This window comes from Notolepis coatsorum (genome assembly GCF_963971535.1).
Source record: "Notolepis coatsorum genome assembly, chromosome: 15".
Lineage (NCBI taxonomy): Eukaryota > Metazoa > Chordata > Actinopteri > Aulopiformes > Paralepididae > Notolepis > Notolepis coatsorum.
The window spans coordinates 28497825-28605658 of NC_140179.1; the positions used below are offsets into that span (position 1 = coordinate 28497825).

Below are 107834 nucleotides of genomic sequence, written 5' to 3' on the forward strand. Positions count from 1 at the left end.
AAAGCATAGCTGTGTATAGACGGGCCATCTTCCTTCCATCTTTATCCCATTTCTTTATTTGATTTACCGACGCCCCGTCCCATCCTACTGCAGAGTCAGTCTTTAAGCTCTCCCTGGCTCTGCAGACCTCGTCGGGGCTTATCGGCATAGAAAGCATTTCGTTCAGGGTCCCCTGACCCGAGGAAAAACCCTGCAGTCCATTAAATTCTTTCTCATCGCCCCACAGGTCATTGTATGTTTTACAGATAACCTCGTCAGTCACTTCGCACGTGGTGGCTGTCTCAATGCCACTCATGATCCAGACTGCAAGGGCTTGTTTGTCTTTTTTAAACAGGTCCTGCATCTTGTCAAACTCACTCACAGAGGGTCCGGGAGTTGGGGCTCTGGTTAACCTTTTTGCGCCCATTTCCTTCAGGGCTGCTCTGACCTCATTCTCCACCTCACACTCCGACAGGGCCTCGTAGAGCATAGTGTCTGAGGCGGCGTTCGTTTTCTCAATGTTAGACAGTAAATCCCTTTTCACTTCATTAGGTATTTTAACCTTGGGGTAGGGGGTATTCAGAAGATGGGGCAGGGAGTCAATGTCCAACCTCACATCCTCTCCCTTATCCGTCTTTTTCTTTAGAGCCTGCACTTTGTGCCGTATCTGGCTGCTTGTCAGGCCAAATTTCTTCGCCGCTCTCATATAAAAGTGCTCTGTTCCCTCTTCACTTCTGAACATGTCCCACAATTGTTTTGTATTTTCAGTATTCCAGTTTTTGCTTTTTCTACTTTCTAGTTTTTCTAGTTTGGTTGTCTTCTTATCAGACTCTCTTGCTGTACAAGCCTCTCTTTGGAACTCAAGTCTGTGTTTTACTCTGACATGCTGTGTTAAGCTTCCCTTTGTTCCAAATGTCCTGGGGCAGTAGTCACATTCCAATCCCCCTCTGCGAACGACAGTACTTTGCACCTCCGCTCCCAGACCTTTTGGAGCATGGCATGAGATGGGCTGCATATTTGGGGACTTTTTCCCACAGTGGCTGCAAATAAACCTTTTCACCTTGTTATGCTTGGACATGTCGTGTCTCTTGACTACACCGGCCTTAGCCAAGGATAGGTTACATAAAACACATTTTTTTCCCACAAACGGGATGGGAATCACCACCCTCTGGCAACTCCTCATGTCCTCTGACTCCTTCTAGGTCCAGCAGAGTCGACTTGAGCCCTTTGTAATTCAAATCACTGTCTTTGTCCTCACATCCAGTTTTTCTTCTCTTAGGGCTTGGACTAACTGTGGGGCTGCTGGTATTATTCCCCTGTCGAGTCGGCCTCCTGTTTCTTCCAGGCGCCCCAACGGGGGACTTGGTACCTGGGCTAGCCAACAGTCTTCTTGTCCTCGATGGCGACAGGGCTGCTCTGACCTCATTCTCCACCTCACACTCCGACAGGGCCTCGTAGAGCATAGTGTCTGAGGCGGCGTTCGTTTTCTCAATGTTAGACAGTAAATCCCTTTTCACTTTATTAGGTATTTTAACCTTGGGGTAGGGGGTACTCAGAAGATGGGGCAGGGAGTCAATGTCCAACCTCACATCCTCTCCCTTATCCCTCTTTTTCTTTAGAGCCTGCACTTTGTGCCGTATCTGGCTGCTTGTCAGGCCAAATTTCTTCGCCGCTCTCATATAAAAGTGCTCTGTTCCCTCTTCACTTCTGAACATTTCCCATAATTGTTCTGTATTTTCAGTATTCCAGTTTTTGCTTTTTCTACTTTCTAGTTTTTCTAGTTTGGTTGTCTTCTTATCAGACTCTCTTGCTGTACAAGCCTCTCTTTGGAACTCAAGTCTGTGTTTTACTCTGACATGCTGTGTTAAGCTTCCCTTTGTTCCAAATGTCCTGGGGCAGTAGTCACATTCCAATCCCCCTCTGCGAACGACAGTACTTTGCACCTCCGCTCCCAGACCTTTTGGAGCATGGCATGAGATGGGCTGCATCTTTGGGGACTTTTTCCCACAGTGGCTGCAAATAAACCTTTTCACCTTGTTATGCTTGGACATGTCGTGTCTCTTGACTACACCGGCCTTAGCCAAGGATAGGTTACATGAAACACATTTTTTTCCCACAAACGGGATGGGAATCACCACCCTCTGGCAACTCCTCATGTCCTCTCCTTCTAGGTCCAGCAGAGTCGACTTGAGCCCTTTGTAATTCAAATCACTGTCTTTGTCCTCACATCCAGTTTTTCTTCTCTTAGGGCTTGGACTAACTGTGGGGCTGCTGGTATTATTCCCCTGTCGAGTCTGCCTCCTGTTTCTTCCAGGCGCCCCAACGGGGGACTTGGTACCTGGGCTAGCCAACAGTCTTCTTGTCCTCGATGGCGACAGCCTGGGAGAGGATTTCCCAGTTCTTGGAGTTAATTTCACTTCCATTTGGTCCATCTCTATTCACACACAACCTTCTCACTCTGTGTTACTTTTCAACTGAGCTAAGCTTCACAGGCTGGAAGCTGATTGGCCAGTTTCTTAAGTGGTCGTTTAATATGCTGCCCTGTTGTGTCCCGCCCCTCAGGAAATTTGAGCCTGGGGCAGACACTCCACTTCTGGTCTCTTTTACTTCATGTCATTTCAACTCTATTTCCGCCACTCAGCTGTACTATGTGGAGTACTGGCCTCCCAAATTTATTTGAGCCATCACCCAATACCGCCACCTTAGTACATGTTGCAAATATTTTGGAATATATTTTCTTGGGTCATACTCCGCCATATAGATTTTCAGAGTAATTCAGTATGACTACTTCTAGTATACTGTCCTTATACCTGTATCACTGTGCATATTATACTACAACTCTGTACATACATCTGATAAGCACTATTACTCAGTAGTACTCATTTATATATTTTATAACCAGTTTAATTACCTGTACATTGTATATTACTATTGCACTTTACTGTTACATTTGCACTCTGGTTGGAAACTTATTTTCGTTGTACTTTACTTGTGCTTGATTGAAAACTTTATTAACAGATTGCAGAATGGGTACAGTACAGTACAGCTCAATACACACAATTGTTAAGGGGATGCAGACCAGAGAAAGACTTTCGTCTTGTTTACATCAGGGTCCCCCATTTTCAATTCATCATAACATATATGACATACATGACATACAGATACAGTACTGTTACATCTAGACATTTATGACATACCAGATCTACAAATATACAGTACTCTTTAGGAGTACAAAAATGGTCTAAAAAGAAAGTATATACATTTGAGGGGGAAGAAACTGTACATTGTAGGAGATTGGGTAGGTGGGTGGGGGGAACTGTACCTGTACATGCTGTATAATGACAATTAATATATTTAATCTAATCTAACCGAACGCAGTAATAGTATAGTTGGTTTCAAAGTGACAACAATAACATTAAAAAAGGACCCAAGTGTATTTCCTGTTGCAATATTAGCTAATGCAATAATTGACAGGAAATACACTTGGGTTCAAACTGTCCCCTAGCAACACAAGTGAATCTTGATGCAAGATTATCTTATTTTCTAATTTGTCACATGTGGTGTCCCACAGCATACAGCACGCCTGTCAATCAACGTTCCTAAAATACATTTTTGTCCTTTCTTCTGAATCTTCAAACAATGACATTCGCCTCATCTCTTGGTGAATTCGTGAATCATATCAATCCCAACTGCCTCTGTTATTCCCCTTCGAATGTATATATTTTTTTATGAAATCTTTCTCTTAAACAGTAGGCCTACTGTATATTTGTATGTCTTGTATGTCATAAATGTCTTGATGAAACAGTACTATTCCGCCCTCAGTGTGTGTCTGTACACAAATCAACGGGTAGTGAACAAGAGTAAAGGAGATGCAGAAGCTGGAGCAAAGTTGATTGTCTTTACTGTCGTCTGTTCTCCAAGTACACATTTGTAAAACTGAAATACACAAAAAAAGAATATGTATCACACAATTGTTGTCAACGACATTGCATTACAGTATACAATACAAATACATTGTATGTGTATATAAGAAAGGTTGAGATCCAAGGCAGCTCTACAGTTTTTAAAAAGCCTTTAATAAGTGGCTTACATTATTTAGAAAAATCTTTTAAAAGTCCAACATGTTTCGGCCTACATGGCCTTCTTCAGGGTGTACACATTGTATGTGTAAATGACTTCAACTAAATGTAAAACTACTAAATGAGCTAAAGTTACAAATGTCACTTAATGCTGATGTGAATGTGCCCTTTAAATAAGGTGTAATATGTACAAAGTTCACTCAACTAAAATATGAAACAGAAAGTCCTGGCTTTGAGCTGACTGAGATTAGCATAGCATTAGCAACACAGGTAGGGCTAACCAGGAGCTAAAACAAATGTATCCAAACCGAAGCAAACATGTTAACTGAGCATTCACAGACGACTCACACATCTATAAACAAAATACAATATGATGCTTGCACAATACAAAAACTTACAAGCAACAATTTCCAAGGCACAGACAGAGCTGGAAAATAGGGACTGCAGCTGAGAGCAAACCCGGCAGCATCGCATGACTGAATCAGCCAATAGCATCAAAGCTAGAACAAGCTAAATAAAAATATTGCAATACTCAAAATGTCCACCAGAGGGAAAAAACACAATGACCAAAACATGTTGTCTTGTATGTGTCATAATGTCTTGATGAATTGAAAATGGGGGACCCTGATGTAAACAAGTCGAAAATGTTTCTCTGGTCTGCATCCCCTTAACAATTGTTTGTATTGAGCCGTACTGTATTGTACCCATTCTGCAATCTGTTAATAACGTTTTCAATCAATCAATCTGTTTCTACTTCACAGCTACCGTACATCAAATCTATTGCACCGCCTAGCGGCGACGATGGAATATTGTATGCTCAAATGCACGAATCTGCAGAGGGGAATACCAACATATCCCAAATAATCGGATTCAACGATTTAACGACGCCGATTTAACAGTCGTTTTTATGCACTAGAAAAATAATTTGTATAGATTTTTTAGTTTGTTTTTTTGACTGTCATAATTGTATGCCCTTGATGACCCATAGATTGTCGAATCGACGAATGAGAGAAGAAAGCGAGCGGCACTGGGTGACATCCTCGTGTGTTTCAGAGCTCCTTGGGTTCACAACAACGCTACAGTCGGCACGGGGAGAGGTGGGGTGCCCTGCGAGACAAGGTAACGTTAACGTTAATCCTACGTTTATTTTCTTATGGGTCTACTACCTTTGTTTCATGCATTTAACACGAAGGCAGCAGCCGTGATAACAAGCTAACATAACAACCTACGCGATATAGCCAAGATTAAACTGAAGCTTCCTGATTGTGTGTGATGGTTGAAACCTTTAAACCACTGATTGATTGATTGATTGATTGAAAATTGTATTAACAGATTGCAGAATGGGTACAGTACAGCTCAATACACACAATTGTTAAGGGGATGCAGACCAGAGAAAGACCTTCGTATTGTTTACATCAGGGTCCCCCATTTTCAATTAATAATGAATTGAATATCAATTACTGTAATTTAGTTTGGGGTAGTACTCATCAGACCCAACTTGAGCCCATACCGTCTGCAGGAACGAGCTCTACGAATAATCAGCTGTGTACATCGAAGTCATTCTTCTCAGCCTCTATTTCATAAGTTAGGTATCCTCAGTGTTTATCAAGTGAAGATCTCCAGATTGGTTTATTTGTGTATAGTTCTTTAAAAAGAGCCCTTCCCCCTTTCTTTCATGACATGTTTGCCCACAATGACCAATTTCATATTTGAGATATAAAAAAAAAAAAAAGTAATCGGAGTATAATTTTGCTTCTTGGAGAATGCCACATAATAAGCCCCCTAGGGCCTAGAAGGTTTTCAGGCAATTCTCCTTCACATCTCTTTGTGTATTATATTATATTATATTATATTATATTATATTATATGTAATTGTTTTTATGTGTGTAAATAAACAAAACAAACACTGCAATAGAATAAAGCTAATTTGCATATTTAAAACATTATGTGGGTCCACACCATTCTGATTGACAAGCTAAAAGCAATTGGTTTTGATAGTTTATCAGTGAGCTGGATACAATCCTACCTGGAGGGGAGGGAACAGATGGTGGAAGTAAACGGTACCCTATCCCCCCCCCCCCTCACAGTGAGCTGTAGCCTGTGGTGTTCCACAAGGAAGCATACTAGGACCGCTACTATTCCTAATTTATGCAAATGACATGTCGTCAGCTAGTGACTGCAACTTGTTCCTGTTTGCGGACGACTCAGCCCTGCTGGTCTCTGACAAGAACAAGTTACAGGTTGAAAAAGCCCTCAGCTCGGAAACTAGGCAAAATCTGCATATGGCTCGCCGACAACAAGCTATCATTACACATGGGCAAAACAGAGTCCATTCTCTTCGGTTCAAATAACAAACTCAGCAAGACCGACGGCTTCTCGGTTACAGTGGATGACAATATTATCACAAGGAAAGATGAAATTACCTACCTGGGTTCCATCCTAGAGGCTAATCTTTCCTGTGACAAAATGGCATCCAATGTAATAAAAAAAGTCAACCAACGAACGCGATTCTTGTACCGGATCTCCTCTCTGGTAAACAAGAATACCCTGAAGACTCTAGCAGGAGCACTCATTCAAGGGTACTACGACTATGCTTGCACCTCATGGTACCAAAGCACCTCAAAGGCACTAAAAAACTAATTACAAACATCTCAAAACAAGCTAGTCAGACTACTACTTGACCTGACTCCTAGAACCCACCTCACCCCTGCCCACTTTGACAACCTAGGATGGCTTAGAGTAGACGACAGACAGAGTACAGCAACTTGCAATGGGCCTGGTCTACAAGATACACTACGCGACCAAGGTACCCATGTACATGTCAAAATACTTCCCAAAGGTCAGTGAATACCACGATCACAACACCAGAGGGAGCTCCACAAATCATGTAAAACCCAGATTCGGCTCAAACAAGGGACTAAACACGTTTCGCAATTATGCCACATCAATGTGGAACGCCCTACCTAAAGCTGTAAAGGAATGTGAATCACTACCCACTTTCAAAAACACTCAAAAAACACCTACGTGAGACTGCAATTCGAAACTGGCCCCTACAAATGTCCTAACCTAGTTGTACAGTAAATTACCAAGTAAGGCTTTGTCAATATTCCAATGCACAGTGTAAAATGTGTGTGTGTCCCCTACCCAACCCCCCCCCCCCCCCCCCACCTCCAATGTACAGCCCTCACCCAACCCACCCAACCCCACCCCACCCAACCAACCTCCTCCAATGTACAGTTTCTACGCCAAATGTATATACACTCCTTTTCTGGACACTTTTGTATCACAAACAGTACTGTATTTGCAAATCTGATATGTCATAAATGTATAGATGTAGCAGTACTGTCTATCTGTATGTCATGTATGTCATATATGTTATGATGAATTGAAAATGGGGGACCCTGATGTAAACAGGACGAAAGTCTTTCTCTGGTCTGCATCCCCTTAACAATTGTATGTATTGAGCTGTACTGTACTGTACCCATTCTGCAATCTGTTAATAAACTTTTCAATCAATCAATCAATCAATCCACAAAACCTATTAATTGTCTGTGGAGCAGCACCCAGCCTTAATACCTGATGACATCACACGTTTGAGTCTTATTTCTCTGGAGAGAGTAGCTCATGTTCACAAATATCAATTGCACTTTCCCAGGCCATGGAACATTGTAACTCTTAATTTGGGTGGTGTTACCCTTTAATGTTATTGTTTCAGGTTTGTTAAATGTATCCTTGCATGCCTGTCCGGGCTGTTGACTGCATCAAAGCGTTGTTGCTTTTACAGTGACATGGCGATGCCTACTTCCCCAGTTCAATTCAACAAGTGGTCTCTTCTCTCCCAGTTCAGGAAGGATGCTGTCCCTGGAAAGGAGCATGTTGGGCGGAGCGAGACTCGTGAGGTGTGCCTTCAGCGTGAGCTCCCCTCGCCTCGTCCCGTCCGACAGCCAGGGGGCGTGCCACTACTCCTCTCTGCCACCGATGAACGGACACCACCGTCACACCTTCCAGAGAACCTCAGCACCGTACGGCTCCTTGGCGCGGCAGCTGCTTGGAAGCCGCGGCCATCTGGGCCGGCTGCCTCCTCCTCAGACCCAACGGGCCCCCCTGTCTCGGGGCCCTGACCCCCCGCCGTCCGCACGCGCGGCTAAAGTCAAGCTACGGACGCGGCTGCTGGTGACGCTGCTGATCGGCGGCGGCCTGCTGGGCGCATGGTGGTACGTGTACGCGGAGAAGCAGCAGATGCTGCAGAGGCAGCGCATCGAGCAGCTGAAGCGCGTGGCCCTGGGCCAGGGCGACTTCCACCTCACGGACCACAGGGGTCGGCCGAGGACCAAGGGGGACTTCCTGGGCGGCTGGGTGCTGCTGTACTTTGGCTTCACGCACTGTCCCGACATCTGCCCCGACGAGCTGGACAAGCTGAGCGCCGTGGTAGCCGCCCTGGACAAGGAGCCCTCGCTGCCCGCCGTCCAGCCGCTGTTCGTCACCGTGGACCCCGAGCGAGACGACGTGGCCGCCTTGGACAGGTACGTGAAGGACTTCCACCCGCGGCTGATCGGGCTGACGGGCACCGTGGAGGAGGTGAAGCAGGCGGGCCGGGACTACCGGGTGTACGCCAGCGCGGGCCCGAAGGACGAGGACGGGGACTACATTGTGGACCACACCATCCTGATCTACCTGGTGAACCCGGACGGCCTGTTCCTGGACTACTACAACCGGATGAAGTCCGAGGCGCAGATCGCGGCGAGCATCAGGAACCACATGAAGGTTCACACGAAGCTATGATGAGAGAAGGGGCGACCGTGCTGCAGACCTGTTCCCTCATCTCACCACTTTGCTGAGGCGTGTGTGGGTTTGAACAGCTCTGATAGAAAGGGTTAAACTATACTGAAAACACTTGTAATAACTTGTGATGCACTGATTGATGCATCATGCAGAGTCTATGAAGGATAATGGAAGTTATTCATTATTCTGTCATGAGGAATGATGTTGATCTACTACCCATAGGCTGTGTGGCGCAGAGGTACTCTAAGAAATACTGTTATGCAGGAGACCCGAGTTTGACTCCCGGGTAAAACAAACTTTCCCCTGAATTTCCCGAAAGGGATTAATAAAGGAACAGTTGACTTGACTTGATGTAGTAGTCATATATAGTAGTGATATCTCTCACACAAAATAAAGATAAGACTATAGAATGATTTAAAGAGTTGCACAAATATCTTTCAAGACGAGAAAATGTATAAAGAAAGAACAATAAAACTTTATGAAGTTGAGGGGTAATAGCTTTCCATTAAGGGTGGAACGGTTCACAAAATCGACGGTTCGGTTCGTATCATGGTTTTATGTTTACGGTTTTCGGTTCGGTATACGTTTTATTTTTATTTTTTATTTAACACTCAAAATACCATCATACATCAACATAAGATATATAGCCTAAAAATAATCCAACTTTTCAGTTATTCTCAAGCACGTAGTCATGCAAAAACTGAACGAATGAGGCCATTTGACATTATTTTTGACATTATTTTGACAGTGACGGTTAGAGCTAGGAGGGATTTTGGTACAGCAAGAGGGGAGGCATTGCTGATTTAAACATGCTTCTAATTTATTTGGTAAAAAAAAAGGTTTAGTAGCGGTCTCGACCCCCGGAGTCAGCATTGCCCTGCGGCTTGGGCCGATCGTCATACTAACTCGTTTGGCTGAGTTAGGGGGAGGGAAGTCGTGGGTGGTAATCTGGCGTTGTGGACAGCGACACCTACAGGTCAGGTCTGGGCGCCTGCTCAGCGAAAGGCAGGAAGTGGTGAAGGCAGCGTGTCGGAGGAAGCATGTGGTAGACTTCAGGGTTCCCTTGTACCGACCAGTAGGGGGAACATGCGCACAACGACCAGGTAGGGGAGGGGGGGAATTGGCATAATGACTAAATTGGGGGGAAAAGCATAGATTTTTTTTAACCTTTAATAATGTTTGGCACACAAAGACCAAACTGTCTGAAAAATATAGGCAACATTTGTCAAAGTATTAACTTTTAAATTATTAAACATTTCCATTTGTGGCCACATTATAGACAAAGGCCAACAAAGTATGCATAATGCTCAACCAGCACTAGACTTTATCAAAAAGTTAAAGTCACAGAAAAGATTAGGGTTTTAAATAAGGACGTTTATGGGGTTTCTTGTATTAATAATAATTTGCACTAAGGAATGTTGTAACTGTTGTTATCTTAAAAAAAAAAAAGAGATGTTACAAGGGAATGGGGAATATAAACCCCCCCACAGTGGTGTGTGGAGTTGGTACGTCCCAGCATTTCGGGCCGATTTTGGGATTCACCAACCGTCCCAATAAAACATATATAATTAATATTATATTATAATATATTGTCTATATTCATGTCTTGCCCGAAAGGTCTCAAATGGCCCTAAGAGAAAGCCCTTTTTGTCGTAAGTCCGTTGGTGAATGAGACCCAATGCCCCTATCATTTTCTACTAAGTGTACTTACCCTATTGTTCCACAGGGTGGCTCCATGTGGAGGAATATGGATGAATGAATGAATGAACTTTATTTAACAGATTGCAGAATGGGTACAATACAGTACGGCTCAATACATACAATAGGGGATGCAGACCAGAGAAAGACGTTTGTCTCGTTTACATCAGGGTCCCCCATTTTCAATTCATAGTGACATGGGTGAATACCATTTTCCAATACGAGATTAGCTTGTGGAAATCTTGACCGTTTAAAAGAGGCAGATTGCCAATTTCAAAATCAGACAAATCTAATCATCCAATCTTAAAAGATATTCCAGGGAATATGTAACCACATTGACATAGGCTTTGGTAAGCACTTGTTTTAAATGTCCGACAAACAATTCAAACTCCAATGCATTTAGTCGTCCAGATTTATTTTCTTTAACAAGTTGAGATTTCCTAATGTAGAGGAGACAATGCCATTGATGGAGTGGGATAGAAATGCAGCCATCTTACCTGGGTAAACTATTCTCAAATCATCACTCTCCATGACAACCAGTATTGTTTCATCAGCAATAGAATGCATGATTTATACTAAAACAGTGAAACATTCCAAATATTCTAAAAGCATTTAGACCTTTATTTTATTCATCCCTCAAAAGTATTGTCTTTGAGCTATTTTGAATTCTAGTTTACTATTTAAGAAAATGGAAATATTTCCTTTCAACCAAAAATATCATAAGTCATTATCCTGTCCATTAACACTTTCAGTACCCACCACGTGATAAGACGTTTTATCAGCCCAATGCCTGAATGCCCACCACGACAATTAGCGTTTTATTTTTTATTAGCGATCTGAATTCATATTTCATCAACCGAGTCTCCCGTTGGTATGCAGCCCCTGTAGGAGCTCAGATGTGAAAAAACCGCCCCCTATCGTCTCCCAGATGGTAATGCACCCTTTTGGAATGGACTCAATGAAAATGGATGAGAAAAGAAAAATCCGGAATCCACATTTTACTTCTCAGGCATGTAACCCGAGCCGATCGGATTCATTGTGGAGCCTCAGAACAGCGTGGAATACATGTGTACAGTATGTAGCGTTGGATCAATAAAAGCGATCAATTTTTGGAATGGCGATCAGGAATTGGAATGATCTTTTTGGAGAACATCTGATCTGAGGTAAGGAATCTATTTTACAAGTCTTGGGATAATCAGAGTTGTATTCGCTGAGATCTCAGCGTTTGCCCTATGTGTGATCTGTCTGTGTGTGCGATCGCTTTGAGGAAATCAGATAATCGATTTTTCAGATCGCCTATATAGCGTGCATACGTACACATATACTATCGATAATCTAGCGTTTATTTGAAAACTATTCATAATAGGCCGAAAAATGACAGTTTGTGTATTCTAGAATATTCCAGAAAAGGGCGATTATCATGGAATATAATAATAATTTTCCTTAAACGAGGGCTTTTCAAAATGATATAAAACGGAAATGAACCGATAAAAAAACAATCCGCTTCGACAATGTTGACTGGAAAACGAGTCATTGATAAGCGACGGGCAGATTAGACACATAGCCATAATTTAAAACATAGATTAGGTGTTATTAACGCTAACATTGAAGTGGATGGTGGGCATTCAAGCGGTAAATCAAGATTAAGCTTCGGCTCTGAAAGTGTTAACACATCTGTTAACTAGGGACAAATCAAATTTCTGCATTTGTGACATGCCTGCGCTCTTCTTCTGCATATGTGACATGCCTGGTGCGCCCAGCAATCACAGCGCAGGCATGTCACAAATGCAGAAGAAGAGAAGCCATTTTGATGCAACGCTGCCTCTGTGTTTACACGTTTATAAAAATTATTTAAAACGTTTATTAGCAACGCCGAGCTTTCAAACCATCACGTATCTCTGTCCGAAACCCTCGTGCAACTGTGACATTTCTCTGTGATACTTGTATAACGAACGGTTCGGGCAGAACCAGTTCTTCATGGTAAATCTAGGTTGGTTTGCTATGGACTAGCAAGTGACTGTGGATTCACTCGTCCAAAACCTGTTGGTGTGCATCACAGTCACGAAAGGGGCTAGCTGGTCCTGGACCTCTCTCCACACTGTTGGCACTCATTCTCATCTAAATATCCCACAGTGCGGCACCTCGCCACAGGGTGGTACGTTGGTGTGGATGGGGCCATCTGTGTGACATCATCATACTGCCAGTAATTATTTATTTTATTTTATTATTATTTATTTATTTTAACCCAGAGCCCCTACTTACGGAAGCGTATTGCCGCCACACCAGAAACAGAAAAAAAGATCACCATCACGTTATAACTTATTTTTATTTTTTTATCCACTTTTTCTCCTTATTTTCTATTCTTTTCCCATCCCAATTTCGTATCGCCAATTCTCCCCTTCAATTCTCCCCTCCCGTCTTGAACGTTGCTAGACTATGCCCCCCACTGGTCGGCTGTAGTGAGGATAGAAGCCTTGCATCACGTGTCCCCTCCGGTACACGAGGAGGCAGCCTGTCACATCTTTTCACCAGACAGCGCGGACTCTCAGTGGCGAGGAGTAACGTGTGGGAGGCTCACGCTGCCCCCGATACTTCCTGTCTCTGCTGTACAGGCGTCACCCAACCGACCTGTAGGAGTCGCTGTCCACAACGTCCAATCCCCACCAATCGACTTTCCACCCGCTACCTCTGCCAATTGAGATAGTATGACGACTGGCCCAAGCCGCAGGCAATGCTGATTCAGGGAGTCGAGACCGGAGTCTCTTGCATTGGTGACGAGCGCAATCTCCGCTACGCCAGCCAGCCGCCTACGTTATAACTTCTTGTTTTTAACATAAAACGTTTCACGTTATAACTTATAACGTGATAAGTTGGTCTCAGGCGGAGGTGGTCCTAGCCCCACACTCATCCTAACGAGCATAAGGATAGAACACAGACACTGTGTGTATTGTAACAGGGCACAGCTCCCTAAAACGCACAAAATGCGAGTAAACCGTGCGTAAAACCACAGTCTACATCACACATCCCTGCCATTTACAATAACAGCGGGATGACGATGAGGTCCCAGCACTAAGGACCGCATGAGAGACGGAGCGCTCAGTCCTGTGACTCCTGTCCATCAGATAGAACCTGACAAAAGAACCCGGGGAGGACCACCGCAGCGCAAATGTCCTCCACCCGAGACCCCTCTAAGCAGGGCAGAAGAGGCTGCCACACAACGAGTGGAATGCGCTCTGATGCCCGCAGGGTAAACCTGTCCAGCCAAGGTGTAACAAAGGACGATGCCCTTGCACAACCAATGCGACAGGCGTTGTTTTGACAGTGCTTTACCTTTGTTAGGGCCACCGTGACAAACAAACAGTTGACTGGTAGCCCTGAGGTCTCATGTGTGCTCAAGACTTATTGCAAGCGCACGAATATAGGACACAACAGGTGAAGGCTCCGTGAAACGTTTTATGTTAAAACAAGAAGTTATCACGTTATACTGATCTTTTCTTCCCGTTTCTGGTGTGGCAGCAATACGCTTCCGTACCTAATAACCAACTAAATAAAAAATGTCAAAGTATCCATTTTAAGCCTCTAACAGTGAATACCCTATTGTGTTGTAGTTTACACTATTATCAAAGGACAGTCTGTACAAAAATTAAATGATGCATACAGTATATAACCAGTGGCATTTCATTGATACTTTTTTATTGTTATTAAAGTTTAAACACTGCTTACAATGCTTCCCGGGAAAGCCAGTCCACGAGGGTTACACAGTAGACCGTCGGGTAGACAGAAAGCAGAAAGTTAAATATATCGCGCGTCGGGACTCAAAAGCCACTCCGGTTCTCGTCTGTGATCCGTCAAGCCGAGGTGATAAAAATTACACCCGGGTTTTTCCCGACTTCCACCGCTTTGTACCAAACTCTCCTTTTTTACTTGGAGAACACACCGTTGGAAGCGCCGGCGGGGGCCAGCGAGTCCTTGAGGGTTTTAAAGGTTTGGCTGAGGAGCGTGAGGCCCATGGTGTCGATGCACTCGTCCAGCCCCGCGGCCTGGTCCACCTCCACCGTGTAGTCGTTGGCCTGGGAGGAGAGGAGTGTTGTCAAAAATATCAATTTTTCTATACATATCGATTCTGAATATTTAAAACAGTTTCAATACTAATTTCCCGCAATATCGATACTTTAAGTTTCTGCACTATCGATTTTCAAAACAAAAATATATATTCCCCCCCAAGAGTAACTTTTTATTTGACAAAAAGTGATGTTTGGTGAAAGTTAGATTTGCACTTTATTAATCCCAATAGGGAAATTCATTCTTGTTTGATGATCAAGAGGCACCTTTTATTTGTTTTAAGTGAAGTTTGGTGAAAAAGCAAGTTATTGCACTATTAATCCCAATAGGGACATTCATCTTTGTTTGATCAAGAGTAACCTTTTATATATATATATATATATATATTTTTTTTTTTAAATGAAGATTGGTGAAAGTTAGGTTTGCACTTCAATCCCAATAGGGAAATTCATCTTGGTTTGATTTTTTTTGTGTCAAATAAAAACAAAGGTTATTTGAATGATTTCTAGTTTAAGAGAAAAAAATCGATTAAAATAGTAAATCGGATAAAAAAATTAAGAAAATCAGAGATTTTATTTTTAGGCCATATCACCCAGCCCTAAAACAAAGGGTTTATTTATATTTCTCTTCTCTTATAATACCAGAGAGAAGGTGAGGAGAATCGACCAGCAACAAAAGCTAAAAAAAAAAAAAATTTACATTTTAAGATTAAAATTAAAAAACACCCAGCCTATTTTATTATTTAGTATTATTGCACAATCAAAGCGGGCATGATGGCCACCCTGCATTTCACTGTATGCCCTGGTATGTACAGTATGTGACAAATAAACCTCTTGAATCTTGGTAGCAGGTTATTACAATACAACATATCTGTGTGACTCACTCACCAGCTGGAGGGACGCCAGCATGTATTTGCACGTTTCGAAGTTGTCCATGTCGTGGACGATGGAGGCCAAGGTTCTCCTGTGGCCCACGTCGCCGATGGCTGCTACGATCCTGTTCCCGTAGTCGTGGATGTCAAAGACCGGACGCACCTCCTAGAGAGGGAGGGAGAGAGAGAGGGAGGGGGGGTAGATCTCAGTGACGAGAACTGGGAGCACTGGGACAAAGTGAGGGAGGGGCCGCTCTCTTAACAGTCTGCAGTGTGATAGTAAAGGGTTAACCTTCTGTAGTGTGGTAGTGAAAGGGTTAACCTGCTGTTGTGTGGCAGCGAAAGGGTCAACCGTTTGATAGTGCGGCTGCGGCAGTGAAAGGGTTAAAGCTGCAATCTGATTTAGACGGGTTTCTCATCCACCTTCGACCTTTTCGGTGAGCGTGCAAAAAGAGGAACATAAATCCAGGTCAGAACGACGGGGCGGACTACAATATATTAGCATTTGTTAGCCGTGCTAGCGATCTCTAAACAATCGATCCATGCCAAAGCTAGATAATGTAAACGGTGAAAGACTCACACTCACAGCCATACTGCCGATTTGGCAAAATGGCATCCAGCCGTTTTCATTTGAAACATCTTTTAGTCAGAGCGCTGGTAGGGGGCCTCTCAGTCACGTGACTCAGATTGTTATTGCCGATTGGCTCCGAAGCGTTGTGTTTACAAGCAAAGAAACCCATCTATAAAACGTGGTGGTATTTTCATAATAACGGTCTTGAATGGTTTACCTCATCCCATTTATATTGTATTGTAAACACTCTGCATTGTATATTGTACATACCGTACTTTTCGGACTATAAGCCGTGGCTTTTTCCCCCATTTTTCGACCCTGCGGCTTATATAACGGTGCGGCTTATATGTGGACAAAAATCGAAATATTGCTTTTTTTACTGCATTGAAATGTTATTTATCTGTTCCCTTATTTACTTAATACAACTTGTAAATGAGTTAATTCTTGTTATTATGCACCACCACCCACAGAATCGAGAAAGAGCAATCAATCTGTCAATCCTTTCAGTGTCCGGGTTATATATGATGCCAAGTCTACATAATATTGGTTGTTTATAGCACAATAACATCTGATTTAATGTGATGGAAGAAGTGAAATGTGAGGTTTCCCGTGTTGAGTCAAATTAAGCCGCAGGCTCCACTCCTTACATATGGTAATTAAACATTAAAACACATGCGGCTTATATATGTACACATCATTCAATTTAGCTGCTGCGGCTTAGTCAGGTGCGGCTTATAGTGCGAAAAGTACGGTATGTATATTGAACATTTCTGTCTCGTTTACACTTGTTTAAGTACTTGACTTTCTATTTTATACTTACAAAAGTATCCTGTATTTCTGTATGACAACTAATAAAGAAACTTGAACTTGGTTTGATTTGTGGCTTTTCTGGAACTTTTCTTAATCCTCCACTGTTTACACACAAGACCCGCCGTCATTACACACATGTGAAGTTAAATTGAAGTTTGCCCCCAAATATGTTGACCCGAAATAGATTTACATGGATAGCTTGACAAGCTCCCATGTGGGGGCGTGGCTCCTCTTCCCAGTGCCACTCTGGTCTGACATGGGGCTGCTCGACTATAGCAAAAATTATTTTTATTGATATTGAAATCACGATTATTAAACACACGATTACTCACCGATTTGAGAACATCATCCATGTGACGACGACTGAATTTGTTTTGGTTTTAGCGAGAATGTGTGTTTGGGAAGTACTGAGCATATGACCGGATTAATTAAGAGACTTGGATTGGTACCTCTTCTACCACATTTTTGTACATTTAGTTTTGTATATTTTGTATAGCGTTTGATCTTTTACTCTTTGCTGTATGAAGCACAGAACCAAGCATTTCACTATAATGTACAACATGTACATGTGAAACTTGATTATACTACTCGATGTGTGCAAGTTTGTAAACAGACATTTTGATATCGTTTTGCTGTCGTTACATTTTCCCCAGGAATTCAAGGCAACACAGGGTGAGTAATTGTTATACAAATGATCATTTGGGGGGTGAAATGTTCCTTTAAGTATATAATGGAAGACGTGTAGGAAACGCTAAGCATTGCAGCTGGTTAAAAGTCCCCCCCCCCCCCCCCCCCCCCCAAGGCTCATTAGTACCTGCATCGCTAGCGTTGGTCGTATCTTGTCCTCCCAGGCCTTGACTCTCAGTGACAGAGATGTATCCTGGCCGAAGCGCTGGGAGTTCACCACAAACTGCTCCTGGAGGGGGAGGTGTCAGGCGGAGGCATCAATCAATCACTCAATCAATCAATCAGGCAGAGGTTCAGTGAATCACTCAGCGGGACGACATGAATGACAGGGTTGGCTTTGTACAAGACAGCACACACACATACATCCTGAATTTCCCCAAGGGGATCAATAAAGGAATATCTTATCTTATACATACCACAAATTTCTTCATCTGGTCTTCATAGCTCAAATTCTCAAGCTCGGCCTCTGGCAAGAAATAATACATTTGAAATGAATAAATAAGTTACTTGGCTACCAACGCATGATCACAGTTGTGAAGTTTATTATTATTATTAATAATATATATATTTCTTTTGTACATTATACCTCGAGTTTGAGAAAGGCGTTTAAATAAATGTTATTATTATTAATAATAATAATACATTTGATTTAAATGTTAAGTATGGCAGCATATGGTCACCTGCTAACATGAAGTCTTCTCGCCCTCCACCACCAAACTCTGCTGGGATGTCGTCCGGTAGGGGATCGAACTCGTCATCGGAGTGGTCTTCATCATAAGAACAGATAACAGTCATCATTACAGACAGAACTCGTCATCAGAGTGGTCTTCATCATAAGAACAGATAACAGTCATCATCATTACAGACAGAACTCGTCATCAGAGTGGCCTTCATCATAAGAACAGATAACAGTCATCATTACAGACAGAACTCGTCATCAGAGTGGCCTTCATCATAAGAACAGATAACAGTCATCATTACAGACAGAACTCGACATCAGAGTGGCCTTCATCATAAGAACAGATAACAGTCATCATCATTACAGACAGAACTCGTCATCAGAGTGGCCTTCATCATAAGAACAGATAACAGTCATCATTACAGACAGAACTCGTCATCAGAGTAGCCTTCATCATAAGAACAGATAACAGTCATCATTACAGACAGAACTCCTGAAAATGTATGTGTCTGATAAAGAGATAGGGATATACGTGGATGAAAAAGGTATGTGTCTGATATGGATATATTATTAAAAGATTGTATAATTGGTTGATATGAATATACCGTAAATCCTCTAATAGTGGAGGGTACTCGAATAAAGGATGGGCCTCTTATAATGGCCGGGGATTTGATGCATGCAGACAAATACAGGCCGGTCTCCAATATAAGGTCGCAAAAAAAGTATTTTTTTTTATTTTTCGTGCCGTGATATAGAATGAGATAAACTCTTGCCAATGCAAATCAAGTGCTGCCTCCCGCTACACTGACTACCGTACATGAACGTTTCCCTCTGGTTGGCGTTAGCTTTAGCGCTAGCTAACATTGTCATCTAGATCTGTGGTGTCAGCTTGATGACGTTGACTTCGTTTGCAAACGTTAACATTCGCTATCAATATGGCGTTGGCAGGCGAGGCTGGCGTTGTCCAGTTGACACATTACAGATCATGATGCTATGATGATAGCGTTAGTAGCTAAAGCTATTGCCTGCATGTTATCAACAAGATAGTAGTCGAGAAGGTACAACACGCAAAATGGTCAGTGCGGACCCGCAACCTATAGACAGTTCCAACTTCAGTGTGTGAATTACGTTAATCCCACAATTACTCAACTGCACTCAATATTTAAATACCAATGCTAGTCTAAATAAATGTAGACAGACAATGTACGTATTAAAAAATAGAATGAGCATGTCCATGTTTTTTCCATGTTTTTTCCCATGTTTTGCAATAAAAGTCTGAAAATGAAGGGATTATGTCCATGAGTGTCATTTTTAGAAATTAAGGCCTGCCTCTTATATAAGCCTCTCTCTAATAAAGGCCTGGTGCTCTTTGCAGCTGAGGTAAATACAAGACCCGTCCTATATTTGAGGATTTACGGTAGATAATGTATGTAATAAGCTAAATAGTATATTATGCTGTATTGGATTGTGAATTATATGAGTATGTATTTTATTATGAATTTGATTATTTATTATTATTATTATAGTATTTATTATTGTTGTTTTAATTGTCTGTATGACATGTGAATGTTGTGAGTGTATAAAGTCTGTAACTGTATTTTACGTGTTATGGTGGGGCTAATGGGGATCCAAATAAACTTAAACTAGTCATCAGAGTGGTCTTCATCATAACAGATAACAATCATCATTATAGACAGAACAGAATTACTATTAGTCTTTCTCTCTGGCTTTACGCTCAGCATTACAGCTAAAAGGAACACGCCTAGCTTAGCACAAATGAATGGAAGCGGAATGGCTAGCTGTTGGCCAACAACACCACCTCTCCGGGAGTCTTAAGCTAGGCTATAGCGGGGTCCGTATCCACTCCCATTCATATTGGTCACACCACTGTTACCGTTGAGCCTGTCTGGCTGCTCCAGGTCCTCCCCCTGCTCCACCTCCTCCACCTCCTCCAGCTGCAGGTAGGTCCTCCTCAGCTCCTCGGGAGACATGAACACACCCTGGAACAAAACAAAGGGTTAGCCTGAGGCCATGTCCAGACAAAACCGATTTCGGTCGTATCAGTCAAAGTATTTGATCGTATGTACCTTTCATCCACACGGAACTGCGTTCTGGCAGCCTGAAGATGCTACTTTCTGAGACCGGCTCTCAGAGTGCGCAATTCTGAAGACGCCCCCCTTGCGTCACCATCTTTACAAGCTATACGCGTCTTCTCCTGAACCGATGACGCGATAGCCCACCTCTCCCTTAACACTTTAATCGCCGGAGACGCCGAAACTCGTCATTCCCCGCCATGCTCATTCTGCCGAAGACGCCGTAACACGTCTTTGACATCAATATTTCAAAAATCTGTGATCGAAATCATATTTCTCCCCCGGGGACCTGAGATATACTGCTGAGCTCCACTCAACTCTCTAACGGTTCAAGAGCGCCATCTGGTGGCCGATCGGCAGATCGCCCAACACGAAGTGATCTGTGGATGAAGTGGTGCTCACCCATATTTAGTCCGGGCACTCGCTATCGTTAGAGGGACTCCATCTTGACACAGTGAACATTGATCGGTGCAAATAACTCGATAAACAACATGATTTGGACGTATATACTATTATACAACCTGGAAATGGATCGGGTATTTATACATCCCATAATAGGAATATCTCTGCTCCACGCTCATCGCCCAACGGCGCGAGGAAGATACGGTAAGATCCAGCGTTATTTTCCAACGTGTTCTTTACTAACTGCTCTGATGATCATATCACCCACACTAGATGAATGATATAACGTTGCCCACGGAATTATAAACGACCCCCCGTCCATCCGGTCAACATCAGATCATACGTAGTAACTCCTAGAAGCACATCCAGTTGAAATTTTTTATCTCGCACAGATTCCTACCAAACTGTATTTGATCATCAATATAATGCATTTAGGGCTATATATCAAGTTCTGGAGAAAGCTGCAGAAAATGATAAAAACATACTTATACTTTAGACCGTATTTTAGTATGAATATGTGAATGAAAAAGTATAATGTTGCTACACCCTGAACAATAGATATAGGACATTGAATGGGCCATAATAATGTCAATTTAGCAATACAATTTAAAAAGTTATAGCCCTGCAAAAAAGGGGAACTTCTCCATAGACAAATAGAGATGGCGAGGGATGGTCAGTTATGAATGAAGTTATGGCCTTTTTACAGACAACTTTTGCTAGTCGAAAGGACAGGACACACACAGGGACAAGTTAAACATCAATCAATTAATTTAATACAACACAGGTAGTTTGAGCTGCCTCCGACCGCACCACGGGGCTATTATATTATATACGGCTTTGAGCTCTCTCTCTCTCCTGCCGATTAAAATCTTTGAATCTTGAGACGTTTTCGTTTTTACAGAAACCTTTTTTTAAATGAAAACAAAAAAGATCAAAATCGTTTTCATCTGGACAAGGCCTGAGACTCCTCTCTTAACACATTGTGTGCCATAAACAGCGTAAGTCGTTATTGCCCGCCATGCGTTGAACGCCAATAACGGCGTAAATCGTTTTTGGGATCAATATTTAATTTTTTCGCCATGGCATTCATAATTCATCCAGCCTCTCTCCGGACTGCAGCGGCACCCTGTCTGAGATTGCAACGCCTCAATACCGCAGCCTGGTGGATGGTCAGGCGAGTTACACTCACGCCAGACCGGAAGTGGCGATCGGTGCATCGAGGAAATCCCTCCGGCAGTCATATCTTGTTACGTGGGTCCAGACAAACGCTCGAGTGCATTTAGATCGCTTTCAAAACGCAATAATCGATATGATTTAGGCGTTTATTGCGCCATACAAACCGGAAATGGATCAAGGAGATCGACGTCAAATAATTGGGATCTTTTTCCTCCAGTCTCATCGGCGAACGGTAAGAGGACACTAACGTTATTCTCAGCCCAATTGTCAATTTATTTGTTTGCAATCAATCTGATAAATATATCAACCCATACTAAATAAAGCCGTTACTGACGATCAAGGAATTATAAACGACGCATGATGAAGCATAATATATTGCGTTTTTGGAATTATAGCAGAAAAGCTTAAAAACAGACTTAAATTCTAGACGGTATTAACACAACAATGTATGAATGAAAAAATATAACGTTCCCACATCCGGAACGATAGATAATCGATGTTGAATGGGCCATAGCAATGCAGATATAGCTATAATATTTAAAAAGTTATAGCCCTGCAAAGAAGGTAAACATCTCCATAGGCTCACAGCGCTGGCAGACTGGGTATAATGATGGGCACAATGCCCGGCGCCCAATGTGTTAACACTTTGGTTGCGACTTGTTAACATGGTTAAACGTGGTTGAATGCGCCCAGCACCCACTTCAATGATAGCGTTGTGAACGCATAATCTCTGTCTTAAATTATGGCTATGTATCTAATCTGCCCGTCGTTTATCAATGACTTGTTTGCAGTCAACATTGTCGAAACGGGATTTTTTTTTTTTATATATATAAATCGGTTCATTTCCGTTTTATAGCATTTTGAAAAGCCCTCGTTTTTCAGGAAAATATAGATTCCGTGATAAATGGCATTTACTGGAATATTCTGGCATACACAAAAAACGTTGTCATTTTTCGGCCTATTTATTAATCGTTTTCAAATAAACGCTAGATTATCGATAGTATATGTGTACTTATGCACGCTAGAGAAGCGATCTGAAAAATATATTCTCTCATTTCCTGATCGCACACACACATGGGGCACACGCTGATATCTCTGTGAAAATAGATCCGATTACCCCAAGACTGGTCAAATAAATTGCTTACCTCAGATCAGATGTTCTCCAAAAAGATTATTCCAATTCCTGATCGCCATTCCAAATATCGATCGCGTTTATTAATTCAGTGCTGGGTACTGTAAATATGTATTCCACACGTTTTCCGGCTCGGCGATCACTTGGGTCTCTTCAGATGCCTCGCCGGAGAAATAACATGAGGAGGCTGGACCCCCCCCACCCCCCACCATCAGTCTAATCCAGGGGTAGGCAACCCTAGGCACGCGTGCCTGCATAGGCACGCGTGCCTGCATAGGCACGCGGGGGCATTTGCATAGGCACAGGGGGCAGCAGTGTAAAAAAAAAAAAAAAAAAACGTATATATATATATATTTTTTTTTGCTCTGGAAATATTATAGTGAAATATTTTGCACTGTTGTCGCATTTATCTTGTTGAAATCCTCCGACAGGTTCTTTTTACTACCACATATTTAATTGAGACCCTTTATTTGTTTATTATTTCAATTTAGCTGGAAATACATTGCTACATCATTCAGTAACATTTGCAGAGCCTTATAACAAAAACATTATTACGGTCACCATTGTGACCAGTGGGATTAATCAACAATTTTTATTATTTATTTTTCTATTTCATTGAAAAGCCATTTTTTAACTCAAAATGTGAGTATTACCAAGTCAACTTGTGTTCTTAAAACAATGACAATAAACATAGTTTTATTAGGTTGAAATAATGTGGTTGTGTACTTATTTTTCTGTTAACTTATTATGGATTGAAAACTGAAAACCTTAATGCACAGTAACTGAACTCAATATTTTTAAGTTCTGGTAACTTATTATTTTCTTTTTTTTTTACAGTAGTCTTGCGATCAATCAAAACTTATTTACACGATATACCTCACATTCACCCTCCATTCACATCCTGGTGTTCTCCTGGTGTTCTCCATTAGGCCTGTAGGTGGAGCTATGACAGCACACGTACAGTACACACACCGATGGTGTGTGATGTGTCCAAAAATGAATGGGCAAATGTGAGTGAAATGGTCGCACTGTATGCAGCTGTTTGTCTGCATTGCATCCCCCCCCCCCCCCCAACTCAGATTTAGGGTTGATACAACCATCATAATAATATTGTTAATAATAACAATAACAATAATGATGTAATAATGTAAAAACTATCATTAAAAATACCTGATTATGAGAAAAAGAAATTACGATGCATGGAATATTGTTGAGGCACACTAGTTACAACTATATTTCAAACAGGCACTCCATGTCAAAAAGGTTGCTGACCCCTGGTCTAATCCAATGGGGTGCAGTTACACAGGGAGAGACAATAGGGGGAGGTATTTTCCCAATGGAGCTCAGAGAGAGTCTGCAGCACTAGCGTGAGGCTCGATTGATGAAATATGAATTCAAATCGCTAATAAAAAAAAATACGACAAACAAACGCTATATAGCGTTGCTGGCATTCAACTGGCGGCATGAACTAACGACAAAACGCGTCCGTGGCACTCAAAGTGTTAACGGTGACAAAACATCCCGCCTTCGTCACCTCCCGCCTGGACTACTGCAACGGGGTCCTGTCCGGGGTCCAAAGCAAAACCCTGGACAGGCTCAAGTATGTTAAAAATTCAGCTGCCAGGGCTCTAACCCGCACCAAACCCTGGCAGCACATCACCCCCCACCCTCATCCACCTCCACTGGCTCCCCATCAAATCCTGCATCACCTTCAAAACCCTCCTGCTCACCTACAAATCCCTCCACGCTGTGGCACCTCAGTACCTCACTGACCTCCTCCACCCCTACACTCAGTCACGGTCCCTGCGATCCACGGACACTGGTCAGCTCTCAATCCCCCGAATCAGACTGTGGACCTTCGGGGGACAGAGCTTTCAGCGTGGGAGCTCCCACCCTCTGGAACTCCCTCCCCGCAGAACTCCGCAACGCCCCAACTCTGGACTCATTAAAAAAACTGCTCAAAACCCATCCTCTTCAACTTGGCCTTTAACTCCTAATTTCTCACTTTGTTGTGTCTGTCCACTATGTTAGTTACTTTTGTTATTTTTTCCCACCTATGTAAAGCGACCTTGGGTCTTTTGAAAGGCGCTATATAAAATAAAGTTATTATTATTATTATTAAAAACAAGCTCTTTTGATGGACGTTCTCCCAACGGACGCACATCTGAACAGTATTTACTGACCCAAGATCTGCCTGCCGTAAAATAAAGCTGCCAGAATAGTGGGTTTGGGGGCTGGCCTGCACGTCACACACACGTACCTTCTTCCTGAGGACCCTCCTCCGACTCCGCAGCTTCTCCTTCATCTTCAGCAGATAGATGTAGTTCAGGTCTGCGTTGGGGAAAACAAGTTAAATGAGTCAATGGGTGAGTTCCCCATGTTGGACACCTAAAGCCCTGTTCTCCTCCTTTATCAATGATGCCGTGGGCCGGGTCCATTCTCAGCACAATCCGTTCTTCATACTGGATACGAAGGTACAAGTTCAAGTTAAAGTTAAAGTTCCTTTTATTGCCACACGGCCAGGCCGGTGGAATTCAAGCACGGTGCAGGTGGTAGCTGCGACAATACACCACAAATAACATAAAAGACACATGGAACAGTACAGTACAGAATACACCACCTAAAACATATACACAACGGAACAGTACAGTACGAAAAAATACAGACATCAGGTGCAACGTAACAGAAACCAGATAAACATAACAGCATGGGGTAAATTTAAGAGGAGTTGGAGTTGAGCAGTTGTATGGCCTTGGGGAAGAAACTATGATTGAACCTCACAGTTCGACTACCCAGTGACCTGAACCTCCTACCAGAGGGGAGGTGTTGGAAGAGGTGGTGAACTGGGTGCAGAGGGTCACTAATGATTGTGGTTGAGCGTGTGATGGTATGATGTTTGTGTATGGAGTCCAGAGTGGGGCTCCCATTCCTAACTGCAACCATCAACTCCTCACTCAACTCGGGGGTGGTCCCCACCTCCCTAAAACAAGCCAGTCACACCAGTCATAAAAAAACCAGCCCTGAACCCCACGTCATAGGCAACTATCGTCCTGTCTCTCTTCTCTCCTTCCTTTCTAAAACACTTGAACGTGCTGTATCCAACCAACTTACTGCTTATCTCTTACAGAATGACATCCTAGACCCTAACCAGTCTGGCTTCCGGACTGGCCACTCCACAGAAACGGCCCTCATCGCAGTCACAGAGGCACTTCACTTAGCAAAAGCGAAAGGCCTCTCCTCTGTCCTGATTCTCCTAGATCTATCTGCAGCCTTCGACACAGTCAACCATCAGATCCTCCTCGCGGCCCTCGTAGGAATGGGAGTGGCTGGCTCTGTGCTGACATGATACCTCAATGGCCGCTCCTACCAAGTGTCATGGAGAGGGACTCTGTCGGCCACCCGCCCCCTGCGGAGGGGTGTCCCCCAGGGCTCGGTCCTAGGACCCCTTCTCTTCTCCCTCTACACTAAATCACTGGGTAACATTATCACGTCTCATGGCTTCTCGTATCATTGTTATGCCGATGATACTCAACTCTTCCTCTCATTCCCTCCCTCAGATATCCACGTCTCTGAGCGGATCTCGGCCTGTCTGTCCGGCATCTCCGCCTGGATGATGACCAACCACCTCAAACTGAACATAAGCAAAACAGAATTGCTCCACCTGCCGGCCAAATCCTCCCCCCTGACCGACCTTTCCATCACAGTCGAGAATGCAGCTGTGACCGCGTCCCTGACCGCCGAGAACCTTGGTGTTGTCCTCGACAACCAGTTGAACTTCTCTGCTCACATCGCAGCAACAACCAGAACCTGCAGATTCCTCCTGAGCAACGTCAGAAGGATCCGCCCCTTCCTGACAAAAGCCGCCTCGACTACTGCAACGCACTGCTCGCTGGCCTCCCGGCCACTGCCACCAAGCCTCTTCAACTCATTCAAAACGCAGCGACCCGCCTGAATTCAAACCTACCGAAGTCGGCCCATGTCACCCCACTTCTTAGGCCATGGTTGGACTAATGTTTTTGTGGCGTTTTTTTATACGTTTTTGAATACGTTTCATGTCCCTATTACACAGAAATGCGTTTTTTGGCGTTTTTTTGTGTATACGGCTGAAACGCTAAATTGTGTTTGCGTTTTGGAGAACCGCTAAAAAACGCGCCGACAACAGCGTGTAGTCAGCACGGAGCCGTTGTTGCGAAAACGCCCATGCGCAGTAGATACCATCTGCGTGCCCTTCCGGTGACAGAGAGCTGTCCCAAACCAAATAGCTGCAGCTACTATGTGTTGTCAAGTTATTGTTATAAGGACCCCAGTCCAAGCTACAACAGTCTGCATTCCCTTAACAATTGTTTGTATTGAGCCGTATTGTATTGTACCCATATGCAATATGTTAAAGAAAGTTTACATCCATTCATTCTGCTAGCATTACCGATTGGCACTGCCACTGGATAACATGAGCTAGTGTTAGCCATCAAACCCTGTTAGCTCAAAGCTCCTCTTTCAACTTAACAAGCATTAAACAAAATGGCCCAGTCATCTATTCACCTTTGTTTAATACACACAGCGTTGTCTCTAATGTTATCTAACCACTGATAGCTCCCGATATCATCAGTTTGGTGCTGGCTAAGTAGCGTGAGCTAACGTTAGCTTCTAGCCACAATGCTATACTGTTATAATGGCAAATTCCATTGACGTTAGCATGCAGCTAACAATGCTACCGATCTTTTTTTAGACTAAACTATCCGCTCTTGGTGGTCACTTGTGTTGATGTTAGTTTTGTTTCATCAACAAATGACAGGCAGAACACATAGTGAATGTATCCGTTTTGTTTATTGCACTTTTATTAGGCTTTGCTGAAAAAGAATTGCTGCATTGAGTAAATAGGCAAGATGGTGGCGCGGCATAGGCGCCTGCCTTGTTGACATTTTCTTTGCTGGAGCTTCCAGGAAGTGTATTGGCACATTCAAGTTCTGATTGGTTGAAATTGCCTTCATGTTTGCCACCTACTGCCACCTACTGCTTTGGCAGTGTACTACATCAGTGTGCTCAGGTGACAAAAACGAAAAAAAAAAACGAAAGTGTGACTCGAGGCGCACGACGTCGCGGCGAAACGCATATGACAATGATATGAAAATTAAACGAAAGGTGTAACCGCAGCTTTAGGGACCTGCACTGGCTCCCCATTGCTGCACGTATCCGCTTCAAGGCCCTCGACCTAGCATACCGTGCGGCAAAGGGAACCGATCCCGCCTACCTCCGGTCAATGGTCTCTAACTACACACCCTCAAGACCCCTACGCTCTGCATCTTCTGGCCGCCTCAGACCTACTCCTATCCAAGCTCCGGAAGAGAAGTCGCCTATTCTCAGTCCGTGCCCCACAATGGTGGAATGAACTACCCACCCCAGTTAGGACAGCCGAAACCCGTCCAATCTTTCGCCGTCAACTAAAGACGCACTTCTTCAACCATTATCTGAAATAATGAAGTTTTTTTTTAAATATCTAACCCTAACTAACCTTACTGTCATGCACTTATCCTAATAAACTAACCTACACTGTAACACGCAACACTTTGATGAACATTGTTACTCAGCTGATAGAGTTGTACCCTTCCTGATGACTTGTCGTACAGAACTTGTAAGTCACTTTAGATAAAAGCGTCAGCTAAATGACTAAATGTAAATGAGTGGGGAGTTTGCAGTTGATGGTTTTGGATGCCCTTTTTATGATCCTATCTAGTCTGTGTAGTGTGTGTTTGGGTGTGTTGCCGTACCATACAGTAATGGATAATGACAGAATGTTTTGTATTATGGCTGTGTAGAATTGGACCATTAAATTCTTCCTGACCTTGTATTTCCTGAGTTGTCTGAGGTGAAATAGTCTTTGATTAGCTGTTTTGAGTAGATGAGTGGTGTGATGGTCCCTGTTTAGTTTATTGTCGAGGGGGTGGCGCTGTGATAAACGCTGTGCTCTCAGAGTAGGCTTCAGTGTTTATTTCAGGGCTTGTACAGACTGAAGTAGGGCCGCGCTGACTTTGCATTAGTTTTGTGGCTAACTAGCCGTGCTGTGCTGTGCTGGGAAAGGACTCTACCGCTCAACAGCAGCGTTGTCAAGTAGGAGATAGAGCTAGTGGTCCAGAATTTGGAAAATTCTGAAGTTCAATGATATTTTTATGAATATTTCAAAGGCGGAATGAGAAAATATAACAATTTTTACTTCATTTTCTGAGCTTGTTACAGGCGGTCAGTAGGTCTGGTATTGTAGGGCATTGGGTCATTTACCTGGAAGATCTGGTCCATTCTTCAATTTGCGCTCAGGGGTATGGTCTGCAACAGAATGGTAATCGGTTAGGACTAGGTTTGGGTGGCATTACAGTATACCAAGGCATTCATTCCAATACCTCATACAATCTCTGCTCTGCAGAAAAAAAATGCTAGTTTGTAAAATACTAAACGTGTTATCAAGCGTGCATACACAAACAGTGTCTTCCATATGCCAGTGAACCAGCTCCAGACGTCTGGAAGCTCAAGTATACACAAACACAGTGTCTTACATATGCCAGTGAACCAGCTTGAGAAGTGTGGAAGCACAGATGGGTCTTTCCTTTTCCTCTTGCCTGCGTCGTCCAGCCCACTAGGAACCCTGTAGTACTTATTCCCTAACAACACACACAGACACAAGATAAGATAAGTTATTCCTTAATTGATCCCCTTGGGGATATTCGGGGCGTCATAGCAGCATGGGGGAGGGGGGGGTAGAAAGACATAAATATAGGCAATACAATTATAGTAGAGGTAAAACAGTGTAAACAATATATAAGCATATGAGCAAATAAACAGTGTAATCAAAAGGTGCAGATGAGGGTCTGTATGCCACATCAGTTATATAATATACATTACAATAAATATAGTCAATAAGACTTAGAATCTGAATATGTATGTATACAGTATACACAGGTGCAGTATACATAACGGTACCCTAAATGGCATGATATACGTCATACGTTGTAGTCCGTGCAGGTTAGGTGGCAAGAGTCAGACACACTTAGTGGTCAGACATTCCTAGTAGTTCTCGAGAACTATTTTTTATTTTTTTATTTTTTATCCCCATTAGGGATACCACTTTTTCACTGGCACTTTTTAATTGTTTGCAAATATCAATGTTTTTCCGCTCATGTGGCCACGGTAAAAAATCTCACTGCAGACCTATACCGTGATGCAACGACTGGCTCTCTAGCCCAGTTAGCCAGTTAGCAAGCTGACCCAACTGCAAACCGGCGCTAGCAATAAATAGTGTTTTTCTCACCCGCTTTCAAAGGGGCGGTCTTGCCGAATGTAGCGGTAGAGTCATGTAACCTCCACACATATTCCTGTAATAGAAAAAACAAGCCACGCTAAAGGGTCAATTGGTTTGGAAATGTTCAATTTGACTTGAGAAAACAGGGTTAGGGTTAAACATTGTGATTTGTCTACACTGCCACTTGAGAAAACGGGGTTAAATGTTGTGATTTGTCTACACTGCCACTTGAGAAAACAGGGTTAAATGTTGTGATTTGTCTACACTGCCACTTGAGAAAACAGGGTTAAATGTTGTGATTTGTCTACACTGCCACTTGAGAAAACAGGGTTAAATGTTGTGATTTGTCTACACTGCCACTTGAGAAAACAGGGTTAAATGTTGTGATTTGTCTACACTGCCACTTGAGAAAACAGGGTTAAATGTTGTGATTTGTCTACACTGCCACTTGAGAAAACAGGGTTAGGGTTAAATGTTGCGATTCATCGGTCAACTTTACTAGACTAGTGAGTCTCAACCAGTCAGGCCAGATCCCCTCTGATTTCACCAGATTATTTTTGGGGCTCATGAAAAGAAATACATAATATTTATATAAAGATGATAAGGTCGGTGGGTCTTCTCCAACAGAGAATCGTAATACCGGTAAATCACTGCCATATGTATATCCCTCTATAAAGCCCTGGTTGGAAAATAACCATCATATCTTACATCTATGTTGCTTTGGAACAAAAGGTGGGCGGAAAGGAACCCAAACCCGAGCATGACATGAGAGCAGAATGGCCCGCCGTGTGAATACGGTCAATTCTGTCCATGCTTGAATATGTTGGTGGTTCGCCAACTGGCATCCCTCTGTATTAGGGACCATGAACCCAAAGGGTTGAGAACCACCGGATTAGACACCAGTAGACAGTCGATGTAGACAGTCGATGCCGAGGGGATGCCGTGCTAAGCGTAAAAGCCTACCAGTTTGTATTCAATGTCTCTTTCAACCAAGAGAAGGAAATTATTATTCAAGAGGGTTATGTATTCTTAGAACATGTAAAAAGGTAAGAACTAATGTAAAAGCTAGATGCGTTTAAATTTTGGGAGTTAAATTATGGAATAGCCTTAGTGACGGGTTAAAGTTCTAGTGTACTTCTCAGGGGAAATTTAAAAAACCCTTAAAAAGGATAAAATAATTCAGGAGTACAGTTTTGGGTAAAAAAAAACATCAAACATTTGTTTTTTCTTTCAAAAGATTACCGGTATATCTTGTAGCATATTTTAAGTTTTTCTTTCTTAAATTTAAATATATTTAGTTTTTAAGACTTTGTTAGGGATAGGCAATGTGCTTCAGCCTATTCCTTTTTTTCGGACGTTGATTTTGGATTTTGAGTGTGAGCTTGCCTTGAATACGTATGTACATTTGTGATAATTTTTTTTTTGTAAGTCCACACGGGTGTGTTTGATTTGTCTGTAAACAAGACCGAAAAATAAACATCATTCATTCATTCATTCAGGGGTGAACGTACGCCGTGTGCCCTCTGCCCCTCCTCTATCCTCTGTTTGCGGAGCTCCTCCTCCTCCTCGGAGGGCTTGACGTCCCGCCTCTCTCTGATCATCCTGCCGTCGCCAGCGGCCTGGAGACAAAGAAAACAAACTGATTGTTTTCCAGGACTTCGTCGCCACGACAACATGAACGAATGAATGAATGAAAACAGATTACAGAATGGGTACAATACAGTACAGCTCAATACACACAATTGTTAAGGGGACGCAGACCAGAGAAAGACTTTCGTCTTGTTTACATCAGGGTCCCTCATTTTTTATTCATAGTGACATTTATGACATACACAACATACATGACATCAATGACATATAGGGAGATACAGGTATACAGTACTGTTACATTTGTGACATATAAGATATGCAAATATACAGTAGTTACTCAGAGATCCTAACAGAAAGTATATACATATGACAGGGAGGAGACTGTACATTAGGAGGGGGTGGGTGGGTGGGAGAAAATATATACATACGGTGGGGAGGAGACTCTATAGGGAGGTGTAGTGGGTGTATTTCCCCATTGCCCATTTCTAAATCGCCTCGTTTAAAACAAATAAAGCATTAACATTGGCATGGTGTACCTTTCTGTGCTTATTCTTCCACAATCTATAGCTCAACATGAAAATATTCGCAATTAATCATTAAAAAAAGAATCGTGAATTTTATTTTTCAACCAAAAATGTTTAAATAATAATGTTAGTGATGGAACTAAAAGGGAACTCATTTTGTGCAAAAATGGAAAGCTTTTCAATTTCCATGCGGCAGAATTGTTACAATAGCCGATAATCCATTTTCCCAATGATGAATCCCTATACAGGTGGAACAACCAGTGACGTCAGACTACACCTCCCTATTAGGAGGGGGTGGGGGGGGGGTTGGATAATAAGGGCTTGAGACTAACCGTCCTGGCCACCCTCTCAGTCAAGATAGCACTAGAAAATATATGCTGCACATTATCACTGGCTCTGAGTTAGCTCTCAGCACCATGGACAGCTGCCCCAGATCTCTCTCTCTCTCTCTCTCTCTCTCTCTCTCTCTCTCTCAGACTGAATAGAGGACTAGACAACATCAAAGCAAATATTGGTAACAATATATCACAGTGCTCTACAATTTAATTAATTAAGTTTGTACTTAGTTTTTGTAATTACATACTCATTGTTACAGTGTACTTACCGCATTACACTTCCTTAACATTAACAATAACCCTAACTATATTCCTAATCCTAACCTTATTCCTAGGTATTGAGTCAATTCAATGCAGTAAGTACATTGCAACAATGACTAAGTACAATACTTGGTATACTGTCATTACACAAATAGCTACACAGGAACAGAGAATGTAAAGTGTGACTGTCTGGATGGGTGGGATGTTCGGGTGGGGACAGATGTTATAGGATTAGATGTTATTTTATCACACACCACACTACTGACACTTTTTGGGTGGGGGCGCGAGTGTGGGGATTTTTGGCTGGTGAAAATGCTGAGTGGCTAGTGACTTTGGAAAACCACTAGCCACAGTGGCTAGTGAGCCAAAAAGTTAATGTCAAGCCCTGGTAGTAAGTCATACTTGTTAGCAGCATAACTAGTAAGAGTAGGTAAGGGATATGTACATATATAGTATCTACAGATATGTAAAAAGGATTATATGAAGGTATGTACAGAGGATGGATAGATATATATATATATATATATATATATACAGTATTAAGAATAAATATATATTTACAGTATATACAGCATTATTGCACATGCCATCATACAGAGTCATATGCGTTATATGCAGGTGTAAAGTAGGTAGTCGATAACAAACATGCACATTCTACAGTACGTTGATGCACATTCACAAGTCCAGATCATTATATCATCACAGGTACAGACTGTATACGTTATCTATAACCTTTCACCATGAGTGTGTCTCCTCCCCCTACCTGACGTCTCCTTCACCATGAGTGTGCAGGGATTAAAGCAAAAAAAAATCTCCTGACTGAACTTTTTTTCTGGCCAAGTCATATTCTTATTTTAACCTCTACTGTATTTTTTTTTAATAGCGTTAGCGTTTTAAGGGAGCCTACTTGTAGAGCGAGCCTACTGTCCTGACTGTGACTATAGACCCTACTGTTGTGTGCTGGAGAGCGTGAATGCAAGTCTTGTGGCTAGCTTCTGATTGATGGCGAGCTAGCACCCCTCCCCACTTTGAACCATGAACTAAACGGCTTGTTATCATACAAACAAGGGACTAAACACGTTTCGCAATTATGCCACAACAACAATGGACAGTCTCCTCCCCACCGTTTGTATATATTTATTTACCACCCACTCACTCACCCCCTCCTAATGTACAGTCTCCTCCTCATCATATGTATATATTTACTGTTAGGATCTCTGGGTAACAGTACTGTATATTTGCATATCGTATATGTGACAAATGTAACAGTACTATTACTATATACCTGTAAGGCATGTATGTCCCTATGTCATAAATGTCATGATGTCATGTATGTTGTGTATGTCATAAATGTCACTATGAATTGAAAATGGGGGACCCTGATGATGTAAACAAGACAAACGCCTTTCTCTTAGAGCCATATGGAATCCGCGATCACGGAATCGCGGACGGAATCGCGGAATTGAGCAATAAAAATGGAATCCACTAAAAAAAAAAAAAAAAAAAAAAAAGATTAATTAAAAAAAATATTTACTTTTTTTTTTTACTGTTGTGAGACTTGTACAGCACTTTGTTCAACTTTGTCAGTGCTGTAAAGTTGAAACCTTTTTAAATCTTAGACAAACAAAACACTTTGCTTTCATGAAATATTGTAAGCCGTCATTTGAGGCTTTATAAAAGCAGCACAATGAACACAAATCTGTCAGTGCAGAGTCCGACCTCATCTTAAATAACAAACAGCATTGCTTGTTGTAGTTACCAAAGAGAGGCAGAGTTGATTTTGCAAAAATATATATAATTATTAAAAAAAAAATTAATAATCGAATTTTATTTTCATATTCGAATCCCATGCCCATCGAACAAAGCTTCGAAGCTTCGAAGTATTTAAGACAGCCCTATTAAATGGACTGTTATATCTTATTAAATTGTGGACATTTATTCATTCCCACTTATTAGACACTATTTCTGATGGTAAAATGAGCGTACAAAGCAAAATACAGAATTCTGAAATATTAAAACGGAAAAAACGGAATTTGGAAAAAAATAAAATGGAATTTGGAAAAAAATTAAACGGATTTCATATGGCTCTACTTTCTCTGGTCTACATCCCCTTAACAATTGTGTGTATTGCTACTGGATTTACAAGATCCAGAGTGAATGAATGAATGAAAACTTTATTTAATACACAAGACCCTCTTCTTGGGACCAAGTAAGGTTTTGTCGATAATCCAATGTATAGTTACAACCCCCCCCCCATCCCACCCAACCACCTCCAATGTACAGTTTCTTCGTCAAATGTATATACTCTTTTTAGACTATTTTTGTATCACAAACAATAGGCTACTGTATTTGTAAATCTGGTATGTCATAAATGTATAGATGTAGCAGTATTGTCTATCTGTATGTCATGTGTGTCATATATGTTATGATGAATTGAAAATGGGGGACCCTGATGTAAACAAGACGAAAGTCTTTCTCTGGTCTGCATCCCCTTAACAATTGTGTGTATTGAGCTGTACTGTACCCATTCTGCAATCTGTTAATAACAATCAATATTTAACAGATTGCAGAATGGGTACAATACAGTACAGCTCAATACACACAATTGTTAAGGGGATGCAGACCAGAGAAAGACGTTCGTCTTGTTTACATCAGGGTCCCCCGTTTTCAATGCATAGTGACATACATGACATACAGGTATATAGTAATGTTACATTTGTGACATATATGATATGCAAATATACAGTACTGTTACCCAGAGATCTCCCGGACAAATGGGAGAAAGACGTTTATTGAGCTTAAAAACAATTGATAACGCAAATAACGTTCTGATTAACAAAGTCATTCGTTTTGTGGCATTAACGTTATCTAGATTTATCAACATTCATACATTTATCAGAAAGCGAGCGGCGCAAGCACACACACGAAACACCACCACCAACAACAACAACGACAACAACACACTGCTTGTCGCGTAAATAACGTTCTGATTAACAAAAGGCATTCGTTTTGTGGCATTCACGTTACCTAGATTTATCAATAGCAATAGTAATATATATGTTTCTTTAGACTAGAATAAGTCAAATGAACTTACGGTCTCGTAAAAGTTGCCGCATGTTGTTGATGAGTCAAGTTTACTCGCGAGTAGAGCTAGACGCTAGAGAGTCTCAAAATGGGTGCTTCCCATTGGTGCTGAGCACAGCGAAGGCGGGTGAAAGGGCTGTAAACTCAGAACAATCTCGCCTTCTGGTTGGTTGCATTTGCCTGAGAATTTGCCGATTGCTCGCAAATGACTGTTTGGTGCGGCCAGGGGGAAAAAGGATATTTGACGCCTCTGATTGGCTCAGGTTAAAATCCGTCACGACTCCGAATCAAATGACGGAATCTCCAAATCAAATGGACGGATATCCGTCCCAAGACGGAACGCTTTAATGCCTGAGTGTGTCTCCGCTCCCTACCTGACGTCTCCTTCACCACGAGTGTCTCTCCGCTCCCTACCTAGTGTCTCCTTCACCATGAGTGTGTCTCCTCCCCCTACCTAGTGTCTCCTTCACCATGAGTGTATCTTTTCCCCCTACCTAGTGTCTCCTTCACCATGAGTGTGTCTCCTCCCCCTACCTAGTGTCTCCTTCACCATGAGTGTGTCTCCTTCACCATGAGTGTGTCTCCTTCACCATGAGTGTGTCTCCTTCACCATGAGTGTGTCTCCTTCACCATGAGTGTGTCTCCGCTCCCTACCTGGTGTCTCCTTCACCATGAGTGTGTCTCCTTCACCATGAGTTTGTCTCCGCTCCCTACCTGGTGTCTCCTTCACCATGAGTGTGTCTCCTCCCCCTACCTAGTGTCTCCTTCACCATGAGTGTGTCTCCTTCACCATGAGTGTGTCTCCTTCACCATGAGTGTGTCTCCTTCACCATGAGTGTGTCTCCTTCACCATGAGTGTGTCTCCTTCACCATGAGTTTGTCTCCGCTCCCTACCTGGTGTCTTCTTCACCATGAGTGTGTCTCCTTCACCATGAGTGTGTCTCCGCTCCCTACCTGGTGTCTCCTTCACCATGAGTGTGTCTCCTTCACCATGAGTGTGTCTCCTTCACCATGAGTGTGTCTCCGCTCCCTACCTGGTGTCTCCTTCACCATGAGTGTGTCTCCTTCACCATGAGTGTGTCTCCGCTCCCCATCTGGTGTCTCCTTCACCATGAGTGTGTCTCCTTCACCATGAGTGTGTCTCCTTCACCATGAGTGTGTCTCCTTCACCATGAGTGTGTCTCCGATCCCTACCTGCCGTCTCCTTCACCATGAGTGCGTCTCCGCTCCGTACCTGCCGTCTCCTTCACCATGAGTGTGTCTCCTTCACCATGAGTGTGTCTCCGCTCCCTACCTGCCGTCTCTTTCACCATGAGTGTCTCTCCGCTCCCTACCTAGTGTCTCCTTCACCATGAGTGTGTCTCCTTCACCATGAGTGTGTCTCCTTCACCATGAGTGTGTCTCCGCTCCCTACCTGGTGTCTCCTTCACCATGAGTGTGTCTCCTTCACCATGAGTGTGTCTCCGCTCCCTATCTGGTGACTCTTTCACCATGAGTGTGTCTCCGCTCCCTACCTGGTGTCTCCTTCACCATGAGTGTGTCTCCTTCACCATGAGTGTGTCTCCTTCACCATGAGTGTGTCTCTTTCACCATGAGTGTGTCTCCTTCACCACGAGTGTGTCTTTCACCATGAGTGTGTCTCCTTCACCATGAGTGTGTCTCCTTCACCATGAGTGTGTCTCTTTCACCATGAGTGTGTCTCCGCTCCTTACCTTGTGTCTCCTTCACCATGAGTGTGTCTCCGCTCCCTACCTGGTGTCTCCTTCACCATGAGTGTGTCTCCTTCACCATGAGTGTGTCTCCTTCACCATGAGTGTGTGTCCTTCACCATGAGTGTGTCTCCGCTCCCTACCTTGTGTCTCCTTCACCATGAGTGTGTCTCCGCTCCCTACCTAGTGTCTCCTTCACCATGAGTGTGTCTCCACTCCCTACCTAGTGTCTCCTTCACCATGAGTGTGTCTCCGCTCCCTACCTAGTGTCTCCTTCACCATGAGTGTGTCTCCACTCCCTACCTAGTGTCTCCTTCACCATGAGTGCGTCTCCGCTCCCTACCTAGTGTCTCCTTCACCATGAGTATGTCTCCTTCACCATGAGTGTGTCTCCGCTCCCTACCTGGTGTCTCCTTCACCATGAGTATGTCTCCTTCACCATGAGTGTGTCTCCGCTCCCTACCTGGTGTCTCCTTCACCATGAGTGTGTCTCCGCTCCATACCTGGTGTCTCTCGACGTGCTCCTCTGCTCCCTGCTCCATCTCCACGTCGTTGTCCTCCAGAGGAAGGAAGTTGTCCCCGTGGTCACCGGCCCCGTCCTCGACGTGGTCAGAACCACCTGTCCCAGCATCCCCTGCTGCCGGACCCCCACCGTCTGGATAAACAACATGGGAGGTCAGGAGAAAAGGATAGGACTCGACAACAAAAGCTAAAGGGTGACCCCTGCCCTGTCGGTATAGCAGTTATATACAGTATACCTGTGTTATATACAGTATAGCCGTGTTATATACAGTATAGCCGTGTTATATACAGTATAGCCGTGTTATATACAGTATACCTGTGTTATATACAGTATAGCCGTGTTATATACAGTATAGCCGTGTTATATACAGTATAGCTGTATATGTAAATAGTTTATTTTTGTTATTCAGACGGAGTTGATTTTCAAAACTCTACTACTAAATGTAAATACTTGTGCCCTGCAGAAGCTAACCGCAGTAACTACGCAAACAGTGAAACTGAGAAAAATGGCTTTATTAAAGTTCTTTGACTATCCAGTTATTTTGTAGTTACTGCAATTCTGTATACCCCTTTTCTCTAAAAACAGAGCAGGATTGAACTCTGAAACCTTGTCACAAGATAAAACAGATATCGAGAGGTTCAATTTCAATTTATAAAAAAAAAATTTAGTTACTGCGACTAGCTTCTGCAGGGCAGCACAGACCAAACAGTATCAACCCCAAATGGAATGTTTCCAATATCAACTCCATATCGTGCCCCATACCAATGTATTGTTATTAAGGCTGTCAAAGTTAACGCGGTATTAACGCGGTATCGCCCTATTCTATTAACGCCACTATTTTTTTAACTCACGATTACGGTAACTTTTAAGATTTTTTTTTTCATTTTTTTTTTTTAACTAGACTTCACTCAGGTGTATTATTGATGCTCTCATTGATACTATGTTTGTTTCTGAAGTGTGTGAGTGTGTGTGCGTGTGTGTGTGTGTGATATATATAGAGAGAGAGGGGGGTGAGAGAGATGAGGAAGGGGCAAGAGAGAAAGGGAGAGTGTGTGTGTGAGAGAGGGGGGGGGGGGTGTGAGTCCTCAGCCCTTGTGTGGGTGAATGTAACAAGTTCCTAACGTTTTCTTTCCCCTATTATTTCATGCACACTTTATTCATTGTTTTAAATTATTGTTTCCTTTTAAGTTATTTTGTGCATCACTCTGTTTTGAATTTGATGCAAATTTGCAATGCATGAGGGTCATTCTTTTGTGTTAAATGGCTGCATAAAGCAAACATTTGTTGACTCTCATGTTGATAAGAGTATTAAAATGTGGAACTTGAAAAATATCCGTTTAAGGTAGAAGAAAAATATAAATAAAAAATGCTATTAATCGCAAGTTAACTATGGACAATCATGCGATTAATTGCGATTAAATATTTTAATCGATTGACAGCACTAATTGTTATTATCGTTATTATTGTTTAGTTTGTTTAAAAAACAAAGCCTCAAAATGGATTTAACAAAGTAGGCGGGACTTGCCATAGGACAGGCATGTATAAGCATTATGCTTCAGTCTGTACCTTTTACTTGTACTGTAAAATCTAGGGCTGTACCGAATATAATTTTTTAACATTCGAAGCTTCTATTGAAGTATTCGAACGAAGCTTCGAATGTCTAAAAAAAAAAGGAATCCTCAATTAAATGAGTATTTATTAAATCAACTTTCTTTAATGAATATAACTCATCAGTTTCGTCAAATATAAATAATCCAATAAGGGCACGGTTGGTACAAAAGTGATGGTGACATTATAGTATAATATTATAATATTAGTGTAGCCTAAACTTTATCTGCAACTGTGAAGAAATACCCCATTGGTTTAAACAGATTGAATAGACATATACAAAAAAGATTTATAAGATTATTGTTTTTTTTTATTCAAATGTTGATTTAGAATTCAAATGTCAACATTATGATCGAAGCTTCGAAGCATTCGGTACAGCCCTAGTAAAATCAAATATTGTTAAATGATTGTGCATAATGTATTGTGTGAGATGATGACTGAATAAACTACTACTACTACTACTACTACTACTACTACTACTACTACTTCCATGCACTAGCGGTGCTGGTGCCAACGTGCCTTGGTACTGGTAGAGAGAGACGGGAGCCGCGGAGCAGTCACCCTGACCCACCCCGGCCAGGACGAGGTGGATCAGACCCAGAGCGTCGGCCGTGAAGGTGTTCATCCGGAAGTCCTTGCAGCTGCACAGCACCTCACCCTTCAGACTGGGGGGCAGATGACAACAAGTTTAAAAGAAATAATAATAATAATAATGCTGTACTGTTGACATCTGTAGGGTGATGATGATTCACATTCAACAAAAAACGTTCTCGCCTCCGGTTTTGTTCCCATTGGGGATACTGTAGCGTTTTCTTAGAAGATAAAACCATTAAAACAATATATATATATATATATATATATATATATATATATATATATATATATATATATATATATATATATATATATATATATATATATGTCTAAGTTCACTTGGACCTTAAGCTGAGAGAGTTGATATGAAAAGAACAGTCTATTCTTACTTCTGACCTGATATTACGCTAAGTGTCAACATTTTAGTTAGCTAGACTAGATAGGTATCCAGATGGCGTCTCTCGCAGGGGGAACAAATCTAGAAGGCCAGAGTGAGTGTTGAACTTTAGGCGCCAGAAAAGAGATAACTGAGGAACTCTGTACTTTTCTATAGTTTTCTGTATTTTTCACCCATCGCAATTTAGTCGTTATGCCAATTCCCTTCCTGGTCGTTGCGCGCATTGCCCCACTGTCGGCCTGGGGAGGGTGTAGAACAGGGGTGGGCAACTTTGTATATGGTGAGGGCCACAAAATGTCCACAATCAATCTGGGGGGCCGCATTGTTTATCGGCAGTCCCGCCAGTAGTACCCCATCACTCAAATAGCCCTAATAGTCACAAGGTATATAAACAATTATAATTTGTTGTAACTTTGTTTTTATTCCATTTCAAATGCATTTAGTAATGCAATTTCAACTTTATGAATTTATAAACAGCTGAATTTAAAAGTATTGCTGTGTAACCCCAAATATATACAAAAATTATCAATTATAATTAAGGCTTCTAATAAAATAAATGTATGAACTTAAAGCCCACTGCTCAACAAACACAAAGCAGCATTCCTGCTGCATTTCACTACAACAGTAAATCAAAAGTGCAATAATAAATGATTTTGTTAAATGTATAAACTTTTATCCTGCTACTAAACAAAACATTATAACACTGAAATGCATGTTATGGATATGAAGCACTCAGGAATGTTTTGTTTAGTAGCAGGATAAAAGTGTATACATTTAACAATCATTTATTATTGCACTTTTGATTTACTGTTGTAGTGAAATGCAGCAGGAATGCTGCTTTGTGTTTGTGTTATTAGTGTTATCTGAACACTACAAAAGTAAACAAGTAAAGTGCAAGTAAAGTAAAGTGCAATACTACATGCCTCCCATTGACCCTTTATCAAACTGGCATGACATTCACCCTCGCCCCACAGTGGGTCAATAATGGTTATAATAATAATAATAATAATAATAATAATAATAATAATAATAATAATAATAATAATAATAATAATAATAATAATAATAATAATAATAATGGTCCCCTCTCTACACCTCTCCATCATCTCCCCCCCTCTCTACATCTCTTCATCATCTCTTCCCCCCTCTCTACACCTCTTCATCATCTCCTTCCCCCCCTCTACACCTCTTCATCATCTCCTCCTCCCCCCTGTCTTTAATGAGACACTTGTGGTCTCTCCATTTGGCGCACAATAGCAGGAATGTCAACTTCAATGTTTGTGCATGCAATCTGCATCAGATGAAATAATGTTTCATCCGACAGCCTGTTTCTCTACTTTGACTTGATGTGCTTCATGTTTGAGAAATTGCTCTCACATATGTATGTGCTCCCAAACATACTGGCCATAGAGAGGGCAAAGTCCCTGAGGAGTGGGAAGCGGGGCTCAGGTAGCAGTTTCCAAAACGAAATTCCCCTCTCATTTCTCTTTGCTTGAAAAAAAGGATCCGACTGTAGCTCGCACAGTTCAAGCTGCAACAGTGGGGGCTGCTCTGACACCGTAGCGGTGAGGGGGCCGCTAAACAGCGCTATCCGTGACTGCATGCCGTTGAAATCTTCAAACCGATCATTGAATTGCATTTGCAGTGTTTCAATGTCGCTCCTGTACTTTCCGACGGCTCAGCCATCGGATTTCTGTGTGTAGCTGCAAGTCGCCATAATCAGTGTCCATCTCTTCCAAAAAGGAGACAAACTTTCTATGGTTTAGTGACCTGTTGCCTCCACGAATTAGATTGGTAACCTTGGTAACCAAATCCATAACATGGCTGTAGTAGTCAAGCTTCTTGGCACAGAGAGCCTCCTATATCAGATCAAAAAAAAGAAAAACGATTTAACGACTCTCGCATATAATTTGACTACACTCGACTCGCATTGGTCATTATAGTGACCCACAATAGATGGAAATTATGTTAGCGAACTTACCTGATGTATAATGCAGTGCAGCATTGGACACTCAACGCCACTCTGCCTTAGAAGCCCGGCAAATCCTGTGCGTTTTCCTTTCATTGCCGGTGCTCCATCGGTAACAACAGCCGACAGTTTATCAAAACCCCCATATTGCTGCACGGCACTTTCAACAGCGTTTCATATGTCCACACTAGGGCTGACCCCTATTAGTCAAATAGTCGACTAATCGATCGAAAGGAGCCATAGTCGACTGCCAACTCTTCTTAGTCGAATACAATAAAAAAAAATTAAAAAATTAAAAAATATTATATGTTTTTTTTTTTTTTTTTTAATATATATTGGCCTGGGGCCGCATGGAACGTCGGTGAGGGCCGCCAGTTGCCCCTCCCTGGTGTAGAACTACCACATGCCTCCTCCGATACATGGAGTCGCCAGCCGCTTCTTTTCACTGGGGGAACGTAATGCGATCCCCTCCCTGCTGAACAGTAGGAGTCGCAGTTTTTACAACGACCAGGACCCATACCCCACCGGCTTCCCACCCGCTAACACCGCCAATTGTGTTAGTAGGGACGACCGACCAAGCCGGAGGTACCGCTGACAGCTGGATTCGATCCCAGAGTCTCTGCGGTGGTAGGCGAGTGCTTAGTCCACTGCACTACCCAGCCGCCGTTGAACTCTGTACTTTTAAGGGTACCGACCAAATTACATCGGTACTACCGAGTACCGATTCACGCTAGATCAATCGGTGACAAATTTTGGTACCTTGAACTTTAAAAAAAGATATATATTTATACAACAGGTAGTTCCGACCACGCATTGTGATTGGTCGAGAGTGTTCTAAACAGTGAGTATATTCATGATATACTCACGGTTAAATCACCATGAATATACCACTGTGCTGGCTTTAGAATGTTGTAGACAGTTTGAACTGCCATTCATCAAACGGAAACTGTGTCAACACATGATCTACTCTGCGGACAACGTTAAGTTTGCTTTAACGTACCCGTTAACCATAAACGGGTGGATAGATAAAGAGGACGGGGCCTACATCTACCGGTATTCAGAAAAACAGCATTATTAGACATGCCAATCCAACGAAAGACGAGCTGGAGAAAAGCCGCAATGAAATCAACACCACCAAGTCGACGGCCTGGGCCTTGAACTGGCCCAACTCCCGGAGCTGTCCAAGGTGCCGATACCACAGGAAGCCTGTAGTATGTCATGAATATTGCCACGTCTGTGATGCCCATGGGCAAAAATCACAGCCGTGGCAATATGCATGACATACCACGGCTTCTCGTGTATTATTGCTTAAATAATATACATATACATTTTTGTTATTACAGAGAAAGTAAAGTCCAGAAAAAAAGGTATCGTTGGTACTGGTATCGGTTCAAATGTGAACGGTACCCAACCCTAGAAATAACCAAAGGCCGGCTCTCATGGGATGGGGCGATAACGGGGGTAATATTAATAATATTGGCACTTGGGTATTTCAGCCTGGAGGAGAGAGTAGCCACTGCTCTGCTCAATGATTTACGTCACCGTTTATGTCAATAAACCTGTTAACAAGGAATACCGGGGCCCGTGTGTTGTAGATTATCTCAAGGGGAGATTCCATTCAAGAGACTTTTCTCAACAAACACCACAACGCAGAGTCCTATCCTGAAGGGACTAACTAACATTACTGTCATGCACTTGTCCTAATAAACTAACCTACACTGTAGCACTCAACACTTTGATGAACATTGTTGCTCAGCTGATAGAGTTGTGCCCTTCCTGATGACTTGTCGTACAGAACTTGTAAGTCGCTTTGGATAAAAGCGTCAGCTAAATGACTAAATGTCAATGTCAATGTAAATGAAGGAATACACGAGAACTGGAAGTTACATTAATTAAAAGTCAACTAAATCTAACAACTACCAACCTGATGAGGGGGAGTTTCTTCTTCTCGCTGGTCTCGGGAAGGATCAGAGACTCTGGTGGGAGAGGAGCCACGGACACAGACTGACGACACACACAAACACAGGAAGGATCAGAGACTCTGGTGGGAGAGGAGCCACGGACACAGACTGACGACACACACAAACACAGGAAGGATCAGAGACTCGGGTGGGAGAGGAGCCACGGACACAGACTGACGACACACACAAACACAGGAAGGATCAGAGACTCTGGTGGGAGAGGAGCCACGGATACAGACTGACGACACACACAAACACAGGAAGGATCAGAGACTCTGGTGGGAGAGGAGCCACGGATACAGACTGACGACACACACAAACACAGGAAGGATCAGAGACTCGGGTGGGAGAGGAGCCACGGACACAGACTGACGACACTAGGGGTGTAAAGGTACACGTATCCGTACCGAACAGTTTCAGTGTGTACCGTATCGTACCGAACGGCTGTGTACCGAACGAATACAACGGTATGTTAACCACTAACGACCGCCCACCGGGGCTGTTTTTTTCACAATCTAATATAATTAGTCGATTATTAATTTCAATATAGAATATTCGTTGACAGCCCTACAAGTACAATTAGTTACTGCACACTACATCACCCCTGACTGAGTGGAACACGGAAAGCCAAACTTTCCCCCACTGTACCCAAAACCCGAACCGAACCTTGACTTCAAAACCGAGGTACGTACCAAACCGTGGTTTTTGTGTACCATTACACCCCTAGACGACGCACACAAACGCAAGAAGGATCAGACTCGGGTGGGAGAAGCCCCGCCCCCACGGACACACACTGACGACACACAAACGTAGGGCTGGGCGATTAATAGATTAATTCGAATTAATGATTTAGGAAGATTTTCAAAAATGAAAATCGATAAAAAAAAAAAAAAAATGTTTAAGTGAAGATTGGTGAAAGTTAGGTTTGCACTTCAATCCCAATAGGGAAATTCATCTTGGTTTGATAATTTTTGTGTCAAATAAAAACAAAGCTTATTTGAATGATTTCCTTGGCGTTTCTAGTTTTTAGAGAAGAAAATCGATTAAAATCGTAAATCGGATGTGGTGTGAAAAAAGCTGAGATTTTATTTTTAGGCCATATCGCCCAGCCCTACACAAACACAGGAAGGATCAGAGACTCTGGTGGGAGAGGCCCCACGGACACAGACTGAGGCTACGTTTAGACGAGCGTTTTGGGATGGAAGTCTGAACAGAAACCGCAAAAGTCGTCTTGCGGTTTCACTTTTAATTTTGCGTTTAGACGAGCGTTTTGGGGTGGAATTCTCCGTGCAGACGAGGCTGTAACGACGGAGCCCCGCTGTCACACGATTGGCGCATACCGTAATTCCTCTAATAGTAACCGGTATTCAATTAAAAACCGGGTCTCTATTAATGACCGGGTGCGCTGTTGAGCTAAGCAATTATAAGCCGGCCTCCTAATACAAGCCGGGTTTCATGTATATTAGAGGAATTACGGTATTTCCCTCAACGGATTTACCATAGGCAATATATTTTGTTATTGTTGTTATATGCTGGCCTGGCTGTGCAGTAAATACCATATAATGGTATGGTGTTAATGTTTACCAAGAGAGTAAGCCTACCTCAGAATTGTATAAAACGAAGTTATTATTATTATACCAGTATTGTGATTGCACTATTTTACTTTATTTAACTTTTTTTGACCACCTGTAATTGCACTGTTTACTACCGTATTTCATACAGTACTTGGTTTCAATAAATGAACCCAGTACATTTTACTGGGTTCAAACTGACACAAAATGTTGATTTATTCATTATGATCCGTTTGAAAATTAGAAATATAGGCCTCTCTTATACATGCCTCCTCCTAATACAAGCCTGGTATCCGCTACAGTTGAAACAAATACAAGCCGGGGTTACTATTAGAGGAATTACGGTATGTCACATGACGTGCTGTGAAGACCCGCCCTACTCTGCCTCTGATTCGCAGACTGTGGATGGGGAATGTGATTGGACCAAAGCAGAGTCACTCACAGACATTGGGTCCAGTCACGCCGCGGGACAGATTCTTGTGTATTTAACCCTTTCACTGCCACACGACAGCCGGTTGTGTGATAGTAAAGGGTTAACCTTCTGTCGTGTGGCAGTGAAAGGGTTAAAAGTACTGCCAATGTAGCCTTCAGGTGATCGCCATGGATAGAATCAGACATGCTTTGTTTACGCTTCTAGGCTACTGGCGGCGCTGGCGCATGCCTGTGATGTAAGCAGTACGCGCGACCAGAGCCGTGACAACCCTTTCGTCATCGTTTTATGCGGTTTGACAGTTTAGATGAGAGCGCAAAGGTTTAGCGTTTCTAGGAATTCCACCCTGGAAGGTAGTCTCACTTTTTTGCGGTTTCACCCCGTAAAAACGCCGTTTCCGTATAAACGAAAGGCACATCCGAAAAAAAAATTTTGCGGATTCACCTGCTAGCGTTTCCGTCTAAACGGGGCCTGAACCACACACACAAACACAGGATGTCATCAATTCTACCAATGTTCATATACTGGCCACTAGGGGTGGGAATCACCAGAGGCCTCACGATACGATACTATCACGATACTTGCGTCACGATACGATAGTATTGCGATACTAAATATATTGCGATATGCAGAGTATTGCGATATTAATATTGCGATATATTGCGATGAATTACCTTTTTTCAACTGCAAAGTAAAACTTTGTCAACATGTTTTATCTAATAAAATAAAGTTCAGTCTGTTCATCTCACTTCAATCATTTTTATTGCAGAACATGGTATTTTCTCAAGCAGACAGATGTAAACACTGTTACTGTTGCATACTGTGTTGCATGTACCTGACAAACTGAACTGTTTGTATTACAGTCATATTCCAATTTAACTGGATGCACACATGTGTGTGGACTACTGTACTATTACAGGTATTGAAATGAACAATGCAACTTCATTATACCAAAAAAAAATAAAAAAAATAATTTATTTTTATATAAATATTTAAATAATTAAATATCGATACTTGGCGTCCCTGTATCGATACAGTATCGCCACGCAAAGTATCGCGTTACTACTACGTATCGATATTTTCCCCCACCACTACTGGCCACACATTTGGACACAAACCCCACAACAAGTCATTACACAGATTAGGACCGTATATGTCCAGTAGGACAGCAGCATGTCCAGATTAGGACCGTATATGTCCAGTAGAACAGCAGCATGTTCCAGATTAGGACCGTATATGTCCAGTAGGACAGCAGCATGTCCAGATTAGGACGGTATAGGTCCATCTCCATTTACACCCCTGCCTGCAGCCATCGTAAATGACCCATTATCCTGCAGAAAACATGTTAGATGTTAGACGAGCTGGAGCGTCTCCAGAGAACACTGACCGTGGAGGACTCGGTGTAGGCTTTGCACCTCGCCGACACGCTCTGGTCGTAGGAGGAGAACTGCAGGGAAACAAAGAGGAACATCCAGAGTCTGATCACCAGTGAGGCGGAAAGAAGAGATGCAGCCGACGACACATTCGATTCAGATTTATTAAACAAAAGATTTGATGCATCATAAGTTCATAACATCTCCTAAAATATAATTTTCACCCGTTTTCATTTAGCTACTTTTACAGGAGTTCAGCAGATGGACCTCATCATACTCACTCTGGTGATTGGCTTACACACTTAAGATGCCTAGAGTTTGCACTGAATTAGGAACATCTGCTTTTAGCTTCTGTGCCCCGGAAACATGGAATGTTTTACAATGCATTTTAAAACTCAAATCATTAGCATCTATTGGTCGTTAATAGCAAACCATTTCACCAGTCTGCAGTTGTTTTTAATTATTTTAAATGTTTAATTGATTGATTATATATTTTTTTTTAGTTCTTTTTTTTAATTTATTATGTGTTGTAATATCGACTAGGGATGGGCATTTTTAAGAAAAATCCAGATAGATTGATCGCATGCTATACTCGATTGATCGTGTATTACTCGAAAAGGACAAAATATATATATATAATTTTTTTTTTACCTAAGGAAAACTCCAACATTTTGGGAAATTAGCTTATTTAACATCTTCCCTGGAGTTAGACAAGAAGATACATACCTTTTTTGTCTCTCTGCATGCATTAGGCTTAGGGAACGCCCGCACCGTTAGCGTAGCTTAGCTTCGTCACTGGAAGTGGGTCAGACCTTTACCCTGAAGTTCCCTACAGTCCCCTACAATCACGAAATACACTCCAAAACGTTCCTGTAAACATGTTGTGACCTGTGTATTTACCACGTGGAGAAATAAAAAATAATTGAATTCGACATTTACGTTTTCTAAGCAAATATACTCGGAACAATTTTTTTGCCGAACCACTCCTCTCTGGGCTCAGTGATTTCACGTCACCAGTGCTACTTTCTAACGTGAGGCCAGTGTTTGTTTACATTTTAATTTCATTCAAAGGATCCGAACCGATTGAAGTTTATGGATACCATGACTGTGGTAAGTTTTCATTTATGTTTTTAGATGGAAGGCTGTATTCCATCTGTCTAACGTTAGCGAATATTGTGAGATTGATGAATAGGACAGTCACAACGTTGCTGGACTATCGACCTAGTTAGCCCCTTTCATGACTGCGATGCACGGCTACAGGGTTTGGGCGAGTGAATCCACACTTGTGGTATTATTTTAACTAATTTATTGTGTAACGCTAGCCCCTTAAAACTTACCACAGTCACCAACTAAATAGTTTACAGTATTGTGTATAAACCGATTTACATCCCCAGAAGAAGAGACGTGGGCCCCCAGGCTGCTTACCACATCATTGTCTGCGTCGTGATCGTTCGCTGCTTTACCTGCACCTCCCTCCTCAGATTCTGCCGATTTTTTATCCCGCCTGGAAGGAAGCCATAGCACAAATACACACATGTGACACACTGACACACACACACACATCCCCCGAGATACAAAGGATCTATAGGGAAACTACTGTAGTAAATATATCTGGATTCACCATTGACCATATTCACACAACAGCCTTTTTCTCTCTTATGCCATTGCTCAGGTTGGGGGACATAAGAGCAAAATAGCTCACTGCCGTGTGAATATGGTCCATGATGATAAATATTCCAGTAGAATCATACTTCTTGTTTTGGTCGTTGATGAGGTCTAGAGTTTGGTAGACCAGATTGTACAAAAGCTCCACCTGCAACAGAAGATGAGTACCACAGTGAAGTTCACCATTAACGTTTAGAGCACCATGTACAGTGACTCGTGGTTTGTGTGGGGGGCCGACTCATCGACATAGACCTACCTTCTTGCTATAGATGCATGTCGACCCCTGGATAAGCAGCGCTGCTTCGGCAAAGTTCAGCTGGATCTTGCCTCCATCAAAAGAGATGCACATCTCGTCCAGCTGTCAGACCAAGGAGACGGATCAACAACTAATTCAGTGGTTACTAGGGCCGCACCATATACTTTTTGTCCAAAGTCGGGCTGTGTATTGGCAAGAATCAGGCAGTACAACACATATCACAAAACAGGACAATACGATTTTTTCCCCCAGGATATTTGGTCATTTTAGGTCGTTTTTCCATGACTGGAAATCTAGTCTCCAGGAATGTCCAGGTTTTCCAGGACGAGTGGGAACCCTGCTCATAACATATCAGACATGTATAAATGCATAATGTTACCTCCTCCAGATAATCGTTTAACTCAGCAGCCACATCGATGTCCCAATTTTTGGTCAGCTCACGGATAGGTTTCAATAAATGAGCGTATCTGTTCTCTTCAGCGTCCATGGTGGCTCACTCACTGCAAACGAAGGTGACAGAATTTATTTATTAATTATTCTTTTTTACTATTTTTTTTTAAATATGAAGTTTGCCAATAGGGATGTATCAGTAGTATTGGCAGTGGTAGTAGTCGTAATAGTAATCCACTATATTTTTTTATTTTCTAAAAAATAAACCAGTTCAACACAGGTAACCACTTTTGCTTAATTTCTTTGATGGCTCAAATGTATGCTCTCTAGTAGTCCAGTGGTTCCCAAACCTCTCCTCGAGACACCCCAGCCATTCCATGTATTTGTTAAATTCCATCACCAGCACACCTGATTCAACTAATAAAGGGCTAGTTAAGTTGAATCAGGTGTGCTGGTGGTGGAATTTAACAAATACATTGAACGGCTGGGGTGTTTCGAGGAGAGGATTGGGAAGCACTAGTCTAGTCGATTTTGTGTTTTGAGCACAAAGTTCATCATAGATCTAGCCTCTTTATTTTGCTCTCAAAGTGCACCAGATTGATGCATTTAACTTTAATGTACAAAAATGCCCCCGGACCCCCCTAGAGGGTCAGAGGTTCACCCCCATAGTCTCTGAAAATCCTGTGGGAAACACTGGAACGCTTGTCAAAATGATGGCAAGTTAACCTAACGTTAGCTTAGCCCCTTTCATGACTGCGATGTGCAAGCCAGGGCTATATATTGTTAGCTATATATTGTTAGCAGAACGATGGATAACTTTTTATTAACATTAGCTAGCATGTTCAATTACATCAATATGTTATCGCTTGATTGAAAACTTTATTAACAGATTGCAGAATGGGTACAATACAGTACAGCTCAATACACATATAGTATACAGTACAATACAGTACAGCCCCCCCCCCCCCCCCACCTCCACCAATGTACAGTTTTTACATCAAATGTATATACTCTCTTTTCTGGACTCTTTTTGTATCACAAACAGTACTGTATTTGCAAATCTGGTATGTCATAAATGTATAGATGTAGCAGTACTAGTACTGTCTATCTGTATGTCATGTATGTCATATATGTCCTGATGAATTGAAAATGGGGGACCCTGATGTAAACAAGACGAAAGTCTTTCTCTGGTCTGCATCCCCTTAACAATTGTGTGTATTGAGCTGTACTGTATTGTACCCATTCTGCAATCTGTTAATAAAGTTTTCAATCAATCAATCACACAGTTGTTAAGGGGATGCAGACCAGAGAAAGACTTTCGTCTTGTTTACATCAGGGTCCCTCATTTTCAATTCATCATAATTCAATTCATCGCTTGTTTGTTTGGCTCTCGTAACATTAGTAGTCGACAAGCTTTGACGTTAGTTAACTGTTGGTTAATATTAGTATATCTTGGTTTTGATTGATTGATTGATTGATTGATTGAAAACTGTATTAACAGATTGCAGAATGGGTACAGTACAGTTCAATACATACAATTGTTAAGGGGATACAGACCAGAGAAAGACTTTCGTCTTGTTTACATCAGGGTCCCCCATTTTCAATTCATCATAACATGTATGACATGCAGATAGACAGTACTGCTACATCTATACATTTATGACATACCAGATTTGCAAATACAGTACTGTTTGTGGTACAAAAAGAATCCATAAAAGAGAGTATATACAACATTAGCGTTAACAAGTTTACCAACGTAACTAACTAATTACGAGTTAACTCGTTAACGTAAAGGTAACTTTAGCAAACTAACGGTAGCTGTCAGCTAACGTTTTGGGTTCGTGTCCCTGTTGTAACGTTTGCCAGTGTTAACGCACTCACCAATACAACTGGGTTCGTTTCTTCAGTGTGAGAGTAGTACTTTAGCAGGTAGGGGCGATCATAAAGAAGATCATAAAGCATAATAATAATAAGGCGCAAAGGCAGCAAAACAAGTACTTGAAAAAGTAGCGCGCGAGGCGAAGTCCCTCCCCTTCCGGCGGATTACCGTCGGAAAATGAATATAAACTGAAGTGACGTAGGTCAAAATTAAATCTAGTGTCAGTTATCGATAACGTTAGCTTGCGAGTCAATCAACTTTCGTGACTTGCGAAATATTTTTTATTAATCAAACATCATATGTGTAATTTGTGGCACAACTCTTTTTTCGAAACGTGGTTAGCGGAAAAGGAGGGACTTCGCTTCTCTATTCTTCCTCGCCGATTGAGTTAGTCAACATTGAAATGGTTTACTGCCATCTACCGTCTAGGCGATTAACGTGTTTACTGTTACACCATCTGACCGCAAGATGGCGGTACTCAATAGCTCTGGGTGTGAGTCCTTCTAGTCAACCAGTAGTCTGCGCCGGCCTCCTTAATAAATCATATTTAAACATTGTCTGGCATGATGAGGTTGAATAGTACAGGCCATAATTTCACTGGTCACTTAAAAGATGTTATGACATGTTTTTAGTTGGAGGACAATATTTAATACGTTTTACATTTACACACACATGCACGTCTGATAGAATGAATAACTGTAAAATAGAGATTCATCAATAATGATGTACATTTGGTAGAATATACATAAACAAAAATAAAGCACCTTCACTTAAAGGGACATACCAACATTATGGGAAATGACCGTCTTCTCCAGAGTCAAACAAGAAGATAGATACCAACAGTGGCGGCTGGCCACTAGGGGCGCTCGGGCGCCGCCCCCCCTGGTTAACCCTGGTTAAAAGAGAAAAGAATAAGACATATTTTTTTTAGTTTTTTTTGTTTTATAGCCCTATAAATAATATAAACATGTTTAAAATGAATAATATTTACTCATTTTAAGTATGTTTGTGTTTCCAATGCACAATATAACGTTAATATATCAAATATAAATAATCGTTTTCCTGAACAGGAAGTGACTCACTGTCTGATAGAGAATACGTTCCGTTACCGTAGCCGCATTTCTCCCCGCCGCATTTCTCTCGGGCTAGACGCAATAGCGCTTTGAGTGCGCGTGCACGCCGTGCACTGTTTCATCGCTGTATCCGTCGCAGCCAATCAGTGCGTAACGCGCTGTGCGTTGAAATATGATGTATTATGATGGAACACGGGCGCGTTTTGAAGCGGTCTAAGCAAGAGGCGTCTATAATTTCCGTAGCCACATTTCTCAGAGACGCTCTCTGATTGGCCGACGCGGCGACGACAGTACTTTTCCGTAGCCGCATTTCTCGGTTTTGCTTAAAAGTGGACGGTAGTTTGCAGGATGTTCGATGCTGTGTGTTGTGATGCAGTCTCGAGTCTGGACAGTGGGCAGTGGATATACATCGACAACAGTCTGGGGGACAGTCAGTGGACATACACTTTATCAAGCCCTTCCGGCTGGACCACGTTTCAATTAAACAAAGTAAGTTAATTCTCTCTCTCTCTCTCTCTCTCTCTCTCGCTCTCTCTCTCTCTCTCTTAGCCACTCAGCTAACGTTAGCCGCTGTTAGCCACTCAGCTAATGCTAAACTAACTAACTAACTAACTAACTAACTAACTAACTAACAACTACAACTCAGGTTCTTACCTCTCTCTCTCTCTCTCTCTCTCTCTCTCTCTCTCTCTCTCTCTCTCTCTCTCTCTCTCTCTCTCTCTCTCTCTCTCTCTCTCTCTCTCTCTCTCTGGAGTGGAGTTTCGTTTGGATTGAAAGTGGATTATTGTTCAATATCGTCTGTTTGAATGAATGAATGAAAACTTTATTAACAGATTGCAGAATGGGTACAATACAGTACGGCTCAATACACACAATTGTTAAGGGAATGCAGACCAGAGAAAGACGTTTGTCTTGTTTACATCAGGGTCCCCCGTTTTCGATTCATATCGATAGTTTAATAGCTAGCCTTGGCTCGTTTAACAATATGCAAAATATGTGTACAGCCCTGTACTCATACTGAAGTTATTCTTGGTATATACTACTACACATACTAGGTCTGATTGTGTAACGAATCGATTCCACGTCGCGCTGTGTGTGAGAGAGAGAAGGAGAGATAGAGGGGGATACTAATTAATTCCGCCCCCCCCCCCGTGAAGAATTCACGAGCCGCCACTGGATACCAATTTCGTCTCTGTGTTCAGCAGAAAGCTATCGACTGCAAGCTTGCCTAGCTTAGCACAAATTAATGGAAGCGGATCAGCTAGCCTAATTTAAAAACGCTGGGAAAGGTGTTTTTGGCCAACAGCTATAGGCTAGCTGATCCTGCTTCCATTCATTTGTGCTAAACTAGGCTAACTTGCAGCCGGATAGCAATTTATGAGGCCATAAAATGTTTTTGAGTTCTTACACCCGAATGGTTTTTAGGTTCAGAGTCAGACCATATTGCAATGTTAGAATATAAACCTAACTTGAGTGTGAGAGCTCGGAGAGGAAACATCCGGCTATTGGAGCGACAGCTATTCACAGACTGCTGACGGCGAATCCCGAAAGAAAGCAACTACCCCCGACAGGCAAGTTTGATAGAAAATCGATGTTTCTATTGTATTTGCTCCTGTCTGGAGACATTCATCAAAACCCAGGACCTGTTTTAACACGCCGACAGGCGAAGAATCAACAGCGACCAGCCCCCCCCCCCCCCCACGTCGCGGGCTTTCACACCGACCAAAGACACCAGCAGAGGACAAAGGATCATCCCCACCCCCCCTCCTAACAACCAGTGGTGCAGTGGCAAATTGACAGTAGGTCAAACGCGCATGCACAGTTTTTTTTGGCTGCTCTCGTCCTGCAGCTGGATACTATTGCCTCACAGCGCGGCCGTCAGCGCGCGGCCCAGAGAGCGCCGCTGGCTCTGCGGCTCTGCAGCTGCATGCTTCTCCGGGAGTCCGGTTGGATAATGCCATGTAAAAAGCGATTGCGCGTACTTCAGCCTCAGTGACCGAGGTATAACGCCGTTATACCGAGTTATACCAGCACTGCACCACTGCTAACAACAATGGACTCCCATCCCCCCCTCCCCACCTACTGCCACAAGAACAACCACACACCACAGTGGAACAACACTTTGAACACTTTGAGCTGGACGACATAAATAAAATAACAAACACAAATGGACTTCACATATTTCACTTAAACATAAACAGCCTGAGACCCAAACTGGCTGAAATCAGACATTTGTTTTTAAACGGTAAGGCTAATATATTATGTTTCACAGAAACAAAACTAGACTCATCTGTTCAGGATCCAGAGATAGAAATCGAGGACTATTCGATAGTCAGGAGGGATAGAAACCAGTATGGAGGTGGCGTCTGTGTGTATATTCACAAAGATACCAAATTCATCAACCGTACTGACCTTAACCATGACGAGATTGAAACTGTATGGATTGAAATCTTATTTGAAAGGGCGAAATCAGTACTAATAGGCACAATCTATAGACCGCCAGAACACAGTGGCTTCTATGACACACTTGATGGATGTTTAGCTGGGGTGGAGCCGTGAAGGGCGTAGAAAAAATCCTTATTGGGGACTGGAACACGGACATGCTACATAAAGCAGCACCCGTCTTCAAGGCCTTCAGTAGGCTTTGTGATCTGCATGGCCTCAGCCAGCTAATCAACCAACCCACAAGGGTATGTGAATCAACTCAGACTACCATTGACCTCATCCTGACCTCTGACAAGTCCAAGATCTCCAATAAAGGGGTTATAGCATGCGGGTTAAGTGATCATTATATGATATTCTGTACCCGTAAAAAGCTAAAGCAAAAGGCTGGCTGTCACAAAACAGTCACATCTAGAGACCTCAAAACCTACTCTAGCGAGGCCTTTAACCTTGAACTGGAGAGCCTGGACTGGTCAGATGAGCTCAATGGTACACTGGTTGAAGAAACCTGGCTTGGCTTCAAAACCAAATTCTCAACAATACTAAACAACATGGCCCCCCTAAGAACCACCAGAGTAAAAAATCGCGCTGAGCCGTGGATGCACACTGAAATACTGACCGCTATGAAAACCAGAGACAAAAAATGCTCTGAGTTTCGTAAAAGTCAGTCAAAGCTTACCAAAAGCACAAGCAGTGAACTCCAAGCCCACGTGACTGAACTCAAACTAGAAAGAAACAGACTAAGAAATGACGTAAACTCCATGATAAAAACTGCTAAAGAAAAATGCATCAATGACAAAACTGAGGAAAACAAAAATAAACCATGTGAACTTTGGAAATTACGCAATAATCAACTAGGCTGCAGTAAAAAACTCAAAACCAGGTTCTCAAACATAAACATAAAGACGGACAACACGCTCATCACAGACAAACTGGATGTAGCCAATTACTTAAACACTTTCTTCACAAACATAGCCACAACACTGGTAAACAAACTACCCTCCCACTCAGGGCAGTATGGGGTAGAACACATAGTAGCATACTACAAGAACCTAGGCGTCCACAAAGACGATTTCAAACTGGAAGTGGTAACTACAGATGAGGTACTCAAAAAACTGAGCGCCCTCCAACCGAACAAGGCCACTGGCCATGACAACATCCCCTCCAAATTCCTCAGAGACTCAGCAGCCGCCATCACCCCAGTCATCACACACATAATAAACCTCTCCATAAAACAGGGACACGTCCCCAAGGACTTCAAAATTGCGAGAGTAACACCCCTGCACAAAAAGGGCAGCAAATTAGACCCAGGCAACTACCGCCCTGTTTCTATCCTTACATCCATCTCGAAAGTCATGGAAAAAATAGTATACGAACAGGTCGAAAAGTACCTCGCGGAAAAAAATCTAATCTACGAATTCCAATCTGGCTTCAGAACATCCCACTCCACGTGACTGAACTCAAACTAGAAAGAAACAGACTAAGAAATGACGTAAACTCCATGATCAAAACTGCTAAAAAAAATTTCATCAATGACAAAACCGAGGAAAACAAAAATAAACCACGTGAACTTTGGAAATTACTCAACAATCAACTAGGCTGCAGTAAAAAACTCAAAACCAGGTTCTCAAACATAAACATAAAGACGGACAACACGCTCATCACAGACAAGCTGGATGTAGCCAATTACTTAAACACTTTCTTCACAAACATAGCCACAACACTGGTAAACAAACTACCCTCCCACTCAGGGCAGTATGGGGTAGAACACATAGTAGCATACTACAAGAACCTAGGCGTCCACAAAGACGACTTCAAACTGGAAATAGTAACTACAGATGAGGTACTCAAAAAACTGAGCGCCCTCCAACCAAACAAGGCCACTGGCCATGACAACATCCCCTCCAAATTCCTCAGAGACTCAGCAGCAGCCATCACCCCAGTCATCACACACATAATAAACCTCTCCATAAAACAGGGACACGTCCCCAAGGACTTCAAAATTGCGAGAGTAACACCCCTGCACAAAAAGGGCAGCAAATTAGACCCGGGTAACTACCGCCCTGTTTCTATCCTTACATCCATCTCGAAAGTCATGGAAAAAATAGTATACGAACAGATCGAAAAGTACCTCGCGGAAAAAAATCTAATCTACGAATTCCAATCTGGCTTCAGAACATCCCACTCCACTGACACATGCCTTCTCTACTTGAACGACCACATCAAACAAGAGGTGGACGCGGGCAAATACTGCGGCATGGTCATGCTAGACCTACAAAAGGCCTTCGACACTGTCAATCACACCATTCTGATTGACAAGCTAAAAGCAATTGGTTTTGATAGTTTATCAGTGAGCTGGATACAATCCTACCTGGAGGGGAGGGAACAGATGGTGGAAGTAAACGGTACACTATCCCCCCCCCCTCACAGTGAGCTGTGGTGTTCCACAAGGAAGCATACTAGGACCGCTACTATTCCTAATTTATGCAAATGACATGTCGTCAGCTTGTGACTGCAACTTGTTCCTGTTTGCGGACGACTCAGCCCTGCTGGTCTCTGACAAGAACAAGTTACAGGTTGAAAAAGCCCTCAGCTCGGAACTAGGCAAAATCTGCATATGGCTCGCCGACAACAAACTATCATTACACATGGGCAAAACAGAGTCCATTCTCTTCGGTTCAAATAACAAACTCAGCAAGACCGACGGCTTCTCGGTTACAGTGGGTGACAATATTATCACAAGGAAAGATGAAATTACCTACCTGGGTTCCATCCTAGAGGCTAATCTTTCCTGTGACAAAATGGCATCCAATGTAATAAAAAAAGTCAACCAACGAACGCGATTCTTGTACCGGATCTCCTCTCTGGTAAACAAGAATACCCTGAAGACTCTAGCAGGAGCACTCATTCAAGGGTACTACGACTATGCTTGCACCTCATGGTACCAAAGCACCTCAAAGGCACTAAAAAACAAATTACAAACATCTCAAAACAAGCTAGTCAGACTACTACTTGACCTGACTCCTAGAACCCACCTCACCCCTGCCCACTTTGACAACCTAGGATGGCTTAGAGTAGACGACAGAGTACAGCAACTTGCAATGGGCCTGGTCTACAAGATACACTACGCGACCAAGGTACCCATGTACATGTCAAAATACTTCCCAAAGGTCAGTGAATACCACGATCACAACACCAGAGGGAGCTCCACAAATCATGTAAAACCCAGATTCGGATCAAACAAGGGACTAAACACGTTTCGCAATTATGCCACATCAATGTGGAACGCCCTGCCTAAAGCTGTAAAGGAATGTGAATCACTACCCACCTTCAAAAACACTCTCAAAAAACACCTACGTGAGACTGCAATTCGAAACTGGCCCCTACAAATGTCCTAACCTAGTTGTACAGTAAATGACCAAGTAAGGCTTTGTCAATATTCAAATGTACAGTGTAAAATGTGTGTGTGTCCCCTTCCCAACCCCCCCCCCCACCTCCAATGTACAGCCCTCACCCAACCCACCCAACCCCACCCCACCCAACCAACCTCCTCCAATGTACAGTTTCTATGCCAAATGTATATACACTCCTTTTCTGGACACTTTTGTATCACAAACAGTACTGTATTTGCAAATCTGATATGTCATAAATGTATAGATGTAGCAGTACTGTCTATCTGTATGTCATGTATGTCATATATGTTATGATGAATTGAAAATGGGGGACCCTGATGTAAACAAGTCGAAAGTCTTTCTCTGGTCTGCATCCCCTTAACAATTGTATGTATTGAGCTGTACTGTACTGTACCCATTCTGCAATCTGTTAATAAACTTTTCAATCAATCAATCAATGACACATGCCTTCTCTATTTGAACGACCACATCAAGCAAGAGGTGGACGCGGGCAAATACTGCGGCATGGTCATGCTAGACCTACAAAAGGCCTTCGACACTGTCAATCACACCATTCTGATTGACAAGCTAAAAGCAATTGGTTTTGATAGTTTATCAGTGAGCTGGATACAATCCTACCTGGAGGGGAGAGAACAGATGGTGGAGGTAAACGGTACCCTATCCCCCCCCCCTCACAGTGAACTGTGGTGTTCCACAAGGAAGCATACTAGGACTCATTCAAGGGTACTACGACTATGCTTGCACCTCATGGTACCAAAGCACCTCAAAGGCACTAAAAACCAAATTACAAACATCTCAAAACAAACTAGTCAGACTACTGCTTGACCTGACTCCTAGAACCCCTGCCCACTTTGCCAACCTAGGATGGCTTAGAGTAGACGACAGAGTACAGCAACTTGCAATGGGCCTGGTCTACAAGATACACTACACGACCAATGTACCCATGTACATGTCAAAATACTTCCCAAAGGTCAGTGAATACCACGATCACAACACCAGAGGGAGCTCCACAAATCATGTAAAACCCAGATTCGGCTCAAACAAGGGACTAAACACGTTTCGCAATTATGCCACATCAATGTGGAACGCCCTACCCAAAGCTGTAAAGGAATGTGAATCACTACCCACTTGCAAAAACACTCTCAAAGAACACCTACGGGAGACTGCAATTCGAAACTGGCCCCTACAAATGTCCTAACCCAGTTGTACAGTAAAGACCAAGTATGGCCTTGTCAGTCAGTAGTCCAATGTACAGTGCCCCCCCCCCCCCATACCCAACCCCCCCCCCCCCCCTCCAATGTACAGCCCCACCCACGGTCCCCACCTACCCAACCTCCTCCAATGTACAGTTTCTATGTCAAATGTATGTCAGTATTCCAATGTACACAGTGCCCCCCCCCCCCCCCCACCCCCACCTCCAATGTACAGCCCCACTCAACCCCACCCCACCTACCCAACCTCCTCCAATGTACAGCTTCTATGTCAAATGTATATATACACTCTTTCTGGATTTTTTTTAGTATCACAAACAGTACTGTATTTGCAAATCTGGTATGTCATAAATGTATAGATGTAGCAGTACTGTCTATCTGTATGTCGTGTGTGTCATATGATGAATTGAAAATGGGGGACCCTGATGTAAACAAGACGAAAGTCTTTCTCTGGTCTGCATCCCCTTAACAATTGTATGTTTTGAGCTGTACTGTAATGTACCCATTCTGCAATCTATTAATAAACTTTTCAATCAATCAATCAAAACACAAACATTTGATGGCCTCATAAAGTCAGGGCCCCATGCACTGTCTATATAGAGCAGCCCCAGATCTTACACAAGATAAGATATTCCTTTATTTGATAGATAGGAATATCTTATACTGTCAACATAGCAGCATGGGGAGGGGAGATATGGGTATGGGCGTGGTAATAGTATAAGACATAAATATAGGCAATAAAATGATAGTAAAGTATAAAATCATCAAAGTGACATCACTGATTGGAGGGTTCTCTCTCTGATTTCTAGCTTTAGGAGAGAGTGGTGCATGTTCACAAATACTGGCTGAACTGTCCTGGGGAACAGGAAGAACATGTGTTTCTTACAATTAGATTAGATCTTATTGTCATTATACAGCACAAACACAAATACAGTACAACAGGGGGGTTGTACAGAATGTGTGGTATTCCCCTTTAACATCGATCCTGCTGTCTATGTTTTTGTATATCTCTTACTGTATATCTTATATATCGAACCTGGGTCCCTGTGATTGGTGAGAAATTAATATCATCCAGAAAAAACTATATCAGTCATTTCATTAGTCACATAAAAAGCCTTACCATTTTTTAAGTTGGGTGTTATTGAAAGGTGCTCCCCCTAGTGGCAGTGACCAGTAGCCCGTGGACAGACCGTAATGGCGACAACCCCACACAAGGACATAAACGTGCGTGCGTGCGCTATAGTAGTGTGCGTGTGTGTGTGTGTGTGTGTGTGTGTGTGAGTGTGTGAGTGAGTGAGTGAGTGAGAGAATTGGTGCGTTTAATACAACCCCGGCTTGACCGAACACAACATACACGTCGGAGCTACATTGCTCACCAAAACACGACGATGACAACAAAACGTGCGTAAAGAGGAAGACGGGGAGGAGGCGCGATGATAAAAACATGTGCATCGTGGCTGCAGCGACACGAATGATACCACTCCCCAGAAGAATGATATGCAAATAGCATGCAAACAGACACAGTTGGTTATTATTATTATTACAGACTAACGAACGGAACGAAGCCAACGGATTAAAGAGCGCATTGTGCGCGGCTGAACCGGTTCCGCGTCTCTCGGGCGCGGCGCGGCAAGTCGAGCCACCTTAAAAAAAAAAAAAAAAAAAGCTCCGCTCTGCTGCACCACGTGACACGATTCCTGGAAAGTTCCTGGAAAACGTTCTTTTGTGTAGCGGCGGGGTTGTGTTTATGGGTTACATTACTGGTTATTGCTGCACGCACACGCACACACGCACACGCATCTAGCCACCAGAGCCTGGTGGGACATGATGTTCAAATCAGAGGGGAAAACTTCACCACCGTATCATATGCGCCTGTCGATTATTAGTGTGCGGTATCATAGGAGGATATATCGCCTTTAATAATAACCCGCGTCGGCGGAATAGAGTCTACCGCGAGTGGAGCCGTGCCGTGCCGAGACACAGAGGCACTTGTCGTCGACATCAGAATACTGTGCACCTTGTTATCGCTCGGGTTGGTGGAAGAGTCAGACTACTATTGCATAATTTCTGGCTGGCATTGCGTTGGTCATAAATCGAGAAGAAAATAACAAGCTATACCTCAACAAGCCATGAATGGCAACAAACACTTGATTCAGTGCTGAGAGCTCGTCATGGTCGCTGCTGTCTAGTATCAGTCCCAGTGGTTGAACGTTCTGCGGATGATAATAATAATAATAATAAGGTAGTCTGTTGTTGGATCCCATTCGGGTATGTAAACATTCGTTAATTAACCTTTGCTGAAATTAGTAGTGTGTGTGTTTTTATTTATTTATATAGATCTAGGAATCTTGGGGGGAGAGAAGGCAGAATACTTTGTTTATTATTAAAGACCGAGCTGTAATCTGTATTTATAGGTAATGGAATTAAATGGAATGTAATAATGGAACACTGCACAACAGTATTTTTGGTGTCTTATAATAAATCCACACGAGGGTTGGGCACTTTGTGTGCATGGCACGGAAATAAAATAATCAATCATATGCAGTATAGCCACTACTGTGCCAGTAAGGATTTATTAGGTCAGATAAATATACCCTATAATTTAGCAATTTAGCAATTTTGCAAAACACCTGTGCGTTTTTGTATCATTTCAACATCAATTGACAAACGCAAGCGAAACAAATCAATTCAAATATTTCCCCATCAATTCTATAATCAAACCACGATAAGCTAAACTGGACCCCCATGCCATGCAGTGTCTCTTCGAATAAAGTTACTTGTTTTTTCCGTCAGATAATATCAAAACCAACTGATCGCCTCCTCCTCGGTGAAATATTCTAAAGGGATTTGCTTTTGTCGTTTAATAATCAAGTCGCACAACAAGTGAATCCTATAAATTAAAACACATTATAGCAGATGATGGTGGAAGGATTATTATACAAGTAACAGTAGATTATTTTCCTATTTCGGTTTAGTCATCAACACAGTATTATCAAATGTGTTTATTTCATTGCAGGTCCTTTATTCCTAAGAGTTTTGAAGAACATAACGGACCTGTTACCCGTCGGGAGGGACGCTCGGTGGTGGATCTGAGGTGGATGTCGTGACTTGAGTGACCCTTCACCCCCCGGCTGTGATGTCTGTGCTGCCGGCCGACAGTTAGGCAAAGAAGGGCTGGTTCTCCAATGACCTGTCAGTCCTCAGAATCTACGGAGACCGGCATCGAACACCATGGCAGACGAGAGGACAACGGGTCCAGCAGGGCTGCTGTAGATTCGGACGAGAGTCGCATTGCATTGGCGATGAAAGACTTGAAAAATACAGGTAGGTGTTTTTATTTATTTATTTATTATTATTTCGCTTGAATATCATATCACAACGGATGGATTGTGGACCTGCCGCCACGATTACTGTTTTTGCTATCACGTTTAATCATTCGATTATTTGATCATTGAGATGGCATGAAGCAAGCCACTAAAAAAAAGTAAATAACCTGAGGATGTCCTATTATTCGACGCATGTAGTACTGTTTATATCAATACATTTCCCGTGCCTTTTTACTTAACCTGCACGCCCTGAAACATAATGTGACATTTCGCACGATTAAAAACCCAAGGCAAGGCTTTGAAACTGGAGAGATAAATGTGGGAATTCCATCTCCCACAACATAACTTTCTGAGCTGCCCTTTTCCATTTCTCTACCTAGTTTTTTAAGAGTCTGGACTTAATATGTTCATGGACATTTTGCCTGACATTTTCTTTCAAATAAGCGTTTTCTTGTGGTTTCAAATAAGTCAACCAAAGTCCACACCGGTTTTGGATATTTAATAATAATATTTTAATAAAATTTCTTATTAACACATTAACTGCCACGCTTATATCCATCAATGTATGATCACTGCCACCAGTCTAAGCCTATGGAGATGTTCACCTTCTTTGCAGGGCTATAACTTTTTAAATTGTATTGCTAAATTGACATTACTATGGCCCATTCAACATCGATTAGCTATCGTTTAGGATGTAGGAACGTTATACTTTTTCATTCATATATTGATACGAAAATACCGTCTAGAATATAAGTATGTTTTTATCGTTTTCTGCAGTAATTCCTAGAACGCTAGTTATATCCTAAACGCATAATATAGATTATCGATTGCAGTTTATTCGCGATCCACGCTATATTAAAAAATCCAACTGAATACGATCCTAAACGTTATGACTCATCATGTGCGGATGAAAGGGGGGGGGGGGGGTCGTTTATAATTCCGTGATCGTCAGTAAATGCTTTATGTAGTATGGTGATATATTGATCAGAGCGGATTGCATTAATAATCATAAACAATCACGCTGAAAGTAACGTTACTGTCCTCTTACAGTTTGCCGATGAGACTGGAGGAAAAAGATCCCACTTATTTGACGTCGATCGACTAGATCCATTTCCGGTTTGTATGGCGCAATAAACGCCCAAATCATATCGATTATTGAGTTATGGCAGCGATCCATATACACGGATGTGTGTCTAGAGTCCCGCAACAATATGTGACTGCCGGACGGAATTCCCAGATGCACGGAGATCACCAGAGATCCATTTCCGGTTGTAACTCGCCTGATCATCCACCAGGCGGCGGTATTGAAGCGTTGCACGGTTGTGCCGAGTCCCACTGTCTCAGCCGAGGCTGGGTGAGGGAATTATGAATACCATGGCGAAAAAATGAAATATGATGACAATAACGTCGTACGCCGTGGATTGGCGGAATTCGCATGACCTTGAAACCCGTCGTACAACGTGATTGCCGGTGGATGTGTTAATACACAGTAGGCTACATTCTACTTTGTTTCAATAAACATATTTTAAATCAAGTGCTTTGGCAGCCAGCTCTGCAATTTGAATATGTTTATTTCAACCTTATAAAGAACAAGAGTTCACATTAACCCCTTAAGCCCGATCGGGCTGAGATTTATATCGCCTCATAAATGGATCAATACAGTCTGTATTAATTAATGTTGCGTTTCTTCAAATGTAGCCAAGAGTAAAGACCCTAACCAAAACGGCAGTCAAAGTATATATTTTCAGCACTACGTTTGTTTACCAATGATTTTAAGTGTTATATGAGTTATGAAATATTAGTTTTATAAAAGTCTCAGCGCATTGCATCAGAAACCGGATGATTTAGACACGTTTGTTCGACTTGTGATTATATCTCACGGGTGGAACAAACCTGAACGTTATTGCCATAAAATACAAGCTATGCGGAGCTATGGACATTATACAAGTGTAACTGTACTTACAGTAGATTTCATTCATGGTTTTTGCTGCCCTGTAACGCGCGCCTGGCGGTACAAAATCCAGATTTAACTCTGCCATTGGAAAGAGGAGATTTGGCCCGATCCATAGATGTATGAGATTATTGGCCATAATAAGGTCATTTAAAGGCCCGATATTCTATATTCATATTTAAAATTGCATGTGTCCGGATGGCAAAATTCAGTACTGCTTCTACAAAAAAACCCGTAAATCATCTGCCCTTTATTCATTTGCTTAGATTTTTAGTACACTTGATCTCAAGAAGGTGCTGAATGAGCATTTCTCCACATCTGGTCAATGTTAGCATGGTGTTATTCACAGTCAAAGATGGAAAAAATCTTTAAAAATAAAAATTCTATTCTCCTTTTGGTTAATTACAATTTACTCAAGCATAGTAACAGACACAATATTTCTGACACTGGGAATACATTCCCTGAGGTCCATATGTCCCTATAGATGCCAAGAACATGCAAATGGTCCTTGTAGAACATGGAGCAGTCTTCCATTTACTTCCATTAAAACGTGATGTACTTGTAGGAAAATACATCCAAAAACTCTAAACCGTTTTGCACATTATTCATTTAGTTTGACGGCTATTAAGAGTATGAGAGTTTGAATATGGCCACCACTGGGATGTCATGCAAGCCAAAATTCTGGGCGAGGGCACAATCAGGGGCACGCAACATTTTTTTGAGTGTGCTTTTCCTGTGCCGTCTGGTCTGAACCTCTCCGTCTGGCCTCTCTGTCATCTTCTACAACGTTTCAAAATAACCGGAGAAACATGGCGTGGCTCCTCCCTCCTCCCTCTCAACAACCAGCTGAAACTACTGTATGGGCCAGAGGGGGAGGGGGAGGGGCGGAGCACACCGCTCCGTGAAGGAAGGGTGTGCTGCGTTTACAACACAAGACAAAATGAGAGCAACATGGCATGCACAATAATCGTTTTTATCTGGATCACAAATTAATTTAGAGCACATGGATAATAAAGCCACAGATGAAAGGAACCTGCCAACATGGTAACACAATGCATAGGAAGCAGCATGAGTACAGATGACACTGTGATGACATCACGTAGCAGGGTCTGCTCCATAGGAAGCAGCATGAGTACAGATGACACTGTGATGATGACATCACGTAGCAGGGTCTGCTCCATAGGAAGCAGCATGAGTACAGATGACACTGTGATGACATCACGTAGCAGGGTCTGCTCCATAGGAAGCAGCATGAGTACAGATGACACTGTGATGACATCACGTAGCAGGGTCTGCTCCATAGGAAGCAGCATGAGTACAGATGACACTGTGATGACATCACGTAGCAGGGTCTGCTCCATAGGAAGCAGCATGAGTACAGATGACACTGTGATGACATCACGTAGCAGGGTCTGCTCCATAGGAGGCAGCATGAGTACAGATGACACTGTGATGACATCACGTAGCAGGGTCTGCTCCATAGGAAGCAGCATGAGTACAGATGACACTGTGATGACATCACGTAGCAGGGTCTGCTCCATAGGAAGCAGCATGAGTACAGATGACACTGTGATGACATCACGTAGCAGGGTCTGCTCCATAGGAAGCAGCATGAGTACAGATGACACTGTGATGACATCACGTAGCAGGGTCTGCTCCATAGGAAGCAGCATGAGTACAGATGACACTGTGATGACATCACGTAGCAGGGTCTGCTCCATAGGAGGCAGCATGAGTACAGATGACACTGTGATGACATCACGTAGCAGGGTCTGCTCCATAGGAAGCAGCATGAGTACAGATGACACTGTGATGACATCACGTAGCAGGGTCTGCTCCATAGGAAGCAGCATGAGTACAGATGACACTGTGATGACATCACATGACAGCAGTGTCTGCTCCATAGGAAGCAGCATGAGTACAGATGACACTGTGATGACATCACATGACAGCAGTGTCTGCTCCATAGGAAGCAGCATGAGTACAGATGACACTGTGATGACATCACATGACAGCAGTGTCTGCTCCATAGGAAGCAGCATGAGTACAGATGACACTGATGACATCACATGACAGCAGTGTCTGCTCCATAGGAAGCAGCATGAGTACAGATGACACTGTGATGACATCACATGACAGCAGTGTCTGCTCCATAGGAAGCATGATGAGACACACATACTATATATCTACACACTACCCCACCCCCTCTCTACACATAGCCTCCTATACTCCCAGACATATATATATCTACACACACTACCCCCCCCCTACACATAGCCTCCTATATTCCCAGACATATACGTATTGTCAAGGTATGTGTTTGACTGATTGATTGAACATTTTATTAACAGATTGCAGAATGGGTACAATAAAGTACAGCTCAATACACAATTGTTAAGGGGATGCAGACCAGAGAAAGACTTTCGTCTTGTTTACATCAGGGTCCCCCATTTTCAATTCATCATAACATTTATGACATACATGACATACAGATAGACAGTACTGCTACATCTATACATTTATGACATACCAGATTTACAAATACAGTACTGTTTGTGATTGTGCACTGTCCCCAACTTGAACGGATGTTGCTTGTATCCACGTATCCTGCCCTAGTGAGTTGATGCTCTACTGCTCAAGGACTTTTGTGCAGATGGATATTTTAGCCTATTATTACGATGTGTTATTGAATGAGAAGGATACTAGAAGCGACAGTAAAATATCCTAACCAGTAACCACACAGTTAAGTGTTCTTTAACCCTTCCATACCACTCTACAGAAGGTTAACCCGTTCACTACCACACTACAGAAGGTTAACCTTTCACTACCACACTACAGAAGGTTAACCTTTCACTACCACACTACAGAAGGTTAACACTTTCACTACCACACTACAGAAGGTTAACACTTTCACTACCACACTACAGAAGGTTAACCCGTTCACTACCACACTACAGAAGGTTAACACTTTCACTACCACACTACAGAAGGTTAACACTTTCACTACCACAGAAGGTTAACCCTTTCACTACCACACTACAGAAGGTTAACCCATTCACTACCACACTACAGAAGGTTAACACTTTCACTACCACACTACAGAAGGCTAACTCATTCACTACCACACTACATAAGGTTAACCCTTTCACTACCACACACTACAGAAGGTTAACCCGTTCACTACCACACTACAGAAGGTTAACACGTTCACTACCACACTACAGAAGGTTAACACTTTCACTACCACACTACAGAAGGTTAACCCTTTCACTACCACACTACAGAAGGTTAACCCATTCACTACCACACTACAGAAGGCTAACCCATTCACTACCACACTACATAAGGTTAACCCTTTCACTACCACACTACAGAAGGTTAACCTTTCACTACCACACTACAGAAGGTTAACCTTTCACTACCACACTACAGAAGGTTAACCCTTTCACTACCACACTACAGAAGGTTAACCCGTTCACTACCACACTACAGGTTAACCTTTCACCACCTTCTGTAGTGTTAGGGTTTGGGGCGTGTGTCTAGTCTTGACTTGCCTCTCATGCAGGCGCCCCAGGTTCGCTCCCCATCAGCGGAACTCCAAGCTTGTATTTTTTGAATGTGTAATATATATATACTTATTTGTCATGTACACATTGTACATTTTCGATAAAATATGTAAATATACCCTTTATTCATTTGCTTAGATTTTTAGTACACTTGATCTCAAGAAGGTGCTGAATGAGCATTTCTCCACATCTGGTCAATGTTAGCATGGTGTTATTCACAGTCAAAGATGGCTATAACATAATGTACAATATGTACCTTTTTTCCTGTGGTCAATTGGTACTTTATGTACATATTTTAAGCGAGACCGGGCTGTAATGTGGTGCCATGCTAAAAACTAAAACAAAAGATGGAGGATTATTTGCACCACTCTCCAGCAAGACAAAAGCCAGCGAGTGATGAATAGATGGGGGGGGGGGGGGGGGGGGGGGGGGGCGCAAGTGAGTGATGGGAGCTGGAAGGTTTAATGGAAGTAAAGACTATTATTGTCTTTGTTTTAAAGATAAGGTTTTATGCTACAATGACACATGTCATTACTCACAGTAATAAAAGACTGGAAAAGGACCCAGTCCGAAACTCACAGCGAGCCAACATTCCACCACTGCAGATCGCACCGGTACCGTAGAAGACGCGTATCAGCCGCTAGGAATGCAGGCTGAATTTGCTCCTGATTCTTGACCTCACACCCACACATAGCCACAGCTTATTTGGGGTGCGACAGTGGCTATTGGGGTGATGGTGGCTCAGGACGGAGGTAGAGCCGAGCGGTCGTCTGGTAATCTGAAGATCTCCAGTTTAATTCCGGCTCCTTCCGGCAGCGTGTCGAAGTGTCCTTGAGCGAGACACTTAACCCCCTAACTGTTCCTGATGAGCAGGTCGGCACCTTGCATGGTTGCCTCTACTGTTGGTGTGTGAATGTGTGAGTGAATATTTGTAAAACTTGTAAAGCGCTTTGGATAAAAGATAAAATAAATATTGGTGCAATAAGTACACACACAAGACTCACCTCCACCCGTACACACAAGACTCACCTCCACCCGTACACACAAGACTCACCTCCACCCGTACACACAAGACTCACCTCCACCCGTACACACAAGACTCACCTCCACCCGTACACACAAGACTCACCTCCACCCGTACACACAAGACTCACCTCCACCCGTACACACAAGACTCTCCTCCACCCGTACACACAAGACTCTCCTCCACCCGTACACACAAGACTCGCCTCCACCCGTACACACAAGACATACTCGCCTCCACCCGTACACACAAGACATACTCGCCTCCACCCGTACACACAAGACATACTCGCCTCCACCCGTACACACACAAGACATACTCGCCTCCACCCGTACACACACAAGCTTTGGAAATCCAACTTTCTCTCTTATTAGGAAGAGATGTACTTTATAAACGGAATGCCACAAATTCACTGTTCACCACAGTAGCTAGAATGAACAGCTACTGTAACTGAATGTTAACGCAGTTAATGCAACTCCACAGACGGACATTGTGGTATGGCTGGTCACTCCCATGAGTCCCTTTCATTACCAGATTTTATAATAAAACTGCTAAATTGTCAGCTACAGGCCAATTCTCTCACAAGATTGCAGCGACCTTGACACATTCCGGCATCATAGCAGCATGGGGGGAGGGGAGGTACAGTATGGGCAGGGTAATGGTAGAAATACATAAATATAAGTAATAAAGAGATCTGAATATGAGGGGAGAAAAGTTAGTTATTAGTTAGTATATAGTATAGCTGGTTATCCCAATGAATAGAAACACACAGAGAGCCTATATAATATAACTAATTGACGTGCGCACAACGGATACACATGCAAGCACACACACGCACACACAAACACCACAAGTCATAGATGTTATTCTTCTCATCTACCCCCCCCCCCCCCCCCTCTATTTTCTGAACTGTCACAATAGTCTAAACATGATAAGGACATAGTCCAGGCACCATGAGTCATTTAATCTACTTAACATGTGTACTAGTTATGATACTGTAGTTCCAGTTTCTCTCTCATATCTAACAGCTGTTTCTATACAGTAGTTGATTTGTGCTGTTTTTCCAGTACCCCTGCATCCAGACAGTCAGTAATATGTATTTGCTTTTGCCAAAAAGAGTTACAGTTAGACGTTATTTTGACATACAGTACATACTTTGGGTATTATATGAATACTTCAAATTCACAACCATTCACTCACTAGTTATGATTACTGTGATACTAGAATGTCTCAAGTACATCACCAGCCCTGTGTCATGCTTCTCCAATATGACCGCTCCAAACCACGGTTGGAGGTCATGACTGTGTTTTACATGTCGCACATACAGTAGTATTGATTCTCAATTCTAGCTCAACTCCTAACACACAAGTTCAAGTTGTTTTATTTGTCACATATAAAGTACATGTACCTTACAGTAAAATGCTTGGTTCTGTATGAGCCTCCTGAGAATGTGCTTCATACAGTATACTGGATATGAAGTAACGCTCTTATCCAACCAAAATTTGACCATCGGGCTCTCCTGCTTTAAAATGTAAAGCTCTCAGATTTTCTACTTCTCCGACTTTTGACCACATCGAACGCCCACCTCCACTCAGACCTGAGATTAGTCAAAACCCCACTCCGAGGTGGACTTGTATTGTCAGAAGTAGACATGTTTACACTTCACTAGAGCAGGTATTATGGCTAAAAGATGGCTCGGCCACAATCTATATATTTATTTGATTTGTTTGTTTTGTTTGGATAGCACAGTGGCTAATCTTCCAAGAGTCAGAAATAATTCAACACATAATTCAATTCAAACTTTAATACAGACTCATGGTCCAGATAAAAAACTAAAACATACACAATCTATATAAAATTACACACAACAGGCAAAAATAAATAAATAAAAATGTGTGGCACTGAATCTAATGTCCGTTAAAACCAGAATGATCTCATTTCCAGAGTCATTTAGCAGACAGATTCATACATGAGATTTCTTAAAACAGCTTGGAAGGTATTGACACGTGCAACCACAAACATTTCACTTGCACTACACCATCTAGGTCTTTTGAGTAATATTCTCATGGCATCATTATAATAAGCCACTTGAAGTCTCCGCAAACTTGCGTTCTTGTAGCTTGACCAAGTGTGCAGTATGAAGTGGTGACACTTTCACTCCATCTGTACACATACTAAACTTGCGTGAGAGAGTGTTCGCTTGTGTGTACATCCTGCGGCATTGCCTGTATATATCATCATCATCTGTCATTTGTTCTGTAATAAAATGTCCAAGATATTTGACCTTTTCACAGACCCCAAGATTATTTTCAGACAATTTGAAGTCAGGAAATTTTAAGACATTTGTCCTCTTTGGATCTACATATTAAAACGGCACTCTTACTGGCATTGTATTTTATATCATATTCAACCCCATACACGGTACATATAGCAAGAAGCTGCTGGAGACCAACGCTACTCGGACTAAATACCACAAGATCATCTGCATACATAATATGGTTCACCAAAGTATCACCAATCATGCACCCAATATTACAGGCACTCAGTTGCTCGGACAGACCATCGACATGTAGATAAAAAAGAACCGGGGATCAAATTCCCCCTTGTCTGACCCCATTGCTAACGGGGCTGAGACACTATTGCCCCATTTTGCATGCATAGTCTGGTGGGAATACCAATAAGCCAGAATTCTCACAATGTATCCAGGCACCCCTCTTTGACTCAATTTGACCAACAACTTTCTGTGGTTAACACGATCAAAAGCTTTAGAAGCATCAATAAAACACATAAGAACTGATGAATTTTTACTTCTGTATTTGTTTACAATTTCCTTTAAGGCATATATACAGGTCAGTGCCATGCTTATAGCTTTAAAACCAAACTGGTTATCTGTGGAGTTAATAAACTCATTCATTCTATCCAGCAGAATTATTTCCAGTACTTTTGACAGTATGCTGGCTAAATCTATGGGTCTATAGTTGTCTAGGCTACTAACTTTACCAGCTTTGTCCTTAATGACTGGGACTAACAAAACAGACAGCATTGAGTCTGGCAGCAAGCCATGGATCATAAAACCAGTAAAACTGATAGCAAGGAGAGGAAATAATAATAGTTTACACACACATATCACAGGGGTGTAAAAAGTACCCAGAAATTATACTTAACCCATTGAAACCGGGAAACACATTTGTGTGTACACAGTATGCAGGCTATATAATGCATTATTAGGTTAAGTGAAAGTATGGGTACCATCTCAAAATCATACTCAAGTAAAAGTCAGTATCTGGCTAAAAACACACTTGAGTAAAAGTCAAAAAGTTTCTACTTTTAAATGTACTAAAAAGTAAAAGTACATTTTTTTTTATTGCAACGGATGGGCCCTCATTTATCAAGAATTCTTAGAAAGTGTTCTATTTTCGTTCTTAAGCACAGAATTTAGAATGTGTGCACGCACAAAAAAAACTGGATTTTTCACACGTGCGTACACAGGTCCTACGCACACCTGTCTTGATAAATATCACTTTGATCCTACGCTTGAGCTCGTGCATGGTTTTAAGTATTTGCATACCAGAACCGCCCCGATTATCCATATATGGTCATGAAACACCCCCATGGGATGTGAAATAATGGACTGACCCGAGGGAAGCGTGTTATGGAGAAATACGAGACAGGCTGACAGACATGTACACGTACGGTGATGTCGGATATGATATCTCTTAAAGACCATATTAACTAATAAAGCCTGTGCTGGAATATGACTGCCTTTTTCCGTTTTGTTCGATTAATACCCAGGGATTAAAGTTCTCCTCAATTGTATTCCAAATCGCGACGGATTTTCCGTCAATTTTCTACCTGCTGCATATGATTTCTAGAGGCATACAATCTATTTTGATGTCAGTATTGGGTAGCCTATATAAACAATAATACGAGAGCATATACAAGAACAATGAATCTCACTGCCATGTATGATGTAGCCTATACGCCATGTGTAGCCTGCCTATGTGATCAATACAAACATGAACTTGAATCCATCATCATATTTACATAGTCTGTCCACTATGTTTATTACTTTGTTATTTCCCCCCCCTATCTATGTAAAGCGACCTTGCATGGGTCTCTTGAAAGGCGCTATATAAAATGAAGCTCCATTATTATTATTGTTATTATTATTATTATCACGTCTGTGCGCTGGGCTCACAAAAAAAATAAAACTGTCTTTTACTGTTAGTCTCAGTGAAGTTTCAACGGAGCGAGGTCATCTATTCTAACCAACAAATTGAAGTAGAAAGCATTTCGTTGTGGCCAATCTTATTTGGAAACATGACACAAAATAATAGTATGTCGCTTTTTATTTGAAACAATATTTAATCGCGTTTGGAGGTGGGTGTTCTGTAACCCCTTTCGTGACTGATGCACCGAGTGAATCCACAGTCACTTGCTCCTCAATAGGAAACCAACCTAGATTTACCCTGAAGGACTGGTTCTAACCGAACCGTTCGTTATACAAGAATCACAGAGAAATGTCAAAGGTACTCACAGTTGCACGAGGGTTTCGGACAGAGATACGGGATGGTTTGAAAGCTCGGCGTTGCTAATAAACATTTTAAATATTTTTTATAAACTGGTCAACACGGCATTATTTCCGGCGTTGGCTGCCTGGTGTGATCACAGCGCATCATGCACACAACGCCGGAAATAATGCAGTGTTGACCAGTTTATGAAATTTATTTAAAATGTTTATTAGCAACGCAGAGCTTTCAAACCATCCCGTATCTCTGTCCGAAACCCTTGTGCAACTGTGAGTACCTTTGAAACGTCTCTGTGATTCTTGTATAACGAACGGTTCGGTCAGAACCAGTCATTCAGGGTAAATCTAGGTTGGTTTCCTATTGAGGAGCAAGTGACTGTGGATTCACTCGGTGCATCACAGTCACGAAAGGGGCTAGGTGGTTGATGGTGGTTGAGAAGTGAGAGAGAGAGAACCCTTGTAAGTTCTCTCTTTATACACTGTGGAGGGCAGTTCTGGAAGGTTCTGCTATGACATCACTGCGGCATCCTCAAACCTCAAAACCGTTCCAGAACGTTCTAGCCTGTTCTAACCGGTCCTACTATGACATCATACTGAAGCTTAACTTGAATTACACTATGACACGGCGGCAGTTACACTAGGTGTTCTGCGTCTGCCCCCCCCTGCCAAACAAGCAAGCCAACCTCTTGTTCGCGCATGAGCCCGTTATAATTACACTACTGTCGCTATTTCACAATGAACTATAATGAATTACGGTTCATACAGAACACGCACCAGTGTCGGGAGTAATGCACGAAAGCTTATTTCCGCGTTGAAACTAATGCATGAACTGAGGAGCGCATATGCCGTAGTAACGATATTCTACCACTGGGCGTCAGCTACACATGCTCCGAGCTGTGCGTAGACATAAGCACAAAGTCAAGTTCACGTTCAAATTGATAAATCCCACACTTTTCTTAGAAATGGTCGTACGCATGGGTTAAGCACATATCTGTGCGTACGCAATGTTGATAAATGAGGGGTCTCAAACTCATTCCATTGTGGGCCAAGTTTTAATTTTAACTACACATTGCACCAGGTGAGTTAGTTGAAGAGGTGAGCCAATTAGTGAAATCATCAGCTTAGAAAGAGAAGATTTCATGGAGATAGGGCCATGGGTGCTCGTCTTGTCCATCCACACCGACCGTTTCATCCTCTTCATCACTCGTACTATCGTTTGTGGCCATCTTCTGTAGCTTGTCACTCTGACTGTCTATTCTTCTGATAGCAGTGATAATGGTGATAACGGTGATAGCCGTGATAGCCGTGATAACGGTCAACAGAAAATATGGGAGCCCACTAACCCCTCTGTCCCTTCAGCTCTGTGCAGGTGACCAGGTAAAATTGATTTGAAAAAGAAATTTGGGAAGAACTTGGAACACCCTTCACCAATCAAAACGTGTCGGGATGCCTCCAGAGCCACGCCCCGCTAGGTAGCTAGCAGGCAGCTCTGTGTTAGCAGCAGGCCTGTGTGAGGGTTTGACAGACAGCTCACTCGTTCCAATCATTTTACTTTGTCATTCGTCATTCGTTTCATTGGATGTCGTCATTTTAGCTCCTGCCCCTTGCCGGAACGACTTCTTTCATTTCAGTGTCAAACGTCTTGTTTTTTTGGAGTACTATCGATTACTGTCGAGATATAATAAGACATTTAAAATGTTCCCAAAAATCGGTGGCCACCTATTTATCCTTTTAATAGATGTTTCAAATATGCCGTTTAGCCGGTGATAATAAATGAATGAAGTTAAAGGATAACTTCTGTATTTTTTTTAACCTGGACCCTATTTAAATGAATACTAAATTAATAATAAAGAAACATAAATAATAAACATACCAAATACATTTTTGTAATTGGTCCAGTATTGAGCGCGATCGCTTCAGCCAGGCAGCCGCAAAGCGAGCTGCAGTGTAATCACATGGGGGCGAACGTGCGCGTCAAAGTATACGTCCAGTAAAAGAGCTTCTCTTTGGTGCCACAGACTTCTGTTCATATATTTTTTTTATTCAGCACAAAATCAAGACCGTGCGGATATGCAGATATATTTTACAAATAGTTCTCAATTAACATCCTGTCTGTACCGTGTCATTAAGAGACAGCTATGCTTGGGGAAGGGGAAGGGGCGTAAAAATAAATACATAAATAAAGAAAAAAGAAAAAATATTAAAAAAAAGATAAAAAAACAGGTAAACCAGAATATACTACATGTGTGGATCAAACCATTTAAAAAAAGAGACAATAAAATGGGGAATAAGATAGAAAATAATAAGATGAAAATAAGTAATACGTTGCCTTTATAGCCCTATTCGCTCTATACAAGCCCACTTTCTATCGAACTGTTCACCTTGCAACCTGATCAGATGAGTCATCCTCTCCATGTCCTGAATTTGTTTAGCCATTGGTTATGTGTTGGGGGACTGGGTTTTAACCAATTAATTGTGATCATTTTCTTGGCAGCAGTTAACAGTATTTGAAGAAGATACACACTTTTCCTTCCCTCAATGCATGACTCCGAGGATGGCAGTTTTGAAATCTTGTGGGATGTCTGTCGAATACTTTTTTTACATCCCTGAATACATCATCCCAGAAGTGACATAGTTTTGGGCATGTCCAGAAAATGTGTGTATGGTTACCTATTTGTTCACCACATCCCCTCCAGCATTAGCTTGTGGGAGTCGTACCTGCTTTAGCAGTCAATAAGGGGGTCTTGAAAAACCTACTAATGACCTTCCATTTATTTTTTTTATTTTTTTATTGATCTTTTTCCCCCCTCCTTTTTCCTCCGATTTTCTCCCATCCCAATGTTAGTCGTTATGCCAATTCCCAATCCCCTTCCTGGTCGCTGCGCACTTACCTAGGTCATTTCCCCTGCCATATTAAACGCGAGAGTAATCGATTTAGTAAATTAAAAGTGGGGTTATCAATTGGGATGGGCAGCATTTGAAACGGATACAGTAGTCTAGGGCAGTGGTTCTCTAGCCTCGGGACCCAACATTTTCCTTAGTCATTAAGTCGCGACCCAAAATTTTGAACCACTATGATTTATGTAAAAAAAAAATTGCAGTAATACACAATCTTTCAAAACATGAAATAAACTCAAAAAAGTGCAACAAAAGTGCAACTATTGCTAAAAACCCAATGAAATAAAAGAATAATAAATAATATATGCTTCTTAGCAGATTTCTTAGCTTAACATAACAGACCTAAATTTGGGGGAACTAATGGGATAACTGAGGTTGCAACAAAAGTGCAACTAGGGCTAAAACCCAATGAAATAAAATAATAATAAATAATATGCTTCTTAGCAGATTTCTTAGCTTAACATAACAGACCTACGTTTGGGGGAACTAATGTGATAACTGGGGTTGCAACAAAAGTGCAAATAAGGGCTAAAAACACAATGAAATAAAATAATAATAAATAATATATTCTTCTTAGCAGACTTCTTAGCTTAACATGCAGGGAACTAATGGGATAACTGGGGATGATGTTTGCTCCTGACAAGAGTCTCAAAGTCTGGGGTGATGGTAGACAAAGCAACTCTGAGTTCATGCTCAATGTCCAATCTGTTCCTCCGCTTTGTCTTCAGCTGGACCAGAGCTGAGAAGCCACTTTCACAAAGATAGGTAGTGAGAAGAAAAAAAAAGTAAAAAAAAAAAAAAAAAAAACTTTTTTTTTTTTTACACACACTTCCGCGACCCACTCAAAATGGCCCCGCGACCCACTTTTGGGTCGCGACCCACCAGTTGAGAAACACTGGTCTAGGGAGTATGTTCATTCTGATTATTTCCACCCTCCCTATCAAGGAGAGAGGCAGAACAGTCCATCTATCCACGTCCTCTCTGATCTTATTGATAAGCCTTGTGTAGTTGGCTTTATACAATTGGTCAAATGTGGGTGTTATGGTAATGCCTAAATATTTAATACCAGTGCTTGGCCATTTAAAAGGGAAGAGGGATCTGGCCTGTTGAGAAATGTTCCCCCCAATAGCCAGTGCCTCTGTTTTGTCTATGTTAATTTTTATATCCAGAGTAATAACCAAATGTTTTAATTTTACTCATAAGGCATGGAATTGACCTCACTGGGTCGGATAGGTAGAGGAGGACATCGTCCGCATACAATGAAATCTTATGTTCTTCCCCTCCCACGTTCACTCCCCTGATATTCACCTCTTCCCTTATCAACTGGGCCAGACTTCTATTTCTCTCACTACAGTCTGGCTCAAACGGGTCCTACTAATCACCCCAAAGTACCAGAAAATACCCCAAATAAATACCCCAAAATATACCCCAAAGTATACCCCAAAATACCAGAAAAGACCCCAAAATACCCCAAAGTATACCCCAAAGTACCAGAAAATACCCCAAAATACCCCAAAATACCCTAAAATACCCCAAAGTATACCCCAAAGTACCAGAAAATACACAAATACCCCAAAGTATACCCCCAAAATACCCCAAAGTACCCCAAAGTATACCCCAAAGTACCAGAAAATACCCCAAAATACCCCAAAATACCCTAAAATACCCCAAAGTATACCCCAAAATACCCCAAAGTATACGCCAAAGTACCAGAAAATACCCCAAAATACCCTACAATACCCCAAAGTATACCCCAAAGTACCAGAAAATACCCCAAAATACCCCCAAATACCCTAAAATACCCCAAAGTATACCCCAAAGTACCAGAAAATACCCCAAAATACCCCAAAGTGCCTGGAAATATACCACAAAGTACCACGAAATACCTAAAATGAAAAACTAAAATGTGCACATTTTGTGTAATAGTGTGTAATAGTGTAATACTGTAATAGTGTGTAATAGTGTAATAGTGTGTAATAGTGTAATAGTGTGCTAGTGTAATAGTGTGTAATAGTGTGTAATAGTGTAATAGTGTGTAATAGTGTAATAGTGTGCTAGTGTAATAGGGGTATTTTGGGGTATATTTTGGGGTATACTTTGGGGTATTTTCTGGTACTTTGGGGTATACTTTGGGGTATTTTGGGGTACTTTGGGGTATTTTCTGGTACTTTGGGGTATACTTTGGGGTATTTTAGGGTATTTTGGCGTATTTTCTGGTATTTTGGGGTATACTTTGGGGTATTTTCTGGTACTTTGGGGTATTTTGGGGTATACTTTGGGGTACTTTGGGGTATTTTCTGGTATTTTCTGGTACTTTGGGGTATTTTGGGGTACTTTGGGGTATTTTGGTGTATTTTCTGGTACTTTGGGGTATACTTTGGGGTATACTTTGGGGTATTTTCTGGTATTTTCTGGTACTTTGGGGTATACTTTGGGGTATTTTAGGGTATTTTGGGGTATTTTCTGGTACTTTGGGGTATACTTTGGGGTATCTTAGGGTATTTTGGGGTATTTTCTGGTACTTTGGGGTATACTTTGGGGTACTTTGGGGTATTTTGGGGTACTTTGGGGGTATTTTCTGGTACTTTGGGGTATTCTGGGGTATTTTCTGGTATTTTTGGGTATACTTTGGGGTATTTTCTGGTACTTTGGGGTATTTTCTGGTATTTTGGGGTATACTTTGGGGTATTTTGGGGTATTTTCTGGTACTTTGGGGTGATTAGTAGGACCCGCTCAAACAGATGTCTCGCTCTGACATCTTAACCCACAGAAATGACAAAGCCTGTCCTGTTCTTCAGTGATAACTTCAAGGACATATTCCAGACCTAATCTACACACACAAAGAGCTTTCTCTCCAGGTTATAGTTCACATAAGTCTTTTTTTATCAAACCATTATATTCTGAGTTTTTGGCTTTGACTCCAGATCTCAACAGCCTAGTTATATTCAAGCTGTTTGAAAACAGCCTTCTTGATCGTGTCAATATAAATGTTTTCCCTCTGGATGTACGATTCTTCCAAGTCCTGTTCGCTGAACTAGTGTGTGAGTTTGTTCTGCCCAAGAGCCACAGAATATACTAAGTTAGGTAAAGAGCCGACGTATTATGGCCTGTATGATTAACTGTGCTATCATGATGCCTGAATTTCCCCAAGGGGATCAATAAAGGAATATCTTATCTTATCTTATCAGTGCAATCAGCTGCACTTGGAGGCGGCCATAAGACATGGCCTCGCTCTCTCTTCCTCTGTCTCTCTCTCCAACTCCCTCTCTCTCCCCCCTTTCTCTTCCTCTCTCACCCCCCCTACTCCCAATAACTGTCAAACTAAAATATGTGCAAAACAGTTTTACAGTTTCTGAATGCGTGTGAGATTATGTACAAAATAAATGCATTGTTTTTAGTTTTTCTTTTTTTGCAAAGTGCCCCTTTAAGTCTTTTTAGCGCAAGTATTTTCCGAGATGCTTTTCATCTCTGAATTAACCATAAGGGTCATTAATGTGGTGATGGTGTTTGTTTTCCCTCTCTCTCACGCCTGCATATTTAGTTACTCTTCCTGTTGTATGGGTGTATTTCCTTCCAGACATCGGATACAGTCTGATACTTGGATACGCTGCCTCCATTTTATTTGGTTGAGGGTGTTAAGGAGTCTGAATAAGAGCAAAACCTGCAGCTGTGCAAAAGGCCGCTCTTCAATTTAGCAATATTCTTTTTCCAAATATGATATATGACCTAAATTTTAAGGGGCATTTTGTATCTTTTTGAAATGTTTTCTTAAAAAAAATAGTACTATGAAAATACACTTTAGCATACAAACAGTGACGGCATGAATGAAGTGATCAGAGTACTGAGTAGCCTGCATGATTCGCCGGGAACAATAAGCAAAGGTTTCCGTTTCAGGCCAGTGCTTGTGTAACGGAGGTACAGTATATCCACAGTCACGAGGTACAAGTCGTGAAGTGGCTGTGGACGTTAAGCGGTACTGCAAGTAAACTCACTCCCCAGAGGCATCCAGACCCGGAAGCAAGAAGTGAATTCACTTCTTGCTTAGTGGTCTGTGATGCCGCCCGCGGTGCGGGCGTCCGGGGTTCAACTCCCACTCAGGGCGATCCCTTAACAGGGGTCGAATCGACAAAAAACACAACGCAGACAAGATCACACCGGCTACACTTGTTCAACAGGCTAGTAGCACAGCACCAAACCGTGATATAAAATGTATACCAACGATAAAATCTAAGAAAATACAGGGGAGGGAACACTGGAAAAGATCCTATTTTAATTTAATTTCAAACCTTTATTTAAACTCGAAAGGCAACTGAAGTTTCCCTCATGTACAGTTACGTTGAGTGTACAACGTGACGTGTACACACTCCTTGCAAGGAACATGATCCTTGCCATGAAGTCCTTTCTGTCTTGTCCATGAGATGGGGTGAGTCCGATCCGCATTGGCTCGTATGGTATGGTATGGTTTATTTCTTAATCCCCGAGGGGAAACATGGTTTGCCACCAGAGCGAATACACATATACAAACATGAAAGACACAGTTACATGATACAATACACTACAGGATACACAACACAATAGGAGAGCCTCTTAACACAGTGCTATCTGTGTTCGTTAAATTTCTTTTACCGCAGCAGGTACAAAGGACCTTCTCAATCGCTCAGTAGAGCATTTTTGAGGCATCAGCAATCTGTTACTAAATGAGCTTCGCAGAGCATCGAAAATACTAAACAATGGGTGGCCTACAAAAGATAAAATGGTGTTCAGTTTAGTCCTGGTTTGCTTGACTATGGTGATCTCCAGGGAATCAGGAGGAAGGCCAATCACTGAGCCAGCCTTTTTGATGATTTTATAAATACGTTTTTTGTCCGAAACAGTGATGCTGCCCCCCCAGCAGAGAACAGCATTGAACAGGACACTAGCCAGGATACCTTGGTAAAATACATAGAGAAGTGACCTGCTGATGTCAAAAGAACAACGTTTTCTCAGATGAAAGAGCCGAGACTGGGCTTTTTTAAACACATAATCTGTGTTCTGCTTCCAGTCCAGCTTACCGTCCAGGTGAACGCCAAGGTATTTATAGGACTGGACTATTTCAACCTCCTGCCCCCTAATGATGACAGGAGAGACATTCACCTTCTTCCTACTGAAGTTGATGACCAACTCCTTGGTTTTTTCGATGTTTAATTCCAAGAAGTTGGCATCGCACCAGTGGACAAATGAGTCAATCTCCTTTTTATAGGCTTGGTCATCGCCTTTGTTGATTAGACCGATCAGCGCTGTGTCGTCAGAACATTTTTGCATATGGCACATGGCCTTGCTGTGTCTGCAGTCCGCAGTATAGAGCACAAAGAGGAAGGGCGCCAAAACTGTTCCCTGGGGGGCTCCAGTTTTTGTCCAGATGACATCCGATACTATGTCATCCAGCCTGACAAACTGAGGTCGAGGAACAAGATATTTCGTACACCAAGAGATGGTTGAGTTGTGCAGTTTAAGCTGAATCATTTTGTTTGCTAGGATATGTGGCTGGATTGTATTGAAAGCGCTAGAAAAATCAAAGAACATTACCCTAACAGAGCTGGCAGACTATTCAAGGTGGCTATACATTTGGTGCAACATAAAAATCAGTGCATTGTTGACTCCTACACTCTTCCTATATGCAAATTGCAAGGGGTCTAAATAAGGTGCTCCCTGAGGTGGCCCAGCACAGCCCTTTCAAAACATTTCATGATGTGACATGTCAGAGCAATAGGTCTCAGGTTAGTGAGGCTATTACGCACATTGTTCTTTTTAGGAATAGGGACAAGACATGATGTTAACCACATTACAGGAAGAGCAGATGAAGACAAGGATAGAGAAAAAAGAGAATGAAAAACATGGCACAACTGGTCAGCACAGACCTTGAGGGTGCGTGGATAAATACCATCAGGCCCGGGGCCCTTGTTTACCTTTATGCGCTTAAACTCCTGACGAACCTCTTCAATAGAGATGACAATAGGGGGACAACTGTCCACAGGACTAGGCTGAGCCAGAGAGGAGAGGATACTCTCCTGCTCAGCAGAGAAATCAAATTGATCAAACCTAGCAAAGAACTGGTTTGCATGATTAACATCAATCTCAGGGCCCAGACAACTGGAATTGTTGGTCCAATCAGTGATTGATTTAATGCCTTTCCAAAGGCCCCTGGTATTGGTATTGGACATTTGTCTTTCTACCCTCTTACAATCTTTATATTTAAGTTTTGCTTGTTTTATTTTAGCTTTCAGCTCCTTTTGAGCATGTTTAATCATATCTCTATCACATTGATAATAATAATGATGTTTCAAATATACATGTCATTATAAATAATAGACCTACAAGCCATAACTTAGGGATAGTCGCTAATCGTCAGAGTAGCCTAGTAACGGTTCTGACTAAATTCGTATAACTACTATCTCTAACTCTAAATCAACTGTTAAATTGTTAAAAAAAAATGTTAAATCTAAATTGCCAATTATCTCACCTGAATTCACTTACTGGGTTTTATACATATATTACGTATATTGCAACATAAACAATTAGACCACTTGAAGATCCTGATCTCTCAAACAGATCCAGATGTCATAGTAATAACAGAATCATGGTTAAAAGAAATATGATGACGACTCCTCCATTGCACTAAGCCATTATAATTTGAGTTGGAAGGGGGGGTGGGGTGGTCATGTATGTGAAAACGTGTTTTCCATTCTGGGGGGTGGGGGTGTTTGCTGGTTTCCTCATGGTGGCGAGGTCGCCAGGACCGGGGGAGATGGGGCAGCACGCGGGGGTGGCACTCGGGCTGTTTGTGTTTTCCTTCGGTCATGATGTGCTTTATGGGGGGGGGGGGGGTGTCTTAGATGGGGATGTGGTGGGGATTGATGTGTGGGGTGTTTGTGGGACTGGCTGTTCCAGGGGGATTCACATGCCTTCGAGCAGCTACTTATTTTATGCCTATTCTTATGTCTGCACGTTCTACATTGCACTACTTTTATTGTCTTTTATACCTGTTGTGAAGGATCAGATTAAACCGAATATGTATATTTATTTATATATATATATTTAATTGTATTTGTATATCGTTTGATATCCCCTGTATATTCCTTGTACAATATGCAGTGAATATCCCCGTTTCTACTAAACAGCCCATAATAGTTTCATTCTACCATTGGACGAGAACCTGGCGCCAGGTTGCCATACCCCTAGGTCCAGGTTCAATCGTGCCGCCTAACATGTCGAGGCAAGCCCCGGTTCCGCGCAGGAATATGTCGGGGGAAATACGAATGGTACTATTTGTTCATAGCGCATATATATATATGGCGCAAGTAAAGTAGAACTTTCTTTTAGTCCAGTTCTTTACCCTCCAACAGAGTGACAGACGCAAAGCCTCCCCACGACGCACGTGTGGTGTAGTAAGGCCTACTTGGCCCCAGAATAGGCATTGAGATATCGTGTAGATTAATAGTTGAATGGTCATAGTTTGGCACCATACCGTCGAGTTGGACGTATTCTATTAAGCTAATAATAGTCTATTTATGTATGGTGCATCGTTCGGTTAGAGTTCTAAAGTTATCAGTACCCCCATCGTTCCTGACGTTATCTGGACGCTTAACCAGGCTGGTCAGACCCCTAGTGGTGATTGCATCCGAGGAGCTCCGGGCCAAGAGCGACTGGACCTGTATATTGGATTACTCTACCCGGACGACGGCGAGCCTTCCACGGCTTGGATTATGCTTTGTGTGCTTTGATTATTCCATGGATAAAGGCCAACACTGCGGAGTGTTGGAATTACCCCCCGGAGAGGACTCCAGGTGAGACGGCGCTCTACACGTGAGGTCGCCTCACGTCTCTCCGTTGTGGACCGGCAGATACCGTCCACAGAGGGTCCAGCTGTATTCGTCTGCGGCCCGAGGTTCTGTGGGCACCGTGTCCAAGACTTTGGATTCTCCCAAGACACCGTCGGCCAGATGGGATACCGCCAGCGGCTTCTCTAACCCCCCCCTCCTACTGTCTTACAACCAGCGGGACCCCCCCCCCCCCCCTTAGTGTATCCAGCTATAATCATTTAAGTACCATCGCTATCGTTTCCTAAATATTCCGGGTTGTATACTTACTCCCTGCGTAACCAGAGATTGGACATTCAATGTTGATTTACCTACGAATACTCATTTGCCATAAAAGTGCATATTCCATATTTCAAATCATAAATGTAATTAAGTGATCGTTGTATACACCCTTTGCTGTATTAAACCTTCGATTTGGTACATTTGTGTGGATTCGTTTCATCAGGTGGGAAAGTGTTCATCATACTTATATCTTGTACTGGGTGGCCAGAAGTTAAAGTACATGAGGTAGTGGTATTAAATATCATATCTAACAATACAGTCAGGGAATTGTACCCCTCAGTTACAATTGGTCCTTCGAGCCGGAGGGTAACTAGTGTAATATTAATATAGTGTTATTAATATCGAAATGGCCTATGATGAACACTCCACGAAACGATCCTCCTAACCTAGAACGCCCGCGGCGCAGACGACAGACACCTCAGTACTTAGAGGCTTACACTGTCAGTCAACTACCTAGCCTTCGACAAACTGTAAACGCGGTAAAAGTAGAAAGTAAAATTATGTCTGACCTTAACGACCAGGTTTCCCCGACCACAGAGGCCCTAGTAGGTCCTAATGTAACTGACCAAGCTCACGGTGGGGACCAGGAGGGAATTGACATGCCTTTACCCCCCGCCACTACTCAAGAAGTAGTCCCCGACCAGCCCCGGGAGGAAGACAACCCTACAGAGAGAGAACTCTGCACGGAAGAAGAGGAGGAGAGCGCCGAGGAACTAGAGCTCCAGGACTCCCCAACGAGTACCCCCAGGAGCGGCTCACGCAGGAGCGGCTCACCTCCACAACCGCCTTCCCCCAGCGAAGCGGAGAGGATACTACAACAGGCGTTCCTCGTCAGCCTGACAGCCTCTACCGAACGCGATCGGCTCCAAGCACAGACGCTTAGCGAGCGCGAACGTCTCCAAGCACAGGCGACCAGCGAGCGCGAACACCTCCAAGCACAGCAACGGAGCGAAGAACAGCGCACACGTCTGGAGATGAGACGCTTCCAGACAGAAGAGAATATGGCAAGAGACCGGGCCGACGCCCAGCGTGCCGCTGCCGGTGCCCAAAGAGACGCAGAGCACGACAGACTACAAGCGCAACTAATAGAGCAGCTGATCAAAAGGACAACTCCCTCTCCCTCCGCCAGGGGCTCAAGGAACTCGTCGAGACAACAGTCAAGAGCAGCGTCACCACAACGAGCAAGCGACCCTGAACTTGACCAACAGACCGAGTCTAGACCCCCCGCAGACCCCCTTCCCATACCGGTCCAAGCGAGACCCAGCTACAAGGAAGGAGCGGCATACACTGCGGAGAAGCTAAATAAACGATTACAGGATCTGGAAGATCTGATAGAGGAAGAAGAGGGAGAAGAGGAGAACCAAGCCCGACGACAGCACAGTACTCCACCGGACCAGGAGGTCCCATACAGTCCAGGCTATACCCCCGCGGCGCTGCGCTACAGACCCCCGACTCTATTCACGGGTGAGCACGACGCACGACCAGCCCCGAGGAACAGTACCTGGACCAGTGGGCCATGGTACCCTGCCAGTACCAGCCCACAGCGAGGCGCAAGAGGGGACTCGCCCAGGAGGTCTCTCCCCCAACGCTCGCCGATGTATCAGCCATCCACGGCGTCATACAATGCCACACCGTCATTCCCAGACTTCGCCTATGAGAGTCGAGCACGGTACACGGAGCTCCGGATGTGCTTAGAGACAATGATGGTGGATGTCGCTGATGAACGCCACAAGTATGCAATATTACTGAAGCACCTGAAAGTACCGCGAGCGCACAATATAGCGCTAGCCTATGCTACCTCTTCGACTCCATACACAGCGGCCCTTGCAGCGCTGGATCAGAGATATAGACGTATATGGGATTACGTAATCCAGGAGATAAGGCATATTGACCGCCTACCCCCAGCCACAGACAATCGCTCACTAGACGACCTGTCAATCAAAGTGCAGTCCCTGGTAGGGATGCTGGGAGCGCAACGGGAGAAGGGCATGCATGAGCTATACGCCAACTCTAACGTCGAGAGGATTTTGGAGAAGCTGCCACCCGCAAGACAGGAGCTCTTTAGGCGGCAGAGGGATTACCGTGATCCCGACGGCCCCGAGCCATCCCTCCTTGATCTGGCCGACTTCCTGGCGAGAGAGGTCAGCAGCTTACGACTGGACACCTTCGGGCGGAGCACGCCAAGCTCCAAAGAGGGACCCCGGAGAATAAATGATGGAAGAAGATCGGTGACTGTCATGCACCACTCAGAGTCAATACCGAGCAGTAAGAGTCACAGCACCCCCTCGAGAAAAGAGAAGTGGAAGATAGCGTGTCCCTACTGTGAGAAAGAACACTGGCTGTCACAATGTGACTCATTCACAAAGATGAATGCAGAAGAAGTGAGTCAATAGATAAAGTCCAACCGGCGCTGTTATCGATGTGCGCGGCCCCACATGGCAGCCGAATGCCGCCTAAAGAAAAGGTGCAGCCGGTGCGATGGAGCCCATCTAGATATACTACACGAAAGTAACGGAAGACGGCCTATACCTGCACCACGGAGCGGCACCAAGGCAAGTGTCATGTACATTGACCCCGCCAGCAGCAGCGGAGCCCAAGTGCTCTTAAAGGTAGTCCGTGTGACATTGAGCTACCAAGATAAAGTCATGGACACTTACGCCGTCCTTGATGACGGGTCAGAGAAGACCCTTCTGCTCGCCTCCGCTGCGACCCAGCTGGGACTGCGGGGGAGCAAGAACGAAATGACGATTCGGACAATAAGAAGAGATTTAAAGACTATAAAGGGCGAGAATGTCTCCTTCACCATCGCAGCCAACGGGCAGCCAGAGCGACGGTACAAGATCACAAATGCTTTCACCAGCCAAGAAATAGGACTATCGCAGTACACCTACCCTGTCACCAAGTTGATGGATAAATATGTGCACCTGCGCCAATTACCTATCCCGCTCATAGACGGCGCTACCCCGACCCTGTTGATAGGCTCCGACCATGCAGAACTTATAGTCCCGATTGACCGGGTCCATACAGGCCCCCGAGGCTGTCCTGCAGCAGTCGAGACCCGCCTAGGGTGGACCCTCCAAGGCCCCCTCGCTAAATCTCTCAACCGAACAGCAGCCACTAGCTGCTTCCACTCCAGAACGACAGAAGAAGACACCACTCTCTTGCAGCATGTCGAGAGGCTATGGACCCTAGAGACAATGCCCTTTAAGAACGAAAAGAAAGATATTCGCTCTAAAGAAGACATTTACGCCATCAACCTACTCGAGCAGGGGACAAAGAGAGTCACAGTCGGCGGAGTGATGAGATACGCAACTCCACTCCTGAGGCGAGAGGGAATGCCCACCTTTCACGCAAAGAAAGACGCCACGGAGCGCTATCTACTGAACACGGAGCGGCGCCTAGCCAAAGACCCCGCTCAAGAGAGTGTGTACCGAGCTGAGATCGAGAAGCTAATCACAGCGGGACACGTAACAAAGATTGACATTAAAGAGGCCGATCAGACGACCGAATCATGGTACGTGCCGCATCACAAGGTCCATCACAACGGCAAGGATCGCATTGTGTTTAACTGCAGCTACCAGATCGGATCCCAAAATCTGAATAAAGAGCTCTTGCCCGGCCCCACACTCGGCCCCTCCCTACTAGGCGTGCTACTGCGCTTCCGCCAGGACAAGGTGGCTATAAGCGGGGATATCAAAGGGATGTTCTTGCAGGTGAGACTAGTAGAGGAGGACAAGCCTCTGCTACGGTTCCTAAGGAGAGAGAAGATCGGAGATGAGAACCCATCCATCTACCAGTGGGAAGTACTCCCCTTCGGAACCACATGCAGCCCGTGCTGTGCTACATTTGCACTACAGAAACACGTCACAGAGGACCCAGCAGCAGATGAAGAGGTCCAACACAGTGTGAAGAACAGTTTCTACGTGGACAACTGTTTACAAAGCGTCTCGACTCAAGAAGAAGCCGAGGCTCTCCTAATCAAGTTACGCGCCTCCCTAATCAAAGGCGGCTTTGATCTCAGGCAGTGGGCCAGCAGCGACCCGCACGTATTGCGCAGCCTCTCCTCCGCGGACAAGGCTGCCAGCAGCGAGACCTGGATGGCGACAATCCCAGGAGAAGCCCAAGAAATGACACTAGGACTAGTCTGGCGCTTCAAAACAGACTCGCTCCACTATAGACACAAACCCTTGGCTCCAGAGCAAGGAAGGTCGGCGGCGATACCGACCACCAGACGGAGTGTGTACAGAACACTCGCCAGACAATATGACCCGTTGGGATGTATTCTACCTTACACCACCAGGGCAAAGATGATTGTACGAGCACTATGGGACAAGGACCAGGGCTGGGACGACCCAATACCCGCACACCTTGCCTCAACATGGAGAGAGTGGGAGACGGAACTCCGCTCACTCCCAGGTGTCAATATACGCCGCAGCTACTTCCCATCCACAGTGAGGCCAGAGACATGCGAGATTGAGCTACACGTCTTCAGCGACGCCTCTGAAGTAGCCTACGGATCGGTGGCCTATTTGCGTGCCCAAGAGATGGGAGGAAAGATACACACTGCTTTCATCCTGGCCCACTCAAGAATAGCCCCACGTAAGCAACAATCTATCCCACGTCTAGAGCTCTGCGCAGCCCTCGCAGGAGCGCATCTAGCCACGTTAATCCAACGTGAACTCACCATTCCGGTGCATAGAACAATCTTGTGGTCAGATTCCACGACAGTACTCACATGGATCAAGTCTGATTCATGCAGATACAAGGTTTTCGTGGGAGTCAGAGTCACCGAGATTCAAGAATTAACAGAAGAAGCAAGCTGGCGGTATGTGGACACCAAACACAACCCAGCTGACGTCATCACCCGGGGAATGTCTCTGGATGACCTAACCCGTCGCAACATCTACAGTGACGGACCAGCATTCCTCAAGCTCCCGGAAGGAGATAGACCTACGCCCACCCCGAGGGAAGCAAGTAACGAGGAGGCTGAGAACAAGAAACCTATGTTCTGTGGACTGAGCACTGTCGCCTCCACAGACCCCAACATAGATGACTGCAGTACCCTAGAGAGTGCGCAACAAAGAACATTCCTGCGACACCACCCAGAGATTCAGTCCACCACTGACATGTCAGCAGCTGACTACGAAGAAGCAGAACTTCTTCTACTACAACGAGCCCAGAGAGACTCGTTCCCCGATGAGCTAGACTGTCTACAGGGAGGAAACCCCGTCCCATCAGACAGCAGACTGATTCACCTGGCACCAGAGAGTGACGCCCATAATCTCATCAGAGTGGGTGGTCGCCTGCGGAGAGCCCCCGATCTACCAGATGACATTAAGCACCCGATCGTCTTGAACAGCCGACACAAGGTCACAGAGCTGATCATAAAGAAATACGACGAGGATGTACACCACGCAGGAGCAGAGAGTCTTCGCGGAGATCAGACGTCGTTATTGGATATTGCAAGGGAGAGAAGCAGTACGGCGCTTCCAGCGAACCTGTCTAGACTGCCGTAAGTGGCGCGCGCAGCCCAGCATACCACGGATGGCTGACCTACCCCCCTGTCGCCTCCGAATCGGCGACAAGCCATTCCACTCCACAGGCATGGACTGCTTTGGCCCGTTGTATATAAAGAGAGGAAGAGGCACCGAGAAGCGGTGGGGTATTGTATTCAAATGCATGACCACCAGAGCGATACATATCGAGCTCCTTCCGACCATGAGCACAGACTCATTCCTTATGGCCTTCCGGAGATTTACATCACGGAAAGGAAAACCGTCTACATTGTTGTCTGATCACGGGACCAACTTCAAAAGCGGAGAAAGAGAGCTGAGAGAGAGCTTCCAAGCTATGGGCCCAGAACTTAAGACCCACCTCGCTCCAGCCCAGATTGACTTCCAGTTTAATCCCCCGAACGCACCCCACTTCGGTGGAACCTGGGAACGAGAAGTACGTTCTATAAAGACAGCCCTGTACGCCGTACTCGGAGCCCAGACTGTGGCGGAGGAAGTCCTAATGACAGTCCTCACGGAGATCGAGGGAGTATTGAACTCAAAGCCCCTCGGTTACGTCTCCAGTGATGTAGCAGATGTCGACCCAGTCACCCCCAACACACTCCTAATGGGACGGCTGGACCCTGCGCTACCCCAGACAATGTACAGGCCCGAAGAATCGAACGGCCGAAGAATGTGGAGGTACAGCCAAGTACTAGCTGACAAGTTTTGGAGCAGCTTCCTACTTCACTACCTACCGTCTCTACAGACCCGCCAGAAGTGGGTAAAAGAGAGAGACAATTTGACAGAAGGAACAGTCGTCATGATTATTGACCAGTCACTACCCAGAGCTATGTGGCCGGCTGGCCGCGTAAGCAAAGTGATCACCGGTGCCGATGGCAAGGTCCGAGCAGCTGAAGTACTCGTCCAAGGGCGCACCTACACACGTCCCGTGGCGAGGCTCATAGAACTGCCCCGACTCCCAGATACTATCGATGATGACCATGATCCCATGACTTTGTGAGTTGACTGACCCTTACAGCGGACCTTGAGTGGTAGACAGTGCGGTTAATCTGTCTCTGCTTAGCTAATTAGGTGGGACTAATTAGGGGGCGGCTGTTGTGAAGGATCAGATTAAACCGAATATGTATATTTATTTATATATATATATTTAATTGTATTTGTATATCGTTTGATATCCCCTGTATATTCCTTGTACAATATGCAGTGAATATCCCCGTTTCTACTAAACAGCCCATAATAGTTTCATTCTACCATTGGACGAGAACCTGGCGCCAGGTTGCCATACCCCTAGGTCCAGGTTCAATCGTGCCGCCTAACATGTCGAGGCAAGCCCCGGTTCCGCGCAGGAATATGTCGGGCGAAATACGAATGGTACTATTTGTTCATAGCGCATATATATATGGCGCAAGTAAAGTAGAACTTTCTTTTAGTCCAGTTCTTTACCCTCCAACAGAGTGACAGACGCAAAGCCTCCCCACGACGCACGTGTGGTGTAGTAAGGCCTACTTGGCCCCAGAATAGGCATTGAGATATCGTGTAGATTAATAGTTGAATGGTCATAGTTTGGCACCATACCGTCGAGTTGGACGTATTCTATTAAGCTAATAATAGTCTATTTATGTATGGTGCATCGTTCGGTTAGAGTTCTAAAGTTATCAGTACCCCCATCGTTCCTGACGTTATCTGGACGCTTAACCAGGCTGGTCAGACCCCTAGTGGTGATTGCATCCGAGGAGCTCCGGGCCAAGAGCGACTGGACCTGTATATTGGATTACTCTACCCGGACGACGGCGAGCCTTCCACGGCTTGGATTATGCTTTGTGTGCTTTGATTATTCCATGGATAAAGGCCAACACTGCGGAGTGTTGGAATTACCCCCCGGAGAGGACTCCAGGTGAGACGGCGCTCTACACGTGAGGTCGCCTCACGTCTCTCCGTTGTGGACCGGCAGATACCGTCCACAGAGGGTCCAGCTGTATTCGTCTGCGGCCCGAGGTTCTGTGGGCACCGTGTCCAAGACTTTGGATTCTCCCAAGACACCGTCGGCCAGATGGGATACCGCCAGCGGCTTCTCTAACCCCCCCCTCCTACTGTCTTACAACCAGCGGGACCCCCCCCCCCCTTAGTGTATCCAGCTATAATCATTTAAGTACCATCGCTATCGTTTCCTAAATATTCCGGGTTGTATACTTACTCCCTGCGTAACCAGAGATTGGACATTCAATGTTGATTTACCTACGAATACTCATTTGCCATAAAAGTGCATATTCCATATTTCAAATCATAAATGTAATTAAGTGATCGTTGTATACACCCTTTGCTGTATTAAACCTTCGATTTGGTACATTTGTGTGGATTCGTTTCATCAGGTGGGAAAGTGTTCATCATACTTATATCTTGTACTGGGTGGCCAGAAGTTAAAGTACATGAGGTAGTGGTATTAAATATCATATCTAACAATACAGTCAGGGAATTGTACCCCTCAGTTACAATACCTATTCTTATGTCTGCACTTTATGCATTGTTTGTCAACTGTATAAAAATGTTATGCCTATGTTAATTTTATGCTATTTGCTGTGGGGCACTTTGGGCTGCGGTCCATGTGTGAAAGGTGCTATATAGATAGTTATTATTATTATATTGTAAAAAACTATGCATTGAAATGTCTAAGTCTTGACGACATTGAAAATGAGGGTGACCTCAATTGTCCTTTTCGAGAATAAATAAAGGTTTGAATGAATGAATACTGAAATAAGCAAAAAGAAAAGCATATAAAACATACAGCATATAAAATTACAACAATAACAAGACAACAAGGCGAGGCAAAAGTAGGATAACAAATCAATTAAAACACTTACAACTTGATTGACAAAGGTTGGAGATTTTTGCAACAGAGTGGAGAATCTCACACTTTAAGTTAAGGACTGTTGGAGTTCATTCCATGAGCTAGAGGGGCATCATAGCAAAATGCAGATTACCCTGTTCTGAGCAAACTAGAGGGACCTTAGGACCAGCCAGTCACTGGAACGGGTTCCATAGGTTCCAAAATTCCATTCCAATAATGATGTAATATAAGGAGGTAGCTTACCAATAATGATGTAGTATAAGGAGGTAGCTTACCAATAATGATGTAGTATAAGGAGGTAGCTTACCAATAATGATGTAGCATAAGGAGGTAGCTTACCAATAATGATGTAGTATAAGGAGGTAGCTTACCAATAATGATGTAGTATAGGTAGCTTACCAATAATGATGTAGTATAAGGAGGTCGCTTACCAATAATGATGTAGTATAAGGAGGTCGCTTACCAATAATGATGTAGTATAAGGAGGTCGCTTACCAATAATGATGTAGTATAAGGAGGTAGCTTACCACTAATGATGTAGTATAAGGAGGTAGCTTACCAATAATGATGTAGTATAAGGAGGTAGCTTACCAATAATGATGTAGTATAAGGAGGTAGCTTACCAATAATGATGTAGTATAAGGAGGTCGCTTACCAATAATGATGTAGTATAAGGAGGTCGCTTACCAATAATGATGTAGTATAAGGAGGTCGCTTAGCTATAGTCCAACAAAGAATTGTCTGCTTAAAGTTTAGAGTATAAGCCCATCTCCAAAAATACACGGCTTCTAATAAGCTGCTGACTGCTTTCCATTATTGGAAGTTTTACAGTATTTGTTTGATCTGAACTTGATCACATGGCTTATCCCCAGTTTCTCTCTCTCTCCCTCTCTCTCTCACCCACTCTCTCTCTCTCTCTTCTCCCTCTCACCCCTCTCCCTCTCTCTTTTCTCCCTCTCACCCCCCCTCTCTCTCCCCCCCATCTCTCTCTTCCTCATTCTCTCTCTCACCCACTCTCTTTTCTCCCTCCCCCCTCTCTCTATCCCTCTCCCCCCCATCCCTCTCTCTCACCCACTCTCTCTCTCTCTCTTTTCTCCCTCTCACCCCTCCCTCTCTCTTCTCCCTCTCACCCCTCCCTCTCTCTCTCTTCCCCCCCATCTCTCTCTTCCTCTCTTTCTTACCCACTCTCTCTTTTCTCCCTCCCCCCTCTCTCCCTTTCCCCTCCCATCTCTCTCACTCTCTCTCTCACCCACTCTCTCGCTCTCTTTTCTCCCTCTCCCCCCCATTTCTCTCTCTTTTCTCTCTCACCCCCCCCCCCCCCCCCCCTCTCTCTCTCTCCGGAACACACAGGCTGGTACTGGGGCAGCCTGACCGCGAACGAGGCCAAGGAGATCCTGCAGGACGCCCCGGAGGGCACCTTCCTGGTGCGCGACAGCTCCCAGCGGGACTACCTGTTCACCATCTCCGCCATGACGTCGGCGGGCCCCACCAACCTGCGCATCGAGTACAAGGAGGGCAAGTTCAAGCTGGACTCGGTGGTGCTGGTCAAGCCCCGGCTGAGGCAGTTCGACAGCGTGGTCCACCTGGTGGAGCACTACGTGCAGCTGTCGCGGACCGGCAGCAAGGGCTCCTCCTCCTCCTCCTCCAGCCCCTCGCAGCCCCCGGCGCCGCCCAACGGCACGGTGCAGTTGCTCCTGACTAAGCCTGTTTACACTGCCACGCCCGCTCTCCAGCACCTCTGCCGCGTCGCCATCAACAATGCCACCAGGCGCGTGCAGGAGCTGCCTTTACCCAACAGACTGAAGGACTACTTGGTGGATTACAGCTACAACGTGTAGTGAGTGCGTCGGCCGCGTGTAACGCCCGTTTTGACCACTGTGCTGATCCCCCCCCCCCTGGGCCCCGCCCCCTTCTGACCCGACGCATAGCCATGGTTTCCGGCGGCTCTCCGCAGGGCGTCCAGGAACGGCCGTGCTACGTAAGCAGCAGCGCTGCCAGCATCGCCGCCGAGTGACCTCCTCTGGGTCATTTTAGAGGAAGGCAAAACCCCGCTTGACATTTAATTTATTAGAGCCTTTGGAAAACATTATCAGTACTACATGTTGGAAGTGGCAACGCTGGCATGGCACGAATCTGGCAACGCGAGGGTCACAATTCAGCATACTGCGATATATTGGGACACTATAAACACTGATATCTTTTGCGATTTTATCAAAATCTTTGATGGTTTTTAGCAATGGTTGTAGGTTTAATTGCTCCTGGTGTATACGATTACAATACGGCAACTAGGGGGGCGGTTAGGTGGCCGAGCGGAGATTGCGTTCGTCACCAACCCCGGAGCTGTGAGCTGGATTCGCCTGTTCGAATCCAGCTCACAGCTCCGGGGTTGTCACCAGCTTGGCTGGCCGTCCACACTAATACAATTGGCTGTATTAGAGGGTGGGAGAAGCTGGCGGGGTGGGTCCGGGTCGTTGTAAACAGCGACTCCTACAGTTCGGTCGGGGCGCCTGCTAAGCGCGGATAGGACTTGAGGGGGATAGTGTGATCCTCCCACACGCTACGCCCTCTCAATGAGAATCCGCGCTGCCAGGTGAAAAGAAGCGGTGATTGGCTGGACGTGTGTCGGAGGAAGCACGTGGTAGCCTCCACTCTCCCAGATGATCTGACTGTGGGGGGTAAGTGCGCAGCGACCAGGAAGGGACTGGGAATTGGCATACGACTAACATTGGGATGGGAGAAAATCGGAGGAAAATGGAGGGGGAAAAAGATCAAAAAAAAAAAAAAAAACAATACGGCAACTAGGTCTGGGCGATATGGCCTAAAAATAAAATCTCAGATTTTTTCACACCACATCCGGTTTACAATTTTCTTCTCTTAAACTAGAAACGCCAAGGAAATCATTCAAATAAGCTTTGTTTTTATTTGACACAAATGATCAAATCAAGATGAATTTCCCTATTGGGATTGAAGTGCAAACCTAACTTTCACCAATCTTCATTTAAAAAAATATATATAAAAGGTTACTCTTGATCAAACAAAGATGAATTTCCCTATTGGGATTAATAAAGTGCAAATCTAACATCACTTTTTGTAAAATAAATAATAATAAAAATAATTGAAAATCGTCCTAAATCATTCATTCGAATTAATCGATAAAATCGATTAATCGCCCAGCCCTAACTGCAACCTAAAACACAACACAATGAACTACTGCCATGGTCTTTTAACCATGTGTAATCCGTTAAATAAAAATATATAGTGTAATGTTTTTTTTTATATATATTTCTTTTTTGATTACAGTATTTAAAGAAAATTGTTAAATCATCAAAATCATCTTACACCCCCCCTACACATTTCCCGCTTTCCAAAGTCGTTTCTCACGCCTAGGGGGATGTTTTTGAAAACCGAAAAGGGGTCTGAGTAGAAGCCAGCCGAGAGCTATCCCCCAACGGTTTTCCATTTCCAGAAATGCCACGTTAGGATTGCTGGTGTCATGTTGATGATGTGGCAAACCGCTGGGATTCTGACTTCAGCGTTGCTGCTTACAACCCTAAAGAGTGTGTTTTGATGGTGAAGCCTTCCTTTTTAAAGGGGCACTTCACCAAACAAAACAATGCAGATTTATTGTGCACATAATCTCTCACACACAACCAAAACTTTTGCACACGTTCATTCAGTCGACAGTTATTGAGAGTATGTTGTTTGTTATTTGAATGTGTGGCCCCCAGTGATGTCGTCAGCGACACAGAACCCTTGCGTTGTGTTAATTATAGCTCTGTGAAAGGATGTGGATGAAAAACGATTTGAAATACCTTGTTTTATAGGGACTGCTATCATTTCATTTAGCTGTAATTAACCCTTTCACTACCACACCGCAGAAGGTTAACCCTTTAAACCGGCTGTAGTGGTAGTGTGATAGTAAAGGGTTAACCTTCTGTAGTGCGGTTGTGAAAGGGCTAACCCTTTGTCGTGTGGCAATGAAAGGGTTAACACAACGCAAGGATTCAGTGTAGATTATGTGCAAAATAAATCTGCATTGTTTTTTGGTGATGTGCCCTTTTTAAGGTGCACTGGGCATACAGGGAGGTGTAGCGGTTACGTCTTTGCCGTTTTCCATGTTCCACCCTCTGTCCAACGCAATGTATTTCCCCATTGCCCATTTCTAAATCGTCTCGTTTAAAACAAATAAAGCATGAACATTTGCATGGTGTACCCTTTCTGTGCGTATTCATCCACAATATATAGCTCAACATGAAAATATTCGCAATTAATTGTAAAAAGAATTCGCGGAATCTTATTTCAACCAAAAATGCTTAAAGGGGAACTATCTTATAAATGGCCTTTTTCAGTGTTTAGCATTGTTTCCTAGCTATGACTTATATTAATATGATCTATGTCTCTAATTCTCATATTGGCGCATTCTTCCAATTCTCCTCTCACAATATTCACCCTCACTGAACTGAGTCATCTGAAAATGTGCTGATTTGTGATGTCAGAGAGACTCGGCTGCATGATAATGTGGCAGATGCCACCAGGCCACACAGTGGTTTAGGAGCCCAGCCTCAAAACGGCTTGAGATCTTGAGGTAGAAAAATGCTGTTTTTGAGGACTTGATTAGAAATACAAAACAATGAATTAAAAAAAATTATAATTACAGAGGTGTTCCATAAACTCACAGGAATTGTGTAAAAGTGCCCAAATAGTGAAAGAAATAGTAAAATAGTTCCCCTTTAAACAATAATGTTAGTGATAGAAGGGAACTCATTTTGTGCAAAAATCCCAATGATTTTCCCAATGATAAATCCCTATATGGGTGGACCTCGCGGGCGGTCCAAAGTGACGTCGGACTACACCTCCCTATATAGAACAGTCCTGGGGTCGGAGCTCTGGGTTGATCTCGGGACTCGACGCCACAGAACCCGAGTAAGTCACAGTAAGGTCACTCAGGTTAAACAGGCTCTTGGCACCTTTTGTCTACGCTGTGATGCTCTTTCACTACCGCACTATAGGAGGTTAACCCTTTCACTACCACACTACAAAGGGTTAACGCTTTCACTACCGCACTACAGGAGGTTAACCCTTTCCCTACCACACTACAGAAGGTTAAGCCTTTCACTACCACACTACATACAGTTAACCTTCTGCGGTGTGGTAGTGAAAGGGTTTGTTGCTTCACAGGCTCTGCCCTCATGTCTGTGACATGGGCATCTAGACACTGTTGACTTCTGGTTCTAAGATAATGTTTTTATTTAGTTCTTTATATATATATATATATATATATTTTTTTGTACTGTAGGCTAATCGTAGAAGGGAAAAGGTGCTTTTGGTTCTCATTAAGTTATGATTTTTTTGTTTCATGGTGAGTGATATAGTGATATAAAACACGCTTATATCCATCACATTTTCTCTCCCCGGTTGGAAGAGATTAAAAGATTTTTTTCAATTATGGATCGATATTTCATCACTATTGTATTGATATGAAGCGCCATCGAACAGGGTATGCATAGCATATTGGTGCGTGATCTCTTTGCCATTTGGGTGGGCCTAGTGTACATATCACACCTCTGTGGCTGTAATGAAAACATAACTGGCGTGGGTTTGTTGCACCGAAAGAATATTTCATCTGGGGGGTGTGAACCATCTAGGCCTAATCAAGTTTTTATTTTTATTTTTTAAGTATTTATTGATCGTGTGCTACTGTGTTTTCCAGGTGCGTTTTTTTCCCTAAAAACAAAGCTGCACAACATTCGATGGCATGCTTTATCCTTTAACGGTTGGGTTGATAGTGAGGTTGGCAGGCTGTGAATGTGTTGTGTGTGTGTGTGTGTGTGGAGGGGGGAGGGGGGGCTGTTGTTCTCGATATACGGTATAGAAGCAGGACTGGCACAAGTCCACTTAGGACAAACTTTTATATTGTGCTTTAATCAATGTTGATGGTTTTCTGGAGAAAGCTGAAATAAATAAAAAAGACAAAAAAACAACAACGTATGAATTAACTTGTCATTTATGTTTTTTTTTTATAAAAACATGGCATCTTGTCCCTAACAGCAGTTTAACCCTTTCACTAACACACTACAAAGGGTTAACTCTTTCACTAACGCACTACAAAGGGTTAATGCTTTCACTAACACACTACAAAGGGTTAACTCTTTCACTACCACACTACAGAAGGTTAACCTTTCACTACCACACTACAGAAGGTTAACCCTTTCACTACCACACTACAGAAGGTTAACCTTTCACTACCACACTACAGAAGGTTAACCCTTTCACTGCCACACTACAGAAGGTTAACCTTTCACTACCACACTACAGAAGGTTAACCTTTCACTACCACACTACAGAAGGTTAACCCTTTCACTACCACACTACAGAAGGTTAACCTTTCACTACCACACTACAGAGGGTTGACACTTTCACTACCACAATACAGGTTAACCCTTTCACTACTACACTTCAAAGGGTTAACACTTTCACTACCACACTACAGAAGGTTAACACTTTCACTACCACAATACAGGTTAACCCTTTCACTACTACACTTCAAAGGGTTAACACTTTCACTACCACACTACAGAAGGTTAACCGTCTGTAGTGTGGTAGTGAAAGGGTTGACCTGATTGATTGAAAATGTTATTAACAGATTGCAGAATGAGTACAATACAGTATGGCTCAATACACACAATTGTTAAGGGGATGCAGACCAGAGAAAGACTTTCATCTTGTTTACATCAGGGTCCCCCATTTTCAATTCATCATAACATTTATGACATACACGACATACAGTACTGTTACATCCAGACATTTATGACATACAAGATAGACAAGTATACAGTACTGTTTATTTACAGACAAAGTTTCTAAAAGAGAATATATACATTTGAGGGGGAGGAAACATTGGACATTTACCGGGGCCAGTTTATAATTGTGGCCTCCCGTAGGTGCTCTTTTAGAGCGGTTTTGAAGGTGGGTAGGGATTCACATTATTTTACGGCTGTGGGTATGTTGTGGCATAATTGCGAAACGTGTTTAGTCCCTTGTTTGAGCCGAATCTGGGTTGAACATGATTTGTGGAACTCCCTCTGGTGTTGTGGTCGTGGTATTCACTGACCTTTGGGAAGTATTTCGACATGTACATCATGGGTACCTTAGTGGTGTAGTGTATCTTGTAGACCGGCCCATTGCAAGTTGCTGTACTCTGTCGTCTACTCTAAGCCATCCTAGGTCGTCAAAATGGGCAGGGGTGAGGTGGGTTCTAGGAGTAAGGTCAAGCAGTAGTCTGACCAGTTTGTTTTGTGATGTTTGTAATCTTGTTTTTAGTGCCTTTGAGGTGCTTTGGTACCATGAGGTGCAAGCATAGTCGTAGTACCCTTGAATGAGTGCTCCTGTTAGAGTCTTCAGGGTATTCTTGTTTACCAGGGAGGAAGAATCTTGTTGGTTGACTTTTTTTATTACATTGGTTGCCATTTTGTCACAGGAAAGATTTGCCTCTAGGATGGAACCTAGGTATGTAATTGCATCTTTCCTTGTGACAATATTGTCACCCACTGTAACAGAGAAGCCGTTGGCCACACCTATAGTGTGGTAATGAAAGGGTTAAATATGGAATCTGTAATGTATTCAAACGGCAAAAGAGGCACTTTGTTAACTTTTTTTTAGTTTTGGTCTGACTGACCAACATTGGTCACTGAAAGAACATTTGTGAACAGAACACAGTATAGTAATGCTATATTATTTTCACTAACACCAGGCACGGAAGGTTAATTTGGGTAGTATGGTTTTGAGAATATTGACTACCAATGACACTTACCAAGTGCGTGTGTATGATTTAGTTCCAGAACTGCATGCTTGCTTGATGGGTCCCAAGCGAAATAGCAGCTCTTGCTATGGGCGCTCCCACGAATAGCTCAGGAACCACCGACTTATGATGTGCAGCTAGAGTAGATTATAACATGTTCTGATTTCATATGATTCCCCATTACAGGCTTTCAACATGTCATGGCGTCTGGTGAAGCCAGCTGGAACCGGACCCTCTGCTGTAATCAAGTCTGGGTATTGATGTAGACTTGTAGAGTAATTCAAGATTCAAGATGATTTATTGTCATGTGCACAGTTAAACAGACAGTTAACCGTACAATGAAAAACTTACTTTGCTAGTCCGCCCTTCACACAACATCACACAGAGCACACAATACTTTAATGAACAACTTAAATACAAGCAAATGCTAAAAATAAGGAGATCTTAAAAATAAATGGTAGAAGATATACACAAGACACAAGTGAGTAACATTAACAGTATTGCACATTCCGTTCACAGTGTAGGATCAAGTAGTTTACAAATATAAATATATGGAGGTGACAATGGGTCACAGCAGCAGGTAAAGTGTTAAAGAGTAATATGAGATGAGGCGTGTCAACAACCTACTTATTAGGGTTGGGTACGGTTCACATTTGAACCGATACTGGCACTAGTACCAGTTCCTGGAATTCAGTATTGGTAGCAGTGGCGGACTCAGGCTGTTTGAAGGGCAGGGGCGGAAAGAAAAAAGGGCACCTACTGCAGTCGTCATACTATCTCAATTGACAGAGGTAGTGGGTGGAAGTCGATGGGTGGGGATTGGACGTTGTGGACAGCGACTCCTACAGGTTGATTGGGTGACTCCTGCACAGCAGAGACAGGAAGTATCTGGGGCAGCGTGAGCCTCCCACGCGTTACTCCTCGGCACAGAGAGTCCGCGCTGTCCAGTGAAAAGATGCGACAGGCTGCCTCCTCATGTACCGGAGGGGACACATGATGCAAGGCTTCTATCCTCACTACAGCCGACCAGTGGGAGGCATAGTCTAGCAACGTTCAAGACAGGGGAGGGGAGAATTGGCAATACGAAATTGGGATGGGAGAAAAATAAGGAGAAAAGGTGGATAAAAAAAAAATAAAAAAAGCTATGACTGTTTGTTTATTTTTTATCTATCTTGTCTGACTCTTGAGAAGACTAAGTGCATTCCCCATAATGTTGGCGTGCCCCTTTAATAAAGATAAAATGCTTTACTTTCCAAACCTTTTAAATTAGAAGTGACATCCATTCTTAAGATGTAATTCTGAAGTGACGAATGAAAAAAAAAATGTATTAAAATTAGGGCTGTCAGTTTATCGCGTTAATTAGATTAATTAATTACACAGCAAATTATCGCGTTATGAAAATTAACTCAAAATTAATTACAAAAAAAAAAAAAAAAATCTTTTTTTTTATAATATTTTTTTTGTATCTCATTCATTCCATAAGAATGTAGAATACACATTTACAGATTTCTTTTTAATATGGTCCATTTGCATGTTCTTGGTATCTGATTCTAGGGACATCTATGAATCTCAGGGAATGTATTCCCAGTGTCAGAAATACTGTGGGCTAGATCCACAAAGAATGGATTGCACAGTGCAAGTTGCACCCTTACTTACAATTCATTATGAATTGAAAATGGGGGACCCTGATGTAAACGAGACGAAAGTCTTTCTCTGATCTGCATCCCCTTAACAATTGTGTGTATTGAGCCGTATTTTATTGTACCCATTCTGCAATCTGTTAATAACATTTTCATTCAATCACTCAATCTGCGCTGTGATTGATTGAATGAAAATTTTATTTTGAGTAAATTGTAATGAACCAAATGAGAATATCAATATTTTTTTTGTTATCTTTGACTGTGAATAACACCATGCTCAAATTGACCAGACCTGAAAAATCTAAGCAAATTAATAGATGGAAGATGATTAAACAGAAGGTTTTGTAGATACAGTACTGAATTCTGCCATCCGGACACATGCAATTTGAAATATGATTACAGAATATAGAATATCAGGCATAAAATGGTTATGCGATTAAAATGCGATTAATTCGATAAATTAATTACAAATCCTGTAATTAATTAGATTAATTTTTTTAATCGCCTGACAGCACTAATTAAAATGCTTTGTAAACAAAGCTGCTGATTAGCATGTGGGAGGTGTGTCGAGTTTGAATAGATGTGTTTGTTTTGTTTTCTACCGGTCTGATTTGTATTAATCAAGCACCTACCTCCTTACTGGACTACAAATCCAAACTGCACACGGCACCTACCTGATTACTGGACTACAAATCCAAACTGCACACGGCACCTACCTGATTACTGGACTACAAATCCAAACTGCACATGACACCTACCTGATTACTGGACTACAAATCCAAACTGCACATGGCACCTACCTGATTACTGGACTACAAATACAAACAGCACCTACCTGATTACTGGACTACAAATCCAAACTGCACATGACACCTACCTGATTACTGGACTACAAATCCAAACTGCACATGACACCTACCTGATTACTGGACTACAAATCCAAACTGCACATGGCACCTACCTGATTACTGGACTACAAATCCAAACTGCACATGGCACCTACCTGATTACTGGACTACAAATCCAAACAGCACCTACCTGATTACTGGACTACAAATCCAAACTGTACACAGCCAGGCGTGCGTTGGTCATGGGACGGGGTAGCACGCCGTTCCACCGGGTCTGTGAGCAGGAGCCCGCACATGCACGGATGTGCACGCGCATGCACACAATGATGCGCCAACTCGCCAAGTACCCATCTGGCTACTTTGCATAACAATAGCTCAGGTCGTCAGGTGTGTTTAAATACGTCCTCAGATACATTCACACAAAACTTGTGAATGAAATGTGTTACATTCCATTCCTAGAGGCAATTAGGCTGGTCTTTATTCTGTGCGCACGCGAGAGAACATTTATGCGCGGGAGCGTGCGCGAGCATGCAACGTCATTAAACACAGTGCAACCAGGTATGAAATCACCAACGCACCACTGCACACAGCACCTACCCGATTACTGGACTACAAATCCAAACTATACAGTGATTTTATCCAGTACCTACCTGATTACTGGACTACAAATCCAAACTGCACACAGGGATATGAAAGAGGCACAGTGATGTGATTGCACATATGAGGCAACACGTTAGGATTACTTTACATTGTAGCGGAGAACTACTTCCTTCTTTGTACTTTAATAGCCATGCCTCATTTGTTCTGCATGGACATGAATAGATAACTGTAACTGATTAGAAGCTAGCTATCTTTATTATTTGCTGTAAGATGAGTCACTAATAAACTGCAAGTGTTTATAATAACTGCCTGAGATGCATACTGAGGGTATGGCGGCCCAACAACAAGATAACAAATGTAGATCTGTGGAAACAGACAAACCAGGAGCAAATCAACATTGAAATCAAATGGAGAAAATGGAGATGGATTGGGCCTACACTTCGGGCACTATGTTCACACTGCAAGCCTTTTAGTGCTCAATTCTGATTCATCGCTCGGATCAGATTTTTTTGTTTGGCTGGTTTCACATTCTTTTTTTTGTATGTGGCCAATGTCAGATTCCAGTGTGAACTGGTCACATGCTGCTGAACTGACCCGCATGTGCAAATGAACAATAAAGAAGATGGACGTAAAGAATTGTGATGAATGTCAATCTAGAGAGTGACGTAAAAGACGCATGTTCAGACCGAGGTCGCATTGCAAAGAAATCTGACCTGTATCTGATTTAGGACCACATATGAAAGTGGTCCAAATCAGAATAGAAAAGATCAGATTCCACATGGTTTGTGCTGTTCACACTGTCATGGAAAAAAAACATTACATTATGAGTAGGGCTGTCAGTTTATCGCGTTAATTAGATTAATTAATTACACAGCAAATTATCGCGTTATGAAAATTAACTCAAAATTAATTACAAAAAAAAAGTTTTTTTTTTTTTTTTTTTTTTTTTATAATTTTTTTTTTGTATCTCATTCATTCTATAAGAATGTAGAATACACATTTACAGACTCTCTCTTTTTTTTTTTTATATGGTCCATTTGCATGTTCTTGGTATCTGATTATAGGGACATCTATGAATCTCAGGGAATGTATTCCCAGTGTCAGAAATACTGTGGGCTAGATCCACAAAGAATGGATTGCACGGTGCAAGTTGCACCCTTACTTACAATTCATTATGAATTAAAATGGGGGACCCTGATGTAAACAAGACGAAAGTCTTTCTCTGGTCTGCATCCCCTTAACAATTGTGTGCCGTACTGTATTGTACCCATTCTGCAATCTGTTAATAACATTTTCATTCAATCAATCAATCTGCGCGGTGATTGATTGAATGACAATTTTATTTTGAGTAAATTGTAATGAACCAAATGAGAATATCAATACATTTTTTTTATCTTTGACTGTGAATAACACCATGCTCAAATTGACCAGAGCTGAAACATCTAAGCAAATTAATAGATGGAAGATGATTAAACAGAAGGTTTTGTAGATACAGTACTGAATTCTGCCATCCGGACACATGCAATTTGAAATATGATTATAGAATATAGAATATCAGGCATAAAATGGTTATGCGATTAAAATGCGATTAATTAGATTAATTAATTACAAATCCTGTAATTAATTAGATTAATTTTTTTAATCGCCTGACAGCACTAATTATGAGCCCAATATAAAGATGCAGGCCCTTTTGCCTGCAGTGTGAACATAGCCTTTAGAAAGGAATTAACCAGCATAATAAGACAGGCTGTGGACTACAACCCACAAGGAAAGAGGAAGCCATGGGAGATCATTTCTGCATTGTACTGTATATTGTATTGTAACTCAGTTACAAATTTGTTCTACTCTGTATTGTATATTGTATATATGTATATTGAACACTTTTGTTTACACTTGTTTACGTACTTTTGACTTTCTATTTTATACTTTATCTATTTTTTATCTAGCACACTCTCAGGAGCCAAACAGGAAAAAAAGCATTTCATATAAAAGTATTGTGTATTTTTGTATGACAACTAATAAAGAAACTTGGACTTGAACAAAACAAAACAACCGGAGGTGGTCCAGAGTGGTCCAGACTTGACAAGCTGAATAAGACCGGGGATAGAAGAGAGTGAGGTGGAGACCCACGGTGGACCCTATGCTCCCATGGGGCCCAAGAGGATTACGGGGTAAGAGGATGAGCGGCAGACTGCACCTTGTCCCTGTAAAACCAATCCCCTAATGTTTGTTGCCACTAGTTGTCATATCAAGTGAAGGGGCCTCTGGAGAACTGCACAACAAACAGGCTTCTCAGCGGATTAAGGACCTTACTGGGCCATGTGTCAGTGATGTAAAGCTCTTGTAAGAATATTAGTGCTATTCACCACCACATAAGCTTCTTAACTTGTCTGCCCCAGGTATATTTATATAGGATAGTACTTTCAGCTGATCAGCTTGTTTGCCTATCTTGGCACAGAGCATAAATAAAACTTTGTTTAAACACAAAGAGCAACGATAAACGTACAACTTGCTTCATTTAAACCATTCTTGCTTGTTTAACAGGAACTGAAAACTAGCAACCCTGCTAATGTTGGCATATTTACAGTT

The 107834-nt window shown here is 42.9% G+C and overlaps 3 protein-coding genes across 4 annotated transcripts; 2 read left to right on the plus strand and 1 right to left on the minus strand.

Moving 5' to 3' along the window:
• Nucleotides 1-5081: 5081 nt before the first annotated feature.
• Nucleotides 5082-9176, plus strand: sco2 (synthesis of cytochrome C oxidase 2). Its single transcript, XM_084331189.1, has 2 exons — nt 5082-5177; nt 7901-9176. The coding sequence occupies exon 2, from the start codon at nt 7911-7913 to the stop codon at nt 8838-8840; it is 930 nt and encodes a 309-aa protein (XP_084187315.1). The 5' UTR covers nt 5082-5177; nt 7901-7910; the 3' UTR covers nt 8841-9176.
• A 5050-nt stretch (nt 9177-14226) lies between these two features.
• ncaph2 (non-SMC condensin II complex, subunit H2) lies at nt 14227-52577 on the minus strand. The gene is made up of 20 exons (XM_084330325.1): nt 52431-52577; nt 50539-50659; nt 50160-50261; nt 49990-50051; nt 49664-49742; nt 48253-48312; nt 44828-44907; nt 40463-40608; nt 38316-38467; nt 31821-31928; nt 30319-30382; nt 29567-29671; nt 29295-29339; nt 25282-25352; nt 20113-20218; nt 18220-18306; nt 17956-18005; nt 17667-17768; nt 15488-15637; nt 14227-14608 (listed from the first exon to the last, which is right to left on the minus strand). The coding sequence occupies exons 2-20, from the start codon at nt 50644-50646 to the stop codon at nt 14459-14461; spliced, it is 1827 nt and encodes a 608-aa protein (XP_084186451.1). The 5' UTR covers nt 50647-50659; nt 52431-52577; the 3' UTR covers nt 14227-14458.
• A 9789-nt stretch (nt 52578-62366) lies between these two features.
• On the plus strand, nt 62367-102412 carry socs2 (suppressor of cytokine signaling 2). Of its 2 annotated transcripts, XR_014620535.1 has the most exons (4): nt 62367-62835; nt 63584-63891; nt 95710-96337; nt 102344-102412. XR_014620535.1 is itself a non-coding variant. In XM_084330221.1 (3 exons), exons 2-3 carry the CDS (start codon nt 63753-63755, stop codon nt 96195-96197), a joined length of 627 nt encoding a protein of 208 aa, XP_084186347.1. In that variant the 5' UTR covers nt 62367-62835; nt 63584-63752; the 3' UTR covers nt 96198-96648. The 2 variants fall into 2 exon arrangements, 1 of the variants encoding a protein (XP_084186347.1); XM_084330221.1 differs by lacking the exon at nt 102344-102412 and having other exon boundaries at nt 95710-96648.
• Nucleotides 102413-107834: the final 5422 nt, after the last annotated feature.

What these genes read in the sequence shown, in the direction of transcription:
- sco2 (XM_084331189.1), top strand. Translation starts at nt 7,911, where the DNA reads ATGCTGTCCCTGGAAAGGAGCATGTTGGGCGGAGCGAGACTCGTGAGG.
- ncaph2 (XM_084330325.1), bottom strand. Translation starts at nt 50,646, where the DNA reads ATGGACGCTGAAGAGAACAGATACGCTCATTTATTGAAACCTATCCGT. An exon ending in CATGCATCTATAGCAAGAAG is followed by an intron (nt 50,052 to 50,159) that starts GTAGGTCTATGT and finishes CTTCTGTTGCAG; the next exon opens with GTGGAGCTTTTGTACAATCT. An exon ending in AAGAAACTCCCCCTCATCAG is followed by an intron (nt 40,609 to 44,827) that starts GTTGGTAGTTGT and finishes TCTGCCCCCCAG; the next exon opens with TCTGAAGGGTGAGGTGCTGT.
- socs2 (XM_084330221.1), top strand. Translation starts at nt 63,753, where the DNA reads ATGACCTGTCAGTCCTCAGAATCTACGGAGACCGGCATCGAACACCAT. An exon ending in GAAAGACTTGAAAAATACAG is followed by an intron (nt 63,892 to 95,709) that starts GTAGGTGTTTTT and finishes CGGAACACACAG; the next exon opens with GCTGGTACTGGGGCAGCCTG.